We start from the raw sequence: 121254 nt of genomic DNA, 5'->3' as shown, positions 1-121254 counted from the left end.
CCTAGTTACTTCTCTATTGCTGTGGTAAGACACCATGACCAAGGCAATTCACAGACATTTCCTATAGAAGAAAGAGTTCACTTGGGACTTACAGTTTCAGAGGGTTAGAGTCCAAGGCCATCATGGCAGGGGTATGGCAGGCGCTGGAGCAGTATCTGAGAGCTCACATCTTGAGACACTGGAAATGCCGAGAGCCTTTTGAAACCTCAGAGCTGACCCCGCAATGACACACCTCCTTCAACAAGGCTGCATTTTCTAACCCTTCCCAAGTGGTTCCTCCAACGAGAACCAAGTATTCAAATCTATGATCTTCTGGGGTCTTTTTCATTAAAAATACTACCTGTGTTTTTTAACCTGACCATGGGTATCTAATTACTTACTCATATATTCATTTGCTGGACAAGGGTTTTATGTGTGTCATCTACATGTCAGATGCTATGCTAGGCACTTGGAGACACAGTAGTCACCAAATTTCTGTCCCTGAAATGAAAGAACATATAGATTACTGGCTTAGTCGCTTTTCTTTTCTTTTTTCCTTTCTTTCTTTCTTTCTTTCTTTCTTTCTCTCTCTCTTTCTTCCCTTCCTTCCTTCTTTCTTTTGTTTTTGTTTTTGTTTTGTTTGTTTTGTTTCAAGACAGGGTTTCTCTGCCTTGGCTGTCTTAGACTCACTTTGTAGACCAGGCTGACCTCAAACTCACAGAGATCCACCTGCCTTGGCCTCCAGAGTGCTGGCATTAAAGTTGTGTACCATCACACCCGGCTTAGTTGCTTTTCTATGGCTGTGATAAAACACCATGACCAAGGCACTTTGTAGAAGAAAGGGTTTAATTGGGCTTAGGGTCAGAGTCCACAATGGTGGAACAAAGGCATGGCAACAGAAGCCACAAACAAATAGAAAAATAGAGAGACAACAGACATGGCCCGAGCCTTTTGAACTCTGAAAGCCCATCACCACTGACACACCTCCTCCAACAAGGCCATGCCTCCTAATACTTCCCAAATAGTTCCACTAACTGAGAACCAAATACTCAAACATTATGAGTCTATGGGGACCATTCTCACTGAAATGATTAGGGAGACAGAAGAATGTTTGCCGAAGTGACATCTAAGTTGAGATTTTTTTTTTTTTTTCAGCCAAGGAAGAATCCTGGGAAAGGAAATGGAAAAGGAAAGGGGGTGAGTGCAAAGAGCTGGTCCAACAGGAACAGCATGGAGGCATGGAGGAACAGGACAGGCTCAGCAGATGGAGCAGAGAAGGTGCTGTGAGGAAAAGTCCAGAAGGAAAATAGAAGTGTGAGCCCTGAGGACCTGGGAGCCATGCAGGAGCCTAAATTCCTCCCCGACTTTGCACTTGAAAGGACGATTTCCATCTGAGTGTTTCCAAGTGCAGGCTTAGTTGAGGAGAGACATTAGAGGGGGTGAAGAGATGGTTGGAAGGAGGATTTAGGTGAAAACAAATCAAGAGACAACACGAATAAGAACAGAGGGCAGGGAGGAAGAAGGTGGGCAAACGTGGGCAGCAACAGGGACGAAGAAGCACGTGCTTTCTGGAGGTGAGACCGGGAGACGTGGACACGGCAAGACAGTAGCTCTCCCAGCGGGAGGAAACAGGTCCTAGTTTGGAAGGGTGCTTCTGGGAAAAGCTAGGCTACCTCCCAGGGCTGGAGAGAGAGGCTCAGAAGAACATGAGGGCACAGGATAGGGAGGAGGGTGGTGCAAGAAGTGGAGGGCACAGGGTGGAAACCTCTCTGCCTTCTAAGTCAGATACCTGCCCCTTGGACTGGGCATTGGGGATCTCAGGAGGAAAAGAACAGAGAAGGAAGGGGACTTAGGACTCCAGATACCCCATCACGAAGATAAGATCAAAAGTAAAACAAACAAACAAAAACAAAAAATAAAAATAAAAGGTGACTGACAGAAGTCTAACCATAGGCAGTCCGGCTCCCTTGACTTTCCTCTTGTCATCTTTGCCCATAGTCATCTTTCCCTAGGAAAGTTAGACTCTTCAGGGAGGTGACAAGTACTGGAACCTCCAAATGGAAATCACATGTTGTTTACAGACAGGGTCCCTTCTGCAAGATGCATCATCAGATAAAGTTGCCATTATGGGAACTGTGCCAGGGACGTGGCTCATTGGCATAGTGTGCCCTTATTATACTCAAGGCCTAACGTCCAATCCCTGGTGAGGGCACCAATCAGCTTGGAGTACACACATAGCAGAGACAAGAGGGACCCAGCCTCGATAAGGTGGAAGGAGAGCACCAACCCCTGAAAGCTGTCTTCTGACCTCCACATGTGCCCCATGGCATGTACACAATCTCATGTACACACACACACACACACATCTGCTCATATGAATGTCAATTTAATTTTAAAAATCAAAAGGCAGTGAAATCCCGTCTCAAAACAAACAAACAAACAAACAACAACAACAAAAATGTTTTAAAAATTAAAAGGTCACTGGTCCATACCTAGGACCTAGGTAATAGGACCAGGGAAGAGAAGTAAGGACCAAGTCAGGAGATTTGGTCTCTGCTGCAATCTCTTACCTGAGCTTCCTTACCACACTGCTTTTCTCTTCAGTGAACCCCAGAGCCTGCAGTTGCACACACCTGCGGGTGATTGAAATTCAGTACTAGGCTAAAGGAAGAACTGGGGAATACAGGGTTCGAGTCCCATGGAAGCCAGTTCAGACTGACTTCTTCACTCGCCGATTCCCCTAAACCCTGAGAAGCAATGGCCTCCTTGGCCAGTTGCCAGCTGATGGGCCCCCCTGTGTCTAGAGGAATGGGGCGCTGGCTTAGTCTGGAGCCAGAAAATCCAGCTGTGCCATCTGCCTGACCCAGATGCCTGAGATGTCTGGCCACAGCCAACTCTGATTCACACATTTCAACTCTTTGCCAGATCCCAGACACTCTCTCTGTTCGTCTCCCTGTCCCCTAACCACCCTCTCTGCTGGTGACTAACATACCGGGTCTGGGCTTTTCTACCCTTGGAAGCAGGTGTTAACACCCCTGGTCAGTGAATTAGGTAGTGGTCGGTTGCAAAAGTCAAAGAGAGGCTTCTCTTATGTTTGAACAAGTCCCCCTTACTCCCGTGTCTTACAGTCTTGTAGCTTGGGGGGCCAAGAACAATCCTCTCTTGAGAAGGAACTGAAAATGAAAACAGTCTCACCTTACGTTTGCATACCATTTTCTCTCTGCAAATTATTTTGCAGGATTGAGTCACACAGCCTCTGTTTGTATTTCGTAGAAGCCTCTGAGTCAAGACGCTGCTCTGCCATCCTTACCAACCTCTCTTTCTCACAGGTAGGAGCACACGAAGGGTGTCTACACAGGAGACACCATGAACACGTGAAAGGTGATCTGCTGTTCCTCAGAAGTGGGGGGTGCTAGGCTAAGGGAGGCTCCAGGCCCGGAGCAATGGAGGCAGAAATCTACCATACATGCTGGCATTTGTGACTTATGGAAATGTGTGATATAGAAAACAACCCACCACACCTGGGCCAGACCAACAAAGGCCCGCAGTTAATGTCGCTAAATGCAAAGCCATTCATGGCGGCTCCAAGTACTTAGACCAAGTGATTAAAGTGCTGAGCATAAATGATGGTTGAGTGGTTGGCCCTAAACAGGACATTCGTGGGACATTTATGTCACATCCTCTAAGGTTCTGATGACACCAGAGGGGTGGAAAGAATGTAAGAACAGGAAGTCAGGGATAAGGACTTCGGGCAGGACACAGCCATGGCAAATGACCTCACAGCAGTTACAGCTGTCTGCACTGGGCCTGCACAAGATTGCCATGTCAACTGTCAGTAATGATGAAGGAACAGCTCCTAGGAGCCTACCCTTTCTTGCAGCATGTGGGTCTCAGGGACGGAACCCAGATCTCAGGCTTGGCAGCAGGCACCTTTATTCACTAAGCCATATTGTTGGTCTCAAATCAAGGCATTTTAAGGGTTTTTTTTTGTTGTTGTTGTTAATGAGTATTGGTGTTTTGCCTGTGTGTATGTCTGTGCATCACATGTGCAGTGTCTGAGGAAGCCATAAGGGGGCACTGGATCGCCTGGAACCGGAGTTACAGATAGTTGTCAGCTGCCATGTAGGTGCTGAGAATGGGACCTGGTTTCTCTGCAAGAGCAGCAGGTGCTCTTAACTGCCAAGCCATCTTTCTAGGCACGAATCAAGGTATTTTTTAAAAATACATTGGCTCGTGAGGAGTTACAGCTGAATAGGGAAATCTCTGCCATAGGTCTCCGATGACACATGGTGACATTCTTTTCTTAGCCTTTGGGGTTGTTAGAAGATGGGAGTCGGTTTACACATTCCGAAGTATTTACCGCAAGGACATGAGGTCACAGTAAACGGCTATCAGGAAACTAAGGACAGCCCAAGAAGATAATTTGATTCCGGGCCTTTAACATTGCGGCTCTCTAAAACCACAAATGTTGTTTGTCACCACCATCAGCCAACTACCCAGGTGCAGCTTTTCTTTCACACAGCATAATCTAGAATGTGGAAAGTCAGGAGGGAAAATAACCTGGTTCCTTCAGCAAATAGCTTTCATAAGGGAAAAGGGAAGAAACAGCCCATAAGCCCAGAGACATCAAATGGTGTGGGATGTGTGATTTCTGACCTCACACTGAGCGATATTATGCCTTTGCCTCTAAAGAATCCCTTTGTGGCAATGAGAGTTGGTGGTGATGGTGGCGCAGCCAGAGCTGGGTGGCAAGTGACAGCACAGCCAGAGATGGGTACTGGTTTTTATTTACTTTTATACTTTCTATGACTGCGATCTGCAGCTCGTGGATCTTGCACTATTGCTAAGTATTGAGTTTTCCTCTTCTTTTTGAGTTGTTTTTATTGGTTAAATTTATTCTTTGACAATTTCATACCTGCATATAGTGTATCCTGTTCCCTCTCACATCCCTACCCTCCTTTATCTCCCTGCCACCCCTGTCTGCCCCTCCTCCTCCTGACACGTCTCTTTCCCACATTCATGCCTTGTAGTTTTTGTTTTGGGGCCCAGTGATTTTAACCAGGAGTTTGTGTGAGCACAGGCAGTTTGTCTGCAACTACCCCCTGGAGTCTGGTGGGCTCACTATTGGGTACACATCTGAAGACAACAACTGTTTCTCCCCCAGAGTCCGTTAGTAGCCAACAGCTCAACATGGAGGGATAGACTCCTAGGAGCTTCTCCTTCATCATTACTGACGGTTGACATGGCATATGGGACACTAGACTATTTAAAACATATTGTCAGCTGTTGACACAAAAACATAGCTTTCACCTTAAAGGGAGTAGAATTTGCTCTAGAGCCAACTGTGAGCGGCCAACCATGGCTTAGAGACACAGAAGCAAGTTACCTTGAATATCATGGTCCAACCTGTTAATGGTTTTATGAAGCTTTTATAATAACAGAATAAGGAAAATCATAAATTAAAAGATTTAAAAAAAATATTTCTTGTTTGCTTGCTTACTTACATGCATATGGGGTATGTTTGTTTGTTTTGTTTTTTCAAGACAGGGTTTCTCTGTGTAGCCTTGGCTGTCCTTGACTCGATTTCTAGACTAGGCTGGCCTTGAACTCACAGAGATCTGCCTGCCTCTGCCTCTCCAAGTGCTGGGATTATAGGCATGGGCCACCACGCCCAGCTGAGCTTACCTCTTAATAAGAGAAATGCTTGCAAAAGAGGACAGCTTGGGCAGAGGTAAGTGGTACAGCACTTGCCTAGTGTATGTGAGGACCTGGGTTCAAGCCACCTCCCCAGGAGGTGATTTAGTAAGTTTACCAAAACCATAATGTGCTCCCTGCCCCCCATCTTTAACTGAATAAATCTGTACCTGTACAAAATGACTTTATGGAGAGTTGTACACTCCCGCCTCCCAACACTTAATCCAAGTGCCCATCTAGGAGGAACTGTTTTTAAAATGGCACACGTAGAAAACAGGACACGGGGGTGGGGTGGGGGTGTGTGTGAGATGAATCAGTGGGTAAGGACGTTCGCAGCCAAATCTGATAACCCGAGTTTGAGTCCCAGACCTCACATGGTAGAAGAAAAAAACTAACTCCTCCGACCTCCACACACAAAATATGGCATCTGCAGGTTCACACAGACATGCACAGAGACCAAGGAAATGTGAAGGGAAGAAAACGGCATACTCAAGATTTTTTTTTTTTTTTAAAGGAACGAGGATGTCTTTTGTACGTTGATAAGAATTATCTCCAGGGCATGCACTGATTAACCACAGTCTGGGAACAGTGTCGATGTGGGTGCCAGACACTGGCCAGCTATCGTCCACAATGCTTCCTGTTTCACCTGGGCACAGTACAGACATGATTCTCAGCCTCCTTTGTAATAAGATGGGTTGTTGACTTGCGTTCTGACCAACAGGATTTAAGTAAAAGTGATTGAATGCCACTTATCGGAGGTGGCCAGTACTGGGAAGCCTTATAAAAATGAACCAGGGAATGTGGCAGGGGGAGTCCAGCAGCTGGCTGTATCCCTAAGTTGAATAAAAACACACGGAAGAACTGGGACAGCTCCCTTGCTGTCAGAGAAAATAGGTATAAACCTGAGGGAAGAGAAAGCAAGGGCCGGTCATGGGATTAGCTGGACTTGGAAGCAGTGGTCTGGTTCCCTAGTTTAGCAAAAAGGGAAGGAGTGTGAAGAGGAGACAAAGGGTCCGAGGGCAGCAAGGCTCCCACGGAAATCAGTGCACTGAGCCCGACGTGTGCGCTATTAAAAGACACAGGAGAGCTGGGCGTGGTGGCACACTCCTGTAATCCCAGCACTCAGGGAGGCAGAGGCAAGTGGATTCCTGTGAGTTCGAGGCCAGCCTGGTCTACAAAGCGAGCCCAGGACAGCCAAGGCTACACAGAGAAACCCTGCCTCAAACAACAACAACAACAACAACAGAAAGACCCAGGAGTCCATGGAAAATGACTGGGTCTATAAAAATATATATATAATATGAGCTTAGATTTTTTTTTTTTAAATACCAGAAAATAAGAAAATGTTCACAGAATAATGAGAACACGTGAAAAAACTAAAACACTGGTTAGAATGGTCCCTACTGGCCAAATAGGTCAGCCCTAAACACATGTGCATATTAGCAGCACTAAATGGATCCAATAGATTTTATACATATATGACCCCACCACGTGGGAATCTGGACTCGAACCTAGGTCCTCTACAAGAGTAACAAGTTCTCTGGACTGCTGAGCCAACTCTCCAGCCTCTGATGCATGTATATGTTTAAACCCAGCCTAATGGAGCAGGCATGTACAGGAGAATGAGTAGGTAGAGTCATAGCATGGCCAGACTCCTCAATATTAAATATGCTTTTTATTTTGAACTATATTGCTATAGTAACTCTCCATGTTATAAAACAGTTATAAGACTGATAGGATACATGGACAGGAGCTTGCTGGTACAGTACTTGACATAGCATACTTGAGACCCTGTATTTAATCCTCCCACCACAAAAAAAAGAGGATGTAAAGAGGTGCACGCGTGCGCGCGCGCGCATGCTCGCGCGCGCGCGCACACACACACACACACACACACACACACACACACACAAAGGAATGGGAGGATTACCTTAGTGTGCTTTGCCAAATGTAGGCTTAATTGATTTTGATATTTGAATTAATTCCTGCGAACTCTTGCTATAAAAATTAAGGACCGGGAAGATGCCTCAACAGGTATAGGCACTTGTTACGAAATCAGATGGACCCCAGTTTGATTATTGGGATCCACATGGTGGAAGTAGATAACTGAGGTCCAAAAAGTTGTTCGCTGATCTCCACACATAGATATACAAAATCAGACATGTGTTTATATCGTTTAAAAAATGAAGTTTTGGGGGTGTGGCAGGATATGTTTATAATCCTAGCATTAGGAAACAGAGATAGTAATGTTAAGAATTCAAGATCATTCTCAGTTGAATGGTGACCAGATGACAAAAATCCACTCGAGCACAGAGGAGGGGAGATTCCCATACTGGGGCCAGCAAAGTTTCTACTCTCTGTCTGTCTGTCCATGCCCCTCAAACCTTCTCTGCTGTCCTCATCTCTAGTTACAACCCCTCAGGCTCGCCCCCAGACCCTCAGGTGCCATCTCTGCTACCAACACACAGAGGCCCTCACACACCGTGCCCTGAGCACTCACACACTGTGGCACTGTCTGACTCACCTGGAGTCACCCTGGGACATTCTGAGAAGCCCTTCCAGAGCGCTACCTAACACTACTTTCTCTGGAGAAACTTTGCTGGCCCTGGCCTGGGAATCGCCCTTCCTCTGTGTTCTCAGGGCCCTTTGTCATCGGGTCGCCATTCACCTGTCGTGACATCAGACTGCCTTGACCTCACCAGGAAGACTCATTTCCTTCATCAAGGACTCAAGCCAGGCTGGAAGGGGACAAAGCGCCTCATGAATTTTTACTTACTTGAACTGGATGGGGGCGGGGGGTAGCTCATTTGACAATACTAGACCAGAATGGGGAAGAAAAGGATGGAGTTCAAAGGAGCATGGGAGGCCTGGGACCCTTTAGACTCCACAGAACCCTGGGGCTCAACCTATGGGACCTCTCCTTCCAGGCCCACCACCCCTCTTTTCAAATACAGGGAGGCAGAGGGTGTGGTTCTGGGTCCCTTGAGAATGAGAAGTGTTTTCTTGGGAAAAAGCAGAAGCTGCTGGTGATGATGATGATGGTGAAGCTGCTGGTGATGATGATGATGGTGGTCGTGATGATGGTGATGGTGATGATGATGATGGTGATGATGATGATGGTCATGATGATGGTGGTGGTCGTGATGATGGTGATGGTGATGATGATGATGATATGTGAAAGTAGCTTTTCAGCTCCAAAGACATTGGAGGGTGAATGTTCTCTCCCTCCCAGGACAATTAAAATCCCAGAGCACTGTATGAAGGCAACAGGGCAAGTCTTTGTCTCCTCCTTCCTTGAGGTCAGATGTCCGTGTTCTCCTAACCACAGAAACTCAGAGAACGATTCTCATGTGCTTCTTCTGAAAGGGAAAGAGCCATCAACTCCCTCCCCGCCCCCCTGAACCATCCAAGTTCAGAGTCACTTTGCAGCCTGGGTGAAAGACGCAGTGCTTATATTTGGAACGCAACACCAGAAGGCACAACAGCCCCCTTGCCAGCAATTTTTCCCCCATGATCTGTTACCAACTGTGAACTTCAGCCTGAAAGTATTAAATGGAAAATTCCGAAATAAGCAGTCTATAAGTTGTAAATAACTTTCATCACAGTATACTCCTTCACTGTGTCTTGCTTGTGAATTAAACATAAGTGCGAGTGTGGCCATACAGGAAGAAACACACTGTACCATGCATGAGTGGGGTTTGTCCAGGGCTTTAGAAGCCTCCCTTAGCCTAGGGTGGATTTTGATGTTTGGTATTGACTAACTGAACTGCAATGAAATGCTTGTGAGTGCTAAGTCTGGGCATGTAGTTGGCTAATGAGCATTACATTATAGCTTTTAAAGCTTAAAAATATTTATTTATGTATCTTACGTGTATGGGTGTTTTGTCTGCATTCAAGCATACCAGAAAAGGACATCAGATCCCACGGGACTACAGTTATAGATGGTTGTGAGCCACCATGTGGGTGCTAGGAATTGAACTCAGAACCTCTGGAAGAACAGTCAGTGGTGCTCTTAAGCCTTCTCTCCAGGCCCATGGCTGGCTTTTAAATGATTATCCTGTGGCTGTTGTCAGTGTGGATGGCAGCACATGTCACATGTCTGTTCCATGCCACCGAAAAAGGTGCCCATTGTGGAGATGGATAAGTTCCCATTAATAAACTCCTACCCCCCACCACAGGGGGTGGGGGGGAGAGAGGGGAGAGCCAGTATTGGCCAGAGTGAAGCTGAATAAAGACTCCAGAAGTGCCTACCCACAGTGCATTGCACTCTTGGCTCATAGTCAGAGTGCCTGTCTCTGGGTTTCTGTGCTTAGTGAGCTCATCCTCTCCCCAGAGGGAGGCTGTGAGTCAGCAGCATCAGAGATCTCTAGTCCTCACACTGATCTGCCAGCCCCTTGGACCTCCCTCCGCATCACACTTCTTGCCATGTCCTGTCGTCACCCTGAATGCTTCATCCCTGGAGCTGCTGTTGCAAAAGCTGCTGTCCTTCACGGTCCCCTTATGATTTCATTCATCCTAAACCTCTTTTCACCTTCCACCCTTCTCCTCATCTAAAATGGCTGACTCCTGTTCAACTCTTCTGCCTGTTTTTTTTTCCCAAAGCCATGAAGGAAACCAGACCCTTAACTCACACTGTCACCCACCGAAAGGCTGCCCGGTCAGTTACTGTCTCCCAGGACCCTCTTCTCTGGCTACCAGGGACTCCTGTGTTCCTGTTGCCCAGCATCTTCAGGGGAGCACCCCTCCTGACCCCCACCTGCCTCTTCCTGCCCCCCTGCCCCTCTTCAGCAGACTGTCCCACACCCTCAGCCCACACTGTCACCATCTTCAGTGTATCTATTTGCTCAGCCTTATCCTCAGCCCCTTCTGCTGTAACCCACTCACCTCTCATCAGAACCCCAATCAGGTTCTCTGACCCACTTTTCCTTGACACCCCCTTTCCACATCTGATTTCCTTGCTCTGAGGCTGAGCCCTCTATACCGGTTAGGCCTTCATCAACACCTTAAGTTCACTTTAGGGTGTCACTCAGCTGTTTCGTCTACAGCCCGACTGTCGTATTCCAGATGGAGAAAGCGGACCGGTTACAGTCTTTCTAGCTGTGACCTCCCTTGGTGCCTCATGACTCATTCCTCCCACAGGTGTGCTTTCCCCTCCATCCTCAGGCCCTTAATCTCACTCCTGTTGCTCAAAGCCAGGTGTGATGTCATCTACCAGGCTTGTGAAGCTGACCATTAAGGACTTTGTCCCCGTCCCTTCTCTGGCCCCTGACATTGATGAGTCCTAGCTTCCTGGCCCGTGGGAAGGGTACCTTGGTGAAGTGACCCCTCAAACGCTTATGTCAAGCACAGAGAGCAAGACAAGGGATCTGAATTTGCGGTGCTGAGTTTCCAAAGGGCCACGGTGAATTCCCAGAATTCTGGAGGTGGAAAGCTTGCCAAGAGCTGAAGGTGAAATCATGGAATCCGGGGGCCAGTTTTATGTTCACAGTCCCTAAGCCTTGCCTCCTTTCCTTTCAGGCTGCAGGACTGGTATATCAGGAAGATGCCAAAAATACTTCTTATCTGTACTTCAAACAAGGTGTGTTTTAATGGCCATGTGAGCAAGGAGGAAAATATTGCCCAGATTAAGGCAAAATCCAGAGGTCTTGCAACTGGTGGAGTGTGTTAAACAATGCTGAACATTGGACTGATCTCTGTCAGAGGGATGTTTGGTAAAGGAACTATCCAAGCCCTGCGGCATTGGGTGTGATTCCAATTTCCTAATGACAATATAGACAGGGCATTTCCAGACACGTAGATAATGTAGACAGAACATAAGGACACATGGATGATATAGACAGAACGTTTACAGACACGTAGATGATATAGACAGAACGTTTACAGACACGTAGATGATATAGACAGGGAATTTGCAGACATATAGATGATGGTTATGAGTGTGATTATGGGGCTGGGGAGGTGGGCCGGCTGATAAAGTGCTGTGCTGAAGGTATGGTGACTGGGGTCTGATTTGCAGGGCCCAGGTACAGTGGCTCATGTTGTAACCCAGAGCTGGGGCAGCAGAGACAAGCAGATGCCTAGACCTTGCTGACCAGCCAGTTCACCTGAATCAGCAAGCTCCAAGCTATTAAGAGACCGTCTCTCTCTCTCTCTCTCTCTCTCTCTCTCTCTCTCTCTCTCTCTCTCTCTCTCTCTCCCTCTCTCTCTCCTCTCTCTCTCTCTCTCGCTCTCTCCCTCTTCCTCCTCTCTCTCCTCGCCTCTCTCTCTCTCCTCCCTCTCTCTCTCTCTCTCTCTCTCACACACACACACACACACACACACACACACACACACACACCTGAGGAGCAACACCTAAGGTTGATCTCTGGCCTCCACACTGGTGTACATACATACGTCTGCACACAGGCGTGCACACACTCCACAAAGCAATCTTAGAATTACTAATTAGGATTCAAATCAGTTCGTTGATGGATTCCAAGACATCTTTAATAGAAAAAAAGCATCAAAAACAATATTGAAGGCTAGTGGCGGTGGCACAGGCCAATAACGTCAGCACTGTAGAGGTTAATGCGGGAGCATTGAGTGAGTGTTCAAGACCAGGCTAGGGTCCAGAGTAAGGAGACCTTCTTACAAACAAATGCCCAAATATTCAGCAGAAGTTGCAGCGAAAAGTGACATAGGTTCCATATGAAGTTCAAAGTGACAAGAAACTAACTGTGGGTTGTTTTAGAGGAGTGCCCATCAGGGTGAAAGTTGGAGAAAGCAAGGAAAAAACATGACAAAACCCAAGAGTTGTAGGAATGGAGGGAAGGGTTCAAAGTGGGCTTTGACGCTGGCCACTGGTGGCGCACACCTTTAATCCCAGCACTCAGGAGGCAGAGGCAGGCGGATCGCTGTGAGTTCGAGGCCAGCCTGGTCTACAAAGCGATTCCAGGACAGCCAAGACTACACAGAGAAACCTTGTCTCCAAAAAACAAACAAACAAACAACAACAACAAAAAAAAAACCCACACAAAAAAACCAAAAAATCAAAGTGGGCTTTGAGGGGACTTCTGTTGTTGTGGTAACTCTTCAGGTAACTGCATCTGTCCACATACTCTTTTGTGTATTTGTTGCTAATTTTTGTAAAGTCTAAGGCTGGAGAGATGGCTTGGTAGTTAAGAGCATTGGCTTCTCTTGCAAAGGACCAGGGTTCAATTCCCAGTACCCACATGGCAGCTCATGACTATCTGTAAATCCTGTTCCAGGGGATCCAACACCCTTATACAGACATACATGCAGGCAAAATACCAATGTACATAAAATATAGATAAATACATTATTTTTTTTTAAATAAAGTCTTATACCACGTTGCAGAAAATCTCAAATCCCAGAGTAAGGCAGGTAGTAGTGGTTTGATTGACAATGGACTCAGAGTCACAGAACCCTCTCTACCACGCTCTGGCCATCTGAGGTCCTGGCTAGAGACCCTGCAGAGCTCAAGGGCTGTCCTCTCTGAGCAGTCAGGCAAACAGGAGCTGTTGGGGGCCCACATTCCACATGATCTCAGGAGCCTGCTCTCCCTGCTGGTCCTAGTGAATCAAAAGAAAGGAAGTGTTTGGGAGCAGCTAACAGCTGTTTTCAAACCTTCCAAAGCCAGTCATATGGCAGAGAAATCCGACCTGGACTCCGCGGTACCAGATGCCAGGATGGCCTGTAGCTCAAGCCACTGTGAGGCTGACTTGAGCTTCTGTCCCAGGCAGGGCTCAGCCTTCTGTTTAGGCCATTGCAGAGGGTACCACAGAAGAGTAATGGGCTCAAATAACCCCCGAAGACCCTTCAACACCATCCTGTCAATGAGATGAGACTGTGAAACTTTCACATTATTGTGTGCACAAAGAGAGACAGAAGCCGATTCCAGAACCAACACCTTGTTTTTAAATACAAGCACTGTCTTCTTGACAGCTTTTTTTTTTCTTTTTCTTTTTTTTTCTTTTTAATCAATTGAGCAATGTTGTATTTCAATTAGTCCAACGGTAAAGTGCTCTGAGACACCACTGCTGCCTAGGAGCATATGTCTTCCCAGTTGCTGCAGGATGCTGTGTTCAACCTCCGGATCATGTGCAGGACGGTGATCCGGATTCATAAGGATTACCGGAAACAGAAGCGGAGACCGGCTTACTCTCGCCTGCCCTCTGCTGGCCTTTTCCTCCGTCTCTTATTTGCGCAGGGCACTGATGGGCACCTGGTTAGGATGGTACAAATCAAGAGCTTCTGTCGCCCAGGGATACATCTGGTGCTTTTACGAAGCCCCAGAAAATGATACATTTTCAGATGATAAGGGCTAGAGAGAGCTCAGCGCTCACTCAGCCTGACAAGACCCTGCTCAAACTGAGTGGCAGTTTGTGGCCAATGCACGGCCCACCGCTCATGGACTATGGAAGAACTTGGAGCCAACCTATAAAAATGTAGAAACTTTATCTAGAACTCTGGGATGTCCATGACATCTCAAAATAAAGAGCAAGAAGTAGCGTGTACAACTGTAGTCCAGTTACATGACATAGCATTGTGGGTCTTGTCAAGTGACCAAAAAAGCAGTCACTTCCACAGCCTTTTGAGGCACAACTCAACAGGACACACAGAAGTAAACCTACAGGCCTCTAGGGAGAGCTGCAATTCTTCAACACTCAGGGCTCTTCAAGAACCTATAGGTGGCCTGGGGTAGAGGAGGTCCATGTCCTAGGTAGAGACCGGCATGCCATCTTCTGATACGGCCTCAGTGTGCCTGCAGGCCCATTTTTGGTACGGTCTCCCACAGAGAATGACCTAGCCTGGAGAAGTCTACAGACAGGACACAGGTTGGAGTGCCCACAGTGAACAGGTGGAGAGGCAGTGGTATAGTTGGCCAAACTGTTCTCACCGCATTTGATGAGGGAAGTTTCCTTTTGATTAAACAAAAGCAACAAAAGAAAGATGGGTTACAGGCAAGGTGAAGCGTCTTCACTGGGGAGGGCAACCTGCCAAGGCAAGTTGGCTCCAGTCTCAGACACAGGGGTAAGGAGCTGCTAGAAGTCACCCTGGATCAGGAGCTATGGCACCTACTCATTTTTAGCACACTCCAAGCACCCACAGAAAAGCCTTGAAGAACTAGCATCTGGTCACCCGTTCTTGGAGGCCACCAATACCTAGACAGCCTTTCCCGTTTTTTGTCCAGTCCCATCTGGGCTATTCAGTAGCTGGCCTTCTTAGAGCTGGCTCTGGGGGAAGGGCAGAGTGAAGGTGCAGACCCGAGGAAGGAACTGGGGGTGGCTTGAAGAGTGACTGTACAGAAGAATGTTTCATATGGAAGTTTGGTTAAAACCAGATTAAGAGGAATATTTTTAAATGAAGCCTCGCTTAGGTGCAACGCGATCGAAACACTGAGAAACTTGGTCTGGTTCTAAGATGGCATTTAAGTGTGAAGTAGAGAAACCCTGTTGAAGAAGGTGCCTGGGGGGAAGAGCCACTGCCTTTGTCCTATGCTATGAAGCTCAGCTCCTCCAATGCAGCTCTCCGGCTCACTCTGTAAGCTTGGCTTCCCTGCAGCAGCATTTGTGGCTGCATCTTCAGGATGGCCTTAGCAGTGTATGCTTACCTCACCTGCCTTCCTTACACGTCATCTGCCTTGTGTATGCCACGGCACTGTGATTTTTAGTCTCCGCTTTGGCCTCATTCCTCACTTTCCAGATGACAAATGGCGGCCCAGAGGAGAGGCGTGCCACTTATAATATTGTACACAGTAACAGGGCTGTCTCTGAAAGTCCGGGTGTGCAAAAATACTGCTTGGCTCTTTTCCCTAGTTTCCTCTGATGGGGTGAGATGACAGGGCCCCATCTGGCTAAGGGAGCAAGCTGAGCGTGGGCAGAGAATCAAAGGCAATTGGTTACTGGCCTGGAATTGCCCAGAGCTAGTCCTGTTCCTACCTACACATGCTCCTTCTACACCCTCCTCCCTCCAGCATCAAAGAAGCAAATGGCTAATCCTCCATGGGCCATTTCCCACGGAGCTCAGGTATGTGTGTGTGTGTGTGTGCTAGCCCGCCAGCTAGGGTGCACGGACATGCCACAGCGGGTACGTGGAGGTCAAAATACAACTGTTGGGAGTTGAGTCTGTCTTCCACCTTACTTTGAGGTGGGATCTCTCGTTTCTGCTGTTGTGCGGTACTGTGGACTAGCTGACTGTGGGTTTCCTATCTCCGTCTCTCATCTCACTTAGGGGTAGTGGGATTACAGACACCTGGCATTATTTGGCCTTTTTTTTTTTTTCCTATTGTTTTACATGGGTTCTGAATATAAACTCGTGTCATCAGGCTTGTGTGGCAAAGTGGTTTTATATTTTACTCCAGGGGCTATAGGATGGTATAGATGGGAGAAGGAAGCACAGTATTGATGGTGGAGAATTTCTTTTTTTTCTAGCCTTAAATATTAACACCTACTCACCAGGTCTGAGAACCAGAGAAAGCTCCATGGCTTCCCAGAATGAACAATTATTCCCCATGGCTGCCATCCCATGGCTGGTTACAAATGAGGAAAATGCTGAGTCAGCGCCAGCCAGAGCATGCCAATGGCAAGGTCCCATTTTGTGTTTTGTGTGGTCTGGGTACAGTGCAGTCATTAAAAAGCCCAAAATTCCTCTAACAGCTGTGAAATCAAAAAGGCAAAAAGTAACCCGTGCAAGATGGAGGTACATGCAATTCAATGTACATATATTTCAATGTCAAGTTGTGTACAAGGGAGCCTCCACCCCTAGCTGAAGAGTTGCTGACAGCTGATGGTTGCCAGGAGAGGGCAAGCCACTTGACCATGTTCCTACAGAGAAGCCAACCCACACCCATGCATATATGGGCAACACTAGTTAGATTTAGTGAACTATTTTTTTTAAAGGAGGGGGAAATATAGGGCTAGAAAGTGGACATAGGAGGGGATCTGGAATGAATTGAAAATGAAATATGAGCAAAATAAATTGTATACATGTATGAAATTCTCAAATAATAGTGTATTTTTAAAAATAATTCAACTACTGTTATGCCTGAGAGAAAAAAACCTTTCTCTCTATAAACAGGAACATTACAGTATGTGCTATGATGAAGGGGTGAAACGCAGAACCAACAGAACCCAGAGCCCTCTGGTCACCAGGGAAACCATTCCAGGAAGCCTTCAGATTTGTAGGTTCCTTCCAGCTGCTGTGGTTCGTGTGCTGGAAGCTGGTCCCTGTGGTACTGCCCAAGCACTTCGAAGGGGCTCCACCACCACGAATGGCCGAGGGCCCTCACAGGAAATCAGTCCTCACAAGAGTGGGTAGTCATAAAGCCCGTCCCTACTCCATGCCTGATCCCTCCCGCTCGCAGCAACTTCCTTCGCTCTTCTCTGTGTCGTGGTGCAGTGAAGAGGCCCCTCGCTAGGATGCTAGCGCCGTTACACCTCAGCAAGCCACCAGAATCAAGCAAATCTTTTGCATATAAAGCCTCCAGCTGCAAGTTATACCATAGCAACACAGAACAGACTAACATTACCAGCCCAAAGTCCAGATAGACCAGTAAGAATTTGGGGTAGACAGAGAATCGAATTGCAGATGATGGTGGCCTTTTAGCCTGCAGTTCTGGGACTCTTGGGTAATAGTCTCCTTTGACTTCCTCCTCTCCCCCTACTTAGGCCCCAGAGCAACTGAAAGGTATCACTATATAAGACTCTCCTCCTGGCTCCCCTAAAGTCACTACACATGTCCCACTACAGATAGAGGATGAGCCCCTAGAGGACAAACATGGAGAAACCCTGCAGGCACACATGGCTTTACTCAAATGGCAAGGTTTTGTTGTGTTTTACAGAGCACACCTCCAAACCAGTGTTCATGATTAACAGGACGCACACGGAGCCTTCCATGCTGGGCTCCCAGGTACCTCGCAGGGGATGAACGCTAAGCGCAACTTTAGAGAACTTGCTGGAGTAAGGTGGGTGGAGCCTGACGCCTGATCTGGAATTTAAGCTTCTAGCTTTATAACTTCTGGCTTGTTGTTTTATGCTCTACTTTAAAGCTGAAAGGTCACCCATCCACTCTAATATGACTGTTTTCAATTTGGGGATGTCATCCACATGCTGGCTTCAAGACCAAGGGCAAGCTGGAAGATCATATTATATCTCTATTTTGCTACCCAGCTGTTTTCCCCTTAAATGGTCCCAGTTTAGAAAACCTAGAGCATCCTCCCCACCCCCACCCCTTACACACAAGGGTAGCAGGGCTTCACGTTTAGCTGGAGGCTAACGTGCTGCATTTTTTCCTGGGGGTGGGGGAACAGGACCACTGACAAGGAACAATTCAAAGGTTTTTTAGTAGCTCCACCTCCAGATAGAGTTTAAGCAGCAAAACAGAGACCCTGGATGGGTTCAACTAAAGCCTCCTACTCTGCTGAGGTCAAGACTTTGCCAATTAAGTAACCTTCCTCAGCTCCATTCTAACATAAGCACTGCAGCCACCTTGCCGAGGCATCCTGACCTCACAGCAAAAGGTAAGAAACAGGAGAGCTAAAACTACCCAGATGTAACAACCGCAGTCTGTGAAGTTAATTAAGTGATAAGGCAGGCCTCCTCTGCACTGAGGGCAGAGGCAGGAGACTGGAAAGAGATGGCAGGGAACTCTCACTCACACAGATCTGATCAAAGGTGCAGCTCATAAGCATAGAACAATCTGGAACTTCTTTATCACTTAGGACACATGCCAACAGCAAGAAATGATGGCTTTGATGACAGCAGTTGGATTCATGAAGTATGTCCTCAAAAGAAAAGGTCTCTGCTTTTCTGAGACCAAGTGAACTGGAAAAATATAAGACTGGGGCAGAGGGCCGGGGGACAGTTGGCACAGAACAGTTAACAGAGTGAGGTATTCAACTGTGAGGACTCAGAAATGTTAAACCCGTGCAAGCTGAGTCAACCACGCACCCTCCCCTGTGAGCTGGGCACCTGACATTGAGGAGATCGTCTTCAAAAGCTCCCCGTGTGTGTGCTCAAGGTCCTGAAGATGCAAAGGTGAGGGGACACAGGCAACGCTGGGAGCAGAGCCTCCTACTGAGGTGTCTATAGGCATGAACTAAAGGAGCTGAAGTGTTAAAGGAATGTCTGCAGGGATTGGGCAGCCCTGCCACCAGATATGTGAGAAGTCCACCCTTGCAGGCCTCATGACAGGACGTGCAGGCGATGGGGGTGTGGCCCAATGCGTACCTCGAATGCGTAAGACTTAAGTTCATAGACAGAACTTACGATAAATGCATTTGGTTTTGTTTTTGGAGACAGGGTTTCTTGGTGTAGCCTTGGCTGTCCTGGACTCAGGGATTTGGTAGACCAGGCTGGCCTTGAACTCACAGAGATCCACCTGCCTCTGCCTCCTGAGTGCTGGGATTACAGTTATGTGTCACCGCACCTGGCTGATAAATGAGTTTTATAGCACAATTAGCCTCAAACCAGCTGGGATGTGGAGTCTGCTTTTTTTTTTTTTTTAATAGAATACAAGTTCTAAGAATTCATATATGTGTCTTTTCTGATAAAAAGTGATACTTTTATTATATTTTTAAATCACAGAACTCCAATCTAAGTAACACACACACACATATACACACTCACTCCCTCTTTCTCTCTCTCTCTTACATAGCTCTGGCACTGACTTCCATACCCTTCAAATTTGGCTAATGAGTTATGCCTCAGGGAATTGTCCAGTTCAACACATACTGAACTTGGAACACCAGGGATCACGGGTCTTCTGGTTTTGCCTTTGTCCGTGAAGAAAGCATTTCTGCTGGCTCAGCACACTAGTGTTGTGGGCACTGTGTGTTATGTTAAAATATGGATATGCACGCCACTCATGACCCTGCAGGCTTTGCTCTTCTTCTCACTGTCCTGCTGTCTCTGCAGGGGTTCCCTTAAACACTGCACTAAGAAGGCTTCTACTGGGGAGCAGGTGGCTCAGACCAATACAGCGCTACATGTGAAATCACTGAGCCTACAATTCTGGGGTTACAATCCAACATAAATATTATTTCAAAGTAAGGAAATAGATGACTTAGCCGGTTAGGAAAAATGCGCGATTCTTTCTAAAACTTGCAACCCACTGTGGACTTTTGTTTCATGATACAGTCAAGACAAAATGAGGCAATCTGTGTTACTACTGGCAGAGCCGCCCCTCCTGTCTCCCTCCACACAGAGAAGTGACTTCGGAGCCTAGTTGTCACATCTGGGGCTTGGGTCACCTGTGGTTCAGGCGACCAGTTCTCAAACTTGGTTAGGACCAACTGTCTAAGTATGATGCTAAGATGGGGGCCCTCACCTTGAGGGGGCCCTCACCTTGAGGGAGCCCTCACCTTGAGTGGGCCCTCACTTTGAGGGGCCCTCACCTTGAGGGGCCCTCACCTTGAGTGGGCCCTCACCTTGAGTGGGCCCTCACCTTGAGGGGGCCCTCACCTTGAGTGGGCCCTCACTTTGAGTGGGCCCTCATCTTGAGGGAGCCCTCACCTTGAGTGGGCCCTCACTTTGAGGGGCCCTCACCTTGAGGAGCGAGAACATAAAACCCCAGAATAAGCTACGAGCTGCGCCAGCTACTCTGACACCAGCAAGAAAGAACTTGTCAATATTGAAAGCCAGCTTAAGTAAGTCCTGCTACTGTCTTCAGAACCCATATGCCTTTCTTCCATGAGGAAATCATCAGGGGAGCCTGGCCTGAGTAAACCACCAATAGTCTACTTAACAGAAATAGAGACATTTTAGAAGGAGGAAGCGCATTTCATGACGTCTGACTCCAGGACAGACCACAGCCACAGAAACCTTCCAGAGCTGGTCTGCTTGAATGTCTATCTCAAGGACAGAGGCAGTCAGCCTCTGTGAGGTACTGATGTACGTTCTGCAAAAAATATTTTCCTCTTCCTAAAGTTATACGTTCTCTTCAAGTTCAGCTATAGTATACATCTGTTCTTTCCATCAGCAAAAAGAATGACTTTTTTTTTTAACTCCAAAAATGAACGATGTCTATGTAGAATGAAGGTAGAGTTTTGGTTGGTTGGCTTCTGCTGTAATTCAGAGCATAGATGAAATCCAAAGATCTGTAATGTCTGCACATTCGTGTCTTCCCAGGGGCCTTTGCTCAGTTCACATGAACTCATCAGAATCATTACCGTCCTGTAGGAGATGAAAAGTGAAAGTATAAAGGCCTTGAAACAGTCAATCGGTACCTTACCTTTATAACTATCATGCTAACCAGAAGCCCCTTCTTACTCCTAATCTTGGGGTTCAGAAAACTAGCAGGAAGATGACCAAACTCACCACTGCCCCACTGTCATTAGGTATTGGAATGACTAGCATCCAAGGTGCCAGCTACCTCAACTTCCAAATTCCAATACAAGCCCACCCCAACTCGTAGCCCGTGTGATGAGAGTGGCTACAAGGAAATGTGACCCTGTGGAAGGGTAGAGAATAGCTAGTCATTTAGCATGAAAACTGAACTTTAAAAAGTGAGGAACTGAGATGAGGGCTACGGAAACTATTTTCCTAGATGCCAGATACGTTAAGCATACACAGTCTTAGAAAACGACTGATCCTCAGTAAGGTGCGCTCCAAGTATACTATATGAACAGCGTCTTGCTTCCTCATGCCTCGGTGCCTCGCTCTATGTTGCTCCTCTTCCCTTCTCAACAAATATTTATTTTAGGGGCTGCAAAGATGGTGCAGTGGTTAAGAGCACTTGTTATTCATGCAGAAGACCCAGGTTCGATTCCCAGAACCCATATGGTGGCTCATAACCATCCATAACTCCAGCTACCCCACACAAAATAATAATAAAAAAATTAAAAAGTATCTATTTGTGCATGTGTGTGTGGGGGGGGGTGTGGTTGTGTGTACCATATGCATGCAGGAACCCTTGGGAAGTCAGAAGAAGGCACTGGGTCCCCTGGAACTCACGTTTTAAGAGGTTGTGAGCTGCCGTGTGGGGGTGGGAACAGAGCGCGGGCCATGTCTCCAGCCCACGTGCTACTCTTTTACTAGCACAGGAATCAGAACAGCAGGAAACTTGCCTCAACTCCTTCTGTTCTGTCCCAGACCCAGGACTGATTGCCTTGGAGTGAGTCCTAACTGGACAAGCAGCATCAGAGACATCTTCAAAGAATGTGAGCTTCTCTGCCCAGCCAGTGAGACAAACAACTCAGCAAGGCCACCTGGCTAGCACAAAGGGAAGTGCACACTCCCTGCAGGGGCTATATTGCATGTGTGCACAGAGTTCCCACTGCCCAAGGGCAGGTGTTCTGGGACAACGGGGATGTTTAGCTATACATCTGCTGTCCAGGACTTGCCTTGGACAACAATTACATTTCAGGTTTCTTAGTCCTTACACTATTCAGCTAACCAGACAGACAGACCTCTTGTCACCCAGTGGTAGACAGATAAGAGGAATGTAACAGTAACGAGCTGTGCCTCCAAGCATAAACAAAACAGGACTAAAAATTACAGCTCAAAGAGGTTATGCTAAGTGGAACACTAACAATTCAGATGAAAATCTAGCTCAGACAGGGACAGCACTCTCCCTCATGAGCTTGTACAGTGCTAGCTCCTGTAGCTTGGAATGAAGACCAAGGGACCACACTACAAATTAAGTTGTGAAAGACAAGGTGGTAACCAAGCAGAAAAGGTTACAAGGAGACAGAAGCCTTTCCATTCAAGCACCTTATACATGGCAGCCAGTAACAGAGCAGAAGGGGAGGGAGTGCTTGTCTCACGTTGAGCACTGTAGTCGTGAGATTTTTAATGGCAGTGCCTGTGCCCACATGTGCATCACTGGTCCTCGGCATCTGCAGGGGTCTAGGTCTGCAGATCCGACCAAACACAGACAGAAAGCACTGAGGAATCCCACAAGCATGGGCATGAGCCTTTCTCTTGTCATTACTTCCTAAGCAGCACAGTGGGACAACTATTTGCACTGCAGTCACAGTGTATTTGATATGTGATAGTACACAGAATAAAGCACCTGAGGAGATAATATGTAAGTTACCAAAAAAAAAGTCTTTTTCCATTTCATAAGGGTTTTGAGCATCGATAGGTTTTATATTTTAGTATTCCTATGGCCTTGGGACCAATGCCTCAAACATTTCTAGAGATGGTGTGTGGGAACGTATATGTGTATGCATATGTATACATGACTGTGTGCATATACGTGCATGTGTTTCCAACTCTAGAGCAACATGTAAGCTCTTAAAAGATCCACTGTGACAGGAACAATATGCACAGGGTTGAAACACAGGCCAGATTTCTGGTGGAAAGCCCCTTCCAAAGACAGGAGCATTAGGTTTTAACTAAATTTAACTTGGAATCTATCACAGGCCTCTGCTAAGGTTAAAATGTTCTGAGTTTCAGGAAAGCCAAGAAAAATGTGCAGAGGACTAAATAAACTCAGGACTCTATGTAGAGACCAATGATGGTTACCTATGCCAGGACCAAGTCTAGCACCTGGGTCTGACACGGTCTTCCGGGTGCACATTTGTTTACCTCATGAAGTAACGTCTCCCCCAGAAAGGCTAAAGGCGTAGTAGGCCCACCCTAGTGAGTGCAAATCTCTTGATGTCACATTTAGCCCCGATGGACTACACAGTGCTATTCTGGAAGTTTTCAGAAATAATTTATACAGACACATCTTGATTTATAAAAAAGCCTCAAAAATTTAGTTCTTCCCAGAGGTGGGAGTGAAGATATGTTCTTGCCCATGCCTGGACAGGTACTAGATATAAACCATGTCTAAAATTCTGCTGATTCCAATTCATAAACTTAACCTGGAGTTTGAGTAGATAACCTTAAGGGGGAAGCTGAGTCACTGAGCAGAACTGTGTGTAGTAACAGCAAGTTCTTTTATTGGTTTTTCGAGACAGGGTTTCTCTGTGTAGTCCTGGCTGTCCTGGACTCTCTTTGTAGACCAGGCTGGCCTCGAACTCACAGAGATCCACCAGCCTCTGCCTCCCAAGTGCTGGGATTAAAGGCGTGCGCCACCACATCCACCTGGCAGGTTCTTTATCTATGCTGAAATGTGGTTACTGGGCCACACGCAGTTAGTGTGGCTGAAGAACACAGGTTTTTAACTTAATTTTCCTTTAAACAGCATTTGCAATTTGTGTCTAGCACATCTGACAATGCAGATGTAAAGCATCTGTGTTAAAGCCATTATAAAAGAATCAGAGCCAAATGTGATGGTGCACACTTGCAACCCCAGCTCCTGGGAAGCAGAGGCAGGAAGATTGTGCATCTGAGACCAGGCTAGGTTAAGGGGAATTTTATGGCAGCCTAAGCAACAAAGCAAAACCCTGTCTGAAAGAAAACAAAACAAAACAAAAATCCAAAGGATGTCAACACTTAGTCCAGGCCCTAACAAGTATAAAAAAAAAAAAAAAAAAAAAAAAGATCAATATTGGTATTTAGGCTATAGCATATGATCTCTGGATTTGGTAGATTAATTTTCTTAACTGAGAGGGATGATTTTGGCTCTGTCTAACTATACTGTGAAATCTATAGACACATTAGTAGAAGATGTTAACAAATGAAATTCCCAGGCCTTTGCAAGCCTGGGAATAGGAAAGGAGAAAAGAACTGCACTATAGTGCTGTGCCAGGTTGGGTCTGGAAATGTCCCCAAAGGCCATGTGCTGAAGGCTTGTTCGCCAGCCCATGGTGTGTCTGAGAGGTAGAGCATCTGAGAGGTGGTGCCTGGTGTGGAGAAGTCAGGTGCCTGAGGCATGCCCTTCACAGGGTTCTGAGACACCCCCCCCCCCTTCCTCTTTGCTTCTTTGTTTCCCAGCTGCCATAAGGTGAGCAGCTTGCCCTCCCATGAGTTCCTACCATGATGTCATCTTAGTGTTGGGCCAAAGCAGCAGGGCAACTGACCACAGCCCCAAGCCTCCAAAATCCGGAGTCAAAATAAACCTTGTTTCTTCATAAGGTGATTATCTCAGACATTGCGTTAAGAGTAAGAGAAAGCTGACTGACACACATCACAATACTAAATGGCCTGCTCTCCACAGCAGGTGAGGGATTAGATAGATTCTCTCTGCCAAGTGACCCATGTGAAAGCAAACATGAGACCACAGGGAAGGAAGGCAATGGCTGTTATAATCCACTCTCACCCACTAGCTGCCCATCATAGTCAGTGACACAGTGACTAAAGAGGCTCTGTGAAGTATTTCAAGGCACAACATTAGAGTAAGAAATGTGAACATACTTGATTTGAAGACATATTCTCAACTTTCATTAGTGACGAGTAGCTCCTAGAAGGAAAGAAAATATTCAAAGTGAGGTTATCTCTAAATAAGCATTTCGTGAGTGGCTAGCACCCTAAAATCCAAATGAAGTTACTGTGTCAACAAGCATCCAACAGACGGTCACCACACTTGTGGAAGGCTCAGTAGGCCTTCAGAAGTTTTTTTTTTTCTGAAGGCCACACTTCCTCTGGGCTCTCTCCTATTAACCCAACTGCCCCAACATCTTTTTAGATTTCTAAGACACCCCCACACTTTTGGCCTATATCCAATGGAAAAAAATCTATTCTCCTACAGCAACACACACATGTCATTCTCCTACTGCCTAGAATGGTATCACCATCCATTCCGCTTCAAGCCAGACACCCAGGAGCCATTCTTAGCTTCTCCTCAACATGAGCTACCATCTAACTGTAACTGGGCCCATCAATCTGAGCCACCATCTAACTGGGCCCATCATCCTGAGCCACCATCTAACTGGGCCCATCAACCTGAACCACCATCTAACTGGGCCCATCAACCTGAGCTACCATCTAACTGGGCCCATCAACCTGAGCCACCATCTAACTGGGCCCATCATCCTGAGCTACCAACTAACTGGGCCCATCATCCTGAGCTACCATCTAACTGGACCCATCAACCTGAGCCACCATCTAACTGGGCCCATCAACCTGAGCTACCAACTAACTGGGCCCATCATCCTGAGCTACCAACTAACTGGGCCCATCATCCTGAGCTACCATCTAACTGGACCCATCAACCTGAGCCACCATCTAACTGGGCCCATCATCCTGAGCCACCATCTAACTGGGCCCATCAACCTGAGCTACCATCTAACTGGGCCCATCAACCTGAGCTACCATCTAACTGGGTCCATCAACCTGAGCTACCATCTAACTGGGCCCATCAACCTGAGCTACCAACGAACTGGCCCATCAACCTGAGCTATCATCTAATTGGCTCCATCAACCTGAGTATCATCTAACTGGCCCTACCACTTCTCCAGTCATTTGTCTCTTAAGAGTCCAAGCAGCATCACCTGTGGTGTGGACCAAGCTGACCACTTCACTTCTGTCCACACTGCCTCTGGCTCCCTCTATACTCCAACAGGCTAAGAGCTCTTACTAAAACACAAGCCCGCAGCTGGGCCCATGCCTGCAAAACCTGGAGACTGCCACAAGTGTGAGGTCAGCCTAGGGTACACAGTGAATTCCTGGTCAGCCAGCACAGAGTGAGATGCTGCCTCAAAAAAATTCACTCACTCACTCACTCACTCACTCACTCACTCACTCACTCAAAAGCCTCATCACCTTTGCTTGAAACTTTAAAAATTCTTTCTTGTGTGTGCATATGATAGGTAAGTGAGCATGCACATGGAGGTCAGAGGTCAGCTCTTCCTCTACCTTGAATTTCAAGACCAAACTCTGTTCGTCAAGTCTGTGGGGCAAACACTTTTACCAAAAAGCCATCTCCCCAGCCCTGCTTGAAACTTCTACATGACATCACAATGCTCAGGAGGAAAACAAAACAGGCAAAGGGCTCCTTGAATCTTTGTTCAGCTTCTAGAATTACTCTACCAAGGAATTCAGTTTTGTGTATTTATTCATGATACAATGCAAAATGCTGCCTTGTACACTGGTCACAAGGCTTTGCAGGAACTTACAATCAACAGGATGCGTCCCGGCACACAGAGTATCAGTGACAGTTGACAGCAGTAGGAGTTCGGGTGTGGTGGCACCTGCCTGTCACCCCAACTATACAGAGTCTAAGGCAGGGGGATCATGAGTTTGAAGCTAGCCTGGACAACTTGGTAAGATTGTGTTTCCTCAAGCTCAGTTGGTGGTAGAGTGCTTGCAAGCATAAGGCTCTGGGTTTAACCCCCAGCACTCTTTTAAAAAGGCAATGAGCAATAAAAAAGAGGTAAAGCAGTTGCCTCTTACTGATTGGTCATCTTCTCCCCAAGGCTCTGTGCTCACGTCTCCCACATGCTGCTCCTGCTACAAGCCCACTCCACTACAAACACCCCACAGCACTTGCCAACTGTGCTCAATCTTTCTAAGCCACTAAAAGCACCAGTTTTCACCTTGCTAGATGAGTCTGGCCTTGTATCAGGGGCAATACACTCCTTATTACAGGTGGGTCCGCTTCCTCTCTACCACTTACAGCAGTCACACATGAATCTCCTTGCTTAAGAGATCTCTGCCTCGAAACCAAGTTTATGTCTTCAAACTGGTAACACTGTGGCCTGTGACTTTCCACTGTACCTCCATCCTATACTTCTGCCTCACGGAGCTGTAAATTCCAACTTATGTCTCTGATATCAGAGGACGTTCTCTGTATCCCCGACACCTCTGCAGCCACAGGTCTCATTCTTCATCATAACAACCCAACTTCCAATATGCTACCTTCCCAGCTCCATTCTCCTGACCACTGCTTTTGTCTTTTGGTCACGGTCTATGTGGTGGGATCAGCTTTCATGGTCAGAAGTGTTTTGACCGATAATTCAAAAAGTCAAATAAAACACAAGACTAAAATAAAGCAGGTAAGAAACACAGGCTCTCATCTATTGGTTAGAAGATTCAAAGACAGAACTTAAAGAGATGTTAGCATGATACCTGTATTAAAATAGGTATTAATAAATTAATTAATTAAAATAGTGTATTTAATAAGTGTATTAAAATTATGAGGTAGGGGGGAGCCAAGACTTTACTTGAGGCCAGCCTGGACTAGTAAGACTGTCTCAAAACAAACACCCGAGATGTCAGAAGCACAAAGCCCATTGCTGGAGCTTTTCACAAACTCTACAGGTCATCATCCCACGGGCACAGTGGCCCTGCCTCATGGTCTGCCTTCCGCAACGGGACAACAGCACTGCAGCTCCCAGCACCCAGCCTGGGTAAAACGGAAGAACGGGATGAACTTCCCGAGGAGAGTTTACTCTGCAAGACCCTAACATCCCTTCAGGTCCACCAATGCTTTAATGTACATCCTTTGAAAACAAACCTAGAAGAAAGTAAAACTGTTTTTGTTAATGGGTTCTTTTGTTTAAATGCTAGCCATTTTGAAACTAATAAAGCCATACGAAACCCCCCAAACTGGCTCAATTCAAAACCAAAAATGTATTTCAGGTAAATCATAGCATCTTTACGTTACTCGGTTCTTCTGAATGAATATTGTGCAAAGCTGAATTAACCGGAGGGCAGCAGTAATGTGTCGATTTAAGAACCAGACAGACTCATTTAGCTGTGAGTCTCAGGAGATGCTCAGTCGCTGCTCAGACTTACTCTCCTCTTTTACAAAGTCAGGTAACAGGGTCATCCCACTGCTGAGGAGGACGAGCAGGAAGCGCTTGCAAGTGCAATGTAAGACAGATGGCAAATGTGAAATGTCAGGTATTCCCCTTAGCAAAGATGTAAATGAAACGATACCGCGTTTCTAACATAAAACATCCATGTTGCTAAACAAAATTGTTAAAGACCCAACAGTAAAAGAAATTTTCACCTACTCCAAATTGAAAACAAAGTTAGGTGCTGTGGTAGTTTGAATAAAAATGCTCTTCTGCTGCCCGCTTGCAGGCTCATAGGCACTATTAGGATGTGTGGCCTTGTTAGAGGAAGTGTGTCACTGGGGTGGGCTTTAAGGTTTCAGATGCTCATGCCAGGCCCAGTGTCTCTCTCCTCCTGCTGCCTGAGGATCTAGATGTAGAGCTCTCAGCTCCTTCTCCAGCACCATGTCTGCCTGCACGCTGCCATGCTCCCCATCATGACGATAGTGGACTAAACCTCTGAACTGTGAGCCAGCCGCGGTTAAAAGCTTTCCTTATAAGAGTTGCTGTGGTTGTGGTGTCTCTTCACAGCAATAGAAACCCTAACACGGCTGTAAATCCTGCTGGCCAGAGCTCACAAATGTTACCAAAGCAAGTCACACAACTCGCAGCAGGGTCTCATTTGCAGGCCAGAGCAGGCGCCCAAGTCTATGAATCTGTCAGCTTTAATCAGCAGACCAGAGCAGGACAACATTCCCAGAGCCCTTCACCTGCGTGCTTAACCTCAGAAGCCAGCCTTCCCGACTCAGGAGACCCCGGGCAGAAACACAAGCAGGCACCTCACAGCTGAACATACATGTCACAGCAGCTATGCCCTTGCCCACAAGCTTCCTAAGAACCCAGAGTACTCAGGGGAAGCTGTGTCAGGACAAGACCAGACAGGGGGCTTTTAATTTGATGCCACCTCACACTGTTCTTCTGGCCCTTGTGGTGCACAGATCACAAATGGCAGCCATGGAAACCATGACTACAGTCACAAGGCAACTTCCCATTAAGGGAGACAAGAGGTCCAGAGCCTCAGAGATACAACTCTATGCCAGAGCATATGCCTGGTACACAGGAGGCCCTAGATCAGTGCTCAGCACTACACAAAGAAAAGAAGAGGAAAAAAAGAAAAAGAAAGAAAGAAAGAAAGAAAAGAAAAGAAAAACAAGGGGTAGCTGGGTGCACTGGTGCATGCCTGTAACCCCAGCACTCAGGAGGAGGACACAGGAGCTTTACTAGTTTGAGGCTAGCTATCCCAAACAACCAAACACCACACTCAGACAGAAACAGGCAGGGGCAAGGGGCCTGTTCAAGTGCAGCAGTCCATGTCCCATGTGCCGAGCAGAGTGATGCTTCTGAAGCTCTCCCTTGCCCAGGATGGTCACATCCAAATCTCTAGAAGCCACAGACATGTGGGCACACACTTTGCAGGTGTGACAGTTCTTTATGACAAGGAGATTCCTGAGAAGATGCAATTATGTCTGTTCTAGTCACGTGGCTCCTTAAAAGCAGAGGGGCAACAAGGCACAGGATGTGGGCAGCCTCTGAGACTGAAGTCTCCAAAGCCTGCAGAACAGAGCTGCCTGCCGACTTCTTGTTTGTTTTGATTAGTCAGAACTACTTGGAGGTCTGTATGTTGCTTGGAAGAGTTAAATTTGGGGCAATCTGTTCTAGAAGTGATAGAAAACTGAGGCAGTCAACATTCTCACGGCCATCTTCAGTAAGGTTTCAGGAGCCGACTGTACTTTAACTGCTGTTGAAAACTGCAGGATACTGAAGTAGGCCTCAGTGCCCTGACTACAGTCAACTTTCAAGGGGCGGAAAAGGCATCGGAAAGCAGCTGAGCCGCTCGGCTTCACACTGTTGGTCCAGTGGCATGGCTGCTAAGACTACACGGTCCTACACCTTTTCCTTTCCCAAGAACAGACTGGATTCTGAGGGAAGCTCGTGATGACGTATGGTGCAGTAAAACCAGACCTTTAGTTTTACTCACTCACACCCTTCTATAAAAGGCCGATTCGCCACACAACACAGCCACCTTTTAACAACTCACTGATACTCCAAGCTTGGCTGTGGCCTCCAGCCACCTGGGCATTATCTATGGGAAAATCTGTGAGCAGAACCTGCGAGAATACGCCGTGTCAACAGCAAAGCCCCAGCCCCAGCGTACCTAAGTTCATCCATTTCCCTTTTCTTCTTCATTTCTTCTTTCTCTCTCCTTTTCATTTCCTGGATCTGGGCTTTTTTCTCATTCCTCTCTTCACGGTCTCTGCCTTCTTTCTCTGCTGCTAGGTCTGGAAACTTCTCCAATTTGGTCTTTTCTAATCGGTTCAAGATTTCATTCACTTTCTTCTCCACTGTCACGATCTTTACCTGTGAGGGAGGTAGGGGAAAAGTGCTTAGCCTTAACCATTTTCCTCTCACCTAAGAAGGGCAAGGCTTTGGCTTTCCAGGGTGTTCACGGTCCACTTTGATGCCCTTGGGAAGCACAGGACATGCAGCTTGGAGCAGGCTCCGCCTCCTGCAGTGCTATGAACACTTACATCCTTCTGCCTGTGAAAGCCTATCTGCCCCACATCCATATCGGCTGTTTTCTTCAGGTTAGACCATGGCGTGTAGACCACATTAACGTTGTTCATCTTGCAGCCTGCCAAGAGAGACTGTCTTCAACAGGCAGGCAACATGAGACTGAACGGCGCAGCCCTCACCCACAGCAAAACATCAATCCACCACAGACAAGGCTCGAGAAGAGCTCACTTCCGGTGTCCCAAAGCACCAAAGGAAGTGGGAAACTCAGCATTAAGCCAAAGTATCACAGCAGAAAAAGCAAGGGCCCATGACTAACATTGTAGATTTTCAAGAACTCCCAACTATTGAATGCAAACTTATCATGTGCACAGTTTTCAAGAGAAAAGGACCAACTGAGTTTCCTTAGGTGTTGAAGGACTTGAAGTCGCTAATGGCTAACTAGCCACAGCCCGGGATGCCAGGGAATCAACCTGGCAATACCCAGCCAGCTGGGTAGGCTGAGAGGCGACAATCCCTCTCTAACTCCGTCTGACACTGACGAAGTCAACAGGTTTATGCAGATTTGTTTGGTCATCAGTGGAGCCTTTTCCCCTAAGCAAAACCTCTGATTCAGACCCAAAATGGGCCATTTTAGCAGAACCCAGCAAGCTCACTCCCTCTTCCCTTGGTGCTGAGCAGAAGGGAACTTGGTAACTACAGAGCTGTTAGTGGGGTGTCCTCTGCAACCTCACAATTCCCTTCAGTCCTCAGCAGCGTCCTCTGCACGCATTAAGAATGAAACACGGGGCTTAGCTCCTTCTCTGCCATGTAAGTGATCACTGTGGAAGGCTGAGGAAGAAAAGGGAGTAATCCCATGTCATGCCTCTTCTCCCCGCCCCCGTCACCCTGCCCCTGTTTCTCTAGAACTCACAAACTCTAAGGACATTCAGAAGAAACGGAGCCAAGAATAAGGAGTCTACAGCTCTTTGAAGCCAGCCAGGCTCATCTGCAAGGCAGAGGCATGAAGAAGAACAAGGCTGCATGGAAGAGGCTGGGACACAGAATAAACAGTTCGCATGTCTCAATTTTTACTTCAGTAACTGAAGAGCTAAGACATTCTAACTTTACTCATAAAATAAAAATGTCCTACACTCATAGCAACCTATTGATTATGGAGTTGGAAACTGGTGGCTCTAAAAGGCAAGTGTGAAGCTTCTCTGCCCACATACCCAGTTTGTTATTAGGGCTGCCTGCGTTGAGACTGAAGACAGTAGTCTACTTGAAGGCCGGCTGCTAAGCTCTCATCACCTTAATCACACACTCCAGGGTCTGTTACAGCTGCGTCTGCTCTGCATCATCTTCCTACTTCATTTCTAACACTTCTCTCTCTACCCAGGTCTATACCCTACCCCTAAAATCTCACCTATTACACCCACACCTCTCAGCCCTGTCCCTAACTGCTATCTCCACCCTACTAATCACACTTCTAGACCTTTCGGTTAGATATAATCTTATCTAGTAGAATTATGCAGGCACCAAGCCCAGTACTTTAACTACTGCCTAAAACACAGAAGGTGTTTGTTCCCAGCTCCCACTGCACACTGGACTCACCTGAGAGCTTTTGAAAGATAAGACACCCAGGGACCACCCAGACCAACTACGTGAGAGTCTGTGGGTAAGGAGGGAACAGAGCCAAACAACTCAAACCTTCACAACCTAAGTGAAGGGAAAAGCATGGAAGAGAGGGAAAAGAGAGAAAGCACGATTCTAAGACTCCAAGCCTGGCGGAGTTAAACACACCTATATTTTCAGTACCCAGGATGTTGAAATAAGAGAATTGTGTGTTTGAAGCCAGCCTGGGCCACACAGCGAGTTCCACACTAGCTTGTGCTACATAGCGAGATCCTGGTTCAAAATACCCAAACAGGGGCTGGAGATGGCTAAGCAGTTAAGAACACTGGATACTCTCCCAGAGGATCTGGGTTCAACTCCTAATACCCATATGGTGGCACACAATTGTCCGCCACTCCAGTTCCAAGGAATAAATACGACTTCTCCTGCACTCCAAGGGTACCAGACATACACATGGCACAGAGACATATATGCAAAAACATTATACACATAAAATTATGTTTAAATAAAACTGAAGCAGACCCCTCTACTTTTAAAACCTGTTGACAAATGATGGTAACAGACACCAGCGTTAATGGCAAAGCCATGAGACACATCTCCTTAGCTACCCAACACTGCCATGTTGCTGAAGAGCCAGATGACTTCCTACTCAAGGACATGGAAAGAGCCAAGAGGCAAGACTCAGAAAGGACAGTGAAACCCAGGGCAGTGGGAGATGAGTAGTTAGCTCTCTGACAAGCCGTAAAACAGCCACCTCCTCAGACCTGTCTTCTGGCTGTCCTCACACTCAAGCGGAAGTCAACAGCATGCTCGCTAAAATGACCTCATTTCAGATACAGAAAAGGTGCACACTGATTCAGAAAATGCCGCTAGGAAGACTGACCTTGAATGCTGTTGGCCTTCACAAGGTGGGCACAGTCCATCAGAACCTCCTTTGGAATGTCGTCGATCTTCTCTCCCTGCAACAGAAAATAAACCAAATAACCCTCTTTTGTTACTGCCAGCCACTGGAGCACTCACAGGGCATCTGCTGCCTTCTCTGCCCCTGGCTGACAACAAGCAGGGGCTCCTCGGGTGGACTACAGAACACTGAAAGATGAAGCAGAGTTGCCATGGCTACCATAGGATGCTACTTGAACTAAGACAAGGCACTAACACAGAAAACTATACTTAACACATTGTAAAAACCATGTTGAAGATATGAACTGCAGTTATGTGTCAGTATAGTTTTTGTCATCCTCGTCCATTTCTAGAAAGCTTGGGGGAGGTACCCATTTTGACATTCAGAAGTCTTCCTGGCTGAGGTCCCTATAAACTTCCTTTAAAAGAGATGCCTTAGAGTTCTGGCCCTCCACACCTCACCAGCCATCCACCTCCCAGTCACAATCAGGGTAAAGCTCTTATGTTCTTCACCTACTGTGCTGCTCCCAGTGTAAGATAAGCAGCAGCAGCAATGTAAGAGCTCACAATGGTGGGCCTAAGAACTCAAAGAGTGTAAAGGCCAGTCTTGCTTTGAGCTACCAATGCAAGTGAGCTAAAAAAAAAAAAGCAAGCTTCAAATAGTTAAGACTCTTCTATGGATGTCAAAATGGACAAAGTCTAGTACTGAACACTGCTGAGATCCTGGTCCTCATGGTTCAGGATGGATTTAAAACACAATGAAAGTGCACAGTGCCCAGTACCTGTCAGAGGCCACTCTGCAAAGCCAGCTCTTAGCCCTCACAATGACCCAGTAAGGGAAGAGTTGGTCCTTTCTATACAGGAAGAAGTAGACAGTGATGTGCTGCAGAGCCAGGGATTCCAGGCTGTTCTACAGCAAGTTCCAGAGTGTGGTGGTACCTGCCCCCCTACAGTCCCATCCACTCAGAGAGCTGAGGTAGGAAGATCTTTTGAACCCAAGAGTTAAAGATCAGCATGGCCAGCACAGTGAGTCTTTCTTTAAACACAAACAAGAAGCCTTTCTTAATGAGGATTTATGATGCTGAAAGTTGCACACAATCTACATTCTGACAAAGAAGCTTTCCTATTAACCGTGCCACTATTGTCAGCTCACTACAGCCAGTCAACATAAGAAACAAGAAAACAACGTAGTAACGAGTTTACTCTAAAAGACAACGCAATCCACCAGGGATTCCGTGGCTGTAGGCTGAGGTTAAAGAGTCTAACTACATCACAGGTGTACAGAAAGAATGGGAAACAACAGCTTAGACCGGGCTTTCGATATGTTTCTATAATGGCTTGAATGGAAATCATAAGGCACAAGATCAAAGTCATTGCACCACTGTCCTTGAGTTCCCAGCTTCTTAAAGCATGAGCTGTAGTCTCGCAGTCTGGCAACTGCAGAAGGCTTCTGAAACACACAATGGTCCCAAATTACTTTATAATCTAGCACTTCTGGGACCATTTCCCATGCTGCCTAGTGACTTCGCTCTGAACACACAACACATGCATCCCAGCATCACACAACTTAAGGGCGAGGAATGCTGCCAGACCCTGCAGCTCAGGTTTAAGAGACTATGGAATGCTATAACTTACCATCGTGTATGCTTGTAATCCCAATACTCAGAAGGGGGATCACAAGTTCAAGGTCAGCTTGCTCTACCTAGCAGGTTCCTGACCAGCTAGGTAGATACTGCAAGACTTTATTAAAAAATAATTTTTGGCTGGGCATGATGGCGCATGCCTCTGAATCCAGCACTCAGGAGGCAGAGACAGCAGATCTCTTTGAGTTTGAGGCCAGCCTGGGCTACATAATGAGACTCTGCCTCAAACTGAAACCAAAACAATAATAATAATAACAACAACAACAACAATAATAATAATAGTTAAATGAAAATAAATGAATATGAGGTTGGGTGCCTGTCACCAGAGCACAGAAGGTAAGTAAAAAAAAGGGGGGGGGGATCTCATCAGAGTTGGATAAAATATGAGCAACAGAACACAGCACCTAAGTATACACCAGGGCCTAAGACATACAATAAACACAAGTCCTTGCCAATGCAAATAAAGGGGAAAAAATAAGTCCCATTCTGCTTGAACCCCAAATAATGAAACTACTCTCCTCCAAAAAAATAGAGCTATGTTTTGTCCCTGCCTGAGTAGAAGCTGGACTCCATCTTGACTTGCAGGAACCAAGTCTGGAAACACAGTGACATGGTACAGAAAGGTGAGGGTACCGCGCTGGCCAGGCAGCCCAGGCTCATGCCTCCAGTGTTAAGTCATGTGCAGGCAGACATGATGAAGGAGAGGCTGCTCCTGCTCTACGCTTTGCTTCCCCCCAGCCTGTGACTTCTCTGCAGTCAGGACACATATAACTTGAGGACATTCCCTCAGACCATCAAGTGAACTGTCACGGTTATAAAACGCAAGGCACACGTTTATTATTTTAGCAACTTAACCACATAAGAAGAATATACGATGTTCATCGCTAAAGAAAAAGTCATGGATCCATGTTTACATAGTTACCTTTTGTAATCGAAGGTATACATGAGCTGAAGAGAGTTTGTCCACGTGAAACCTATGGAGAAGGAAACCACTTTTAGCAAGAACAAGACAACCATGTCCTTGGCCACTTGCTTTAAAAGCATCTCATTCCAAGAAAGTGTTCCCCAGGACTTATCACCTGTGAGGCACCACGGAGCGTGTAAGACAGTCACCACCTCCAAAAGGGCTGGCCAGCAACCCGGAGAGGAAGACGAGCTTGAGCTATGCAGCTGTGCGTGGCGGTGGGCCAAGGACAGTCAGAGAGGAAATAGGAAGCGTCCTGGGTAGAGTGAAGCGTCAAGGGGCAAAGAGCCATCAGTGCCCAAGGGCTCTGCGCAACAACTGAGATTTGGCTGCCCCTGACTAAAGCACAGGCCAAGAGGGCAAACAGGGAAAGAATTTCAAATGAGAAAGGATGGAAGACATCAGTGAAATTCCACTGGTTCCGACCAGGGAGCTTTGCAGGCCTGCAGTCTGGAGAAGAGAATATGGTTTCTGATGCCCTCAAGTTTCAAGTGATGGCAAAAACTATTAAAGCCAAGTATCAAGTTCAGATTTAGAAAAGTCAGCTCACTAAGCAAGCTACATCTTTAAATTAATCAGACTAAGAATTCTTCCAACCCCAGTCCCTACCACACACACTGATGTCATCACACATCCCTGGGTAAACATAGTGTATATGGCACTGGCACTGTCCAAAAATCATTCAGAATGCTCCACAGCCTTTTTCAGTTCTTCTTCTTCTTCTTCTTGAGGTAGGGTCTCACTGCATAGCCCTGGCTGGCCCGGTACTGACTGGACTAACCTTGAACACATAGAGATTCCTCTGCCTCTTCCTCCCAAGTGCTAGGAATAAGGTGAGACAGAAACTTAAATTCATAAATTCACTTTTCTTTAGGATTGGTACTGACTAGTTTTATGTCAATTTGACTCAAGCTAGAATCATCAGAGGAAGGAACCTCAATTGAGAACATGTCTCCCTAAGATGGGGCTGTAAGCCAGCCTGTAGAACATTTTCTTAATTAGTGCTTGATGTAGGAAGGCCCTGCCCATTGTGGGTGGGGCCACCCCTAGGCTCGTAAACTTAGGGTCTATATATAAGAAAGCAGGCTGAGCATCATGGGAAGCAAGCCAGTAAGCAACAGCTCTCCATGGCCTTAGCTCCTGCTTCCAGGCTCCTGCCCTGTGTGAGTTCCTGTCCTGACTGCTTTTCCCTCAAGTTGCTTTTGGTCATGGTGTTTTACTACAGCAATAACCCTAACTAAGACAGGGTTCTTATCACTCATCAATTTAATGCAATCTTTTAAAACTGATGTGACAGCTGGTAAGCGGTGGCACACACCTTTAATCCCAGCACTTGGGAGGCAGAGGCAGGTGGATCGCTGTGAGTTCGAGGGTAGCCTGGTCTACAAAGTGAGTCTAGGACAGTCAATGACACATAGAGAAACCCTGTCTCGAAAAACCAAAAAACAAACAAACAAACAAACAAAACCAACAACAACAAAACTGATGTGACATATTTCACCCATATAATTCACCAAATAAAGTTAATTCAATGTGCCACACACAGAGATGGGCCTAGAATTTAAACATCAAATGGTGAACAAGGTTACACACGACTGGCACTGTGATCTGTTAACTTTAGCTGGTACTGCTCCTAACAAGGTTTGAGGAAGCCTATGGAAACTCTGCATAGTGGCAAAGATCTGAAACCCCAGGAGACAGGAGAAGTATCATGAGCTCATGGTCAGCCTGGACTCCTCAGTAAACCCCTGTCTCAAAACAAAGAAACAAAAACCTAAGGAAGCATTGCTACACCCCATTAGACTTCGCCAGGCATTTTCTTTCCCCCTCCCCCCCCCCTTTTTTTTACCTTTTCTTTTTTTGTTTTTTCAAGTCTGGGTTTCTCTGTGTAGCCTTTTGGCTGTCCTGGATTCACGCTGTAGACTAGGCTGGCCTCGAACTCAAAGAGATCCGCCTGCCTCTGCCTCCTGAGTGCTGGGATTACAGGTGTGCGCCACCACTGCCCGGCTGACAGGCATTTTCTTGTTACTGACATACATTCACACTCAGTACAGGATGGAACAAGTATAATTCAGTACGAAGGGTATGATTATGCTGCTTCTAATGCCCTCAAAGATGCTCAATATCTGGCTATTTGTTCTGGATACAGAACAATATTCAGACTTCAGGCAAATGATCTATGTTGCCTCTTATTCTTAGTTATTACTGATAGCCAAAAATGGGCATTACATCATATTGATTCATGTTTTTCCAAGCTGTTCATTTAATCATTTGCATTTCTATGCAAAATTCATACTAATTATCACCCTTAGCTGGACATTTTTCTGTCCAGAAAAAATCCGTATCTTTTACAAATCTAGAAATTTTATACATTTCATTCTCCTTTCAGAATCTTAAGAAAAATATTATGCTATGAACTGACCTCAACTGAAAAGGCACACGTGCCATTCTGACTTCTGGTTGCTTAGTGACAGCTCTTTATTAATCACAACCCTTTCTCCATAGCAATACTAGGTCTATTAGATCTGCTTTTTCTTCAAGCTCTCCTATATGGAATGCTAAGAATGGGCCCCCACAGGCTCATATATTTGAATGCCTAGTCACAAGGGAGCTTTGAAAGGATTAAGAGGTATGTCCCTGGGGGTGGGCTGTGAGGTCTCAAAAGCCCATGCCAGGAAGTCTCTCTCTCTCTCTCTGCAGGATACCTACAGACAAGGATGCAGCCCTCAGCCACTGCTCTAGTGCTCTGTGTGTCACCATACTCTGCCATGATGATAAGGGACTAAGCCTCTGAAACTGTAAGCAAGGCCCCAATAAATGCTTTCTTTTTACAAGAGTTGCTGTGGTCATGGTGTCTCTTCACGGCTTATAGATGCCATCTTCAGGCTTACAAAGGGCAGAGACAGACAGAAGTGTAGGGTTTGAAATAACCTCCCCTGAAATCGTTCATAGCACTACTTCCTGTGGAAAGTCTTTCCAGTTTTCCTAAAACTGTTCACTCAAAGTTTAAACTATGCCCACTCTTAGCCTCTGGTCCTGGTTATACCCCCATTCCTGCTCATCTTGATGTCCTTCAGAGACTAGAATTTTCAATAGAAGAGCAACCACTAGGGGGGCACAGTGAGTGGTTCAACCCCTTAGGTGGTGTCTGTGAAAATACTACTTATTAGGCAGTCTGGAGGCAGCAAGGACACACCATCTCTCTTTTCCTCACTGAAAAACGAATTTGTTTCTAATCTCATTTAATCCTTAGGAAATCCTTTGCTTAAATTCTCCAAAGTAGCATCAGAGAACAGCAGGTTAAAGCCCTGGGATGCAGAGGAGCTCGGAGGTGATCTTAGCGCTCCCTGAAGATTGTCAGGCCTGACAGTATAGGAACTGGATCAGGCGCTGAGGTTTGGGGCTACTCTAGCTCCCCTGAGTTCTCAAATAACTTCTGAAAATAAAAGTCAACTGTACTAAACTTTGGTCATTAATCTCTAGACAACTAAAGGTGCCAAACAGGATCTCTAGGTATCTGCTGATATCAGCCTGGTCACTCACAACCTTAAAATCAAAAATTTAAGCCACAATTTACTAGTGTGGGCTTAAATTAGAAATTTGTTTTCTACCTGTTTACTTACAAAAAAAGTTTAAAAGTTATGGTAAACCAACTTTCCTATCTTAATATATAACCTTCCCTGTATAGGCAGCTACGCCTCAAATCTGTAGGCTAATGTACAGCACAGTGCTATAGTTCTAGCACTTGGAAGACTGAGACAAGAAACTTCTGTGCTTTCAAAGGCAGCCTGGGTTACACACTGAGTTCCGGGAAAGCCTGGAATAGAGTTAAACTCTTAAAGGTATCAAGTACAGACGCTGGCATCAGAGCCTGGCATCTAACAGGAACTACTTCAGCTGGGGCGTGACAGACGCTCAAGGGAGACAACAAGGAACCGTTCACAGGGAGGAAGCGTTCAGTTGGTGCGTTTCTAGGAAGGCAGCAGGGGAGCGAAGTATCGAGTGTTGTTATGTGCCAGCACTGATGACCTCGTTGTCCACAAAGCAGGTGACTCACTGGAGGACACAGGCCTTCTGAAGGAAGGGAGGGAGTTCCCAGCCCACCTGTGTGCAGGGGCCCTAAGCAGCATCTGACTTGATGGTACACTTGAGTTCATAAGCTTGGACACTGCTGGAATCCTTTTTGTTTTTTTTTAAACCTTTCAAATTCCTCATGTTTCTTCCACTTCCTGGTTCTCAGTGTGGTCTTTGGAATAATAGGACATGCCCACTGGAGCCACAAACCAGAGCCCTTCATAACCAAGTAGGCAGACGTCCAAGAGACTGTTTGGAGAGCCCCTACAGATACGTGGGGGACCCTTAGCAGAGCCCCTTGTAAGTGGGAGCTTGAGTTACTCTCTGTACAATAACGTCCCTGTTAAATGCTCAAGGATGTACACCTTACTGGAAACTGAACCAGCTCTTCTGAAAAGTGGCCATTTAACCTCTCAGTGCTCTAGGGAAATAAGGGGGGTGGGGAGCCCACAGCTGGAAACAGAGCTCTGTAGAGAGTTGCAGCAATGGGCCTGAGGTGGGGGGCAACGGGGAGCAGTGAACTGAAGCCAGAAGAATGGTGCCCTAAGGTGAGGGAGACTCAAACTTAGAAGCTGAGTTGGACCTGTGAGATCCTGGCCTGGGCCAGTAAAAACCAGCACAGACCTGTTTTGGTCCTCATCTGAAAAGTGGGCGTGACAGCAATAGTTCATTGGTTGTATCGACAAGATGGTATTTAGCAGTCAAGTGCTTGAAAAATGTGCACTGTTGCCATCACACCCAAGAACACAGGCCTGAGAACCTATCCCAGGGGAGAGTGACACCCGACTCAGATGCTAACACTAGGTTCCAGAAGAGAGAATATGAATATGTCAGTCAGAATAAGCAGTGGAAAAAGTGGCTCAGCAGGTGCGTTAGGAGCCTGCACACCTCTCTTGGGTCATAGGGATGGGACAATGAAGGGAACTGCAGCTATGTACTCATGAACACCACAAAGGAAAGCACTATGCAGATGTGTGCTTTGGATTATGGGAGGCAAGTGGATGGCCAAGCCTAAAGTCTAAATGACCAAATGAAGCAGAATAAAAAGCGCTACTTACCAAATATCTTCAGGCCAGCCATACTTTATCAAATCTTCATCTACAGTAAGATACAGAGGAAGGACAAAGAAATTAAGAAAATTGTCAAGTGGAAATATACCAGGATTCTTATGTTGGGAAGGTAAAAATATACCACCCTACTCCACCCCATCCCCCTTTCACTTTTCCTCTTCCTTAATGGAGACAACAGTGGTGAGGACCTAGAAACTTGAGAAAAAAGAGTGACAGTGTTTATAGTCAGACTATATACACTGCATGGTTTGGTTTGGTTTGGTTTTTCACACTTCTTATTCAAACCTCACAGATACTTTCTTTGAATGAATCAATACTGTTTTTAAAAAATCTTAGCAGCTGGGAAGTTAGGTGATTCTGACTAACTATAGTGCTTAAATGTTAATATGATTTTATTCAAACTTTAAAATTACAAAATACATAGTAGTAGTAGTAGTAACAGTTTGGGAATATAGTTCAGTGGCTGCCCTGCTTGCCTAGTATTCACGGAGCCCTGGGTCTGATCCCTAGCCCCTGAAGCCACATGTGGTTCACACAGCCTACAATCTTAACAGTTGGGAGGCAGAGACAAGAGGATCAAAGTCTAGGTCATCGATGGCCAGGTGAGGAATTAAGGCCATCCTGGAATGTGTCTCAAAAGAACAAACAGACAGACAGACAGACAGACAGACAGAAGCCTCAAAAACGCAGCAGGCTATGGTTGCACACACGGGGGAAGCTGAGACAAGAGGATAGCCTGGGCTAAAAAGCTAGACCAAGGTCAGCTTAGTGAGACCCCGTCTTAGAATGGTGGTGGAGGAAAGGGAAAAAAATTACCTTTGATTGTGTACTTTAGGTTATTATGAACAAAATATGTGTAAAAGGAAAGTAAAAATCATATTTGGAGATTCAGTAGCAGGAGGAGGATGTGAAAGAGTAAAAAGAAGTGTTCTGGAGGTAGAGAGTGGAATTTGAGTTGGGAAGGATAAAGAGAAATGAGCTACTAGGGGTGGAGAACTGATTTTTTTTTTTTAATTGTAAGAATTGTATTAGCCAGGCACAATGGTGCAGACCTGTAATCAGCACTCAGGGAGGCAGAAGCAGGAGGTCTGTGAGTTCGAGGCCAGCCTGATCTGCAAAGTGAGCATAGGACAGCCAAGGTTACACAGAGAAACCCTGTCTTGAAAAACGAACAACAACAGGAAAAAAAAAAAAAAAAAGAAGAAAAAGAAGAAGGAAAAAAGAACTGTATTATCTGATACTTTAAATTGTACATGTGGCAGGTAAGAGTTGATTTAAAACTGCAAGGAAAACATATGAATCCTATGTGATGATTTTAAGTGTACCTAAGAAAGGATAGCCTACTGGCTACTGGCTACTTAGCCGACTGGCTAAGATATTTCCAACTCTTAGGAGAGGACACTCTTGGCTGTAGCAGACACCAGGAGTTTTTGGAAGACATCAGGGATTTACTATACAACTGGAAAGCTGAGCAAATAATCAAAAAGTAAAAGAAAATATTAATAGTTAAACATTTCTAAGAGTGCTGTGTCTGGCTGAGGCCACCTGCTGGCTATGAAGAGAACAGACCTATCAGCCCTTCGGTAAATGCACTACCTAAAAATTCTACCACTGTTCTAGCCAGGGCTTACTGGGAAGCTGCAGGGCTACTTGAAATAAATGAGAGGTCCTATAAATACCCCCCAAAGGAGGCTTAAAACTGCAGCTCCCTTTCTTATAAGGCTAACTTGGAGGGCTGACAGCAAGATGAGCAAATGTTCTATACACACACAGGGACATAAAACACCACAGGGCTCTAGACGTGCAGGTTCACGGCTGCAGAAAGGGATTCCACACCTAGGTGTGTGTCTCTAAGCATGAATTCCACCATGAATGTGAAGACTGCTCAGGTCGGTGACTCAAACGACACTCCCCATCTTGTCTACAGCATGTGCTAGCTAGTAACGACTGCATTTTGCCCACATTTTAAAACATGTTTCATATTTCAGTGCTAATGTATACCTATATCTGATTTCTATCTATAGTTCAGATCTAATTTCTATCTAATATATTTTGTGTTGAACAAAATCAATACGTTTCTTTGTGTGTGTGTATGCCTGAATGCAGCAAAGGCCCCACCAAAGTCTTCCTCACAGTGGATTGAGCTCCCCAGCCACCCTGTCCCCCGCCATACACACACACACAGCCCTCAATAAAGAGTAGAGGACCACAGAAGGAAGAGAGGCAGGCGACAATGTCAGAACCACTGCTAGACCACCCATGTGACCCAGAACAGGGCAGGCCTTCATCTAGAAAATCTGTAAAGCCTTGGCCTCCTCCCAGCCCCACCCTCACCCCCACTCCCAGTTATACAGTGCAAAACCTACACCCTCCTGAAACAGCATGGCTATAAGTACTATCTAGTGGCTGCAGTCTCAGGCTCCTCCTCTGATGGATGAGAAAGAGCACGTGTTTGGCAACAGATCTGCTTTCATATCCACTCTAAGTATCTTTTGTGGCGGTGGCTTACTGTTCAATGTAGAACAGGGAGGCCGCATCCATTCCTCCATGATACCAGGAGGATGCTGGGGGATACGTGAAAATGACCAGTGATATTATGGGCTGTAAGGAGAAACCCAAAACTCAAGAATTACTATGGTATGGATAACTTACCATTAAGTCACATCTTAGTCAGTGCCATAAATTCATCACATTGAAAACTTGCTTCAAATTGTGAGTCACTTTATGTTGCTGTTATCTGTTGTTTCTCTCTTCATAATGACACAGTCTCTTGGCCTTCCCAGTTCTGCTTTATAGCAACCATCTTTTGGTCTTGTTTACTTCACTACTGTCAAATATCTCTTAACTGAAGAATGGTTACGTGGGCCTCTTCTAATGCATATAAACTGTCAAATTCTAACTGCTGTCAATGTCAAACTGCACCCCGACTAGACACTGATAGTTCTAGAAAGAAATAGGAGAAAACAGACAAGGAGAACCAAAAGCCTTACACACAGGTAACACCGTGACTCTTGAGACTACTGAGGCAGAGGCACCCAACCCCAGGGACAGTGTTCCCAGAGGAGCAAAGAAGCTGCAAGGATGCTATCTACCAGCTACTGAGTGCTCCTATAGGGTAGGCACTGCAACAGGTCCTTTCCCCAACCTTGACAACCCTGTGCAGTAGCTACAGCCCATGAGCCTCCTGTATCTAAGAAACTTGAGGTCTGAAGAGTTTGTGTAACTACAACTTGTTTGCTAAGGAACTGATTCTTGTATGAGCTCACAGCTGTCTTCCGCTAACCCTCACCCTGCCCCCAGGGGAAGGGCAGCTGTGTCTTCAGATCTTGAGAACTGATGTTCTTTCTCTTCAGTTCCTTCTGAAGTTCTGCCTCTCTCACCTTCTCACTGTGAGGATCAGTGCTGCAAACTCTGTGCTCCCCTGACCACCAAGAAGGCCACAGTGGTTCACATGTGTAAGTTTAGCACTCCAGAAGCCGAGGCAGAAGGACTGCTATGAGTTCTAAGCCAGCTGGAGTTATACAGTGCAACTGGGTCTCAAAGGGGGTTAAAGTGTCCAACTGGGTCAGGCATGTAGCTTAGCTGTAATTTTTGAGTTGAGCCTTCCTGAAGCCCTCAGCCCCGCCATCCCCTATAATGCTGGGATCATAGGCATACAAGGCACATTGACTACAACTAAGCTACATGGCAGACCCAGATGGAAGAAGACGGCAGAGGAGAAGCAGAAAGTCAAACCTCAAAGAAGCAGAGGCTTCCAGCAGCTGGGGCGCTAGTCAACAGATAAAACAACAATCAGATAGGAGCACTTCTGGAATATTCTGTCACAGAGTAAATACGGTTCCCACAGCCTATTGCCAAAACGGCCAGAAGACAGGTTTTTGAATACTCTAACAGCAAAGGAATGATAAATGCTTGAGGTAGCAGGTGAGCTATGGATTCCAATTTGATCACTGCACAATGCGTATGTGTCAAAACACTGTATTCAAAACGGTGGACAACTGTCGTGTCGAGTCTAATTTCCAAAAGGAATTAAAGAAATTAATGACAAAACCCATAAACCTAGCAAAGAGAGCACAGGAACAGCACTTACCTGCTTGAAATTTCAAAATCAAATGCTTTTGTAAACTTACTTTCATATTTATCCTTTCCCATGTAAATAGTGTAAGTTGATGAATTAGCTAAAATAAAACAAAAACAAAAAGACAATTAGTGAGGATGCAAACCATGGCCATAGACCACACCTGGCTTACATATCCTTATCACACCTGCTTTCCACACACTGCCTTACCACACCTGCTCCTGCATATCCCTGGAGTTAATAGCCAGGAATGGTGGCTCATGCCTTTAATCCCACCACTCGGGAGGCAAAGACAGGTGGATCTCTGTGAATCTGAGGCCAGCCTGATCTAAAGTGAGTCCAGGATAGCCAAGAATACACAGAGAAATCCTGTCTAAAAAAAAACATAAAACCAAACCAAACAAACAAACAAACAAAAAATCAAAACCAAAAAAACCCACAAAAACCTTGTCTTAGCTAGGCATAGTGGGGTATGCCTTTAATCCCAGCACAGAGGCAGGAGCATTTCTGTGAGTTCAAAGCCAGGCTGGTCTACAGAGCAAGTTCCAGGACAGCCAGAGCTACACAGAGAAACTTGTCTTGAAAAACAAAAAAACAAGTATGTTTTATACTTTTCAGTGACTGATAACAGCAGGACAAGGTTAAACAACAAAGACTGCATAAGTCTTAACTGAGCTTAAAGTATCTTATCCCCAGAGAAGATGTTTACCAGTTCTTCCTGCTGATTGGCTGCTCTCCTCCTTTTCAGGGAAATAGCTCTTTTTATTTTTTATTTCCCTTTGGGGAGAAAGTGCAATGGCAACTTCCAGCTCAGTCCTACACCTTTGCCTTCATCAATGAGAATGTTACTAGCAGCAGCCGCTCCCCCTCCCAAGTAAAAATCCCTACTGCAAGCATTTAAAAACAGATTCCTGCACTCAGGAGGCAGAGGCAGGTGGATCCCTGAGTCCTAGGCCTGGTCTACAGAGAGGGTTCCAGGACAGCCAGAGCTATACAGAGACACCCTGTCTCTAAATAAATAAATAAATAAATAAATAAATAAATAAAAATAAAATTTACGTGTGTGCCTAGACTTAGCTTTTATTTTGTGTAGCCTCATCTAGCTGGCATTACTTATATTTCAGTGTGCTACAAGAGTGGACACGCTGTTCTATTCAGGGGAACCACAGCTTTCAAACCTCTTCAGACACTGGCTCTAACCATTCCTTCTATTGGCCTCCTCCAGCTAGCTCAGACAAACTAAATCCAAATCTTACGGTGAAATAATGGGCATTTTTGTTGTTTAGAAAGCTTTCCTTTGTCATGTCAAGATCAGGAGACTGAAGCAGGCCCTACCAAATCCTAAGTGAATCTAAATTTGTGACGTGGTCTTCAGTCTATAAATAAAGCACAAGGCCTGGTAGACAGAACAGGGTTGGCTGCCGAGGCTGCAGCACCGAGCAGAACACACTGTACAGAGCTGTGCTGCTCTTGCATGCCTATAACCCCAGCGTTTAAGAGAGAGAAGGGTCGGGAGTTCTCGACTCGCTCGGCTGCAGAGGCCGGTTCGAAACCAGCCCGGACTATCCAAGGCTCTGACTCAAAAAAACCCAAACCAGGCAAAAGAAAAGGTAAGAGGCCATAGATTTTAAATGGTCACAAAGGCCAGGGAGGTTCCGCCCCACCTCCTGAACACGGGATTCCAGGTGTGGACTGCACACTCAGTTTACATGGTACCAGAGTTCAAAGCCAGGATTTCAAGAGCACCAGACAAGCACTAACTCATACAACTGTTTGTCACTCCCTCACCCTCTTCTGGCCTCGACACGCACTAGGTACACAAGCAGTGTATCGTCAATGTGTATGTAGGCAAAACACCTACAGACATAAACGAATATTTAGAAATAGTATGACCGCAAACAAACAGACAAACACTCTCACACTGAAGGACGCTTTACAAAATCCTGCTTCCGTTAAAAGTGTCATGAAAGGTTATTAGGTAGTGAAGGCCTTGAACCCCAGCCCTGGGGAGGCAAAGCAGAGGGTGGCAGATCTCTGCGTTTTCAAAGGCAGCCTGAATCTACATAGTGAGTTCTAGGCCAGCCAAGGGCTGCGGAACGAGAACCTATTTCAAAAATAAATTAAAAAGCATTGTAAAAAAAAAAAAAAAAAACCGCAAACACTGAACAAGCACTCCAGGTTGGGGGACTAGAAAGTAACGGCAACATTAGGGAGAGTCCATGTTGGAAGCCAGCGTGAGCCACTCACTGTCTCACGAAGGGGAAATATAATTCAACACAGAGCAGCAAACTTTATGAGTAAGGCACTATGCTAATCAGATAAGACAGACCTCTCAAGAGACCTGCCCCGTGGCTCTAGCAGGCTGCTTTTAATGCTACAGAAGAGCAGTGCGCAAGAAAGCCTGGGGGTTAAAATGTAGAATCTTGACGTGGAAAGAAGGTGTTAAAATATGTCTTGGAAAAGTCAGAACCGTTTATCAGGGTGAGAGTTTAAAATTAGAGATTGATTCTGGACAAAAGAGGGCAAGATGGACTGAGAAACTAAATTGACACAGCATTTCCTGGAAACCAAAACATCACTTTCTGGCCTTCCAAAACCAACTCAGTAGCCATATGTTAACTGGAACATCAACTTGTACTGACTGACATTCTAGCTCTGCGTGGCATTCTAGACTCTTCCTAGAAGGGGCAAGGTACTTTTCCCGTAGGAGACATTTATTGGCACCTGTCTCATGGGTCAACGTTATCACTCCTGGCTGCTGCTACAGCGCTAGAGCAAAGGCTAGTGACGGGGACGGTATGCAGGGACCCACGCACTGCCCAAGTCCAGGAAGCGTTGGCGGGTCTGTCAGGTGGGGATGAGAATAATTACCCGACGTCAGGAAAGCGGGGGCGCCTCCCCATCGCTCCCACCAGGCCCTGGGGACGACCCGGCAGCCGAGAAGACAGCCGCGCAGGGACCTAGGAGGCGCCGGCTGGGAAAGGCGCCCGCGCTTCAGGACCAGGTCGGAGCCGAGCGGCGCCTGGGGAATCCCGGCTTTGGAGGCAGCTGCGGGCAGGGTCCCCAGAGAGCCCGACGTCACTCACCACTGCAGCTGGTGAAGTAGAACACCATGATCCTGGTAGGAAGAGTGGCGGCTCCTGCTCAAATCGCGAAGCTCAGGACACCACGGGCGCGAAGGTGAGCCGGCTTCCAGGCTCTCCTGCGGACACTTCCGGCGGACGTGAGGTCGTCACAACGCCGTCCTGTGGGCGCCATCTTTAGTCCTGGCGAAAGGAAGAGTGTTGGCGGGAAGCGGGTGTCCGGAGGATTTTTTTTTTTTTTAAAGATTTATTTATTATTTATACAGTATAAATGCATAACAGAAGATGGTTGTGAACTAACGTGGTGCTGGGATTTGAACTCAGAACCTTTGGAAGAACAGACAGTGCTCTTAAGCTCTGAGCCATCTCTCCAGCAGCCCCCGGAGGATATTTTGAGGATTCCACTCAAGCGACTGGTTGAAGGAAATTAGCGGGAAACTACATCTTGTTTGAAGCCATAAAGGAAGAATGCTATGGGCACACCTTATGTTTAGAGCCTATACCAAGTGGGCACGAGAGTTGTTCCTTTTTACGTCTTGCCCTTCAACCCAGTATGATCTCCTTGAAAACAGAAACTGCCTTTTTCATAGATAAAGGTCACTTAACCCATAACATCAGTGGGCACCCAGTAGGAACCATTGCATTGTTAAGTGATTCATTCTCCTATTACTTGACATAGGTGAGAGGTTTGTTATTTTTTGTTGTTGTTGTTGTTTTGTTCCTTTTTTGGCTTTACCAACCTAGTCAGAATAGAGCAAGTTATATTCAAACCTGAGATGGCCTCAGCAAGAATACAAGATGGCGGAACCTCTGCACTGTCTTGCCTTGTCACAATTAAGCTGGTGTACATAGAAGGTACCCAAATGAATTGTTACTGTTTTTCCGCAGAGGCAGTATGCCTATTGGAATTTAGGCTCAGACTATTGTTGTTGCTTTAAATTTAATGTCTGCTCTTTATTACCTACACGATTAGACAAATCTCAAAAATCTCAAACCTCTGAACTTCAGAACCTCTTGCTATAAATTTACAAGATGCTCCCACAGTACCTTTTAAAAAAAGATTTATTTATGATGTGTGTTGTGCACTGCCTTCATGTACCCCTGCGGGCCAGCAGATCACATTATAGATGGTTGTGAGCCACCATGTGCTTGCTGGGAATTGAACTCAGGACCTCTGGAAGAGCAGACAGTGCTCTTAACCTCTGTGCCATCTCTCCAGCCCAAACTTAGTAATTTTTCTTATTGCTGACAAACATTCCATTTCTGACTGAATCCCTCCAATGAGCCCAAGCAAGTCAGAAGACACAAAATGCTACAAAAACTGAAGCTTTAAGATCCTTAGAGAGCCTTGTTTTTTCCTAAAAACAGGAAATTCCAGGAGAGTAGAACCTGCATGATAAAGAAGTCTCCTGGCCTTAACTCAGAATTTCTAAGTAGAAACTAGCTGTAGTCACTTATTACCCAGGTTCCCTACTGCTCTGGCTCTTTTACTTTACAAAACCCACTATTCTTCTGGGTCTCACAGAGCTAGTCAGTGTTGTGGAGTGTCCACCAGAGAAGACAGCTCAGACACAGGCTTAAACCAATAGAAGGGCTCTATGTGCTGGCAAGCTACTGCACTGGGTGTTTGGGATCCCAGTGTAGCCCTAGTCTTTCTCTGTGTGAGCTTTTAAGCACAGTAACCATGTTCTGGGTTGACATAATTCAGTTAATAAGAACAGTTAGCCAGAAGCGGAACTACAGAAGCCAAAATGCAAGGTTAGTGCATTTAGAGATGTTCCCAGAGCTATGGACTTTGATGGACTAGGTCTTTGCTTTCCTTTTGGCTGGCGGTGCTGAGTTCTACAGCCTGAATGGTGCTTCTCTCGCGGAGTCAGTTGTGCTAAGGTCTGGACCCTATTATAGTCAGTATTCTAGAACTCAGGAGACAGAGGTTGATTTTAAGTTGTAGCCGAGTTTGGGGCATTGAGGCCTCAGTTTTAAAGACATCTCCCCAAACAAAACTTACCATTGCCCAATGGAAACTTTCATTCTATCTTCTAACACAGAAGCTGACCCATTAATGAATCATGAAAATAGCCAATAATATTAATAACTAAATTGTTAGTCATTTGCTCTTTCATTCCAGACAACTTTGAAGGGCATCACCCCGGCTACACAAACACTCCTGCAGAAGACCTGTGTTCAGTCCCCAGCACCCATGTTCGGTGGCCTACAACTGTCTAAAACTTGATCCAGGAAACCCAACTATTCTTGCCTCTGCTAGTACGTGCATGTGACTTGTAGACATGCACATAAGCAAAAAAAATAAAATAAAATATTTTAAAATTATGTAAGGTATCTAACACTTAGAATTTGGTAAATATTCATGGCATAATTTGAAGAATAAAAGAGTGAAATGGAAGCCTAAATATCATTCAGTTTTTTGTTTTTGTTTTCTAATTTTATTTTATTTTTAAAGATTTATTTACAGTGCTCTACCTGCATGTACACCTGCAGGCAAAAAGAGGGCATCAGATCACATTATAGATGGTTGTGAGCCACCGTGTGGTTGCTAGGAATTGAACTCAGGACCTTTGGAAGAGCAGTCAGTGCTCTTAACCTCTGAGCCATCTCTCCAGCCCCAGTTTTTGGTTTTTGTTAAATCAGGCTTCCAATATGAAAAATAAGAGCCTCCAATACCTAAGAGATAATCACTTTATGGTAGCTGCCTACACCAAACTGCCTTAGAATTTGACTTCGGATTCATCGGATCCACAAACTACAATTCCCAGAATGCACTTTCACAGGCCGGCAGTCTGGAGCCCGAAGTTACTGCAGGATTTCAGGAGGCGTGGCTTCCTCGACTTGGGGAGCGCTTTGCCTCTCAAGGGCGGGAGAATCTTGGAGACCACTCCCCGAAGGCGAGGCCAGGGCTAGCGAGAAACCAATCACGGCGCAGGCTCTAGGAAGCGCTGAGCAGCGACGAATCAGAACGCTGCGGCGGCGGCCTCACATCGCGCGCGCGTGAATTTGAATGCTCTGGCCGTACGCCGGGCTCCTGTGAGGAGAGTTGTGGGAGGTGGTCCTGAGGTGCGGAGGACACTCTGCGTGGGTCCCCAGCCCGAGTGGACGCTGGTCCAGAGGGAGACTGAGGAACGAGGGTAACGTCACGGGGCAAGGGCCTGGGATGTGGGTGCACGCTGCCTGCTCCTCACGCGGGGCTCGGGCTCCGGGTTCCGGCTTATCTCTCACACAGCCCCGATAGGTCTTCCCTTATCCCCGCAGACTTGTCTGTTTAGCTTAGAGGTTGTGGAATTCTGTAGGACTGACATACCCGATTCTAAGGAAGTTCTGAGAAAGGGAGGAAAGAACATTCTAGAGATACCTCCCTCCGGAAGACGCTTGCCTGCGGTAGCTCCTTAGCAGCTGCTTGACGAGGTCCGAGTCGCTTATAAATAAGGGAGCGCCTGTGAGGGAGCCCAGCCGGGATCTGTGGAGAGGACCGTCCTCCCCATATTACTTTGCCCAGATTTCTGGGAAGGGTCCGCACAGCTTCTGCCTTCACTGAACGTTCAGGCTGTGGAGGTACCTAGCCAGAAAGTCGCCTACGTGTGTGGAGGAGGAATAAGGTGCCAGGGAAGCTGGGCATAAGAGCGCATCAGTGGGCAGGGGGGAAGGACGACAGTGCCAAGGAAGGCCTACAAAGAGTGCTAAAATTTGATGTGATTAGTTTAATTAAAAGGAAATGTACCCCTAATTAGGGACCAGCTGGCCTTGTTAGTAGTGATCACCTTTCAGCCTGAAATGCAGGTGATCCCTATGTTTTCCTGCTCTCATCCACTGTGGTGCAGTATTTCCCCAACCCACCCTCCTTCTCCTCCTCCCTCTGTCACTGTTTAAGTCTCTATTAAAATATTTTACTGTTTGTTTGTTTGTTTATTTATTTATTTTGAGACCCCTGTGTCCCAGGCTGGCCTCAAACTCGGGATCCCTTTGCCTGAGCCTCCCATTGGCACCCTCACACCTCTGTAGTTCAGTTTTGGTGTGAATTTTTGTTGTTTGTTTAAATCTGTTTCTTGGAGCCAGGCCTGGTGGGGGGGGGGGTGCTTAGCCTGTGATCCCAGCCTTGGAAAGCTCAAAGTTTCATGTTCCTCCTTGGCTACAGAGTGAGTGAGTTTGAATTTGAGACTAACCTTAGTTCTGTGAGGTCCTATATCAAAAATAATTTTTTGCACTTGGGAATTTCTTTGGTATCACTTATTTGGAATTCATAATTTAAAAATACCATTTTGACATAGCACATTTTCTATTTGATAACGTTGACCATTCTTACTGATCTATTTATTGCTTTTAGGAATTCAGTTAAGATGATGGCAGCTTTTACTCCAAGGAAGAGGAAACAACATGCTATGAATGCTGATAATGGTGATAGGTAGGTCTTAACCTACACATATGATTTCTTTAAGAAAATTAAATCCAGCCTGGTGTGGTGGCGCACACCTTTAATCCCAGCACTCGGGAGGCAGAGGTGTGCGGATCTTAATACATTCAAGGCCAGCCTGGTCTACAGAGTGAGTCCAGGACAGCCAGGGCTACACAGAGAAAACAACAAACAAAAAGCCCAAACAAACCAAACCAACTATGTGTGAGAGGACATGGGGAAAAGACTGAGCTCAGGAGAAGAATGCATGCCTTTGTTAGAGCAAAGGTGTGAGTTTGAGGCCAACCTGGTCTACAAAGCAGGTCTAGGACAGCCAAGACTACAAGAGAACCCCTGTCGGGGGGAGGAGGGGAGGGAGAAGAAAGAAAGAAAAAGAATCCAGTCTTGCCAAAGATACAAAAGGCCTCAAGAACACTGTTTATTACAGAAAATTTATCATAGTGTATTTTAATGGCTAATTGGGGAAAATGCATGGAGAATAATTTGTATGGTTTCTTTTTTTTTGTAAAGTTATTTGATGCATGTGGGTGTTGTATTTGCATATATGTCTATGTACCACATGTGTACAGTGCCCATAGATGGACTGAAGCTATAAACCATTTGTGAGCTACCATGTGTAGGGAGTCAGACCTGGGTACTCTGGAAGAGCAGCCAGTGCGTTTAACAGCTGAGCCATACCTCCAAAAAGCCATCCCTTTAGCTTTTTGTTTTTGTTTGTTTGTTTTTATTGTTTGTTTGCTTGTTTGTTTGTTTTTGAAGACAGGGTTTCTCTATGTAGTCTTGCCTGCCCTGGACTTGCTTTATAGACCAGGCTGGCCTTAAATTCAAGAGATGCCTGCCTCTGCCTCCCTGAATACTGGGATTACAGGCATGTTCCACTACATCCACTATTTGAAACAGTTTTAACTATGAATGCTGGGTTGGCCTCAAACTAATTGAGATCTTCCTGCCTTTGCCTCCTGAACGTCAGGATTAAAGGTAGATACCACCATACCCAGACTCAATGGAGGACAATTTTTATATGGACTACACAAATAGATTTTGAAATATAGGTACATGCATATCAAATATTTTTGTAAACATGTTTGTTTTTATGAATGTTATCTTTTTGTTTATTTGTTTGGTTTTGAGACAAGGTCTCTTTGCGGTCCTGAAACTCCATATGTAGATCAGGCTGGCCTCCAACTCAGAGAGATCTGCCTGCCTCTGCCTCCTGAGTGCTGGGGTTAAAGATGTGTGCCACCATGCCCAGCTTATGAATGTTATCTTTAGAAATATCTTTAAATGCTTTATTTAATAAAGACAGAACTTGAGAATTCTGTTAAACTAATAGATAATATGAATATGTCAAACAATGGAGAGGAATGCATTATTTTTGTATGACTAGTAGAGAGAAGTTTATTAGTGGATCTAAATAAATCTTGAAGAAGGACACAAACTTACTGATGAACTTTGTTTCTTTCCTTTTTGTAGCCTATTAACAGATATTTCATCAAGCAAATTAAATTTAAGATTTACTGAAAATCTCTTTCCATCACCTAATGAAAAACATATGTGTCAAAGTACTACTCAAAAGGTAGAAAAGCCTTACTCCCAGCAATGCCATTTCACTTCAAGCCCACTCAAAACAACTGAAAATAGTAGGTTGCCATTTGCAAATCACAGCTCACTATTTAAATGCGTGTCTACTGTATCTTTCTACAATAAAGATAAGTACTACCTCAATCCATTTGAGAGGAAGTTGGTAAGAGAGTGTAGATCCATTCATCTAGTAACTAAAGATGGAGATAAACCTTTTCCCAGTGTGACAGAAAAAGTTCAGAAAAAACCAGTCTGTATCAAGAGGAACAGAAGACCACAGAAGAGTTTAACTGCTAAATATCAACCAAACTCTAAGCACATCAAGTCTATATCAAGAAACCCCAAAAATGCCAAGCCAAATCAAGTGAGCTATAAGCCAGTCGTGGATAAAGAGAACAGTTGTTTTCCAGCAGAAAATCATCCAAACACTCCTCGAGTTCTAAGCCAGAAAATAAAGCCACAAGTTACACTCCAGGGTGGAGCAGCATTTTTTGTTAAGAAAAGAAACTCTCTTAAAAAATCATCTCCGAAGGATAAGGCGTTGTTACCAATGCTCTTGCAGAAAAATGAAGCAGAGGTGACTGAAGATTCTGCTCCAGAGGCAAAGCAAGTACCAAAGTCCTTGTTAGTGGAAGAGAAATCAGATGTTGAACTACTGGATGCAAGAAGTAAAAGTGAAGAGAAACTAAGAAAGGTAAAAAAAAAAAAAATGTATCATTTAAAACAGTTGGCAGTTTAATAAAACTTAGGTATAAATTATGTGTATAAGATTATGTAGATCACATAAATGGAATTTTATTTTCTTTACGGTTTGGAGGGTCACCTTTATAAAATCAGGAAACAAAGTTAAAGACAGGTAGGAAAAAAATGAGACTTCTTATGGCTTTCAGCAGTATTTTCTGGAATGTTAGGAATTTTCCTACTTTGTAGTTCTCTGCTACTGTTAAAAAGCAGGAACTGAGGAGTCGTGGCAGGCGTACTCCTTTAATCCCAGCACTTGGGAGGCAGAGGCAGGTGGATCTCTGAGTTCAAGGCCAGCCTGGTCTACAAAGCGAGTCCAGAACAGCCAGGGCTCTTACACAGAGAAACCCTGTCTCGAAAAACAAACAAACAAAAAGCAGGCACTGTTATGAGATGAGGTCTCTTCATTGGCCCAGAATCTAACTATGCTGCCTGTCTGTGCTTCCCTACCCCAGGGACTCTAAGCCCCGCCAGATGCTCAGGTCCTCATACCTCACAGCCAGAACTTTACCACTTACCTCTCTCCCAAGCCCTGGGTATTATTTTTTTTAAGTCCATTATGAGAATTCTCCCTTTTTAGTTTAAGAGAAAGTTTGTTATCTTTTTCTATTTTCACTAACTTTAAAAAGCTTCATGAGCTGGAGAGATGGCTCAGTGGTTATGGAGTTCAATTCCCAGCAACCACATGGTGGCTCCCAACCACCTATGAGATCTGGTGCCCTCTTCTGGCATTCAGGCAGAACACTATGCAAAATAAATAAATAAATGATTTAAAAAAAATTTACTAAGGCAAGTCTGAATTTTTTTTAAAAAGTTAATTTCATTATTATGAAAAGAATGGTCTACAGTTTTCATTGTGCCATCTTCATCTGGAAGTATACTTAAAAGATCTATTATTATTTTAAGGTATGTGAGAGTTTAACCTGTGGCTAGTCATGTACATGTGAGTGTAGTGGGGGAACTGTGTTCCCTAGAACTGGAGCTACAGGGAGTTGAGCCACTATGTGGTTGTTGAGAACCAAATCTGGCTGGAAGGGCAGCCAGAACTCTTAGCCACTATGCCGCCTCTCCAACCCTTGAAGCATGCATTTTTACAGTCTTACAGTCTCTATGTCTGTATCTGACGTTTAAAAGATATCCATATTCAATGAACGAAGAAGAAATTTAAAAACAAGTTGAAAATAGATGAATCATGCTATAAAGCATTACATGTGATAAACTGGTTGAGATCACTCACCCAAGGGAAAACGACTAAGAATTGGGGGTTTTCTTTCATTCTTTAAAACTGTTCATTATTTTCAGAATTCCTCAGGAGCCGTAGTTTCTTCAAAGGAACGTAAACTTGATAATTTTCCTTCAGAGAATTCATTTGGTGAGAACAAAACAAGTAAGTAAGAAAATTTGCATTACTTAGCCTAGCAACTTGTAACAATGCTTCATTGTACACACCAACATGAAATTTTACATATATTAATATTTTCTGGGCCTTTTAAAAAATTGCTGTGCTTACCATTAATATCTGTTATCTCTAGGGAACTTGTCTATGATAAAGCAATGCCATGTTTTGAAGAGCATGAAAGCTTTCAGATTAAAACATCAGACAACAACAACAAAAAACAAATTTATCCTTAGGAAATCTCTGGTTATTTCTGAATTTCCTTAGCTCTTCATTTATTATTCTGCGTGGGAGTGTAGGTGTACTTTTGGCATGAGGAAGTCAGAGGACAACTTTCTGGAGTGCCTTCTGTTTCCACCTTGTTTAATCAGGGTCTCTTGTCTCTGTTTTCTATATTCCCACTAACTAACCTGTGGGCTTCCTTGGTGATTCTACTCTAACTCCATCTTGCCATAGGAGTACTAAGATTATAGGCACCAAACTCTGCATCTGGATTATCATTATCATTATTATTGTCATTATCATCGTCGTCGTTGTTGATGCTGCATGGCTTGAACTTGGGATCAGGCCTAGATAATTTATCTACTGAGCTGTGCTACCAGTCCTACCTACCCTCTAGGGAGTTAGAAGTTATCAAATTTATCTCTTATTTATTCCTTCCTGTAAATAAACAAATGAGCTCATGGATATGTGTCGTTATGGATAAGTGAATGTTTATTTTACATTTTGTGTTTAAGTCCAATATATTTTTTAAAGATTTATTTTTTATTATTATGTACACAGTGCTCTACATGTACACCTGCAGGCCAGAAGAGGGCATCAGATCACATTATAGATAGTTGTGAGCCACCATGTGGTTGCTGGGAATTGAACTCAGGACCTCAGGAAGAGCAGTCAGTGCTCCTAACCGCTGAGCCATCTCTCCAGCCCCAACTCCAATATATTTTTATTGCTCAGCTTGTTCTGTTTGACCATGAAGGTTGTTTCTTTCAGGTTAGTTCTCTTTGGCATATCTCGTTTTCTTTTCTGAGCACTGTCTTAGTTCCTGGTATTATGGGCTCATTCTGTATCTCCCTTGCTCCAGCCCTAGAGTCAGCGATTTTGCCACAGACCCTTGATTCTGTCATTGGAGAATGGTATTTAGAAATCAAGATCTGGGCGCTGAGTATAATTCTTATGAGAGTGCTGTTGCTCCCGGGCCCTCTCTCCAGGCAAGGCTGGAGAGCACAGTTGCTTCCGTGTGTCGTCTTCCTCATGTTTTAGCATGAGTTCATATTGACGTCTCTAACCCAGCGTTGTGAGATTTATTCTATACCTTTTTTCTCTTTTGAGATAGAGTTTCTTGTGTAGACCAGGCTGGCCTTGAACTAAAAAGATCCACCTGCCTCTGCCTCCCTAGTACTGGAATTGAAGGCATGCACCACCACTGCATAATTTACATTTTGATTGATGATCCATTTTGAACGGGTACTCTAGCACCACCATTTGTCAAAGACTATCTTTGACTCTGCCAGAATCGTTGCTTTATTTTTGTGTGGGCCAATTTCTGACCTTTTGGATGATTGACCTATTCGTCTCTTGACAATTTATACTATCTTAATTATGGTTGATGCTTGAAGTAAAGTAATGTAAATGTTTTGTTCTTATTAACCTTGAGAGTCTGATAGGTCAGAGCTTAGATTTTATTTGGTAATGCAACCTATTGCTGCTTTCCCCTAACAGTTTCTTCCGAGTCTGTCTATCCCATCTTCAGTGCTTCTTCAGCGAATACAAAACGGTAGGAGAATTACTTTTGCCTTAATGTTTTAATTTTAGTAATTATATAGGTTTAATTTTCTTTTATAAGGCTACTTTATTATTTTTTTCTTTACCACTAAGGGGCAATAAGAATAATATTGAGAATAGGAGATAATATTAGTTTGTTGTTGTTTTTTTTTTTTCCGTAGAGATGGAATAGCTCTTCATGAACTTGAGTAATAATTGTTAAGTTACTATATAGTACCTGGCCTGTAGCACTTAGTTTATTACTTCACATAACAATCCTTAGGACAATCTAGCAGGTAAATACTATTAGTATTGCCATAATTGTAATCATCTCAGCTAAGGAAACAATAATTTAGCCACCATTGCACAGCTAGTAGGTGCTCAGTGCTAGGGCAAGGAATATGCCTTCCCTGGATGACCATATTAACAATAAATAAATAATAATGAGCATTTATATTCTATTAGGTACTAGTAGTTTCCATTTTAGAGATGGGGAAAATTATGATCGGAGAAGTTAATAATTAATAGTAGTTTAATGCTGTTATAAGTCATGGCTGAAGCTAACTAATGTGATAGGGGAGGTGGTGTGGGTAGGTAGAGAACAAGACAAGTAGAAGGTGTAAGTTTTCTATTGTCTGAACATCTTTCTGAAAAACACTGATTTGTTTTGTTTTGTTAGAGAGTTTTGGTCTTCTCTCTCTCTCTCTCTCTCTGCATTTGTTTACATGTACACATTGATGTGGGCACTTGTGCACATGTATACACATCCCGTGGAAGATAGAGGTCAACCTTGGGTGATAATTAAGGAGCTGCTCACCTTATTTTGAGACTGGGCTTCTCACTGGCACTCATGTGCCCAAGTAAAAAGTTGCTGGATCCTAATATGCTGGTGACTGATGGCCTTGAGTCTGTGAGGTCAACATTAGTGTCTGCCTAGGAATTTTTGTAAATATTCAAATGGGTAAATATTGATCTGACAGAGCAAAGTCCTCTTATAGAATAAAGTTAGCTTACAAAGTGGTTCTCTGTGTGTGTCTAATTCTCCAGAGGAAAGTTCTTTGCATGTAAGTCATATTTGGATTTGAGTCTTAACACTGAACGCACTTATTATGTTCCTTTGCGTTAAATGATTATTTCTGGATGAGCCTCGGGTTTCTCACTGTTCCATATTCACCAACTTTCTCTTCCAAGGTCACTGCCTGAAGAACAGTCTTCTGTGGGATCCACTGCATTCTTGAAACAGACAAATGTACAGAAAAATATTAATTCCAGAGATACAAGTAAAGGAGGAAAAGACCAGCTCATCATTGTGAGTAAATTTAAAACAAAGGTCTTTCCACGCATAGAATACACCGGCAACCTTTCAGCGTGGTTATCTTGGGTTGTAGATTTCCAAGTTTGTACTTGCCAGTTTTGTTGTGGTAGCATTCAAATCTAGTCAGTGCTTTGGGGCTCATAGTTTTAGGCAGTGCTAGTATTTGAGTAGGATACTATGGTGAATGGTTTGTTCCTGCCTAAGAAAATTACTGATCAAGCCGGGTGCAGTGGCGCATGCCTTTAATCCCAGCACTCGGGAGGCAGAGGCAGGCGGATCGCTGTGAGTTCGAGGCCAGCCTGGTCTACAAAGTGAGTCCAGGACAGCCAAGGCTACACAGAGAAACCCTGTCTCGAAGAACAAAAAATAATGCTTTATGAGAATGGAATTTGTAGGTCTTTATCAGCTCTTGAAGCAAGGAATTTTAATATGTAAGGAGATAAAGAATTTAGCACACCAAATGACTTAAGACAAAAAACACTAATTGATACAGAAGTCTCAGAATGTTGTCCCTTCTCTTTTAAATGAGGCAGTTTATGATTTTGTTTGGCTGCGTGTTTGTTCTTCAATTGTAGGATGCAGGTCAGAAGCGTTTTGGGGCGACCATATGTAAGTCCTGTGGCATGATCTACACTGCTTCCAACCCTGAAGATGAGATTCATCATCTCCAGCATCACCACAGATTTCTGGAGGGAATTAAATATGTGGTGAGTCGAGAAAGCTCAGTGAAACTGTATGAAAGGACACATTTGGTGCCATAAATTGTTAAAAGATCTATATATCCATAAATATGTCATCGCGTTTAGTAGAAGCTAGCTGGGCATGTCAGCTCCCACCTGTGGTCCTGCATTTGGGAACAGGTTGAGGCATGAGGATCATTGTGAGTTCATATTTGGTCTTGGGTACATAGTTTCAGGCCAGTCTATCAGTTTGGCCTACAAGAGTGAATCGTGTCTTAAGAATGCCAACGTGGGCTGGAGAGATGGCTCAGAGGTTAAGAACACTGACTGCTCTTCCAAAGGTCCTGAGTTCAATTCCCAGCAACCACATGGTGGCTCACAACCATCTATAATGAGATCTTGTACCTTCTTCGGGTATGCCTGGTACATGCAGGCAAAACACTGTGTTCACAATAAAAAAAAAAATCTTAAAAAAAAAATGCAAACATATCAGGTTACAGAAATAGCTTAGAGAGTAGGAATGCTCGCAGCACCAGATGTGGCTGCATAGAAGCCTGAACTCCAGGCCTGTGAAAGGCAGTGTGCAGAGGGATTTTTGGGCTCTGCTACATGCCAGCATAGTTAAAGAGTCTGTGAGAACCATGTTTTATGAATAAGGCAGAGAATGACAGAGGAGGACACACAATGTCCTCTTCTGGCTGTCACATACACACAGATATGTATACAACACACACAAACCCTGGGAAGGGGGGAATACTTGAGGTTGATGCTATTAAAAAGTTAGCTTTTTAGCTGGGCCTTAAATCCCAGCACTTGGGAGGAAGAAACAGGTGGATCTCTGTGATTTTGAGGCCAGCCTGGTCTACAAAGGGAGTTCAGGACAGCCAGGGCTATTAAACAGAGAAACCCTGTCTCGAAAAACCAAAAAAAAAGGTTAGCTTTTCTGTTATCCTTCAGTACTGGACATCAAACCCAGGTCTTTGCATATACTAGGCAAACGTAACTGTGGAGCAATCCCTAAACATAAAGGTTAGGTTGTTAGATAATGCTGTTTAAGATTTAACAATCCAGTGTACATTATTAATTAAACCCTTGCACAATGAACGTGTACTCTTTTGAAATATAGGAGTAAAAATATAAGGACATTGCCAGTGCATACATGGCTCTTATATATGCACATGCATAGAGAAGATTCACTGAAGCCAGGCATGGTGGCACAGACCTTTAGTCCCAGTACTCAGGGAGGCAGAGGCAGGAGGATCCTGTGAGTTCGATGCCAGCTTGGTCTACAAAGTAAGTCTAGGACAGTCAAGGCTACACAGAGAAACCCTGTCTTGAAAAACTGAAAAAAGAACGAAGAAGAAAAGAGAAGATTCGTTGACAGAAACCGTGGAAATAGAGAACCTAGCACAATTAGTAGACTTTCCAGGACTGCATCCTGTAAGGTTCTGGATCTTTAGAGGGGTGTGGGCAGAAACACTAAAGGGGTATGGATGAGAGTTTCTGCATTCCTTTGTGTAGAGAATTAATGCTTTTGTCCCTACTGTGACAAAGCTCTGGGCAGGGACTCACTTACAGAGGGAAGGGTTTATTCTGGATTATAGTCAGAGGGAATCATCCCACTATGGGGAAGACAGCTTTACGCATGGTGGCTGGAGTAGGAGGCCAGCTGGTCACACTGTAGTCAAGAAGCAGAGTGGACAGAAATTGAACCCAGTCATAAAACTTCCATGCCTACCCCCAGGAGCCCACTTCTTCCAGTAAAGTTCCATTTCCTGAAGATTCCACAGTCGTCTTCTCAAACAGCACTGTCAGCTAGAGAACAAGTATTCAAACACATTAACCTGTGGGAGACATTTCACACTCAAACGTGATATAGTGTAAGACCTATGCTGAGTTCTTGAAAGGAGAAAGCACTTGCACCTCAGGATTACCTGGGTCTCTATCTCTGTCTCTGTCTGTCTGTCTGTCTCTCTCTCTCATCCATTTTATGGTTGTCCACTTCTTGGGACTCAGCTGACTGCCCAGCTTCCTACCTCAGATTATCTAGCAGTTTTTATTCAGGTCCAGTGCTGGCTACAGCTGCTATGATGCGTTCAGAGCTATAGTTGCTGTGTCGTACTCAGAAGATGGCACTTTCTGGCTCTTTGCATTTTCTCTTTCTCAGTGTTCTCTGAGCCTTAGAGGGAATGGTATCAATGTCCTGTTGGGACTAAACACTCATCAGAACCGTGTTCTCAGCGCCTTTATTAAACAGCTTTGGGTATTCTGCACCATTCACTACAGAGAGAATAGTCACTGCAACTCTTTAATATAGTTCCTTATGTTGTGGTGACACCCCCAGCCATGAGATTATTTTGTTGCTACTTCATAACTAGTTTTACTACTGCTGTGAACTGGAATGTAAAATCTGATATTTCTGATGGTCTTAGGTGACCCCTGTGAAAAGGACCTTGACCTAAAAGGTTGAGAACTGATGCTCTACACCATGGGTGGTCAAGCCAGAACTGACATCTTGCCTTTCCTGTCACCTTCAAACCAAAGTATTTTATGTGTTTTGTTTATGAATTAATAATTTTCCCCTTTCCTGGCTTTGGCAGGGCTGGAAAAGAGAACGTGTAGTAGCAGAGTTTTGGGATGGGAAGATCGTGTTGGTTCTGCCACAGGATCCAAGTTATGCCATCAAAAAGGTATGGAAGTGCTTTTCTCTTCTCCTCACTTAAGAAAACCACAACAGTGAACTGCTTTCCTGGTATGCCAATAGCCTTCCTTGTTGCATAGGCTTACGCATTCATAGTGGCTTGTACAGAGTCCAGGTCAGGTGTGTTAGATCTCTGATGGTGTTGCCTCTGTTTCCTGAGTTGAATGTCGCTGACAGAAACAATAAATAAAGCTGAAGCGAATCTTCTTGATGCTCTGACTCTTCCTCTCAGCTAGGATTCTGAGTGTCTGTTAAAAGCGTTCTGTAAAGTAGGTTCTTAAGCCCTTTTCCCTAAGTACCAGGTGTGTGCATAAGCTCTGAAATAAGTTTGATGGTATGTACATTTAGGAAATAGAGATAAGAGAAGCTAAGTGATGGTGGTCATGTTTTGTGAGGATACACAAACTTAGTTTTTGTTGTGATTTTTAAAACAAATTTACTTTCTGGTTTTTAACACTGTTAGGTAGAAGATGTCCAAGAGCTTGTGGATCTGGAATTGGGCTTCCAGCAGGCTGTTCCCATGTGCCCAAACAAAACCAAAACTTTCCTCTTCATTGATGAAAAGAGAGTAGTTGGATGTTTAATTGCAGAACCCATCAAACAGGTATGCCATAGGTCTTTTACATTATTAAAATATCTTTGACTGTAATTAAGTTCACTCACCTATATTGTATTTGGTATTTTGTCTTTAATAAGCATAATAAATTTGTTTTCATGTAGCCACTTCCCTACCTGGGATTATAAAAATGTAGTCATTTTATGTAAGAATCTATAGACCTAAGTTATTACATAGTAGCTTAGTGAATGTATGTAACAAAATAGTCATTACTTACTCCTTACTTAGATTAGACTTTTGTTTTGTTTTGTTTTGTTTTGTTTTGTAAAGGCAGAGTCTAGCTCTGGCTGGTCTGGAACTCATAGAGATCCTCCTGCCTGTTTCCCAAGTCTGGGATTAAAGATACGTTACTACTATACCCACTTTAGACACTAATTAGCAGTGTTCTAGAAAACACTTTTCTTGTTATAAAAGTTAAAGAAAAGTAGCGTGTGTGTATTATCAGTTAAGAACAAATAATTCATTAATCTTTTGTCAGCTATACCTTAATAAAGTTGGTGGTGCTAGGTAGGAGAAAATGCCAAGAGACAAGTTTTACTTGACAACAAAAGTACCAAAGGAGCAGTAGAGCATTTAGGTAGCATGCATAGTGTTCTAGATTTGATCCAAGTTCCATGTGTGTGTATATGTGTACAAACTTGAAAATTGCTGAAATCTTCGTTTTCCTCATAGGAAAATAAGTATAGTGATAAAAATTGTTAACTGCCTTGATTTAGTCAGTTTATAATGTTGTCATGGATTAAAGCACGAGGTTGTACGTTTTGAGAGAAGCTCTCTGCAAGTTGATCAGATGGACCTTGAAGTTGTGATCTTCCCCTCAGTCCGCTGTGTTTCAAGCCTGTGCTACTGGGTCCGGCTTAACTATAGTTTAACTGTACTGGACATGCTCTATATTTCATGCATATCAACATTCAATCATAGAAACATATAGAGGTCTCCAGAACCTACTGTCTAAATGAAACACAGACACACTGCTACTACCTTCCCTCAAAGTCTGCCAACGGCCATTTTACTCTCTGCTTCTGTGGGTTCAACTTTTAGAATCTGTATTTGCTAGATTATGCAAGATCTGCCTTTTTGTGATAACTGATTGTGCTTGGCATGTCCTTCAGGTCTACCCGTTTACCCCAGATGACAAGATTTCATGTTATACTTGCGTAGAATTCCATAAGCTAAGTTTTAGTCTTCATTCATTGATGGACGCTTATGTTGATTCTGTGCCCTGGGTTTTGTGTGTAATGCTGGCATTGGACCACCCATTTTTTCTCATGGAGCCATATCCTGAAGTGGGAGCACTGAGTCATATGGATTTTGTTTTAATTTTGGTGTGTTTGGGTTGTTTTTTGGTGGGTTTTTTGTTTATTTGTTTGTTTGGGTTTTTTTGTTTTGTTTTGTTTTTTTGAGGCAGGCTTTTTCTATGTAGTCTTGGCTGTCCTGGATGCACCTTGTAGACCAGGCTGGCCTTGAAATCACAGCGATCCGCCTGCCTCTGCCTCCGGAGTGCTGGGATTAACCATGCCTGGTGATTTTAGTGGTATTGAGCATTTATTTCTTCAAATACCCATGGGCCATTTGTTGGTCTTTTTCAAAAGAGCTAGTCAGGCCCTTGTCCCACTTTTTAAATTTTACTTTATTGTTCTTATTGTGTACCTGATGTATGAGAATGTGGCACGTGTGGGGTTGGTTCTCTCCACTGAGTTCTTGGGAGTAAATTCAGGTTGTCAGGGGTTTTTTTAATTGGTGGTGGGGTTTGTTTGTTTGTTTTGGGGGGTTGTTTTTTGGTTTTATTTGTTGTTTGATTGTTTGTTTGATTTTTGATTTTTTAAGACAGTCTCGCTATGTTAGCCTTGACTATCCTGGACTCACTTTGTAGACCAAGCCTCGAACTCACAGTGATCCGCCTGCCTCTGCCTCCCGAGTGCTGGATTAAAGGCGTGCGCCACCACACCCAGCTGGTTGTCAGTTGTGTATAGCAAGTGCTTTTCCTATTGAACCACCTTGTTGGACCCTTGTTCCATTTTAAAATATGACTTACTTTCTTGCTATTGAATTGAGTTGCTTGTATATTTTGGACTTTAATTCCTTATGGTGTGTACAATTTGTAGATGTTTTAAATAAGGACCAACAGAATATCATTTTTTCAGAAATTAACTATAAACAGATTTTCTTTAAAGTTTGGGCTTTTGTTTGCTTTTAAAAAGAAAAGTCAACTTGTCTGTGTTTTTTAACTGTAGATACTACTGTGTGTCATTGCAGGCCTTTCGTGTCCTGTCAGAACCAAGTACCACTAAAGAATGTTCTAGAGCTTGGCAATGTTCAGATGTACCGGAACCTGCAGTCTGTGGAATAAGTAGAATCTGGGTCTTCAGACTGAAGAGAAGAAAGCGCATTGCAAGGCGACTGGTCGACACTGTCAGGTAAGGAGACAGACTAGCTCTGGACCTTGCACAATGATGTGTTAGCTTTTCCAGAACCTTCCTTGGCTCGTGAACCTGAGCCAAACAGAAACATTTTGCTAAAACATTTCTTTATAAACACTGTCAAAGTCAGACTAAGGCAAATGTTGACACTGGAAGGAAATGCCCAAAACACATTCAATGCCAAGCTGGGATTAAAAGGCGTGTACCACCATGCCTGGCTTGAGCCATCTCTTCAGTCTCCTATTTTTAGTTTTCTTAAGAACAAGAATGTTTATGTTCTTATATAACCACAGAATGGTCAAGTTCTAGAAACTTAATATCAACATCATCTTTATCTACTTGGTAGTCCAGGGTTTTTTCTTTCTTTTTAGACAGGGTTTCTCTGTGTAGCCTATCCTGGACTCGAACTCTCAGCCATGTGCCACCATGACCAACTTAGCTTGAGTTTTCTAGGGACCCTGTTTTAAAAGCAAAATAACAAAGCTATTGCCACTGAGATTTTGGATTGGCTTGGTTTGGTTGTGATGGTGGTGGTATCTTTTTGTGTGTGGTAAGCACATGCAATGGCATGCATGTGGAAGTCAGAAGACAACTTGAATGGTTTTTTTCCTCCCACTCTGTGGACCTTTCTGAGATGATGCCACAAGTCATCATTGCTAAATCCAAGGCATCATAGCACCAAAAATAATAGTAGTTTTAGTCAACTATCTATAGTGTTTAGTATGTTTAATTGAAATCCAAATTTTTAGTTGATAAACGGTCTTTCTATTTTTTTCTTTTGTAGGAATTGCTTCATGTTCGGCTGTTTTCTTAGCACTAATGAAATTGCATTTTCTGACCCAACACCAGATGGCAAATTATTTGCAACCAAGTACTGCAACACCCCTAATTTCCTTGTATATAATTTTCATAGTTAAAGCCAATTGCAACCATAAAACTCGTACTATGTGGAGAGGTTCAGCTAGATAGAAACTAGTATCAGAATGAAAATTATAAGACTTGTACACATGTACATACCAGTTGTTTCTAATATATTTGAGAGATACATTTTTGAGAACTATTTGGGATTCAAAGAAAAAAAGATCTTTGGATATACTCTGAATTCTTAATTCTGAAAAACTCTACACCAAGGTGGCTTCTGCAGAAACTGGGCCACTTTATAAGGAACACCTTTAGACCATGACTGTCTTATGCCCCATCAGTGAGGCAAATCTAATCGAGGGCAGTGAGCTAATTCCTGAATCCCTTCTCTAGCATTCTCGTGTTACAAGTATACTGTAGCAGCTCAGTTGAAAATACTTTGAAAGTGTTTTGAATTCCTGATTTGTAATAAGACAGCAGGAATCATTATCTCATAACCATTTATATAAAGTAATTCTAAAACTTTTTAAGCCCTTAGAAATTAGTCAAAAACAAATTTTATTGCATGAAAATGCTAGTAAACAATTGAAGTCATGAACCAAACTAGTGGGCCTAAGAACGTAATGGCCTTATGGAATACTCTGTACACCTAAGGGCACTCAGATCATCTGGGATAATTTGGGTATTCATTTGTAAAGCGAAAATTTATTCAGGTTGTTTTAATTCTTAAAGGTCATTTAACTGTTATCTAGCATGAGACATAAGGAAGAAGTTGTTTCTAGGTTGTATTATTGATTGTAAAATTGGTTCATCTTTAGTCTAATTTGCCTGTGGAAGTGTTAAACTTATCTGTAATTATGTAAGCATTTTAATGCTATTTTCTGCACAAAATCTCTTTAAATGTTTTATTATAAATTTTATTAACATTATTTCAGTGATTTCATTGTTCAATGATCTGTGAGAAATTAATTACAATTGTTTTTTATAATTGTTATTATTAGTGTGTTTTCACGTGCCTGCGTGCATTTCAAGGTGCCTATGTGGAGGCCAGAGAGCAACCCCTACTACGGCCCAAGTCAGGTGGCCACGCTTATGCAAGTACTTTTACCTGCTAAGACACCTCACTGGCCCAGAACTATTCATAACATCCCGTTACTACTCTGATTTAAGTTATTGTTATCATTACAACTACCTTTTGAAAACAAAAACTAGAGATACTAGAGAAATAGGTTGAAAGAAGTAGCTTCCCTATATATAATCCTACTTTGGATATAGTTAACATTGCTTCAGATGAGTTTTGCAGTTTAATTTACTTCACGTGTTTAAGTGTATACTGTAGTTTATATTGACACTGTTAATTTGTTTACAGTTTTGTCTCACAAACAGAAGTCTTGAAATGGGGCTGGAGAGATGGTTCAGTGGTTAAGAGCACTTGAGTGTTCTTCTAGAGGTCCTGAGTTCAATTCCCAGCAACCTGGTGGTGGTTCACAACCATCTATAATAAGATCTGATTCCCCATTCTGATGTGCATGAAGCCAGAACACTCATGTACATAAAATACATGAATAAATCTTTTTTTTTTTATAAATAAATCTTTTTTAAAATGTCTTGATACTTAGCAGGAGTAAAGTACATAGAACACTTATATCTTGTTTTTAATACCTTCCTCAAAAAAAAAAAAAAAAAAAAAAAAAAATTGTGGAGTTCTGGGGGAAATCCTGGGTCACATAAACCTAGATCTTACAACATCAAAAAATTTTAAAAAGGAAATCCAGATCATATGGTTCATGTCAAAGGAACACTGGAGTCCACTAAAAGAGCCCCTGGCTAATACACTAGGACAAGCTGATTGAATAGCAATACCATGTAGTGTAATAATTTGAGTCCATACTAAAAAATGAATTATGGAGAACAATAAATCCACATATGCTAAGGCAAACTATACATACAAGTATAGCATTGGAAAGGAAGAAATGTGTACTGTACTAGCAGATACTCTGCCAACAATAGCAACAGCTAGTGAGCAGTCAACAGTCAGTGTTACCGTGTTGATATTGATGGCCTGCTATAGGAGAAGGGTATTTACCTTTCCCAAACCCTGTAATCACACATGAACATGAAATAAGCAGACAAGTCCCAGTTGAGCTCTGTTGTACAAAATACCTAACCACCACACACCCTAGAACTCAAGCAATGGAAAACAAAAATCTAAAACTTAATAGTCAAGGGATTATGACATCTCCAAGTGTGGCATTTGAAGGGGATTGTAGAACAGAAAAGGTCACAGGAAATCCGAGTTAAGTGTGGACTTGAATTGCATGTCAGACTGCTTTATTGTGACAAGTAGTGATGTAAAGTGATATATAGAAAATAGGGTGTCTATAGGAACAGAATAAATCACTGAAAGTGCCAATTTATGTTTGAGGTAATTCATGCTTTATGGCCAGTAAGCAGGACCTATCAACTGGGCAAATCTACTAAAGATGACACATCAGAGAAAGGGCAGGTAAGACTTTGATTTCAGTGTGCACAGTTAAACAATTCTATAAGTAAGCTTTCAACTTGATATCACTTTCCTACTGTTTTAATGGACAATGTGAACAACTGATCCAATTTAACCTTACTTTACACATAAAAAAACAAGACTGAGAGAAACCACATTCACTCCACAAGTCCAATGGCAAGACATCAACAACAGAAGGTAATGCTGAGGTGCCTGGTACTAAAACTGCCCTTTATTGTTTGTTTATTCGTACATCACAACTTTTAAAGACTTAGGATACAGTCAGTTAAAAAAAAAAAAAAGAGCACAAAAAATATTCAAGAAACTAGACACTAAGATGTAGAGAGATGCAAGACAGCTATAACTAGGGTCTAAAATACCCTAGGAGCTATTCTTCTGAGCCATGCTCTTTTCAAGCTCCAGAGCACACGGGCTGACAGACCAGCTAAAGGCTGGATATTATGAACAGATGAAGACTAACTTTGTACTATATGTTGTAAAAAAAAAAATTTAGTAGCCCATTAAAAAAGAGAATGCCTAAAAAGACCTTTGATAAAGCAGTGGTCCATTGCGTCTAAGTCATCGTAGACAGAGATCAATAGTGTTTTAAATCAGTAGGGGCAGCATCTAGGTACTTGGGGAACTAGCTTTTTAAACTTCACAGACTATCCAGTACAATAAATGCTTATAAGAAATAACATGTCAGAAAATTATGCAGACATTAACTATGTAGTGGTCCTAAAATAAGCCAGTCTAGCCACTGCAGGTCATAGTAACTAAATAAATGCATCTGAGTTAACATACAAACTATGCTCCATGCTTAGATGACCAGAAGTGGCGTCACTGGCCATCTAGTTCCAAAGCTTCAACAATGTGTGCGGCAGAAGGACGATTGTCAGGGTCCTCATTTGTACACACAGAGAAGAGTTCAATGACCTTCTGGTAGGATCCATCCAGCTCCTCCATGTTGATGGATGGCCTGGTCCCCAGGGCTGCATAGTACGCATCATCATCAAAGTCACTCTCATCAAAGGTTGCATCTGCACATGAAGGGGTTAGAGATGAAAACAAGCAAAATCATGTGGGTCATGGAAAACCTCAACAGCTTACCCTCCTGCAACAAGATAGCATTCCCTATACAGCAGGCAGTCTGTCAACTTTCCTGCAACAGAGATTAGCTATTTTCTCTCCAGCAAAAAGTTAAGGAAAACTGTTTAACTAGATGCCCCACCCACCCAATGCAGATTTATTAAAGAAAAATGGGAGAACACATGAGTGGAGGGGGTTCAGCGAGGAATACCCTTATCTTCCTATTCTCAATCTGTGTATCATTTGTATGAGATTAAGTCTAACCAATTAATCACAGTCTTATATAAAAAACAACTTGCTGTTTAAATTTTAACTTAGTGAAAGGACAATTGTATGCATTAATCTACTGGAGAGAAACTCAGATTTATGTTAAACCTATTTATATTTATACCTTCATCATCATCATCATCTTCTGGAAGATTGATGTGTGGAATACATAAAGTCATCATTTCCCACAGAGTAAGGCCAAAAGCAAATATATCTGCCTTGTCAGTAATAATGCCATTTTCTTCCAAGGCTTCCTTGGGTTTCCATGGCTCAGTACCAATATAACAGGCCTCAGGATCAGTCACTGACACACACAAAAAAAATACAAGTAGAATAGTCATGAGAGTAAGCATTAAAGATCATGGAGAAAGGCAAGCAACAAACAAAACCCATTTGTATGGGGAGCTCAACCTCTATAAAGGATTTGTCTTTTATCAGACTGGCAAGTATTAAAATCTTATCACTTGGTGGGAATATAACAAAACAGTTCAGTTGGGCAGTGGTGGCCCATGCCTTTAATCCTAGCCCTGAGGACACAGGCAGGAGAATCTGAGTTCAAGTCCAGTTTGGTCTGCAAAGCAAGTTCCAGGACAGCCAAGGTCACACAGAAACTGTCTCAAAATACAAAACAAAAACAGTTCTCTTAGAAAGTAACAGAAATATAAAGAATATAGATGTCAAAATTCCAGACTCAAGCCAGACCACCTTGCTTGGCTTCAAAGATGTGCATGTGACACTGCAGATCACTTACTTCGTGTCTGGGCCTTGAATTTTCTTCAAGCAAAGAAATCACAGAGGCTGGGAACAAAATGACGTTTCAGTGCTTCCACAGTTGCTAAGTCAAGAGAACCAGGAGGGATAATCACACTGGCCTTTAAAGTGTCCACACAGGAATAACCATGCCACTCAAAGTCCCTGTACAATCTACAGCCGTTTGATCAATTTCAATAGAAAAACCAAAGCCAAGTGTGGTGCACGCCTTTAATCCCAGCACCCCAGAGGCGGAGGCAGGGGCATCTCTGTATGTTCAAGGCTAGCCTGGTATACAGAGTGTCCAAGGCAGACAGGACTCTTGTTACAGAGAAAGCCTGTGTCCAAAAACCAAAAACAAAAAGTAAAGAAAACAATAAAAACCTAGTAAAAGTTGATTAGGAAAAGGACTCTTAGATCAATCTGCAAAGAATTAACATTTCAATAGTATCAATTTCCTAATACACAGATCTTTCTCCATCTAGTTACAGCTTAGTAATGCTTTATGGCTTCCAGACTAGAGGCTTAAACCTAGTGGATTTATTCACTTTATTCTTAGATTTTTAAATATCTTGGGGGCTTACCAGTTATAAATGGAATTTAATTTTTTTTTCATTTTCCTAGTATTTTCTACTCATTCTAGTATCACTTTTCTTCTAAAAATCAACCATATGTTGACTGTTTCTTTATGAGATAAGAGATTTTTGGATTTCCTAGTTCTTATATCAATTCTGATATTTATATTTTTCTAGGAAATTATCATTTTCATCTATGTTGTCAACTTGATGAAATGCAGCTGTGTTTACATGTACACATCTGTCAAACATGCAGCTGTGACCCTCTTCATGCCTAATAGTAGGGTTATGTTCTTTTTCTTTTTCCATAAATCCAGCTTTTGTTATTAACATTTTTCAGGGTTTGTTTTTCTTGACTTCTGTTCCTGTCTTTCTGGTTTCTGTCCCTGCTTTCTTACTCCTTTCACGACTCTGCTTTTCCTTTTTGGCTGACGAAGAAGTACAGCCAGTGGTGTTGAGTTTGGTCTTTTTTTTAAACATAATCACTAATAACTACTAGTTTTCCTGGGAAATAAGTGGTTTTACATGTATCACTTTATGAATCAACTCAAAATAGTCTCCAGATTTCCCTTGCTATGACCCAATGACCCCCAATAGTTACATAAATTTACACGCTAAGCTTTCAAATACTCAAGGCTCTCCTAGATACTTTGTTAATAGTCTCTTTAATTCCCTTTTCCAGGGAAGATTTAAAGGTATGATGTCTTCCTAAAGGCAAAATTTCCTTTACATGTTTAAAAACTATTTGTGTGATGAAGATCAATCAAATTCACTGAACAGGATTAAAGTATATTACACTACAAAATATAATCTCTCAGCATCCCTTACTATTATCTCCATTTTTATACAAATAAGGATAGAATTTAAAACAATGCATATAACTCACTTCCAAACAAGTAGTTTAATCAAAGAAGTTTGTCTTCAAAATTCTACTTTGAGGCTCTCAATAAATTTACAAGCAGAGAAAGAAACATTTGAGGAGAAAGGGGAAGATGTAATAGCGAATTCTGACCACCATGATGCAGCAGAATGTCCAGAAGCTGGGGAAGCGCTAGTCTAGTATGACAGTAATTGTCCATGTGACGAGGAAGGAGCTGGGGGCTCAGAAGAGGCAAAACACTAAAGATGCTAAGTGTTAAAAACTTTTCTAAAACAGTTCATTTAAAGCCATGTAGGTGGTGCTGGAGAGATGGCTCAGCGGTTAAGAGCACTGACTGTTCTTCCAGAGGTCCTGAGTTCAATTCCCAGCAACCACATGGTGGCTCACAACCATCTGTAATGTGATCTGAGGCCCTCTTCTGACATGCGGGCAGAGCAATGTATACACAGTAATAAGTAAATCTTAAAAACACCGGGCATGGTGGCACATGCCTTTAATCCCAGCATGTGGGAGGCAGAGGCAGATGGATCACTGAGTTCAAGGCCAGCCTGGTCTACAAAGTGACTCCAGGATAGCCAAGGATACACAGAGAAACTCTGTCTCAAAAAAAAAAAAAAAAAGAAAGAAAGAAAGAAGAAAAAAAAAGCCATGTAGGTTTATGTTTTACAATGTAAAAATTGTATGAATTTAAAACAGTGCTATTAGCCAGCCAGGTGTGGTGGCGCATGCCTTTAATCCCAGCACTCGGGAGGCAGAGGCAGGTGGATCTCTGAGTTCGAGGCCAGCATGGTCTACAAAGAGTCCAGGACAGCCAAGGCTGTTACACAGAGAAACCATGTCTTCAAAAAACAAACAAACAGAAAGAGTGTTACTTACCAGTCATATTTTCATCCAACGGCAGAGAGACTCCTACATCACAGATTTTAATTGTTTCGAAATCACCTTTAATTACAACATTTGAAGATTTTATATCTCCATGAAGCAGCTTCTTTTCTTGATGCAGATACTAAAATTGTAAAAGCAATGAGATACATGAGCAGGAAAAGACTAATAAAAACACTTTCAATTAAAAAAATGGCTTGAATGATAGACTTATCATTTCAAAGTATTTGAAACCAAGAAGGAAATATGCCATATCATGTAAAAGTAATTTTATTCCCCTTGCTCAATTGTTATCTGGGAAGCTAACTGCCTCCTTGTGCTAACCTAGGCCTAGAATGTGTTAGCTTCTGAGACTTCTGCTTTTTCTCCCCCTCCCCACGGCCCGTCCCCAGACAGGGTTTCTCTGACTTACTGCTGAATAAGCTCACCCTTACTTGTTCTGTGCTCTGGCTGGCTGTTCTGGCTCAAACTCTTCTCCCAGCTGACTTATTTAATCTGGCTTCTCTCTTGGCCCAGAATTGTTCTGCTTGGCCTCAAACTAACTCAGCAATCTGCTCTAATCTGGCTTCTTCTCGTTTTCTGGTCTGTTCCGTCTTCACCTGAGTTTTCTCTCTCTGCAACCCATCTCTCTATTACTGTCCTGGTAAAAACTGCCTCTTAACTAGCTTCCCTTTGCTCTCTATCTCGTGAGAGTTGGGCCTATCCTATTCTGTCATACCTTCTCTGTTTCATCACTTTCTGCCACTCAATTAGACATCACTTTCAAACGTGGGCGCTTCCTTCTATAAACTAACTTTACCTTTGGGATTAAAGGCATGTATCACCACACCTGGATCCAAGCTTTTCTTTACCTGATACTTGCTCTATACCAGGCTGGCCTTGAACTCAGATCAGCTTTGCCTCTGTCTCCTGGATTAAAGGCATGCTTGTATTCCAGCCAGATCACACAGACCTAGAAGGCCTTTGGATGTGATCTCTTGCCAGAACAGCCATGTTCTGAATTAACATTCTTCTCCAATGTCATCTAGAATTTTTCTTAAAGATGTCTGAATTCTCAAAGCCCATATAATTTTCTATCCAGAAGATTCCAAAACCATCCAATTCCAATAGTTTCAGATTTAATTTTGGAATTTACACAATAAAGCAAACTTACCTCAAACTGTGATGTAATACAAGAAAAGCAGGTGATGAGACCTCTATAATTCATGAACAGAAGCAGAAATGTAACCCAAAACTAAATTATGTTTTGTACATTAACTTTTTTTTAGGTTGCAAGCAATTAGTCCCATTTGAACAGTACTGCAAAATGGCTGCTCATTTGTCAGCATTTGAGCACTTAGAAATGAGGCCATTCTTGCTGTGATCTGCTCTTATACAAAAGCTTACTATGTTACTTCAAACGCAGCCCACCATGTGGTGAACAAGCTCCAACATGGTTTACACTCCAACTTACTGATTTCACTATACATACATACTAAAAGCCATTAGTCAGCACGTCACTCATATGGTTAGCTGTAGGAGCTCTGTGGTAGAATTTTGGGGTCACTAATGTATATATTATCATATCATCTGCAAACAGCAATACTTTGCCTTTTTCTATCCTTTTTCAAGACAGAGTTTCTCTGTATAGCCCTGGCTGTCCTGGAACTGACTCTAGACCAGGCTGGGTCGAACTCAAGAAATCCACCTGCTTGTGACTCCAGAGTGCTGGGATTAAAGGTGTGTGCCACCACAGCCTGGCAATATATACATTTCTTCCCTTATGTTCTATTTACCCAAAAACACAATAACATAGGTACAACATATTTGATTTCTTCATAGTTCACCAAAGCTATTTAAATATAATGGCATAGTTACCTTTAGCCCTCTTGCCATGTGCAGGGCAACTCTGAGAATTACAGCTGCAGGGAAAGGACTTCCACTGTCTTTGTTCCGCTCTTCTATTAGGTCATTCAGAGACTTCTCCCCTCCATACTCCATAGCCAGGCACAGACTGCCATCACTGGCCTCAGTAAAAGCGCGATACCCTTAAGAAAAGGTGACATTAGACTCTAGAAGCCAGGGCTTCCTCAGTAATGTCACTTGGACCTGGACTAGAACAATGAGATAGCTATTATTTATAAAACTCGCGCAGAGGCACAACTTCAATGGCTTCAAGTGTGTGTCTAGCGCCACTGATCACAATAGTTTCACTGTCCTTCTGCAAAGAGAATGGCTCCACCAACACTATTAGTACCAGAAAATGCAAAGAGCAAACAACGCACAAACCCACTCAAACGAACATACACGGTCTAAATGAAGACCACTCTACATTCCTGAGATCTTTATGTGAATTTTTACTTCAGACAATTCCCATTAACTTGATTCCAACAACAGGCAGGCCCAACTTTATTTTTATTAGCAAAACCAATTCAGTGTATATCTATACTGCTCCTAAATACACAGAGCACTGTTCTACCAAACACTGCCACCAAGCCAATTTAAACTTACCTATAATGTTTGGATGATTAAGGTTTTTTAAAATCTTAGCTTCATCAGTTAGTCTCTTCTGATACACAGTTCGATAATCATCATTACATAAAGGATTTATCTTCTTCACGGCCCAAGGAGAGTGAGACAACCCTCTTGGAGATCTAAAGTAGACATGTTTAAATTTAAGTGTACAAAATAAATAGAAACCACCGACACAGCCAGGCCATCACACCTGTAATCCCAGGAATCCAGGAGGCAAAAACAGGTGGATCTCTTGAGTTCGAGGCAAGCGTGGTCTACAAAGTCACTCCAGAACAGCCAAGGCTGTAGCCAAGGCTGACTCATAAAGCCAAAAAGAACAAGACAACAACAACAACAACAACAACAACAAAACCCATCAACACACTCAAATTTTGACTGCATAGAAATCTGTTTTTAAAAATAAATGAAATTCTTTGACTCATCAACCCTGTTAGATTTCTGCTTTGCCTAACTCAGTGTCTTTATACCCTGAACAGCACCTGACATCTAAGCTCTGAGAAGGGATTAAAGAGTGAAGATAAGGCTAGGATGTTTATAAAAAGTACAATTAAACTTGAAAACTGCTACCCTATTTCCTAACATTTCTATCCTGGCATGTCAGTCTAGTATTTTATCAACATTTATCTATATGAATCAGAGATGAGTTATCACACGCTACAATTAATATTAAAGAAACCTAGGTACTCAAACACAGTCTCTCTAAAATAGCATGATATTCTATTATTATTTGAAATTTCATACTAATATGTTTTTATCAAATCTACTTTCCATTCCTTCCCCTCCAATTCCTCTTCCATCCCACCACCACCTTCCTTCCTAACTTCATGTGTTCTTTCTTTTTTAAAAAATTTATTTATTTACTATGTATACAGTGTTCTGCTTGCATATGTGCTTGCACACCAGAGGGGGCACCATATCTCATTATAGATGATTGTGAGCCACCATGTGGTTGCTGGGAATTGAACTCAGATCTCTGGAAGAGCAGCCAGTATTCTTAACCTCTGAGCAATCTCTCCAGCTCCCCCCACCACCCCCTACTGAGTCCACTTAATGCATGGGTACAGGACCTTCTACTAGAGCATGGGTAGCCTCTTAGGGGCTGCATCCCTAAGGAGAACTGACTCCCTCTTGCCTCTAGCCATTAACTGCCAATAGTCCCCATCCCTAGCATGCTCTTCTTCACCAACTACTATTTCAACTCCATGTAGAACAATTCTCCTACCCTGTTCACCACACTCAAAGCCATGTTCTAGGCTCTTTCTACCATTTTGCCTTATTATAAAAGCCAGAAGGGAAAAGGGTTAAGCTACTTCCGTTTTAATAATCTACTAGGAGGAGTCTAGGAGTAAAGTATTTGTGGCAGATAGTTCTGGCAGCTATCAAGACTCTAAGACCTGGAATGTAGCCTTCAGGTGTGATGAAGGACTTACCCAATCAAAGCACAGTGGACCTAAGGTTCCACAAGCAAGAAATCTTGTACTCACCTTTTCATTAGGTAAACATTGACCCCAGTCCCAAAGCCAAGCTTCTGCATAAATGGAGAGGCAGGGATATTTACACATGGAGTAGAACATAATACTAAAAAGCAAAAACAAAAGCAAAAACTTAGCATTTTAAAAAAGCAACACAAAAATACCTTGACAGTCTTAAAACCTTGCCATAAGATTAATAATGGCATCATTTTTTTACAGTACGCTTTGACCAAGACTACTTTTGCAACTCTCACGGTAACATTAATAATGTAAATGGCTTGCTTTTTGTGGCATATAAAGCTAAGAATTTAAAAAATCTATTCAGTTATTGTGTGTGCATGAATATATCTCTCATATCTGTTTCTATACACACACTACACACACACACACACACACACACACACACACACACACACAGGGGGGAGGGGAGGGAGAGCAAGTGCAGATGTGAATGCCATCAAAGGCCAACTTGTTTCTATTTGGGCAGATCACATTTGGGCTACCCTGTTAAACCATCTCACTGGCTCTTTTTATTTACATTCTTAAGAGGCTATTTAAAAATAAAGATTATAGCTGGAGAGATGGCTCATAGGTTAAGAGCACTGTCTGTTCTTCCAAAGGTCCTGAGTTCAATTCTCAGCAACCGCCTGGTATCTCACAACCATCTATAATGAGATCTGGTGCCCTCTTCTGATGTGCAGGCACACATGTGGGCAGAGCACTGTATAGATAATAAATAAATCTTGGGGATGGAGAGATGGCTCAGCAGTTCAGAGCGCTGGCTGTCCTTCCAGAGGTCCTGAGTTCAAATCCCAGCAACCACATGGTGGCTCACAATCATCTGTAAAGGGATCTGCTTCTCTCTTCTGAGTGTATATGAAGACAGATCACTCATATATATATAAATAAATATTAAAAAAGAAAGAATATAGTCTTTAATCCCACCCAACACTAGGGAGGCAGAGGCAGAGGCAATCTCTGAGTTTGAAGCCAGCCTGATCTACAGAGCAAGTTCCAGGATGGCCAGGGATACACAAAGAAACCCTGTCTCAAGCAAAAAACAAAAACAAACTAAAAAATAAAGAACATAGAGGTTGGTTAGGTGGCTCAGTGGTCAAGAATACTTGCTACTCCTACAGATGGCCAGTGTTTCATTCCTTGCACACATATCAGGCAGCTTATAAACCACCTGTCACTCCAACTTCCAGGAAAGTCTCCACCTGCATGTGTCACACACCATACACTTACACACTAATGAATAAAAATATATCTAAAGAAAAAAAGAGCAATCCCAGCACTCAGGGGGCAGAGGCAGACAGATCTGAGTTCAAGGTCAGCCTGGGCTACAGAGTGATCCCAGGAAAGTCAAGGCTACACAGAGAAACCCTGTCTCGAAAAACCTGAGACAGAGACAGAACAAGCAAGCGTAGGAAGTTTTAATATGATCCTCAAAGTCTACCAGGAACATCAACTTTGTGATACATTGACATCTACAAAAGTCATGTTCAAAATTGCACTCTAGTTAATAAAACAGAAAATTAGAAGAAAACCTTGTAATGTTTTAAGTACATTTAGGATTCAGCACTGAGTCACATTCACACGTTCATAACTATCCTGGGATACATATGACCTGTATGCCTGGAACTATATAACTTAGCCTTTTACATAAAGTTTCCTGATCCCATGGCATATGTCCAAGGAGACCACACACACACACACACACACACACACACACACACACACACACACACACACACACACACAAAATGTATGCATGTCTGAATACTAGAATTTGCTTTGGCATCTGCACAAACAAAAATAAAACAAACTTAAATATAATTGAGAGCATTCTATAATTATAAATAGATGAGACGGTTCTGCTTCAGGTCAGAAATAACTAACTGCTCTTGAAACTTCTCTCTCCATGAACTGCAAAACCCAACAAAATACAAGTTTTCAGGTATGTGAACAAAGATGAACAGACAAAACAGCAAAGCAAGCCGTGGCATCTCCCTATGCTTGAATACAGAGGGAGCAGTCCTGGCAAACCAGGAGACAGCCATAGGTCAAGGACGACTACGTAGCTGAAGGCTACGCTGCAGAACAGAGAGGAGGCTAAAAATAAAGTCAAAAGGTGAGCTGAAAAGACCCAATAAAGTGTGTGGCTAAGTACTTAACTGTACACATAATGGGTAGCATCCTCCAAGCCAGGAAAGCAATATGCTAAATACCTGCAAATGACAGTCTAGGAGTAAGACAGATACCATGAGCCAGACCAGTGGTACTGCAGCAGACTGTTAAGTCCTCTAAAGGGTAACAAGCAGTATGACAGCTAACTTTTAGCCCAGTCTTAAAAGAAGTAAGCTTAGCAGGGCGTGGTGGTGCACACCTTTAATACCAGCACTCATGGAGGCAGAGGCAGGCGGATCACTATGATTCTACAAAGTGAGTCCAAGACAGCCAAGACTAACAGAAAAACCCTGTCTCACCTCTATGAGCTTTGGAGCTTTATGAAACCAAAATCCAGGAGTCACTCAATGACATAAAATATCTACCACCTAATCAAAAATTACCAGGTATGAAAGAAGCAAAAAACTTTGCTCATGCCAGAAGAAAAATAAACCAATCAAAACATACCACCAAATGGCAGGAGTGGCAGAAGAACAAACTTCAAAAACAGATACACATCTCAGAAAGATAACTCACTGATGTAAAAGACAGCCTGGGCACACTGAGGAATACAGATGTTCTTAAAGGTCCACGTGGCCGGGTGTGGGAGCAGAAGCTGGAATCTCAGAGGGGCTTAAGTCTAAAAAGCACACCTGGGACCAACTCCAAGATACACTGGGAACAACCCTAGTATGCCCACTAAGCGTCTCTACAAAAACATGCTGAGCCAGTGCCATAAGGGATTTTTTTTTTAAGTCATAGAGATTGAAGTGGGAAAAAAGTTAATGTCTATTAACCTATACATGACCAACTAAAGATAGTCTAAACAATCTTCGAGACACCTCCACAGGTAAAACGCTTGCTGTACAAGGCTGATTGATTTCTGGATCCTACCTGGAAGGAAAGAGCCAACTCCTCTGCTATCCTCCAGTTCAAGCCAGAAAACCATCACTGGACAGAACCTAAAGTCACAATGCCGATCAGTCCACACAAAATCTGGCCCACACTATTAAAAACTCCATAATGGTCAGGACAGTTATAATGGCCAGTGCTATGATGATTTACAAACAATGACAAAGGAGCAAACACTACAACATTTCTAGTGGAAACAGCAATAAGAAAAGGTCTTCTGTAATCTTACCAGATTTCCTTTTTTCAGATAATTTGTTTGGTGTCTTGAAATTATTGATTCCTTCCATTGTAGCAATCACCTTAGGTCCTATGATGAAAACAAGCTAAGTTATACTGCAGCTACACAGGATAATAACACTCTCAGCTGGGAACACCTGCGATCCCAGCACTCTGCGAGGCAGAAGCAAGAGGATCTCTGGGAGTTCGAGGCCAGCCTAGTCTACAAAAAGTGACTCCAGGACAGCCAAGGCTACACAGAGAAACCCTGTCTCAAAAGAACAAAACAGACAAACAAAAGAATAATACTCTAATTCGCGAGAATTCCATAACATCATTTTACCACAGAAATACACAATTTGAGAGCTAAAAATGACCTCAGCAAATACTTAGTAAAATTTTATTTACAAAGGTAAAATTGAGCTGGGCATGGTGGCGCACGCCTTTAATTCCAAGCAAAGGCAGGTGGATCGCTATGAGTTCCAGGCCAGCGTGGTCTACAGAGGGAGTTCAGGACTGCCAAGGCTACACAGAGAAACCCTGTCTCAAAAAACGAAAGAACAACAAAGGTAAAATTGAAACCCAGAGATACAATTACTCACTCATGTTCATACAATAACTTATGTTCATGCTATCAGTGATTAGGGGTTATATACTTGAAGGCCAGAGACATAGTTCGGAAGGCAAAAGCACTTGCTGCCAAGCCTGTCAACTTGAGTTCAATTCCTGGGTCCCATACAGTAGAAAGGGAGATCCAACTCTCACAAGTTGTCTTCTGACCACCACCCACACACTGTGCCTCCCCACCCCCACCCCCACCCCCACCATACACAACACATATAGAAATGTAATTTTTAAAACTTATAAAAATGTAACTTGAATTAAACACACACACACACACACACACACACACACACACACACACACACACACACACACTCCTACCTGAGTCAAAAAAGTAAGCAGGAAATAGGAATGTAGCTGAGGGGTAAAGTGTTAGCCTAGCAATCACACAGCCTTGAGTTCAATTCCCAGTGCCCAAACCAAAAGGTAAATACTGTCTTGTCCTTATGCTTCCCAGGAGAAGGTACAAACATGTCTCATTACCCTTTAAGACAGCCCTATATGCACGCCTGCAACACCAGCACTCGGTAGGCTATGACCAGCATGGGCAACAGTGAGACCCTACAGCAAAGAAAACAACACAGAAAACTCTGCATAGAAGCAGCATTATCCCTAACAGTCGAAGCAGATAAGTACCCACTAGATGCTGAATGAAGAACACAATGTCGGATCTGTATACAAAGTAACAAAGTATTGCTATGTACAACACAAATGAACCAGGAAAACATGTTAAGCGAAAGAAACCAGATATGGAAAGCCACACATGAGATTCCATTGATGGACCATGTCTAGAGCTGTCCAGAAATGTCCAGAAAATGCCAGTATTCCTGATGGCGCAAGGAAGAAAAAAGGGGGGGGGGTCGCTTTCTAGATTGAACAAATTTTTTTTTGAATGAGGGTATCGGAGATTGGGGGCTCATTTTTGGATGCTTTATTAGACATCTTAGTGGGAAGGTCAAATAAGCAGCCAAATATAGATCTGGAACAAAGCTAAAGACACGACTTTACGGGCTTATCAACAGATGGGATTAAAGCTGAGATGCAAGAGCACTGCACGCTCTAACCACTGAAACAACTCTCTGGAGCCCTCACCGATAACTTTATAATACTGTTTAACAGTGCTTGACTTTTCAAAAGCATCTTTTTATTACTATATGCTAACTCTACAGGATTATGAGTTTCACTATGGACTTTGATATCTGTATGTAAGCATATTTTTCAAAATTACCAACATTCCCATATATAAAATTCTACCCGCTGCCACACCCCTGTGCTTTCTTTGGCCTCCATTCCCTAGTGCTGAGACCACAGGCACTCAGTACTGTTCCTAGGTTTTGGGGTCCTGAGGATGTCACTCAGGGCTGCATGCATGCTGGGCATGGACTGTCCCCAATGAGTCACTGCCCTACAGCAGGCCACATCCCTACCTTTCTACTGTGGCCTCACCTTAAAAGCAGAGGCATTACCCCACCCCACCCCGCCCGCCTCCTTCACGGAGAAGGGGGTGACTTCCTCTCAAAACGCCCAAACTCCCCGCGATCCAGCTCAGTGTCAAAGTCTCGGAGGTGAGCGAAGGTTTCAAAGGGTTCCCTTCTCGCCCTGCGCTGTCTTCCCTGGGTCCTCTCTCAGTCTTCCCCTCTCATCAGCTGTTCTGCCCCGCAAATCTCCTCCCTAACCGTCCGCGGCTGTCTCCCTCCCGGGCCAGCGTCCTCCTCACCTAGTGGCTGTCTCCCTCCCGTCCCGCGACCTTTCCACTCTCAGGTCCTCGAAGCCCCCACCCCTCCCCTCCCCACCTCCTCTCGCAGTCCACCCTCGGGTCCGCCACGCTTTCCCTTACCTCACTCGCACCCTCGGGTGAAAGTGACGAGCTGGCTCAAAGCTGTCTAGACACCTAGTCCGGAAGGTGCAAGGGACAGCTCCCGCCAACACTTGGTAACCGCCGGAGCGTTTAGGGTGCGCGGGTTTCCAAAGGCTGCACCCCACCGAGAGGCACTGGGAGTTCCGCTGGGGCTCTGCGCCGTGAGGGCAGCTGCTCAGGAAAGTGCAGGAACAGACCCCACCTACACTTGCCCTAACTGGCGCTGCTTTCAAGGCGCGCGCGCGTTTTCGAAGCCTGTCCCTGACTACAGGACGGCACTAGGGTCAAAACTCCTGTGTTCGCGTAGTCTGCCCAGGCTTTCAAGGGTTTCCAGGTTTGTCTGAAGAGAGGGGCGTGGTGGTACATGCCTTTAATCCTTAGCACCTGGAAACAGAAGCCGATGGATCGCTGTGAGTTCAAGGCCAGGTCTACAAAGCAAGCCCAGGACCGCCAAGGCTACACAGAGATACCCTATCTTGAAAAAACAAAAACAGAAGGAGGAGGAGGAGAGGAAGAAGAAAGAAAGAAAGAAAGAAAGAAAGAAAGAAAGAAAGAAAGAAAGAAGCCTTCTAGAGGAATAGCTGGAAAGGTATAGCAAGTGTCAAATAGATGCTGGCAGAAAAACAAGATTTGCCTGTTTGGAAGGCAAATCTACCCAGATTACAAATACTGCTCAGAATATGTGTTAGGTAGGATGTTTTATCGCAGATTTCTGTCATCTTAAATCACTAACAAGAAATGAGTAGTTAAGAGTTTCAGCATTTGGGTCTGAGCCATCTCACTGGGCACCTACTGTGTGTCGGGTGTCTGCGTAACACATTGCATAATGCCCACTGCATCATCGCATGATCTACCATGTTCACTGCAAGAGACATGAAATGTGTTTAGGAGAACAGGAAAACATTCTATGTGGTTCAAAGACCATGTGATACTTTTAAAAAGAAAACATAGAGCGTAATTCAAGAAACACTGGGATGCCTCCCCAACAGGAGCACTCTGTGCTGAACTGTGGCCTCTTCAATTGCTGGAAGGAATTCAACCGCAGTCTGAGCCCAGATAGAGGGGGACAGTGTCTTTACTATGACAGTACCACACAGTCACATGGTATATGTATATATACACACACACATATATATGCATTCATGTGCTTATGTGCATTAACACATACTTGTCTAGTGACGTCAGTTTCGTTGGCACTACAATCTATTTTATTTCTAAGACTCAGTTTCTCAGATATTTTCTCTTACATATTTTAAAAAATTTTTTTATGTATTGTATATGCGTGCTTCATCTGCTGAAGAGAGCATCAGATCTCATTATAGATGGTTGTGAGCCACCATGTGGCTGCTGGGAATTGAGCTCAGAGCCTTTGGAAGATCAGGCGGTGTTCTTAACCGCTGAGCCAGCTCTCTAGCACCATATCTTTCTTTTTCTCTTCTTTCTTTCTTTCTTTCTTTTTTTTTAAAGCTAGACTCTTTGTATGTAGATCTATCTGACTGACCTGGAACTTGAAATGTAGACCAGGCCAGCCTCAGACTTATAGAGGTCCTCTTGTTTCTATCTCCCAGGTGCTGGGATCAAAGGCAGCACCCCATTACCCAAGTAATTTTTTAAATAACTTTTTATTTTTATTTTACGCACTTAGGTGTTTTGCCTGTGTATGTGTCTGTGTACCGTGAACATGCAGTGCCCACAGAGACCAGAGAAGAAGTCGAGTTCCATAGCACTGGAGTTACAGTCATTAGGCACTGTGTGGATGCTGGGAATCAAACTCAGGTCCTCTGGAAGAGCAGCCAGTGCTCTTAGCTGCTGAGCCATCCCTCCAATGCCATGATTTCTTTTCTTTTTCTTTTTTTTTTTTTTTTTAAGAGAGGGAAGGTTTTCTGGGTTTAGAACTATCTGACATCATTCAAGCAAAATAAACGTATTGTTTAGTTTTTGCCCTGACGTATGTTAAGCAACTGTTGGAAATCGGTGCTGTGAAGAGGGCGTCATGGAGACTGATGAGGAGCTCCGTCACAAGCAGCCCTGCTCCCCAACAATTTCAGCTGTTCAGATACAGTGGGGGTTAGTCACAGACTGCTGCCCTGTGTCCAGCCTTCAAAGTCAAATCCTTCTGCATCTGTAACCTTCCTTAGCTTGTTTCATTGGCCTCAAGAGAAAAGGCCCCTCCTCCTGCCTAGGACGCCCAATCAACCCATGAGCTCCAGAGGCGGCTCCTTCACTACCACACCACTGCCAAATCCCCCACCTCGCTCTTTACCTCCCCCTCCTCTAAAGCTCTTTAAAAAAAAAAACAAACACCACATCGAGAACAGCAGTAGCCAGCACTTATTTAGTATTTATGATGTGCCTGGCATGAATTCTCTTGCTTTACATGTATGAATGTATTTAGTCCTTACAAGTCTATCATATGGATTGCTATGATAAAACCTCGTGTTTCTTTTTGAGCCGTATATATATATATATATATATATATATATATATATATATATATATATATATATATATATACGCGCGCGCACACACACACACACACACACACACACTCCCTTACCTCGCAGAATCTTTCCACTTTAGATCACTGCCTTCCACACATAGAAGTACAGTGCCTTTTCTCACCTCCCCTACTCCCACTTCTTGTGTATGTATGTATATATTTATTTACTTATTCATTATTTACTTACTTAGATAGGTTCTTATGTAAGTATTTTTGGTTTTCCAAGATAGGGTTTCTCTGTTTATCCTTGGCTGTCCTGGACTCGATTTGTAGACCAGGCCGGTCTTGAACTCATAGTGTGTGTGTGTTCATGTGCACTTCAAGGCCAGAAGAGGAGGTCAGAGTCCCTGGAGCTAGAGTGATAGGCATGTGTGAGCTGTGTGCTAGGTCTCAGGTCCTCTGCAAGGGCAGCAAGCACTCTTTTTTTTTTTTTTTTTAAACAGGATTTCTCTATGTTATCTTGGCTGTCCTGGACTCACTTTGTAGACCAGGCTGGCCTTGAACTCACAGTGATCTGCCTGCCTCTGCTTCCTGAGTGCTGGGATTAAAGGTGTGTGCTATCATGCCTGGCTCTACAAACACTCTCAACGCTCCTGCCCTATCACAATGTGTGTGTCTGTGTGTGTCTGTGTGTCTGTGTGTGTAATGAGATACCAGAAGAACTAAAATTGGATTTCAGGGTAACTAGGGCAAAGGTTAAGAAATAGGCCTACAGGAGATAATCTGGCCAGCTGCAAAGAGCAGCCCCGCTAGAGATAGTGTTGCCTAGTGACTGACCCAAAGGGTCCCACCGGAGATAGAGTTGATAAGAGACCCAGTTTTATGGCCACATTCCTTCCTGCCCACCAGAGATAGCCTTACCTAGCAGCCGACCCAACCTGTCCGGGAGAACAAAAGAAGTTAAGCCATGCGTGGTCTTGGTGCAGTTTTCTGCTTAAAGGACATTGGGAGGATAAAAGGACCAAAGATCACGACCTCGGGGTACTCCTGAAACCTAGCATTTGGGGGTGCGACTCAGCTCGGCCCTGAATTAAAGATTCCTCTTGTATTTTACAGAGGTTTCGTGTGTTTTCTGGTTTTTCTGGAGGGGGGGGGATCAATCTGGGAGTGACAATGTGTGTGTGTGTGTATGTAAACATTGCATTTTACACTTTGCCATCATTAACTACCTATAATGTTTTATGTTTTTATTGAGTCTTATGTTTTTATGATCCCCCTGTGTTCTATTCGTAGTAGATAAATAAAATCCTGCCTGAAGCCAGACCCCAAAAGTCTCTTCTCCTAACTAAGTTTGTGAAAAGAAGCTCTCGGGAGATGAAATGATTGACACAAGTATAAGTCGACGCTGAAGTATCAGTGAAAATAAAGTCCCTGGCCTAATATTTACACCTATCCTGCTCTGTTTCGGTCTTGGACCTGTAAAAGCACCCCCAGAGATTACCAACAGAAACAGGAGGTCATCACAAGTTTACTGCTACTGCCTGTGAAATGCACCCCATTTATCTCGGAAACCCTGCCTGCTAGTCCTTTGTCATAGAGAGCAGCTCCAACCGGGCTCAGTTGTTTCTCCTGGTATTTAAAGCCATAATCCCATTGCTTAACAAAAGACCCAGCTGGACTTTGACTCTAGCGGACTGGCTTCAGAGTAACAGCAGAGCTTTCATTTGCCTGCTTGCTTGGTTGTGAGACAATGCTTCAGCTAGCCCAGCAGGACTTGCTATGGAGCCAAGGACGACCTTCATCTTCTGATCTTCCTGCCTCTCATGCTGAGGGCTGAGCCCCTCACCCCCAGTTTATGGCATGCTAGAGGTGGAATCCAGGCCTTCATGCATGCAACTAAGCCACATCCCCACACTATTTTTATAACATAAATTCTAAACTCTGCTCTCAAGGGTCTTTCGGTTTTCCAGGACTTAATTTCAAAGCTGAATGTTTTTCTTCCTTTCTAGCATATTAATGGTTCCTTCTCTTTACTACTGTTGCATTTCGTTTCTCTTTGAGGTCATGTCTTTGCTCCTGATTGACTAGAAGGATGGTGAGAATGTTTAGGAAAGAATATCACGTTGCTTCTGTATTTCTAACCCATCAGTTCCACATGGTCTTGAACATTACACAGGTTCTGGTGCCCTGTGATCTTCAGGTTCTGAGGCACACCAGAACCTTCTGTGTATTGGCCTGTGTGTTGGCCTTTGTCTTTCTTTCTTTTTTATTTTTATTTTATTTTATTTTATTTTATTTTATTTTGGTTTTTCGAGGCAGGATTTCTCTGTGTAGCCTGGACTCCCTTTGTAGACCAGCCTGGCCTCCGCCTGCTTCTGCCTCCCTGATGCTGGAATTAAAGGCATGGCCTTTGTCTTTCTATAACCTGAACTAGAGATTATTCCTTTTGTTCCTTATGTCAACTTGACACAAGCCAAAGTCTTTTGAGTAGAGGGATCCTCCATTGAGAAAAATGCCTTCATCATAAGATCCAGCTGTAGGGCACTCTTTTAATTAGTGACTGATGGGGGAGGGCCCAGCCCATTGTAGGTGGTACCATCCCAGAGCTAGTGGTCCTGGGTTCTATAAGAAAGCAGGCCGGGCATGGTGGCACACACCTTTAATTCCAGCACTCGGGAGGCAGAGGCAGGCGGATTGCTGTGAATTTGAGGCCAGCCTGGTCTATAAAGTGAGTCCAGGACAGCCAAGGCTACACAGAGAAACCCTGTCTCAAAAAAACGAAAGAAAGAAAGAAAGAAGCAAAAGAAAAGAAAAAAGAAAGCAGGCTGAGCAAGCCATGGTGAGCAAGCCATGGTGAAAGTAGCATTCCTCTGCGGCCTCTGCATCAGCTTCTGCCTCCAGGTTCCTATCCTGTTTGAGTTCCTGCCCTCACAGCTTTTGATAGTGAGCTGTTATGTGGAACCGTGAACAAAATGATTCCTTTCCTACCAGAGCTGGATTTGGTCGCAGTGTCTCATCGTAGCAAAAGATACCCTAACTACGACACCGTTATGACCTCATCTATGTTCTGTCATCTCTTTCTCCTACATCTCTGATGTCTCTTCCTTTCCCTGACTGGACTGCCAGCCCTCCAAGCACTTCCTCTCAGAACACTGCTCAACTGCTGACCTCCCAGCTTACTACCCTGCTAGGCGCCCCTCCTCCCTTCTTGTAGCTTCAGTCTGGTTAGTATTTTTGTCTGTAAACTTCATCCTGCCATCACCCTGCTCTAACTCTCCAGGGACCTCGTAAAACTCCAGGGTAAATTTCACTCTTTGTGATCTAACCCCAAGTGTCTTTTCCCACAGTTTGCTTCACTGAGTCTCTGGGCTCTGGTTAAGACTAAGTCTGTGGCTGAGCCTGGGGGGCTCATGTTTGTTTTTTCCCCTCATATCTCCAGCATAGACAGGCACACACTCTCTGTTCATCCAGGAACATCTTTCCTGTCTGGATTAGCATCACCTCACCGTGTACCATTCTGTCCCAGCACCAGTTCTTTTCTCCTCACGTCCTCTTTTCTCCTCCCAGTCCACAGTCATGACTGCTCTTCCTCTGAGCTCCTGGAGTGCCTTCTAGTTCTCCTAGTCCAGGACATTCCAACACAGTAGAATTCTCTTTACTTCCGTCTCCCTCCTACAGCGTCACTTCTAGATTCTTCTCCTGGGCGTGTGCTCAGAAATGAGTCAGTGAAAAGATGGACAAACTCTATGTCGTGGAGAATTAGTCTGTACATTGGTGACAGGCCAGCTGGTTCGGGAACAGTCACTGAAGTTTCAAGGTCTTCGCAGCAGTCCCTGAGGCCGCGTTTGCCATCTGCTGCAGCTGAGCTGTGTACCTCCATTCACCCCTCCCCCCCACACACACCCCAGAAGAAATTCACCTTTAAATACCCACAGCCTGCTATGATGATACTGGAGATGAGGCCTCGCTTTGGAAACTAATGAGATTTGAATGAAGTCATGTAGGTGCTGTCTAGACTGACAGGACTCACGCCAGCCACGTCCCATCTGAGCGTTCAGTTTAACACAATGATGACATTAATCAAAGTTAGCAAAAGTCCCACAGCAAAGGGGACAGATCCGTAACACTGCCCATCATGTTAGCTGACAATTGCAAGCACTAGGTCCCCAGGCTACCCATAGCTTTTGTCCACCTTGGCTACAAATCTGTGAGGCAACCCGCACCCCAACACCCCCACACCATATCGTTTTCTAGACCTGTTCGTAGAACTAAGCAACTATTGTCAGCTATTACAAAGGACATTTTATCCCTATGAAAAAGTACAGAGAAAGACCAGAAAGATACCCAGAGCAGGAACATCTGTTCCTATACACTTTGGGTATACCACTTGCTTGCCACATGGGTACATTTAGCAGTCTACGGGCCCCTTGAACCCCATCTTTTAGGGATGTCTTTGGAGGCTTCATACAGCTATGATAAATTATTAACTCAATCTTTGCATCTGTGTCTCCAAAGATGGGGAGTGGACTGGACGGTCTATGTTCCCAATCTTGGTTGTTTCTTGCCTTGGTCTTTCTGGTGACTGATTGCCATGAAGATCCTGTGAGAGCAATGATGTGTCCATAACTCAGGAAGCTCCAAGGCCTTGAAAGCACTGGGCCAGCAACCAGGCATCTGGGAGAGAAGGCATAGCTACATCCCTGTGGTGGGTGGGTGGGTGGAGAAAGGAAGCCGTAGGAAGGCCTCTGCAGTCACCTGCTTAGAAGGTGCAGCCCCTGCTCAACCTAAAGGGGCCCATGCAGCTTTTTTCTTTCTCTCACCTTCCAGTAAGAAGTGGAATTTGCTGGTTCTGGGAACGTAGGGCTTGCTTGAAAAACAAGAAGCACTTTGGAAAATGGGCCATGATCTCGGATGACTATAATTGATGAGTTCCCGATTCCATTGTGGTCCAGCGGACTGGGAAGATGTGACAGGGAATCCAAACCCTCCCTGAGGGAAGACACCCACTGCATGCCTAACACAGCCCAGTGCTCCATCGCCTATGATGGTGTAAGACTCCAGGCTGGTCCCAGCAGCTGGCCACAGTCTCGGTGTCCTGACGTCATTTCTGCTTCACAATGAATGCTCTTCGCTCCAACTCAGCCAGGAAAAAAAAAAGTGTATCAGTTCTCAATTTCCAAGGGAGAATGAATACAGTGAATAACAGGAAATAAGCTTTGGGGTTTTAGTTTTTAACTACTCAGGGTCCACTTAGAATGTTAGGGTGGTTGTAGGCTTTACAGGTAGTATATAACTCCCTCTGCCACTGCCCTCTGCTTGACATTGTCCTGGCACAGAGACAATATACCCACTAAACATTCTCCCGGTAGCTTATCTTGATCGTCAACTTGACAATATCTGGAATCAACTAGGAGGCGTGCTTCTGGCCAGGCCTGTGAGACCTTGGAAGGATTAAGTGAGGCAGGGAAGATCTTCCCCAGAGTAAGCCACACCCTCCAGCAGTGATCCAGATAAAGAGATACAAGGTACAAGACTCAGAATACTGAGCGATCTAACTCAAAAGCCTCCTCCCCAGAAAACTAGTTGTAGCTAGCTGTGACACCTATGACCTACAAAAATGGCCAGTTTGGGAAGATATCCCTAAGGATGCCATGGTACTCACATCTTAGTAGTAGTCAACGGCTGCCTAATTGGACTTATGACCCACTCAACTGGAAGGAAAATATGCCCAGGGCTGGAAACCTACTCAACATCCTGGGACTAGTGACATCATGGATCGTAGAAGAAAACCTTATACCACCACTTTACTAAACCAAAGTAATTCCTAAATGATAGTCCAAAAGTTATCCTTACACCCACAGTGTATAGTGTAGCTCTCAGAGACACTTCTCTTTAACACACACACACACACACAGAAACCATCACAGAAAACCACAACTCTTCTAAACAAAAGAAAACTGGTCATGGGGATCCCAGCCACAGGGGATGGCTATCATACAACTCCTGAACCTAAGGCTCGGGGAACATCACGGGAGAGAGGTCAAAGGACTGTAGGAGCCAGGATACTGCTCCTGTGTGAGCAGCAGTTCTGGGACCTTTTTCCTGACTAAACAGATCTTTCACAACTTCCCTTTCTCTCTGGAATTTCTCTCTCTTCTGCAATTATAGCAGCTATAAAGGTAGACACCTGCTGGAGCATTCCAGAGTTAGGTATCCATAGCAACCCTTGCTTACACAAATACCCATGCCTCTGTGCCTATAAAACCTCTGTGAAATTTTTCAATAAACAGGGTTTGATCAGAATCCAGACTTGCCCCCATTTCTTCGTGTCTTGTCTTCTGTCCCTATACAGGAGAATTCTCCTCCCGAGCATTAGTCAAACCCCGGTAGGCCGGATCAGAACCTCTTGGGGCCCAACCCCTAGATAGTGGATTACAGGGAGCCAGAGGATGGTGAGGCATGAAAAATAGTCTTCCCTAATTGGATCGCCAGTACCAAGTGGTCAGGATTGGTATTATATATGTAAAAATAACACTGAGCACCAAGCAGGTTGTATTCAGTTCTGGTCCTCTAACAAGCCTGACCAGCCCAATACTATTTGAAGAGAAATAAACCAGATCTTCTTAGAAAAATCATTGTCCCACTTCTTGAAAAAGATGGTAAAATCGAGGCGCTGTTCAAAGCAGAGCCATAAAAATAGTCAAAGCTTATGGCTGTTTTGACTCCTTGTCTTGGAAGTCACCTTCTCAGCCACATGTCCTTTTGTTAATTTGGGACAAGGATTTCTCAAATACTGTGAAGGGCTAGCCTGTGGCTTGAATGTCCTCAGCTTAATTCATGCTAATGTATTTTTAAAAATGGTTGAATGAGAATGGCTCTCAAAGACTCATATAGCTGAATGTTTGTTTCCCACTTGGTAGAACTGTTTGGGAAGGACCAGGAGGTGTGGCCTTGTCGGAGGCAGTTGTGTCACTGAGGGTTGGCTTGGAGGTTTCAAAATCCCACACTACTCCCAATGTCTCTCTCTGCCTCCAACTTGTGGATCAAGATGGAAGCTCTTAGCTGCTCCTGCTGCTGTGCCATTGATCCACCAGCATGGTCTCTAATGTCTGACACTGTGAGCCCCAAATAAAGCTCTTTCTCATTAGGTGTTTTGATCATGGTGCCTTATCATAGCAGTATAAAAGTAATAACATAGTGGAAACTCCATCTGACTGTGGTGTCTTGAGTGGAGCCTTTGGGAAGTGATTAGGGTAAGACAAGAAGACAGGTGTTCTGTTGTGAGGTATCTACCAGAGATGACCACTCAGATGCAAGCCAAGTCAATCGAAAATCTTTATTAGTTTGCTGGCAACTACACTGGGTGCCATGGACCCCAGTGCAGTCCTGAGCCTTTCTCAGGGTGAGTTTTTAAGCACAAAAGTCACATCCTGGGTTGACAGATGTCCATTAGCATAAGCAGTTATCCAGAGGAGGAATTATAGATGCCAAAGAGCAAGGTTTACACATTTAGGGACCTTCCCAGAACTATGGACTTCAATGGATTAACTCTCTCTCTGTCTCTGTCTGTCTCTCTCTCTCTCTCACTCTGTGTGTGTGTGTGTGTATGTGTGTGTGTGTGTGTGTGTGTGTGTTTGTGTGTGTCTTTCAAGACATGGTTTCCCTGTGTAGCCTTGGCCATCATGGAACTCACTCTATAGACCAAGCTGGCCTTGAACTCACAGAGATCCATCTGCCTCTGCCTCCAGGTGTGCCACCACACCTGGCTCTAAATCTTTGTTCATATTTTGGCAGATGTTGCAGGCTGGGTTCCAAGGCCTGAATGATCCTTCCATCATGGTGTCAGTTGTACAAAGATCTCCTGGCCTAAATAAGGTTGGGAGGCCTGTTACAGTTCCATTATTAAAGTACTAGAGGGAAAGAGACCAGAGCACACAAATGGTCTCCCCAATCTCTCTGTGGGATGCTTTGTGGTACCCCTAGACTCTATCTGCAAGAAGACTGTCTTAGCTACCTTTCTCATGACTGTGGTCAAATGCTTGACAGGAAGCAGATTAAGGGAGGAAGGGCATATGCTGACTTCATTTAAGAAGGGCGCAGTCCATTGTGGGAAGGAAAGGCTGGTGGCAGGAGCATGAGACAGTGGCCACGTGGTGTCAGCACCACCAGCTGGTGACCACTGGAGCATATGGGAGCCATTTCAGATTCAAGTCACCTCAAAGGTCATTACCAAATACAGCCCCCTGGTCTTGAGCCAGAGCCCTGGGCAGGAATAAACTTTCCTGCATCATTTTTTGTGGTACTGAATTATTAGGAATAGAAAGTGGGCTAGGACGTGCTACTAGAAAGACGATCTCTCAAAGCCTACTATTAATTAAGTACTATTAACTACCTATTAATAGTCTCAGAATGAATTCACTAAGCCTGAGAATAGTCCTGTAGAAGGGTTATTAATGTGATATAAATCATAAATTTAGTATGGTGGCAGTTTATCTTTAGCCAGTTATTTATCCAAGTAATGATATATGGAGACTATGATTTATTTAATTAGCTTAGCGCACAAGACTGAGCGATTACTCCATCCTAAACCTCCAAGTTAGTCTAACTTCCTCCCAGCCAAATTTCCCAGTCATACTTGCATTTTAATCATCTCCTAGCTCCGGTTCATTTCTCCTGATGCTTCCTGGTCCTCATTCTCTCTCTCTCTCTCTCTCTCTCTCTCTCTCTCTCTCTCTCTCTCTCTCTCTCTCTCTCTCTCTCTCTCTCCTTGCTAGACCCAGATACACATCTCCCCCCCTTATTGCTCAGCATTGGCTTGCTGGCATTTTATTAACAGAACAGAGAACAAATTGTGGGCATGTTTGCACACACTTGAGACAGGAGATACTTTGAATAAACATTACGATGTCATGTCTGGATTGAAACCAGATGGTGGGATAGAGAAATCAGTATTTGAACACACATATAGCTAATTAAGTGACTGCTACAGTGAATAAGAGTCTTTACTAATTTAAATGGCAAATCCAAAATTAGGCAGACTTAGTTGATGCTCCTCCTTGTTTGTATAGGAACTTTTTTTTTTTTTTTTTTTTGGGGGGGTGGGAGGTTTTGAGACAGGATTTCTCTGTGTAGCTTTTGTTGTCCTGGACTCACTTTGTAGAGGGATGCATTTTCTTAGCACGCGTGCGCGGGTGTGTGTGTGTGTGTGTGTGTGTGTGTGTGTGTGTGTGTGTGTGTGTGTGTGTGTACAGATACCTCCAGAGGCCAGATCTGGAGTTATAGGCAGTTGTGAGCCACTTGATGTGGAGCTGGGGAGTGAACTCTTCCTTTTTAATTTTTTCTTTTGTTTTGTTTCGTTTCTGAGACAGGGTCTCTCTGTGTAACCTTGGCTGTCCTAGACTCACTTTGTAGACCAAGCTGGTCTCAAACTCACAGGGATCCCCATCTGCTTCTGTCTTACAAGTGCTGGGATTAAAGGCATGTGACACTACCCCAGGTGGGGGAAGTGAACTCTTAACCACTGAGCTCTCTCTGCAGCCCAGGAAGGATTGCATCTTAAGAGCTGCTCATAAACTGGCCATTAGGAGCATTTGTGGGTAGGCCGACTTCAGGCACATAGGTATAGAGCTCAGTTCCCTTGGAGAAGAAAGAAGAGGCTCTGATTGACAAATGTTGCAGAAATGGAAAGGGACTGGCTTCTGTTAGTATAATCTGTTGTCATGCACACAGCACGCATGGTCAAGTGGGGCTTCTCCCTTAAAAGATGAGCCCTGCGGATGCCCACTTCCCTACCAATGCCATTGTCCAGGAGAATGGACTCTTGGTGAGATCTGAAGTTTCTTGAATGAAATATACATCTCCAGGATTCAGATGAAGATGGGCGCTCCTTGATCTGTTTCCCAAGCCCAGAGAGAAGAGTTAACCCTTAAAAAGGATGTGATATCAAAATTGCTTCAAATCCAGTGGCTTTGGTTCAACAAAGCCACCGCAGTTGGAAAGCAAGGATATGAGGAACCTTGCAGATCACCCTATGTTTCTGAAAAGGGAAAACCTGCAGCATGCTGGGGAGTAGGACTGGTGCCGTTTTAAAGAAAGTCCCAAACACTGACTTCCCAGTGAAGACTCAGGAGTCAGATGCTGTGATGAAAGCATACTATTTCAGAGAGACAGAGAAAGCACCCAGGTGACCTTCCTACTCAGCCAATGTCCCAAAAGGAAAAACCATTTCTCCTTCTCCATGCTGTCTTAAGTAACCTCAACTCAATGTCCCTCCTTTCTACTTACTCTCTGTCAGCTGGTTTCTTGCTCTGCCTCTTGACCTAGGGTTAACTTTAATTCTGTTTACAGAAAGCTCTTGGATAAAAGGTGTGTTCTAGGCCTGAGCCACACCACAACCACCTGTTTACAGTAAACAGAAAGCTCTTGGATTAAAGGTGTGTGCCAACTAGAAACAAGTTTTCCTAGTACACAATCTGGGGGCTCACAGTGTGATCAAATATCCTGCAACAGCCTGGAACTGTCAGCTGCAGATATTGAATTATAAGACCAATTGATGATGTTATCATGCGGCAAGATGGATCAGTAGATAAAAGCACTTGCCCCCAAAGCCCAATGACCTGAGTTTGGTCCCTGGAACCCACGGAAGAGGCTGGATGCAGTGGTACATGCCTCTACTCTCAGTGTGGCTATGTGGGAGGCAGAGCTAAGAGTCTTCAGCTATCCCAGAGAACACATTGCAGCGGCAGACAACAGGAAAGACCCTTCCTAAAAAACAAGGTGGAGGGACTGGAGAGATGGTTCACTGGTTAAGAGCACGGGTTGCTCTTTCAGAGGCCCCAAATTAAATTACCAGCACCCATATAAATAAATCTTAGAAAAAAAGGCAAGGCAGAAGGCCAGGACCAATACCTGAGGCTGACCTCTAATCCACACCTTCACACCCTTACACAAACATGTACACACACTTCCTACACCAAATCAATAAATGTAAAGATATTTTATGTGTTTGTTTTTATCTTGTCTATGAATGTTTTGCCTGGACGTGTGCATATGTATCATATGTGTACAGTAACCCAACAAGGGCAGAAGGTGGTGTTAGATTTCTCTGGAACTGGAGTGATGATCAATTCTAAGTCACTATGTGGGTCTTAACAGAATGAAAGTCCTCTGCAAGAGCAGTAAATGTTCTTAACTAACTTCTGAGCCATCTCTCCAGCTCCAGGAAATAATTTCATGGGGGTAAGTCATGTAGAATGATTATTAATATTTAATATTGATTCATATAATTATTAAGGTGATAGTTATTGCTCAGCCCACTATTATATAAATACATGGACACAGAAACCTGTTAGATTTTTAAATAAGCCTTAATGCACACTGGGCCTGGGCAGATCTTAACCCTCTAAGTTATGTTCTCTCTTTCCCAGTAAAAACCCCCATTAATGCTTACACATGTTTCCCATGCGGGCTGCTTCTGCTCCATCAGGCCAGTTCTTAGAGCAAGCTCCTCTCAGTCACGTGTTTCTAGTTCACTGCTAGCCATGGCGACCTGCTGATTTCTCTCTTCTCCTCCCTCCACGCTCCTTCTGTAACCCCTAAAGCCCACAAACCTTTGCCTCACCCACCTCCCTTCTGCACAATCCAGGCTATAGGCAACTTTATTAGCCAATCGGGGATAATTTGGGAGGCAAGGTTCACACAACATCAATGTAGAGTTAATGTTTGTAAAGGAAGTAAGTCTAGGGTATCTGTGTTAGTTTCTCTCTCAGCAGGTGGCTCTCTACTTGCTCCAGCACCCATTATGGAAAAGGCTGTACTGCTTTTGTTCCTTTGATATGGGTGTCTCTTCGGACCCATTGCTTTACTTGTCTATTTTCTGCCAAAAAAGGAATATGGTGGAGAATGGGAGAGCAGGACACGGGCATCTGGCTCTGTCTCCATGCACATGCTCGCAGGCGTGGGCACGTGAGCACACATGTTTTCATATAACCCCTTAGTGTTAGGTGTATTTTCACTCCCACTTTGCAAAGCACCATATCTGAATGCCAAGGTTCAGGAGAACCTGTTGGCCTTTAACTCCAGACTTAGCTTTCGCCCTCCTCATGTCTGCTGGGTCATGTGACACTTATACATCACTTCCATTTTCAGAAATGTTATGTTTCTGCTCTACCCACAATGCCTCATTCTTGTAACTGTATGCCTAGGAATAATTTGTGTTATTCTTGTTTCACTAGGGCCTGTGGCGTGAGTGAAATAAGGTATGTGTTTGGGGATAGAGAGGAGAGAGGAGAGAGGGGAGAGAGAGAGAGAGAGAGAGAGAGAGAGAGAGAGAGAGAGAGAGAGAGAGAGAGAGATCAAATTTTATGTTAAGAGCTTGCTAGTGCTGGGAGTAGTGGTGCACGCCTTTAATCCCAGCCCTCGGGAGGCAGATCGCTGTGAGTTCGAGGCCAGCCTGGTCTACAAAGTGAGTCCAGGACAGCCAAGGCTAACACAGAGAGACCCTGTCTCGAAACTCTCCACCCCCCCCACCCCCCAAAAAAGCCTGCTAGCTGCTGATGTGGCTGGCCATGTGAGCTCTTAGCTGTTCCTGCTGCCGTCCATGCTCAGGGCCATTGTGATGCTTCCACACCTTGATGATGGTGGTCTCTTATCCTTCTGGAACAAGAAGCCCCAAATAAACACTTCCTTCTATAAATTGCCTTGGTGACAGTGTTTTGTTTCAGCAATAGAAAAGTAACTGATACAGAAAGTAACTAGATCTTGGGGCACCGTCCCCAGAAAAGATGAATGCATGCTTCCTGCCCCCGGATTAGTTCCTGCAGGAATGGATTGTCATAAGGGAACGTGGCACCTCTCCAAAATGCCTCTTCTGCCTGTGCCATTGGCCACTCTTGTCTCACCTGCCACCACAGTGATGGATCAACACGAGTCTTGCTGTTGTTGCTATTCACCTTGATGTGGACTGTCTGGTTACCAAAACTATACCAACAGTCCTGATTCCTAGATGCTGTTACATTTGACCAGCTGTAAACCACAACCAAAACCCTCATATCTGCAAAATGCCTGAGACATCCTGACTCTAAGGCAAACAGAAAGAGAACTTCATGAAAGGGCCAGTCTACCCTATGAAACATCGAATATCATGGCAGGGATTCTGGCTTGATCAGGATCTAATCTTACATCCCCACTAGAGGAGATCTTTCCAGAATTATGGTCTATTTCTAAGCCTGTTATAGTCTACGGAATTATTATTTTTTTTTTTTTTTAAGAAAAGACGTGACACTATTTGTTTCGAGAGATGTTTTGTTTTGCTCCATTGGTTCTTCTACTCCAGATAATTTGCAGGAAGACTGGATGGCTTGATTCCCCTTGCAAAGAGGAAAGAAGGAAGAGAAAATAAAAACCCCTTAGAATTCTTGGGAGGAGTGACATGGAATTAAAGATGGAAAAGGAGGCACCAGTAGCATGCTGTGCACCTCCAGTGAGCACCACATGGGGCATGCCTTGACCTCAGGAGTGGTCACACCAGAAAAGAGTGCCAGCTCTCCTTTTCAAAAGCAATGTATTTTCCGCAGGACTTGATTCTGCTCTTTGTTCGGACTGCCTGTGGCCACTCAGTTACTGGAAACCTTCTGTGCCAGTTCTCCGCTAAGTGGCTTTGGCAAGGCTCCTGCTAGCATTTAATCATGGTAAGAAGCCTCCAGAGACTTTATTAGATGTAGGAAGAATTACAGGGATGTTAGCTGGAGCTGGAGGAAGTCCAGTGCAGCTGCAGTACTCTTTAAGTGAGTAGCTTCTCAGAAAGACATTAAGTGAGCTGAAAAGCATCCTGGGATTTAGTCTCAAATCGTATTACTAAAGATGGTGAGTATCCCATAATCCACAGCATTCTTGGACATTGCTATGTAAATCTTACTTCTCCATTTAATATATTATGATTTTTTACAGGTGATTAATCTGTATTCATGACTGTCAATGTATAGACTCTTATCTCTCTTACTGGAGAAATTCCCATATTTCAAAAAGTTTCTTTGGCAACTATTTAAATACGACAATGTAAATACACCAGGGTGTCTACCAAGTTAAAGGAGTATTTATTGAACATTTTTTAAAGTGAATATACATTTCGTGTTTTGATATTTTATGTATTACAAGAACTAAGTCTTGGCTTCTTTCAAAGTGTATAATTTGGCTCACTTAACCTAGTTTACTTTACCTTCTAAAATGTATTTCATGGTTTGACTCTGAAGTATCCTCTTCAGGGTCATATTTGGATGGCTTAGTCGGCAGTCTTATGGGGCTGTTTTGAAGTCTGTGGGTCATAGAGGAGGTAGGGTCTGGCTAACAGAAGTAGGTTACTACGGTACACTTGTGAAGTTGTACTTGCTGTTGATTCTGGCCTGTTTCTCTGTCTCTTCATCTACAGCCATGTTAATGAGCTACTGACAAATGCCCTTACTGCCATGGACCAAACACCTTGCTTTGCCTTTCCCTCGGTGAAGGACTGTCTCCCTCTGAAAACATGAGCTTAAATAAAGCTTTCTTTTCTTGAGTTGTTTCCATCTGGCATTTTATCACAGTGGTAGGGGGAAAAATGAATGTAGAAAATAGTACCAAGGGGTGATGTCGTTGCTGTAGAAGGCCAGATTGCCACTGGAATGTAGGTTGTAAAATTGTTCGTGAGGTTCAGATAGAAATAAAGAATCTATTAGGAATTGAGTTAGAGGGCATTTGTATTACATTCTGGAAAATTCTGGCTACATTTTTCCCATGTCCATAAGTTTTGAGTGAGGTGAATTAAAAAGTAATGAATTCATTAATCCTGCATAGCATTACAAGATAGCATACATTTTGGCTGTGGCATGGTTACTGCTCTCTGCATTTAGCCAGGTTTATAGCAAGTGAAAAGATGTAAAGGCATGCAGGCTGGTAAAGAAAAAACATGGGCACATTTAGAAATGCAGGTGTAAGCTGGTTGTCACTAAGATTCGTACTGTTGAAGAGAACTTGCACATTGCACCAGGACATAGGAAAGGTCCTGGAAGGACCCAAGGTGTCAAAATGTTAATGGGTTTGAACGATCTTCTCTGGAGAAGAGAATATATGGGTTAGGAACATAGTTGGGTGGTAGAGCATTTGCCTAGCACATTCAAGCCCCTTGGTTTAATACTCAGCAATGCAAAGAAAAGAAAAGAAGGAGAAAAGAAGGAGGAGGAGGAGGAAGAGGAGGAGGAAAAGAAGAAGAAGGAGGAGGAGGAGGAGGAGGCCTGAAAATTGGACATTGAGATGGAAAGGACCTGGAAAAGTGTTTTTGCTCTTTCTGTCACCCAAGAACTCAGAGGCCAGTGACTGAAGTCATTATAAAAGGGGCCCTGTGCCAGGCATGGTGGTACATGCTTTTAATCCCAGCACTTGGAAGGAAAAGTCAGGTAGACCTCTGTGAGTTTGAGGCCAGTCTGGTTTACACATTGAGTTACAGGCCTCTGTGAGTTTGAGGCCAGTCCGGTTTACACATTGAGTTACAGGAAAACTCTGTTTAAAAAAAGAAAGTGAAGGCTGACTGTTGATCAAGGTGGCAGCATAACTTGGCATTATCCATGCAGCACTGCTTTGCAAGCGAGCAGAATGTAAGACTCATCTGATCATGGAGGCTGGTGCCAAGATTTAAGAAGCAAAGCCTGGGTGGCCAGGCGATGTAGAGTGAGGCTCAATTGTTTGCATTGAGCCCCTGAGCTCGCTACAATACATATGAATCTGAGTTGTAGTGGAGACCACAGGATGTTGGAGATGTCGGGAATACAGGGTATCTGCGGAGGAAAGTAGAGGAGACTCAAGATGGGGGCCGAGTGTGCTTTACACTGCAGGCTGCTCTAGCTGGTTGCAGCTGAGATTGTCACCACAGACGGAGATCCTGGGCTGCAGCTACAGAATCTAATGGCTTCCAAGTTGGGTTTAAATCTTGCCTTGGTCCAAAGTTTCCTTGCTGTTCCCCTTTGCTTCACTTTCGGAGTCCAGGTGTTTGCTCAGGGCCATTGCATACTGGAATTACGTAGCTTCCTTTTCTAATTTACAGGGGCTCACAGCTGAGAGACTGCCTTGCGACTCAGTGAAGTCTTGGAACTTTGGACTTTTGAACAGTGTTGAGACTGCTAAGACCTTGGGGATTTAAAAAGATTTATTATATTTTAATTAAGTGTGTGTGTGTGTGTGCACGCATGTGTGTGTGTGTGTGCGCACACAGGTGCACACAGCACCCAGGGGAAGGTATCAGATCCCCCCTGGAGCTAGATTCACAAACAGTTTGATATGCCTAGTATGGGTGCTGGGAACTGAACTCCATCCTTTGTAAGGGCACTAAGTGATCTAAACTCCTAAGCCATCATCTTTTTGGCCCTCCTATGGAGACTTTTGAAGTTGGGCTAACTGCATTTTGCATTATGGGATGGACACAGATCTTTTGGAGGCAGAAGGCCAGCATTTTGAGTATTCGCTTCTTAGCGCAGGAAGCTGTTTTGGAGGCTGTAGCCTTTATACCAGTGGTTTCCAACCTGTGGGTCACGAATCCCAGGAGGTTGTCTATCAGATGTTTACGTTAGGATTCATTTCACAATCAAAATTACAGTTACGAAGTAGCAACAAAAATAATTTTATGGCTGGGGGTCACCACAACATGAGGAGCTATATTAAATGGTTGCAGCATTAGGAAGGTTGAAAACCACCGCTTTGTGTGGCAGTGTCTAGCTGGTTGGTAGGTCACTTATGGGCATGCCTGTGATAGTCATGTCTGCTTCAGGGTCCAGCCTATTGTCTCTATTCCCTGGTCAGTGGCCACATGAACAATCTGCTACCACATATTCCAGCACCAAGGACCGAGTTGTTTTGGTTTGCTTTATCCTGCTGTGATAAATTCTGACTCTCTGAAACCAGGTGCCAATATAAACCTTCTCTTTCCTAAGTTGTTTCTGTCAGGCATTTTATCATAGCAAAAGTAAAGTAATGTAACAAATGCAATACATTTGCCTGTTATTGATGTCTACTCCCAAGAGGTGGCAGTGTTTTCAATATTGACTGTTCTTCCTGCTAAAATCATATTTTTTTTTAAATATTTCACTTTCAAAACAAAGCCACTAGTGGTTTGTTCTTCATTCGTTCATTTGTTTCCTTTTTGAGACAGGATTTCCATGTAGCAGCCCAAAATCACTATGTAGCAGATGGCCTTGAACTTCAAGTCCTCTTGCTCCCACCTCTGAGCCCTGGGACTACAAGTGTGTGTCACCACACTCCATGTATACAGGGCTGGAGATGGCACCCAAGGTCCTGTGTGGGCCGGACAAGCATTGAGCTATGCCCACAGCCCCGCAGATTGTAGGTATTGTCATCCCCAACTTAGCTACTTAATGCTTGCTTGTATCAATGTTTCTTCAATTCTGTGCAGCCTCTAGTCCCCAACACAGTATTTTTCTATGCCATGAAACAAATGGCCACATTTTTATTACCTTAAAAACAACAAACAGTGTAGTTTCCACTTACTGGATGACAGGCGAGGAGTGCCTCGGTCTCCAACGAAGCAAACAGACTGGTGAAAGTCATGGGTAAAACCCACAACTCTGGAAATATCCTAAGGGCATATAGCAAATAAAGAAGAATTTATTCAAGAAAACCCAGTAAAAGTTGGTTAGAACAGTGGGAGCCTGTGGCTTTGAATCATGATTCTGATCCTCTCCACGGTCAACAGTGAGATGAACATGCCTCCACAGTTCGTGACCCACCTTCTCAGCTACATGCTGAAGTCCAGGTGGGCACAGAGGACCGGCCAGACGTTCTGCCCGTTAGCCAGTGTCTCCCTGTGGGGTTAGGATTCCATGTTAGGAAAACCACACCAAATGTAAAGGCTCCAATCATCTGTGTGCCAGCTTGTTTGTAGGAAGGAGGTTTCAGATGGGAGGCAGGCCAAGGAGGCCAGAGGCTAACACTTGCACCAAGGCTGTATACCCAAGGAGAAATCCAGAGGCTTTGTATCTCAAAGAGACATGGGCCTGTCAAAAATCCCAGTGTAGATGGGGAGTGAGATGGGCGGGCTCACAAAGCAGAGGAGCTTCTGGCTTTGCTGGTTGCTGTGGGAGGAAGAGTCTGGGTGGGTGGCTTCTGGTAGGTTCATGTTCCATACATGGTCCTACACCCACACACATACTGGAAGCACTAACTGGACTCAGTAGGTTAAGAAAAGACAGCACCCCCAAAATCTATCTCATCTATGAACTGTTGGAACATGGAACAGGATCTGGTCCTGCAGATCGGAAGCGGTGGGATCTCCATGACACAGGGCAACAACCGGATCTCAGAGAGGAGTCCCGGTGAGGATCCAGGATTGATGGTGTAGCAGAAGCCAGAGCCAATGACTCACTGCAATGACTGTTTGCAAGTAAAGATGAACACCAAAGGATGTGCTGTGGGACACACTGGGACGCACTGCAGCTTCCACGATGAGATGCTTTGGGTTTGTTTGTATTGGGGTTCTTTTTTTGGTTTCATTTTTTATTTCTCTTTTTATTTTCTTTTGGCGGGGGGCGGAGGGTTGCAAGGGGAGAGGGCAGATATGAAGGGATGGGGAGATGGGTGGAATTGGGGTGCAGGATGTGCAATTCACAAAGAGTCAATAAAAAGTCAAGAAAAGAAAGCATGAAGGTGGGAGACTGCTGTGTCCTCCTAAACTCAGAGTGAAAGGTCTCCTAATCAAGCACTAAGAGTCATGCTTTAAAGAGGCAAATAAGCTGTGTGGCTCCACCTTCATGAATGGGGTTATTTCTTCATTAAAAAGAAAAAAAAAAAAAGGCAGGAAAACAGGGTTCTGGCTCATACCTGGAGTCTCAGTTCTCAAGAGGCTGAGAGAGCAGGAGCACCATGAGTTCTAGGCCAGTCTGGACTGTGAAGAGATGGGAACTTGCTTCAAAATTTAAAAAAGGAAAAGAAAAGAAAAAAAGATAACCACATTAATCAATAATAGTGTCAAGAGCAGCAGCACTATAGAACAAAAGACTTAAGAAGGAGAGCTTAGCCTCTCTCTTCTACTGCGTGAGCATACAGTGTGCATCAGCACTTACCTCCCCAGGATCCAGTGCGCATGACCACTTACCTCCCCAGGATCCAGTGCGCATGACCACTTACCTCCCCAGGATACAGTGTGCATCAGCACTTACCTTCCCAGGATACAGTGCGCATGACCACTTACCTCCCCAGGATACAGTGTGCATCAGCACTTACCTTCCCAGGATACAGTGCGCATGACCACTTACCTCCCCAGGATACAGTGTGCATGACCACTTACCTCCCCAGGATACAGTGCGCATGACCACTTATCCCCAGGATACAGTGTGCATCAGCACTTACCTTCCCAGGATACAATGCACATCACCACTTACCTTCCCAGGCTTCATCCCAGGTGAGGATGCAATATCGTCCCCTCCAGAGGGCACAGCCACAAGGTGCCACACGCTGCTTGAGCTCCCTGAGAAACTGTCTCTGCAAGTAGGGTGGCCTCTGCCCCATTTCAGACCAAGTGTCCTTCAAGACCCTTTCCCTGGAGAAGGGCTGGCACCCTTAACTCTGTGACAGGGAGGGAAGAGAAGAGCAAAACATCCCAAGAGTAAACGTATCATGTCCTTAAAAACAGTGAGGTTCCTTTCCGCCTTCCCCGCTCCCGCCCCCTCTGAGACAGGGTTTCTCTGCAGCCTTGGCTCTCCACAGTCCACAGATTACAATTGTTTGTCTCATGAGGTGAAAGTGCCTATGTGAGAAACAGAAGTGCATGGGACAAAGCTCAGATGGGAACTCCAGCTAACTACCTCAGCTTTCCCAGTGGGTTTTTTTTTTTTTTCCTGGATGCTATAGTTGATCTGATTCAATTTCTTCTTTTACTTAGAAGCCTCATCCAAGGGGAGACGCTGCCTGGTACTTTCCTCCTCTGGAACTCCAGCTGGCTGCTTTAATGGGACATCCCTGCTTGATTTCTGATGGATGTTTTGAGTATCTGATCTGATGATGTTTCTCCCCACCTCTCCCCACTATTTTATTTTTAGCTTGTCGTATATTTAACACACTCATTCATTCAAAATGCTAAGTATGGCTGTTGTTGGCTCTCTGACCATACAGAACAAGTGTTCGTGGAGCTGAAGTTTAAGGTATTTTCAAAAGCTCATGGTTGGGAGTGGGGGCTGCAAAAGATGCCAGGGATTAGCTGTGGTTGGGAGTTGGAAGGAAAACAGAAACTAACAAAGGCCCATGAGCGTGCCACACATGGGAGAAGGTGGACTACGGAGTTAAATGGTAGCTGTGTCACCACTGATCTGGCTGGGCCCTTTGTCCTACTTGGATGATAGCACTATAAGCAACGGGTAGCTTTTGTAGCACTGGGCCCTTGAGTGCCAAAGGCTTATGGGTAGAAGTGAAAAGCTTGGATGCTTATAGACTTGAGAACCAAACACTATGTCTAGGTACTCAGACAGGAGGCTTATTGAACTGGGCTTTGGTTACCAATGACTGGCACTTGCCAACAGCAACAGCAGTCAGTAGGAATCAATGCCAGCTCCCAGCCTTGGGTGTCAGGACCCTTGGCCCCCAAGACTTGGCAGCTCTCTGGTACTCTTCCAGAACCCAGGGCTTGTAGTCCATGTTGACTTTGGATTTCTATAGCCTCTGACTTCTGCTGTCTTGGGCCACCTTTCTCCTTCTGTACTTCTAGAACCTTTGTTATCTCCACCAGCCCCACACTTTGCCTTCTGCTCCCCATCATCTCTGCCCCAGCCACCTCCTTGCACTATTGCTGCCGCCACCACGGTTTTCATGGCTACTGTGACTGTAAAGAATGGAGTCTACCTCTGGGTGAAGACATGCTTCATGCTTTCTCTAGCGTGCCCTTCCCTGCCCTGTAGCTGTTTGTCCATCATGTGGTTGATCTCCATGCCGGCTTAACGCAAACGGCATGCGTGTTTCTTCCTCCTTCAAGCAGCTGCCAAGATTGACAGCGTGTCCGCCCTGGTGTTTTCTTTTAAAACCCTGATTAAATTACTCTCAAGCTTTCTTCTGTGGTTGGCCTTCAATTTCTTTATTAATGAGACTAAGAATCTCATAATGGGACACTGAGTTCCATAGTTAACAGTGGCTAGTCCACCAGGACTCCCCCAGTTTTTTAAGTAACGCTATGGCTGAGGCAGGGGCTGCTGTCACTTCTGCAGCTTACCTCCACCTGTCGCCCCTTCATGACACCAGGTCAGCCTGTCCTGCCGATGACAAAATCACAAGTGGCAAGGAAATGTTGCCGCACCACGGGCCAGCACGAGGGACTGTCTCTAAGTGACTCACAGAGTGAGAGCAGCAACCCAGCTAGTCTGCCAGGAACATGGTATGGAGTGAGTGTGATGTCCCAATGTGGGGGCTGGAACACCAACGACAGCACAGCTTCCAAGCCCTTCCATCTGCTGCTCACAAGGTCTCGAGGAGAATGGGCCCCCTTCTCTAGCCTCTGCAAGGCCCAGAGCCGTCCCTCTCAGACATATATAAACTTGCTCCAAGCTTGTTTTGCTTGGGTTAAAGGCTCCTGTCACTAGTTCAGGCTGTGACTGGCACATGACCTTCTTAAGAGGAAGTCATTTTCAACAGCCTTGGTGACAATGTCCCTTATAGCTGGAGGTCAAGTCTTTCCAAACCGTTCCCTGCTCAAGGCTCCCAGGGTTAAATGACAGTCGTACATAAGCAAAGATGCTTCTAGAAAATACTTAAGAAATGCTCAGCAAACCTTAAAATGATGAATAGCATTTAATGCTGTTTGACGAAGCTTAATCCTAGCCCCAGTGCCTAAGGAGAGTTCTTTGGTTTATCAACACACAGTCTCTGGAGAGCTTTGGTTTCTCTCAATGGCCCCAACAGAAAGAATTGTGACGTGTCCAAGCTCGTGGGACAAATTGAATCAGGGTTCACCTGAAAGAGGGAGTGGGGATTGAAAGTAGGGTACAGAGACACAAGAAATAATGAGTCAAGTCGAGAAATGTCTGATCAAGACTCTCTTTAATGCGGACGAGTAAGACTTTATATAGCAAGGTCAATAGGATCTATTCTGATCCCTCTCTGCCTAGCTCCCAAGGCAAAAAGAACACAATAGCCTGAGTAGCTCCCTGTAAGAACTTCTTATTACTGAGTAGCTCTCTGAAAGGATTTCCTTAACCCTCCAAGTGTTTCTCAGTAGGGACTTCCCTACTTCTTTCGGAGGTAAATAGTCCAAGGATGGCCTGGAACACAAAGACCTCCTGTGGCAAAGCTCAGCAACTGGAAGGTCACAGCCTGCAGCCTAAGCACAGAATTTCTGACATGGCAGAATTTAGCATGGCTCCCCACAGAATTGGAACCTGCTGGTCAGGGAATGAGAAGAAGAAAATGGAGTGGACAAATCCCTTCATTTGGGATTTGGCTTTGAAGAGGAAACAGGACGGTGGTGGCTGGGAGTATAGTCAAGGAAACCATGTCCTGAAGTCATGGCCAATAAGTGAGCGTTCCATTCACTCAAGCCACTTAGCTCAGCGGGTGCCAAAACCTGTGCTATACACTGAGGAAACAAAGCTGAATAGGACTGAGGCCCCAGGTGACAGGCGGCTAGCTGTACACACGGTTCTCTCATGTACGCTGAACAAGACAGATGGCCTTGAGTATGGCACACAGGACAAAGGATGTCTTGCTTGGTTTTTTGTTTGTTTGTTTTGTTTGTTTGTTTGTTTGTTTGTTTTTGGGTTTTTTTGAGATAGGGTTTTTCTATGTTAGCCTTGGCTGTCCTGGACTCGCTTTCTAGACCAGGTTGGCCTCAAACTCACAATGATCTACCTGCCTCTGCCTCCTGAGTGCTGGGATTAAAGGCGTGTGGCACCACATCCTGCCGATGTCTTGCTTGTAGTAGGAAATTTTTCTACTATGCTGATTTTGGCTGAACAGGGTGTTTGGTTTGTGCTGTTGCTTTGGTGTGTGTGTGTGTGTGTGTGTGTGTGTGTGTGTGTGTGTGTGTGTGTGTGTGATAGAGTGCATGTGTTGCTCAGAGGACAACCATGTAGTTACAGAGATTAAATTCAGGTTGTCAGGCCTGTGTCAAGTGCTTTTAGCTGCTGAGCCATCTTGCTGGCAGGTGAAGAGGTTTTGAGGTAATAAAACACTGGACCTGGAAGAGAACAGAGATGCCATCTAATTCCAGCCCTTCATCTTACAAACATGGTAACATGAGTTCCTCAGAGGCTAAGAAGCTTGCCCAAGGACACATCCGGCCAATGGCCGAGTCCGGGAGAGAGCTCTTATCTTCTGCTTCCCTGCAGAGAATTTTCCATTGCCCTGTGCCAGGTTATGCACACAAGCGTCACTTCTGCATTCTAAGCTCCCATACCTTAGCCACTTCTTTAAATGGCAATGTTAGTGAATTCCACGAGGCGGTGCTTATTTTCCATATTCTGCCAATTAACTGTGGTTTGGGGATAATCCATTCCAAGTCCCTGGGTTATAAAGTGTGGCGTCAGCTAACATTTTTTCAAGGTAATTCATTCCAAATCTTGCATCAATTACACCTATTATAGCTCAGTCTTCGAGTTAAAAAAAAAAAAATCAATAGTGCTATTTGTCTATTTGTCCCCCCCACCCCACCCCCGAGTGGGAGGAACTGTTTGTCTCCTGTTTGAAGACTTGATCTTACTATGGAGCTCTGAAAATGTCCAGAGCTGGCCTCAAACTCACAATGGTCTGCCTGCCTCCATCTCCTGAGTGCTGGCATTAAAAGGCTGCAGCACCACACGTGGCTCTGGGAATAACTATATATGGCTTCAGGCTGGTCACAGGATTGAAATAGAGACCCCGGGGAGTCAAAAGGGTCAGGCTAGAAGGAGCTCCATCATCACTTGGTGGGTGACAAGCAGGAGCAGAGCAGAGGTCCCACCCCCTCCACCCCGCTTCCCAGCAGTCTACACTGGGCCACCACTGTCTGGAAACTATGACGTTTGTTTGGAAGCCAGGAGCACTTTCCACTGCCTCTAAAATGGATTACTTCCTTAGTCAACAGCACATCCAAAATAAGAAATCAATTTGCCATTGTTCAAACAGCCATTTCCATAGCCAAGACTTCCGGCTATCTGCCTCTGCCTCACAAATCACTCTGTCAAAGAGGCAAAGACACGGTGTAGAGGATCCTTCCCTTCAATATGGGCCAGTTTGCATTTAGACAACATGGCCCTGATATGGCTTTCTGGTGTGGGTCAAGATGGCCAATGTTGGACAGCTGCGGGACAAAGCAAAGGCTGACATTAAAAGCCTGCCGATCCCCAAAGTAAGCAGTGATGTGACCTGTTTGTGCCAGACACTAATTTTGTGTGCTTCTCTATAAACCTTGTGGCCTGTGTGCCTGTCTGTATGTTTGTGTGTGTACCCAGGTATCTTCCAGTCTAGTGGCCGCTGTGGCTGTAAATACAATGTTTCCTACCTACTGCTGATTCCCGGAAGTCTCTTTAACCTCTGGCCGTTCATAACCCTCTTCTGCTCCTGGCTTTGGAGCTTGCACCTCACACACACTCTCTTGCCTAACAGTGCAGATCTGGGCCAACTATTAAACATATGAGCTAGAAAGTATGGGCGGAGGAGAAGAAGAAAAGAGTTCCTTTTATCCTTATAACAGATGTACAAGAGGAAGACAAACAGAAGTGTACTAGCGTATGTCCCCTGTATTTGTGAGAAGAAACCCGGAGGTAAATGGACTCTCAAAAGATGTAGCTTAGTAGAACTCAGGCTTAGTGGGATTATTAACAGACAGACCACACTAGGGGCAGCGAAAGGGGAAATGCAAATATGTGGGAAAGTAATTACCATAGAGATCTCTTCATTACACAGCATGCCCTAGTGTGGGCTCCAGGTCTGAAATCATCTCGGCTGATCATTTTAGTCACTGTTGGCAGAGAGGAAAGGAAGAACTTTACAAAGTTCCAGGGGAAAGGTAGAAAAGTGTCACATGTATGTTCCTCCTTAATTGTTTTTCGGCTCAAAATAGTCCTTATGTCAAAGTGGCATATTTGGGGGGCGTGTACTCTGATGTTCTTTCATGGTTCTGTATTACAGACAAAGCTTAGCAAATGAAACCCTGAATGCCCGGCCCGCCGGGGTTCGACTAACGCTCAGGAGGAGAATTTTCCTGTATAGGGACCAAACACAAGACACGAAGAAAGGGGCAAGTCTGCATTCTGATCAAACCCCGTTTATTGAAAATTTTCACAGAGTTTATGTAGGCACAGAGGCATTGGTATTTGTGTAAGCAAGAGTTGCTCTGGATACCTAACTCTGGAATGCTCTAGCAGGTAGGTATCTACCTTTATAGTTGCTAATTGCAGGAGAGAAATTCCAGGAAAGTCGTGAAGGATCTGTCTGGTTAGTCAGGAAAAAGCTCCCGGAACTGCTGCTCACAGGCAGCTGGCCTTTAATCTGATCTTATCAGTAGTCCCACCGGAAAAGGAGTAGCTCGGGGGTCTAGAATGACCAGCCCACACAATAAACCACAACAGGTGTCTAACTGCTGACCCATGACAAGGTCAGCTGGTTTCTGGTGAATGGCAGACTGCTGGAGAAATAGGAACGTAGGTTCTGACAAGATGGAAGAACATTGGCCATGTAGCCCCTCCCCTACAACTGAATGTGCTTGCTCAGCACCCCCTCCTCTCTCTGTTTGCAACTTTCCCACCTATAAAACAAGGAAGCGGAGTAAGACAAAGTCTAATGTCCTTTCCACGCTGACAGCCACTCTCTGAAATGCTCCTCAAATGGCTGTGGGCAGACGGCTGCAGCAGCAGCCAGGAGCTTCTCGGAGATGCAGAGTGTGGGGCCCTGGCCCAGTTCAAGGGATGGAACAGTATGTTGATGCCCGTGTACTTAAGACTTGGCTTTAAAATTGAGCCTGGCCCTACAGACTCTTGAAGTTGTCTCTGCAAAGGTTCAGTTCTGTTCCTCTCCTTAGCCTGTAGGTGTCACCAGAGAGCTGACATCATACTCGTTGAAGCAGTTTGATTTGCTTCCAGCTTTTCAAAGAGCATTCTCTTTAGCTTTCTGACCTGATAACCCATGAAAGCTTGGCATGTATTTTTAAAGCTACCCACACTGCAGACATTTAAGGTCCTGCCGATTTACAAAAGACCTGAATCCAAGGGCCTCTCAGCAACCCGCACTAAATACTTTTAATAAACAAAAACTCCTGTGTGTTCTCTTTGTTTTTATGTTTTAAGACAAGATCTCACCAAGTCTGGGCTGGCTGAAAATGAAGCTGAACTTGACCTTGAACTTGTGATCCTCCTGACTCCTCCTCCCAAGGGGCTGGTATTCTGGGTGTGTGCCACCACCCTCACCTGTGTCAAATACAGTGCTTATGCCTGCAGGCAAGCACTCTAGCAAGTGAGCGACATGCCCAACCCCTCCTTTTATTAATTTTTGCAAATTTAGATAGGATTATGTTGGATGTTTCCACTCTAACAATCTTCTCCTAGAATATTCGTGAAGGTATCAATGTCATACTTTATTTTTTTTTAAGATTTGCTTTATTTTATTTATATGAGTATTTGGGCCATATTTCTGTGCTTCATGTGTGCACCTGGTACTCAAGACTGGAAGAGGGTGCCAGAGGCATTGGAACTGGAGTCATAGAAGGCTGTGAGCCATCATGTGGGAGCTGGGAACTGCACCTGGGGTCTACTACAAGACCAGCCTGTGCACTTACCTGTTGAGCTGTCCCTCCAGCCTCTGTGTTATACTTTTATTGTCAACCCCACAGATTTAAATGAAAGTGATCACCTCTCCCACGCTATCCAAACTATTATTTATACACTGCTTCAGAGTTTGCAGACCACGTTTAATTGAACTTATTTTTTTAAGCTCTCATAACTAAAGGTGTGTCGGATACATCTATTTATAACAACGGCCCTGAAGCCATGGTTCATCCAAGAATTTGTGGAACCAAGATCAGAATCTAGGTCTTTCAATCCCATATTCCTGTCAAATAAAATTTTATAGGAGACATTGATTTGGACTAAGCCCAACAGCCAAACCAATATGAAATTTAATCTCGGTAGCTGGCCTTTATTTAGTTCATTGTAGGAGGCTCTGTAACCAATTCTCTAATTAAGCTCTAACCAATTAAATTGTCTCTCGCAGTTCCCTTTTCTATAAATGTCAGATTACATTCTTGGTTGGAGCTCCTAGAATCTGCTCCAGCTTTGGAAGCAGCCTGATCCTTGAACCATTTTTTGGCTTTGGCTTTTTCTTTTGCTCGCTTTTGTTTGCTGTTCCTTGCTCAAACTAATTTTTCTAAATGTAATTGGTCACAGAAATTTTCCCCTCAACATTTCATAATCTTTCTATTGTACCAACGACCTCCACTAATTATAGTAAACATTCTGACCTCTAATCGCGCCAAGGTGTCGTCATGCACCGTTGAGAAGTTTCATGTGACAATTTAACATCTTGATTTTTGTCTTAAAATTATTTATGATGATGGTGTGTGTGTGCGTACGTGTGTGTGTGTGCACGCACGCGTGTATGGATGTGTGCATACCACAGTGTGCATTGGAAGTCAGAGGACAACTTAAGGTATAGGGGACGGGCTACATGGCCAATGTTCAGCCATCTTGTCAGAACCTAGGTTCCTATTTCTCCAGCAGTCTGCCATTCACCAGAAACCAGCTGACCTTGTCGTGGGTCGGCAGTTAGACACCTGTTGTGGTTTATTGTGGGGGCTGGTCATTCCAGACCCCCGAGCTACTCCTTTTCCGGTGAGACTACCGATAAGATGATATTAAAGGCCGGCTGCCTGCGAACAGCAGTTCTGGGAGCTTTTCCCTGACTAACCAGATCCTTCACGACTTTTCTGGAATTTCTCTCCTGCAATTATAGCAGCTGTAAAGGTAGATACCTACCTGCTGGAGTTAGGTATCCATAGCAACCCTTGCTTATGCAAATACCCATGCCTCTGTGCCTATATAAACTCTGTGAAAATTTTCAATAAACAGGGTTTGATCAGAATGCAGACTTGCCCCCATTTCTTCGTGTCTTGTGTTTGGTCCCTATACAGGAAAATTCTCCTCCCAAGCGTTAGTCGAACCCCGGCGGGCCGGGGCATTAAGGGACTTGATTCTCTCCTTTCATTGCAGTAGGACACCAGGCAAACAGGAATTACTGGTATTGTTGAGGGAAAGGATGGTGTTACAAGACAGCTGATAATAAGGGGACCCCAGCAAGGGAATCAGACAAGCATGGGAAAAATGGGTGCCTCAACAATTGTTTCTTTGTTTTAAACATTTAAAAGTCTAAGTGAAATGAGGAGACTTTGAAGTTTGGAGTTTACATCTTGCTTATATTCCATGCAGTGGAGGTGTCTTCATTCTAGCAATTTCTCATTGATCTGTTTTATTTTTAATTGGTCTTTCTGTGGTGTGTGTGTGTGTGTGTGTGTGTGTGTGTGTGTGTGTGTGTGTGACGCGCAGCTGCAGTAGGCAGCTTGAGAAAAGAGAAAGACATCACTCATTCTCTGTCTTCCCTCTGAGACAGGGTCTCTCATGAACCTGGCACCAGGCTGGCAGCATATCCTAGCCATATTTCTGTCTCTGCCCGCTACAGCGCTAGGGTTACAAGCATACAAGGCCACCCCCAGATGTTTGCATGACTACTGGAGATTCGAACTCGGGCCCTCCTGCTTTTACAGCATGTGCCTTTACCTTTTGGGCCATATAAATGTGAGACCCTCACCTATAGATCACTAGCTCTGTTTCTTTTCCAGTCCTAGTAGCTTGCCTCTCCTTGCTGTGCATGCTGGGGTCTCTGGACATGGCCGAAAAACAGCAAAGACAACTTGATGCTTCACTTTATTTTTAAATTTTGAATTTGTATTGCCATGTTTACACTTCAAATGTTTACGTTTGGCAGGCGAGGTGGCACACGCCTGTAATCTCAGCACTTGAGGAGGCAGAGGCAGGCGGGTCACTGTGAGTTTGAGGCCAGCCTGTTCTACAAAGTGACAGAGAAACCCTGTCTCAAAAAAGAAAAGAAAAGAAAAGAAAAGTTTATGTTCACATCTATTTATTTCACATTGTTGACAGAGGCCTTAATGGGAAGACCCCAAAGCCCATTAAAAGATTTTACTGTATGTAAGTATTGAATTTTCTGTGTTTACTAAAATAGTTGTGTATTTTTTCCCTGAGTTTGCTAATGTGAAAAACTGTAATTGTGGATTTTTATTATATTAAACCAAGTTTGCATTTCTAGGAAAACTCCAACTCAGCCTAATATATAATTCTTGATGCTTTGTGCATTCTGTCTGCTAAAATGTTGCTTGTGGCTTTTGTATTTATGTCGGTGGGTGAGACGGGCCTGGAATCTTTTCTGCTCTCCCATCCTTTTTGTCTCATTTCATTATGCAAGCGATTTAAGTTCCACAAAATGACACGGGTGGGTGTTTCCTCACTGCCATGCTCTGACGCTGCCTGGGGGACTCTCATGTGCGTTCTCTGAGTGCTAGGGTTCACCCTAAAGTCACTGAGGGCTGCTTCCGTTGTGGGAAGCGGGTTCGATGCGTTCCATTGTCTTGGACTTACTGCACTATTCGGGTCTTTCTCTTGGCTGTACTTCCACAGATGCTTTAAGCTGCAGTCTCACCTAATTTCCCTAAATTGCATTGGCCTAAACTTGCTTATGATAGTCTTTTGCTATGTTCTTCTGTGTTGCTGCTTCTCTTCTCTGCCCTCGGTCACATTCCTAATACTTTTATTTGCTGTGAAACTATTCCTTTGGATTAGCCATTTTTACGATTCATTTATGGTTCTAAGGACTGAACTCAGGTCTTGCTTATTGTGTTCCATTCGCACTGTGCCCCTGAGCTACATCCTGGTATCTTTGAGGTTTGTATTTTGAAAAGGCCTTGCTAAATTACCTAGGTAGGCCTTGAACTTGTGACCTTCCTGTCTCAGCTTCCTGACTAGCTGAGATTGCAGACGTGTGTCACCATACCCAACTTATTTGTCACTTTAAAGCTCCATGACCAGGAAAAAAAAAAAAAAGACAATCTAGGAAGGATTACACTTCCTCATCCCTGTCCGGGGCAGGAACCTGGAGGGAGGAACTGATCCAGAAGCCAGGGAGGAACACTTTTCATTGTGTTTTTATACAGTGAATGAGCTGCTGTGTTTTGCCAACAAGTTCAGCAAATGAGCACAACCCTTTCATCTGTGCACTTCCTGTCACTGTGTAGTAGTCTCCCTGGGTGGTCAGTGTTCTACTGAAAGGTAGTGACAAGAAGATTTCTGTGATCATAAGGACCACATTTGTAAACATGTACACCTTTTTCTCTTGTACTTTATGCAGAGAATGCAAGGCAGATCCTGTTAGCACCTGCTAATCATGGTAAATGGCCTCATACATGGTAGCTACCCAGTCAGCACATGGTAAGTGTGGCGGTTTGAATGAAAATGTCTCTCATAGACTCGTAAGGAGGAGCATTATTGAAGGTGTGGCCTTGCTGGGTGGGCGTGGCCTTGCTGGGGTAGGCGTGGCCTTGTTGGAGGAAGTGTGTCTCAGGGTGTGAGCTTTGAGGTTTCAGAAGCTCAAGTCAGGCCCAGCATCACTCTCTCTTCCTGCCGCTTGCTGCCTCTCCAGCACCATGTCTGCCTGTGTGCAGCCATGCTCACCGCCATGATGATAATGGACTACACCTCAGAACTGTGAGTCAGGCCCAATGAAATGTTTTCCTTTGTGAGACGTGCTATGGTCATGGTGTCTCTTCACAGCAATAGAAACCCTAACTAAGACAATAAGTGAAAACATAAATAAACAGGCTATGAGGACTGTCCATACACTTCCCTATGGATAGGGCACAAGTTTCTGCAAGGAAAGAGTGCTGACTACTAGCGCCCACTAAAATGAGTCTGCCTTTGTCCATTGCAGAAGTATGAGGTCTGTTTTCAGGACCACAACCATGTCGCAAGGAGTGAAACCCAGGTGGATGATGAGGGCCATGCACTGCCCTCTCTGTTTACAGAGAACAGAGCTTGGGGAGTCAAGAAATGGCCCCCAGCGAGGACTATACAGGACCAGAGAGGCAAATGAACCAAGCAAGGGGCCACCAAAGTGTCACCAGCTCTTTGGGGCCACACACATGCAGCTATTGAACAGCCTACTTAGACCTCTGTCCGGTTTAAACCTGTCTGTATTTTTCTACCCATGGCCTAGTTCTGCAGAAGCCATGGAAAGCCTTGGGTCTGAGCTTCTGAGGGTGTCTGGAGGGGGAGGGGCTGAGATGGGTTGGGGGTGGGGGGGGCAGTACAAGAGAATGCTACGGGAAGGGGAGGGGTTGGGAACAACGGGGTGGGGGGAGGGCTACAAGAGACTGCTGTGAGAAGCTTTTTGCTTATTCAGTCACCTCTTCCAACCAGAAGATCTTTCCAGAGCTCATCCTTGCCAAAGGGTCTTGTTATGATTCTCCTGGGCTAGTAAACAGCTGCAGGGTAGGGAAGACTTCTACTTCTAGCCTCAAGAATCCTTACCGGAATTACGCACCTTCTGACATACTTGGAAAATTGCAAATTGCACAATGGGTTTTTTTTTTTTTTTGAAACCTATCATTTTAGACATTGGACAACATGTAACTCGAAGGCTGTGATCCCTGAGCAGAGGGGAGCGAGTGGGGAGCTCGACCTTGGCTTGGATTCTTTCTCTACGGCATCCGGAGCAAAGCTGCATTGAACAGCTGTGCGGAGGTGAGGGTTGATGCCTGGAGACGACTTTCTCCGTACTTGAAAGAAGGGACAGACCCAGAGAAAGCTCCAGAAAGGTGCATAGGCATTCTTTTGAAGCCTCGGCAGTTCCGCTTTGATCAGCACATATGTGAAGCTCATGTAGCTGGTACAACTTCTTTTTTCTTTTTTTAAAAAAAGATTTATTTATTTACTTTAAAAAATATATTTTATTGATTTATTCATATTACATCTCAATTGTTATCCCATCCCTTGTATCCTCCCATTCCTCCCTCCCTCCCATTTCCCCTTACTTCCCTCCCCTATGACTGTGACTGAAGGGGACCTCCTCCCCCTGTATATGCTCATAGGGTATCAAGTCTATTCTTGGTAGCCTGCTATCCTTCCTCTGAGTGCCACCAGGCCTCCCCATCCAGGGGACATGGTCAAATTATTTATTTACTTTTATGTATATGAGTGCTATATCTGCATGTCAGAGGAGGGCATCCCAGGATAGATGGTTGTGAGCCACCATGTACTTGCTGGGAATTGAACTCAGGACCTCTGGAAGAGCAAACAGTGCTCTTAACCATTGAGCCATCTCATCAGCCCCGGCTGGTACAACTTCTAAGGAAAGATCTATGATGAGAGCCCACAATACTAACTCCACTGGGACTTCTTCAAGGTCTCCTCCAGGAGATTAAATGTTCTTCAAGAAAGTTCTGTTACTTTTACTTGGTTCAGGGGGATGAATAACAAGGATCCAACAGGCAGAACCCACCTTAGCACCAAATTGAAGAGTTATAGATCATTAGCTTTGGCAGAGGCCACTTCCAAACACCCTAGCCTTGACTGTGGTGTGTGGCTACTAGGAGCCGGTCTCATGCCTATCTGTAATGAAAAGGAGCAAGGGGAAATACAAAATGTACAGTTGGAGGTGAAAAGGAAGACCAGGAAGTGCGGACAGATTAAAGAAAAGCCTGATGCTAAATTGGATAAAGGAAATGGTGGCCTCAGAGCAAGACCACACCCGACTAAACTTTCAATATGTGAAAAGGAATGAATCAAAGGATTTTTTTTTTTTTGGTAAAGCTTAGGGTTAGGTGTAGGGGTGCAGTGGGAAGGCAGGGAATGGTGGATGTCTGAGTTCATGGCCAGCCTGGTTTACAGAGTGAGTTCCAGGACAGCCAAGCCCAGGCAGCAAAGGAAACCATTAAAAACCGAGTTGGTCCCAATAGGATGTCCTCCCCTCTGTCCCAGTTTCCTGGTTAGTGAAGACTTTCGTGGGACATGCCCCTTGGGCTAGTATGCAGATATAAGTAAGTATATACCATTTGATTCTTTCTGCTTCTGGGTTAACTCACTCATTATGATCATTTCTAGCTCAATCCATTTGTCCACAAATTTCGGGAATTCCTGTTTTTAGTAGCTGAGTAATATTCCATAGTGTAAATGTACCACAGTTTCTTTATCCATTCTTCTACTGAGGGACACTTAGGCTGTTTCTATGATCTGGCTATTATGAATAAGGCTGCTATGAACATGGTTGAGCAAATTTTCTTGTTGTGTGCTGGAGCATCTTCTGGGTATATTCCAAGGAGTGGAATAGCTGGGTCTTGAGAAGCATGGGAAAATAGCAAAATAGAAGGATCCAGAGGGTCCTAGAAACCTACAAGAAGAACATTATGATAGGCAGATTTGGGCCCAGAGATCCTGCTCAAACTATGGCACCAGCCAAGGACAATACGGGCCATAAACTTTGAACCCCTACCCAGATCTAGCCAATGGACAGGGCATTCTTCACAATTGAGTGGAGAGTGGGAACTTTCACACGTACTCTGGTGCCTCATATTTGACCGTGTCCCCTGGAGGGAGAGACCTGGTGGCACTCAGAGGAAGGATAGCAGGCTACCAAGAATAGACTTGATACCCTATGAGCATATACAGGGTGAGGAGGCCCCCCTCAGTCACAGTCATAGGGGAGGAGAGTAAGGGGAAAATGGGAGAGAGGGAGGAATGGGAGGATACAAGGGATGGGATAACAATTGAGATGTAATATGAATAAATTAATAAAATAAAAATTTAAAAAACCGAGTTGGTGAAAATGTATTTGTCTCTCTCTTCCTGCTGCCTCTGGATCCAGATGTAGAGCTCTCAGCTCCTTCTCCAGCACCATGTCTGCCTGCACGCTGCCATGCTCCCCACCATGGTGATACTGGGCTAAAACCTTTGAACTGTAAATCAGCCCCAGTTAAATGTTTTCCTTTATAAGCGTTCCCTTCCTCATGGTGTCTCTTCACAGCCATAAAACTCTAACTAAGACACCTTTCTCTTGTTAGGTACAAACATGAGCACTTACTTTCGGCTGAGATCAAGGGCAGCTCAAAGCCATTCTCTCGTGAATGGTCCCAGAGGGTTGTTCTGCTTGGAACCTGTTTCCTTTGGTGACCACCAAATCTGGCTTAAATGCCATGTTTCTGCTGTGATTTGAGTGCATCCCCCACAGAGGCATGCATTGGAACCTTGATTGCTCAATGTGGCAGTTTGGGGAGGTGTCTGGGTGACAGGGGCAGAGTCCTCATGGATGGGTCCCGCTAGAGGTCCCCTTCTCAGGACTGTTTACTGATTGTGGGTTCTGGCCACATTCTTGGCCTCTGTTGCACAGACCCACTTGTCCCCTTCCTTCTGCCATGAGTTGAAGCAGCACAAGCCCTTTGCCAGATATGGCTGCCCAGTTTTGGACTTTCAGTACTACAGATAAACCTCTTTTCTTTATAAATCTACCACATCTCAGGTATTCTGTAACAGCAACGGAAAACAGACTAAGATGTGTTCTACCACATAATCAGTCTGGATGTGTGTGTGTGTGTGTGTGTGTGTGTGTGTGTGTGTGTGTGTGTGTGTGTGTGTTGGATGTTTCCAAGAGCACTGAGATGGCTTTGCATGGACAGCACATGCTGTCCTCACTGGAAAGTAATCAGATTGCCTTACCATCCCTCTCCACAGTCCCTGGGTTTTCATGAGAAAAAGATGCTATGGACCACATGTTCAGTGACATGTATTTCAAATGTTTGCTTTATTGAAATTCTTTTTTTTACAAAAGGTCTGAAGTATTGTAGGCCTGGTTTCCATTAGTCCCTGAAATACAGTCCATGGTCATGTCCATGTCCTCGTAGGTGGGTCTGTAAACTAATCGACTTTTATTTTTATGGCTAAAATACTTTTCAACATTGCTTTTACAGACATTAAAACTGAACTTATGTTTCCCCCACGTAAAGACCAAGTAAGAAAGTTACCTGAGTCTTCATCACTGGGGTAAGTGGATTCTTTCCCGGAATTCTCAAAGTGATGTTTACATACTTTTAAAATACCTGTTTTTTTTTAAAAAATATAACCTTTAGTATATATTTTAAACCATAACCATTGTGATGTGCTGAGCTACGTAATTAGGAGTGCAATGCTTATACAGGTATACACACATTGGCTCTCAAAGAAGATGCATGAGTCCATGCATGTTATGTAAACATAACAGTTGGTCAGATCGTGAGAACAGTAGTGAGTAACGCATATTGCAAGCAAGGACGACCAAGATCACATACTGGCTTAGTGGCCAGCCG

The 121254-nt window shown here is 44.3% G+C and overlaps 3 protein-coding genes across 4 annotated transcripts; 1 reads left to right on the top strand and 2 right to left on the bottom strand.

Annotated features, from left to right (window-relative positions):
- Positions 1-18882: 18882 nt before the first annotated feature.
- Ccdc25 (coiled-coil domain containing 25) lies at positions 18883-48385 on the bottom strand. Its single transcript, XM_051160729.1, has 10 exons — positions 48223-48385; positions 45189-45236; positions 41047-41086; positions 35873-35924; positions 33291-33366; positions 30811-30914; positions 30438-30640; positions 24921-24966; positions 20220-20846; positions 18883-20018 (listed from the first exon to the last, which is right to left on the bottom strand). The coding sequence occupies exons 1-9, from the start codon at positions 48248-48250 to the stop codon at positions 20817-20819; spliced, it is 627 nt and encodes a 208-aa protein (XP_051016686.1). The 5' UTR covers positions 48251-48385; the 3' UTR covers positions 18883-20018; positions 20220-20816.
- A 2900-nt stretch (positions 48386-51285) lies between these two features.
- Esco2 (establishment of sister chromatid cohesion N-acetyltransferase 2) lies at positions 51286-67018 on the top strand. Its single transcript, XM_051160728.1, has 11 exons — positions 51286-51362; positions 52556-52633; positions 54116-54917; positions 56267-56351; positions 58083-58137; positions 59316-59433; positions 60015-60146; positions 62720-62809; positions 63284-63424; positions 65693-65853; positions 66641-67018. Exons 2-11 carry the CDS (start codon positions 52569-52571, stop codon positions 66771-66773), a joined length of 1782 nt encoding a protein of 593 aa, XP_051016685.1. The 5' UTR covers positions 51286-51362; positions 52556-52568; the 3' UTR covers positions 66774-67018.
- A 2925-nt stretch (positions 67019-69943) lies between these two features.
- Positions 69944-81076, bottom strand: Pbk (PDZ binding kinase). Of its 2 annotated transcripts, XM_051161048.1 has the most exons (7): positions 80960-81076; positions 77662-77755; positions 76154-76296; positions 75521-75690; positions 73658-73787; positions 70701-70880; positions 69944-70260 (listed from the first exon to the last, which is right to left on the bottom strand). In XM_051161048.1, exons 1-7 carry the CDS (start codon positions 81015-81017, stop codon positions 70061-70063), a joined length of 975 nt encoding a protein of 324 aa, XP_051017005.1. In that variant the 5' UTR covers positions 81018-81076; the 3' UTR covers positions 69944-70060. The 2 variants fall into 2 exon arrangements, with proteins under 2 accessions (XP_051017005.1, XP_051017006.1); XM_051161049.1 differs by lacking the exon at positions 70701-70880.
- Between the last annotated feature and the right edge of the window lie 40178 nt (positions 81077-121254).

Source organism: Acomys russatus, chromosome 18, assembly GCF_903995435.1.
Source record: "Acomys russatus chromosome 18, mAcoRus1.1, whole genome shotgun sequence".
NCBI classification, from domain to species: Eukaryota; Metazoa; Chordata; class Mammalia; order Rodentia; family Muridae; genus Acomys; species Acomys russatus.
The sequence above is the reverse complement of the archived record's forward strand: the minus strand, read 5'-3'. Positions and strand labels throughout refer to the sequence as shown.

Excerpts from the sequence above, each read along its gene's own strand:
- Pbk (XM_051161048.1), bottom strand. The coding sequence starts at position 81,017 with ATGGAAGGAATCAATAATTTCAAGACACCAAACAAATTATCTGAAAAA. Across the intron at positions 75,691-76,153 it reads TAATCATCCAAACATTATAG|GGTATCGCGCTTTTACTGAG; the intron begins GTAAGTTTAAAT and ends CCTTTTCTTAAG. Across the intron at positions 70,261-70,700 it reads AGATGATGATGATGATGAAG|ATGCAACCTTTGATGAGAGT; the intron begins GTATAAATATAA and ends CTTCATGTGCAG.
- Ccdc25 (XM_051160729.1), bottom strand. The coding sequence starts at position 48,250 with ATGGTGTTCTACTTCACCAGCTGCAGTG. Across the intron at positions 30,915-33,290 it reads GAAGGCCAACAGCATTCAAG|GCTGCAAGATGAACAACGTT; the intron begins GTCAGTCTTCCT and ends CTCTCTTGGCAG. Across the intron at positions 24,967-30,437 it reads AGGGAAATGGATGAACTTAG|GAGCTACTCGTCACTAATGA; the intron begins GTACGCTGGGGC and ends CTTTCCTTCTAG.
- Esco2 (XM_051160728.1), top strand. The coding sequence starts at position 52,569 with ATGATGGCAGCTTTTACTCCAAGGAAGAGGAAACAACATGCTATGAAT. Across the intron at positions 58,138-59,315 it reads TCTTCAGCGAATACAAAACG|GTCACTGCCTGAAGAACAGT; the intron begins GTAGGAGAATTA and ends TTCTCTTCCAAG. Across the intron at positions 63,425-65,692 it reads TTGCAGAACCCATCAAACAG|GCCTTTCGTGTCCTGTCAGA; the intron begins GTATGCCATAGG and ends GTGTCATTGCAG.